The following is a 144179-nucleotide window of genomic DNA, read 5'->3' as shown; positions in this document are numbered from 1 at the left end:
ACATTTGTAAAATAGGGAAGCTCCAATGGCAACAAAGATAGGAAAAGAAAAATTGTAGAAGATACAAACAGTGTCCCCATACCATGTATGAGGCATCAATGAATGGATCATTGACAACTACAACATTGATATCATCTCTGCTTGTTGCAATGCGTAAGACCAACCTTCGAATCCGGGCAAACCCTACATGATAGTAATCTCCAGATAGACTGGAGGACCAAATGCATTCGATGCTCTAAAACGCTACTGCGGCATTGCTAGTCTAGATGGAACCTAAAAGATGCAAATAAGCTAATAATAAATAAGATTTCAAGAAAACTATTTTACGTCATTGTTGATCCCAATCTTTGTCTTCCCACCGCTTCGTGACTCTATACATGACCAAAAAGGACACCAAATCTACACAACTGGGGCAGAATTAAAAACTAATCACCTTAAAAGTCCACACACTACAGCTCTTACTAGGTAGGTGTTTAGGGTGTCTCTGTGGCCGTGGCTTTGATAAGTTAAATACTTCTCCTACTACATTTACTATACAGTTCAGACAGAGAATCATGAGATTTACTGTGAAATTAAAGCAAAACTCACTACAATGTCATAGAAACCACATTGTTTGATTACTCAACTATAAGGATAATGAGTCAACTAGAACTGAGTTACCGAAAACGCTAGTCTGGACCTTAGCTTACTTCAGACTGTGATTGCCACTAAATGATTGCTGAGAAAGACAAAAAGTAACTAAAAGCATTGTAAATATGACAAACAAACAAGCAACAATAAAATATAAATATAACTTATTATGAGCATTTGAGACCATTTAATTCAAACATGCCCATATGATATTGTTCTATCCTCCTCTAGATGTAAAACTCACCAACATTGTAATGGATGATTGACAGTGGAGGGTGTACTATTCACTATCACACTAAGAATCAATAAAAGCTGGCTTTGCAACTTAAGTAGTTACAACAAACAACACCAGCAACAAGAAAAGTCATAGTATCGAAACTTCACCCAAACTTTATTTATATCTCCACTCATAATGCAAAATACTACCTTTAACCAAATAATAACCAATCATCATGTCCATTCTCAAAAAATTCAATCATTCATTAACAAATTATTTCCACGGTTCAGATCATCATACCAAAACAAGCAAGTAATCATGACTACATATATAGAAAAATGATATAATATTAATATTTATAGATATATCACCTTGGGAGGTTCAATGAGAGAAAGAGGTGATGCTGCTACAGTTGATCTAATCATAGTAGAGAAAGCCAATACTTCTTCTTCTTATCTCACATCTATAAACCCTACTACGGGGATCTACTCAATCATAGTAGAGAAAGCCATGTCTTCTTCTTCTTCTCTCAGATCTATAAACCATACTACGAGATACACTAAGAAGACTGAAACAAGAAAGCAGGTAGAGGAAATAAATGTTTTTGTTCGGCCTTATCTCTTTTGTTTCGGACATTAAAGAGCTTCTGGGGAGAGTTCGTAGTGAGAGAGAGAGTTTAGGGAAGAGGGTGCCCCATAGTAGAGAAAGCCATGTCTTCTTCCTCATCTCTCAGATCTATAAACCCTACTACGAGATACACTAAGAAGTCTAAAATAAGAAAGCAGGCAGAGGAAAAAAAATGTATTTGTTCGGCCTTGTCTCTTTTGTTTCGGACATGAAAGAGGTTTTTGGGGAGAGTTTGCAGTGAGAGAGAGAGTTTAGGGAAGAGGGAGCCTTTACATTTTTACCCTCACTGTTGTTGTTGGCTAAAACAAAAACACCATGTCACAAATGAGTGCTTCATATTACAATTGGAGGAATAACCAATAACAGTATGATAGGACAATATAACTACGCTATATGACATTACTAGTTCCCCTCTTAGGTCAATAAAGTAAGCAGTTAGTTTGAAATCAGGGTTGGATGAAATGTACATGGCCGTTCTATGACAACATAATAATATGATAAGACATTATAGTTAGCCTTAATAGGTTTAATTAGAAAATATTTTTTTGTGTTCATTAAGTGGTTAGATTTAAGAGATTTAAATTTCAAATATATCAAATTGTTTTTTATTTCGCTAAATCGGTATATTCAAGTTCAAATGCAGTTATCCAACTTATTTGGTTAGTTCAAACCTTCTCATGGAGACACCATTCAACATTTATAAAACTTGAAACATAGTAAAGGATGTCATGAAAACTTCCTTGGAAACTGATTAAATATTCCCATCATTTGTCAGTAGCTGTAATCTTATTATATCTATTGAATAAATGAATGGCGGTCATTATCGAAAAAAAAAGGAAACTGATTAAATACCAGCTGAAACCAGAAACATACAAAGGAGGCATCCTCTTCAACAACAAAGGAAATGAAATTCCCCTAGAAATGTATGAAGGGATTATCAAACGTACTCCATTTCATAAATAAGCAAGGGTTGAAAACGAGTTCATTTCTTGGTTCCATTTATAATACAGAAAAGAAATGGGAATCCACAAGAACTGTTGCATCTAGCATTGCAAACAATGCACCAATTCCAGGCAATACTATGCACTTCAAACAGTATGGCATGTCGGTCATGGCGTCTTCAAAATCCGTAGATCTACTCTCAACAGACATTGGCATTGTTTTCAGTTGGAACAACAGGATCATATGGTATGACTTCATAGACAAGAAAGTTCTATCAGAATATCATATCCCAACAAGTGGCCTTCACTCTGTTTGCCATTCAAGTTTGACTTCGCCACAACTCAATTTAACTACTAATTCGAGTGTCTGTTATTTATTTCGACTAAATTAATATCTTGTCATAGAATTAATACATATAGTTTTATGAATAAATATCTATCAACTGCATTTGATAGTTATATGAATACATTTAGTTTTATGAATAAATATGTATCAACTGCATTTCATTGACCAAATGGGCAATTACCAAGGCCGACGTAGGGAATCACTTGCCGTCTCTTCATTGACCAAATGGTTTAATCACATTCCAGGTACAACCGGATAAAAAATGTTAAAACAGTTATGTGTAACCTTATATCTAACATCAAGCGTTTCTCCATTAATAATTTTGTTACCCATCTGTTTAGTGAAAAGAATAATGGTTGTTCTATTTCGTTATCCCATGCCATATATTTTGTCTTTAGGGCCTTATATGATGTCTTATATGTGTTAAATGTATTAGTCGATTTTGATTGTGACACATGGCTAACGTCGACCGTGACAACAATTTCTCTATAATAGGTCATGGTGTACCAGATCAGTTACGTTCCGTTTTGGGGGGAAATAGGGATGGGAGCCCTCTCAGTTTTACCTCAACTTCTACTTCCTTTTCTCCCATCTATAATCTGACAATATCCCTCCCTCATTTCAGTCATTGTATATCACTGTGACCAAATTAAGTCCTCAATTTTGTCATCCACATATTTATTCAGATTCCTGTATATCATGAGAAACCCTAAAAGGTATGTTTCTTATATACATATGAAATTGGAGGTGGGTATTATAGTACTTGAGTTGGATTTAAGTAATCCGTTAATAATGACCCTAATATGTATTTATCCGTTTATTTATTGCATAACCAATTGTTTGGTAAGTTATATTTGCTAACATAATTTCCATATAAGCCATTATGTGTACCATTCTCTAGTAGGTAGAGAGATGCAAAAGTTCTTGTGTTAATTAGGCTATTAGATTCAAATTTTAAATTAGTGCACCCTGAATTGGACACATCCCAAATATAACAGAATAACGTCGCTATAAGACATTGAGTATGCCATCCTCTAGGCTTTAAAAAGTAGCATCGGTTTTTGTATTACTTAGGTTGTTAGATTCAAATATCAAATTAGAGATTCCTGAACACGACTCGTTCCTCTGGTGACAACATAGCTACCCGATAGGCCATTATGTACACCATACTCTAGGTAGTCGATATAAGGATCAAATGTTGTGTTAATTAGGCGGTTAGATTCAGATTCAAAAATAGAAAACCCTCAACACTACACGTGTTTGATATGACACCATAGTAGCCCGATAGGCCATTATTTATGCCATACTCTAGTCCCTAGCGAGAAGCATCAGTTTTAGAGTTAATTAGGCGGTCAGGTTCAAATTAAAAATTTTAGCACCCTCAACATGACACCTTACTCTTATGACAAGATAGCGCATCTATCAAGACCTTTTATTTGCCACAATCTAGGCATAATTGAGAAGCATCTTGTTTTACTATTAAGTAGGTGGTTAGATTCATATATCAAATGAGAGCTTCGTGAACATGCCACTGGAATCGATAGGACACCAGAAGTTTACTATATGACGTTATGTATGCCAACTCTGGTAAAAAATGGTTGAGTTAAATATTAAATGCAGACAACTTCTAAACATTGAGAGAATATTAAAGGTCCGAATATTAAACCAGAAAACTCCACGCTTTAAATTAAACCCACTCGAAAGAACAACAATGGAAGGATCTACTTCACATGGAAAGAACAACAACAACACCAACCAAACCAACAAAACCAACAAGGACATTCTAGCATAAATTTGTGAAGAGATTGTCAAACGTGCTCCACTTCCATTTCTCAAAAAAGCCAAGTTCGTATGCTGAAAATGGGCAACCTTTACAAGTTCAAGTTCCTTCCCCAAGGAGCACGTGTTGATGACGAGATCTTTTTTTGTTTACATCATAAATACAGAAAACAAAAGGGAAACGATGATAACTTTTGCTTCCAGCATTGTAAACAATCCACCAATTCCATTTCCAAGTTTGGACTCCAAACCATATGGTACATCGGTCATTGCCTCGTCAATGGAAGGTATTGTCCTCTTGAACACACCTTAAGAAAGATACCAACAGTTTTACGTATGCAAACCAACGACTAGAAATGTTCATCCCCTAAATAATCCTATGAATAGATTCTTCACTGAAAGTGTGGGCATGGTGGTGAATTCTGTTGAACCTTTGCGATTTAATATTGTTCGGATTTCAATAACGAGGTACAACACTGTCCGGCCTTCCCGAGACAACAAAGTGAGGACATGTGTCTATCGTTATGTTGAATTGTTTGATTCCCAAGTTGACAAATGGAAAAGGTTGGACGACCTGGAGTTGACAAATGAACACATTAACAAGAATGTCGGAGTTGTTGCAAATGGAATTCTGCATTGGTCTCTTTGGGATGCAGGAATATTGGTTTTTATCATTCGTCGGGAGTAGTGGACAAAGATTAGGCCACCGGATACTCAACGTCCATTTGAATCTTACAGGCTATTTCCCTATGATGGCTCCATAACTATTATGTTTTCCTTGTGGCCCGAGGGCAACACCTCTACTCAAATATTAGAACTGTGGGTTTTACAGCAGTACGAGAACAGCCAGTGGAGTGAACCCACGAGGTTTATAGGGTTTTTGGGATGCAAATTTCGTCAACCTACTGCCATCAGACATTGGAGTGTTTAGTTGTTACAACAAGATCATATGATACAGTTTCATGGAGAAAAAGGTCCTAGCAGATCATGTAATCCCAGCAAGTGGCATTAAATCCATTTTCCCATTCATGTCAGACTTTGCCGAAACCCAATTTAACTAGTCGTTTATATATGTAATTATTTATTTCCTGTTAGTTAGTACGTTTTAATAGACTGGGTACTTATTATGTATCTACTTCAGGAAGCACTGCATTGTGTTATGATTATGTGAAATTATTACTTATTAAACATGTTATGTCCTTTCCTCAATTGTTAAATACACGACAACATAACTATGTACGAAGACAACACAGTGTATCTCTAATAGAGTACTATACATAATCTGGAAACACCTGTATTTTTCTAATCCCTTGTCTAATTGTCCCTTTATTGAGTTCTTGTTGTTTTTCTAAGAACTTTTGTAATTTTGTGTCAGCTTCCCATTATGTTTAAGCTGAATTCATATTTCTTGAATCATTGCCCATTATCATTTTATAGTTAAAATACATCCATTACATCATTACATAGTTAAAATACATCCAAAATGTTCACTCATTTCAACTTATTCTATCAGTATATCCATTACAGTTCAATCGGAAAACCCTAAAGACTTAACAAGTGCTGAAATATCTAGGTTTTAACTTACGCTTATTAGCTATTTTGTGGCTAGCTTTTATATATATGACACTACATAAGCTGTGTAAGACACTATATAACATGTCCGTAAACATAAAGTCAGTTTAAAAGAAAGTTGTTTGAGCCCATATCTTCTATTGCAGTATATTTGAAACACACTTACACAAGAGTGCAGTTAGAGAAAGGTGTCAGCAAAATAGCCAAGAACATAGCGCAGCATGCAAATAAACATAGTGCATACATACATGGCAAAATACATATACATAAACAAACCGGCAAAATATCCATATACATAGTTTCTGTACCTACAACAAAAAAATCAACCTAACCATTAGAGTAATAAGAACAACGGTCCCTAAGAACAACAAGTAGGCCAATAATGATAAGAGCCATGTTCCTAAGTAAAACTGATAGGTTGTTGTGCTCGGTTCGCACACAAGTCTCCCCTGTAGTAGTGCTAACCGTGGGTATAAGTGGTACGGTTGTCTCTTTTAATGTCTGATTGAACTCATCATAGTAATTGTTGATTCCTTTCTTTCTAAGCAGTAACTCCGCCTCTTCGATAGAATTACATCCAATGTAGTCTTGGCCAGCTAATTTGTGTACCTGTTCATGAAATGGTTCACAACCTGTGTACTAAGGGATTTAGAAAGTAAATGGAATTTTGAGAATCTAGTTTGAAAAACATTAGAGGGAGAAAATTCAGTTACCTGGTCCCTGTAGCTACTCCAATGCCCATATATACCTAGTTGCCACCCTCTAATGACCGCGTAGCATAACTTTGCCATAAGAATTATTTAGTTGTGCAGAATGAAGTTCGAGTATGAAGGATTTTATTTACGGATCCCTTTTATTTAGTTGGGTGACAGTGAAGTGTCATAGGACATTCACTCACTGCTCTAATAATAATTATTATTATAATAATTACACAAACTAATAATGAAAAGTACAAAGATAAACATCTCGAACAATGGTGCACTCTTTCTCTCTCTCTCTCTACATTCTTCACCATTTTCACTGTTTTTCTCTATCATCAACCTTTTCCCCAAACTTAACCTAAAACGTAAGGAAATAATTGAAAAGTTGGGCATGATAGAGTTAGCTCTCCGATGGATGTTTTGTTATAATGATCTATCCTCTTAAATTGAAAGTTTTTTCAATTTGAGAAGATAAACCAATATAACAAAACAAGCACCGTATAGCCAACTCTATCATAACCTTCTTTTCAAATATTTTCATACATTTTCGGTTGTTGGTGGGTCACATGGAACATGGAGCCGTCTGCATAGTGGATAGCACCCAAATTTTAAATAGAAGAACAGTGACAAAAGCTTCAACTACATAAACTTCTCAAGAGTGATTAACAATCGATGTTCTCCAGGAGTGGGAGAGAGCAATTGGTTTGGGTGGCGGTCCGTTTCTAAATTGGTGGGCTTGTACCGCCACCCCAAACCCAATAACCCTTTCCCAACCGTTCATAATATTAATTGTGAAACTGAGAAAACCACAAGTAAAGCCTGTAACACTGATCAAGGTTCCTTTAGGTAACCTAAATTGGACCGATTGCAGAAACCGCGTATTTGTCTACACCTAAACAACCACATAACAGACCTTTCTCTGCATTATTAGAACCGACCTTATTAGAAATCTACCTAATCTGACCGCGTATTTTAGTTCTGAAATCTAAGCAAATCTTGCGAAAAGTAGTATTTGGGACATGTTTTGTATAGTTGGTTTAATTTGTTCATGGTTAGTTGTCTGTCATTGCTATGTTATAAAGGTTATAAACCAGCGTTGTAAAAAAAGTATGCAACAGTGTCATATCATTCTTCTGCCATGTGGATAACAATATGAATCAACAATACATTATACAAGCCTAGTAAATTACTATATAAGTATATGCCATTAACCACGTCAAGAACATCAATTGTGTCATATACATTCCATTTACTTTGTTTTCTGCATTTCTTGAACGAGGAAGTCAATTATTAAGCCTTAAGTTAAACTTTCAACAAAATGTGGACATTCACTTCAAATATCAATTACAAAATGTTTTGGACTAAATTTATGGCTACAAAATTGGTAATACGTTTGGCAAAGTGGTCAGAAATCAATAAAATTTAGCTTGCCATAAAAAACGAATTTTTTACCAAAATTCCGGCAGATCCGGACACATTGTTCTCCTTAATAGTCACTGCCTTAATCAGTTAGCAACCTCTTCTTCTCTTACTTCAAGACCAAAGGTTTGTTTTTACCGAAACCTCTTCTTCTCTTACTTCAGGACCAAAGGTTTGTTTTTACCAAATTCTTCTCACTCTCTCTCACTACTATATGGATCTACACCGAAAGTAAATGAGATCTGAGGTTGTGACGCGAAGGCAATGTTAGATCTGAGGTTTTTAGTTGTTTTAAACTTTTTATATGGTCTGAGGTTGACTTAAACATTGTTGAGCATCATCGGGATACTCATTTTGTTATGGTTAGATTACATGATGATATGTTACCCTATGTTTTATTCAATTGCTGATAGTCCTTGACAATGGTGTGATTGATGATGGATTTGTTCATTCAAAGAAAATGATCAATACTTATTTGTGATTACCCATCCTAAGACAGTGTACCAACCAGATAGAACATTATAATGGTTTACGCGATTCACCATTTGTGGTGTCTACTTGTAATATTCAGTTCATCACAAAAATACTATGACACATGATCAAAGATGAACTAGTAAATACAAATTAACACAGACCCGCAACACATGGATAAACTAATAACCCTTGACATATCCAGAAAAAGTTGTCTAACTTAGTAAGAAGATATGGGTAGTCACTGGCACAACAGTTAAACGACCTAGAACAACAGAACAAAGATACATATACACATAGCAAAACAAAACAAGAAATGGCAAAGAAGCCACAACTAAACAAAAATGCTTTCATCTGAATGGCACACACAAAGGCACCTAGGAGGCCATGACATGGGTTCAAACTCCTGAGCCAACATATGCCGCAAAACTTGAACTTCTCATACCTAAGATTTTCCTTCTCTTGGTTTGCTTCTTCCTCCTGTTCCATTTGCGCCTTAATTTCCCTCAAGTCTTTCATGACCTCACCAATGATTAGACGCTCTCCGCGCTTGCTGTCGATGAACAACTTCATTATGTGCTTGTCTTTAGGAGAAAAGGGGATGCCTGGCCTCAGAAGAGCTTTGACGTCGGTGATTTCCATCAAGGAAGGGGCAGCCATATTCTAGATAGGATTTTGCCTGTGTTGAAAGTAGAAGAGTGTGAAAATGGAGCCGTGGTTGAGATATTGTCCCAGACGTCTGAGGAGATGTTTTTTGAAGAAAGCTTGATGTTATCTTAATTAGCAATAAATATGTATTTAATATTGGGTGACTAGGTGTTGCTTTCACCGGTTTCAAAGCCAGAAACTTAAATGCTTAAAAGTAAAATTTCCCTTTGACTATTACCTTACCAGAATTAATTGCATACCGTGAAAGCTTATAGCTTGAAGTGACCAATGTTTAGATCAAATTTACCAGATAATATGCAAATTTCAACATAATTATCAAGTACCTAAGATGAAGAAAAAAAGAAAAAAAAATCACTTTAGACACACAAACAAAACAAACATCATGGAAAAATTATACATGTTATTGACATGTCATATATACACTAGAAAATTGTTGTTTAATGCGGTAATATATTTTGGTATCTCATTTAAATTATAAATTATGGGAGGGGTTCTATGGACATGTATTATAAAAACACGTAAACAAACTCATGATTGTGAAGGTAATGATAATTTGAATGCGAAAACATAGCCATAATTTGAATGTGAACACTTAAGTACCAAATATAGTCGTGATTCAAAAACCAAACCACAATGTTTAGGCATTGAAATACAAACTTGAACACTTAAGTGCAACTCAAGAGTGAAACACCAAACTATGTTACAACCAACCAACCACGATTCTCATATGCTATTTATTGTATCCTAGACACATGCTATTATGATTGAAAGAAAACGGGGGCTTCTCACATTGTGTTTTTCTACATTTTGATTTACATCTCTTTGCATACTTACTTGTCCTACTTTCTACTATAAGAGGCCCTAGTATATATGCTATTATTTGAGGTAGGGGACTTTCTTGGATGAACAGTAATGCATTATACTTTGTCAAAATCCAATGTCATACTACTACTGGCATCGGAAATGGAATCAGCGGTCATGAACTTGGACCAGCAAAATGCAATGTATTGCAATTATACACTCTATGCCATATATTTTGTCTTTAGAGCCTTATATGATGTCTTATATGTGTTAAGTGTATCAGTTGATTTTGATTAGGACACATGACTAACGTTGACCGTGACAACAATTTCTCTGTAATAGGTCCCGATGTACCAAATCAGTTACTTTTAGTTTTGGGGGGAGACAAGTATGGGAACTGGGATGGGAGCCCTCTTAGTTTTACCTCAACTTCTACTTCCTCTTCTCCCATCTATAATCTGACAAAATTTTAGTCAGTCGATTTCAGTCATTGCATATCACTGTGACCAAATTTTGTCGTCAATTTTGTCGTCCATATATTTATTCAGATTCCTGTATATCATGAGAAACCCTAAAAGGTATGTTTCTTATATACATATGAAATTGGTCAGTATTATTACACTACTTGAGTTGGATTTAAGTAATCTGATAATATTGACCCTAATATTTATTTATTGCATAACCAATTGGCACTACACATTACTTGGACCCTAATACTAGTATGCTTACACATTGTCAAGATGTCCGATGTGGCACTACTCACCGGGCTTTCCACAGACTCTCCACCGGAATGGTATTACGGAATGAAGCCCAAGAACATCATTGATTTTAGAAAGAGATATTTTACGGGCACTCGTGGTTCCGTATGTGGTGATATTCGACTAACAGATATTATGCGAGCTAGGGAGGAGGCCAAGGCAAATGCATTACTTGATGTAAATATGGCTGATGATATCCATCGCCTCAATAGGTTATACGTGCTTGGAGCTTTTCTCTTACCAACCGGGTCGAAAGGAGTCGATGTCATATGGGTTGACATTGCCGACAATTAGAACAAGTTTGATAGTTTTCCTTGGGGATATCTTTATGTATGAACCGCTTAAAGCGAAGTTGAGTCGCTATATGACGCCATCAGCAAACATAACGAGTTTAAGGCTGGCCACCCGTATACTGGCACCCTCCATGGTTGTGACTTAGCATTCACCCTGTGGATCTTCCTCCACGTGTCGTCTCTAGAAGCGACAAGGTTAGAACCAAACAACTTCCCATGGTTCACAGGGTGGGTGAAAGTTCCCAGAAAAAGTTGTCGGGGTAGTACGTGGGAGAAAAAGTTGAGTGACTTGAAGAAACTACAAGTTGTCACTCCCTTACGTATTCCCCATGAGGTTAGGGAGAAACTCGTGGTCAGAGATGCATTGGAGGTTCGTATTTATGAGGTCATTACTGCTTGTACAATTTTTTAGTATATTATTGACAATTTTCCTATATTTTTTATGTGCTTATTATGACAGTGGGAGAGGAATAATCCTAGTCAGTCATACAATATCATCACGAAAAATCATTTCATAACCCGGGAGACAGTTGCGGTATAATTTTCACGGTTTTGAGTTTGCTCGCCAAGGTTGTCTCTTTAACAGAAGGGCAATTTAGTTTGTTAGTTCTAATTTTTGTTTGGGAAATGTTATGTCATTTCAGGTGATCATGCAGGCCACCCAGGACTTCCTTCTTCATGGTCCCAGGGGAGGCAAAGCAGATTTAAGAAACTATTTGAAGAGAAAACTCAAAATTAGTCATGTGGAAGAAGATATTAGTGAAGAAGAAGATAACAAAGAGGAACATGAGCATAGCAGTGAAGATGAGTCCCAACATGCCCCTGCGAAAAGGGTCGGCGATGTTCCTCTGCGCCGCAAACTAAGTCCCCCATAAGCAAGGATGTCCACAGCAAACGAGCACCACTATTGAAAAACAAAGCAGCCCCACTATCCGAGAACAGACTAGCCCCACAATTGAAAAACAAACCAGCCCAACAATTGAAGATCAAACCACCACCATTGAAGAACAATGAAGCCCCACTATCCAAGAACAGACCAGCCCCACAGTTGAAAAACAAACCAGCACAACCATCGAAGATCAAACCACCACCATTGAAGAACAATGAAGCCCCACTATCCGAGAATAGACCAGCCCCACAGTTGAAGAACAAACCAGCCCAAGCATCGAAGATCAAACCACCACCATTGAAGAACAATGAAGCCCCACTATCCGAGAACAGACCAGCCCCACAGTTGAAGAACAAACCAGCCCAACCATCAAAGATCAAACCACCACCATTGAAGAACAATGAAGCCCCACTATCCAAGAACAGACCAGCCCCAAAGTTGAAGAACAAACCAGCCCAACCATCAAAGATCAAACCACCACCTTTGAAGAACAAAGAACCACCTTCGACGATAAAAGCAGCAGCTTCTAAAAACAAAACAGCCCCATCACCCCATTCACAAACAAATTGTGGAACCAAAGACCCACTACTAGAGAGAGTGTCTGCTACTGCTGCCATTAGGAGGTCACCGCGATTGACAACTTCAAAAGAAACCACCAAGGCCGACACTTTACATGTTTCTACCTGCAGAGAAAGCAAAAGTAAAGAAAAGCCGAGGGTATCCGAAATTGATAATAAGACTCAGAGGGTCGGACTGGTAGAAACGTTTTTGTCCAGGAATCATCACTTGCAAAAAATGTTACCCAGTATCGATGGGGAAGAGGTAAATTTGAATACGTGACAAACACTTAATTATGGTCTTAATATGGCTTAAAAGTTTGTGATATGAGGGGGACATTGTGTGTACGCTCTGAGACATCATAGAAACGTGTTTATTTCTAATCAATTTTGATGCATTATGTGTGTCGGATTACAAGTAGTCCAGTTGAATTTCTTCCTATTTCTACAGGGGAACTACATGAAGAGGAAATCCAATATGTCTATTCTGTAAAAACCACAGCAAGACTACCCTTTTCTAACATTATGTTTAGGGTTTAGGGTTTCCCTCTTCGTAAGACATTATGTTTAAGTTATGAGCCATTATAGTTAGTTTTTGAGTTCTATTAAATGTGTACGCAGGATACTTGTGGGATTGCTAGTGGTACTGTTAAATCATTATCAATTTTTGATGAGGAAGTCCAACCTTACCATAAGGTACACTTCCCCTCACCAACACCATGTTCGTACTGTAATAGCACTGAGACATTAATTGCCTCTATTGTGTATTCATTCTCAATTGCTCATACAACATGATTTTTGAATCAGCCTACCGAAAGCATTGATGTTACCGAAGGTGATCAGAATATTAATAGGGAAATGTACGTAGTGATTGACGATGCAGAAGAGGAACCCAATTCTGTTGATGCATCTGTTATACAAGAAGATATGGCAAGAAGATCCAAAACAATTGTTTCAGTAATCAAATCCAATCAATTAGAGGATGAAGTGGCTGCTCTTGCCAAGACTTAATTCTTGCTATTTTAAACAAGAAAGAAAATGGATTGCTAGAAAGAGAGCCTGGTATTGTAAGTTTCCAAAAGGTTGGGACTGGCCTAACTAAGATGACTACCTCCAATTTCCAAGTTTCGTATTACTGGAAGAAGCATGATGTTGACGAATCCAATCGTTGTGACATTCTTCGGCACTATGGAAATGGTGTTCATATTGACATGAGCAGCTTCTATGGATTGTACAAGGGAGGCTGGGTGAATGATGTGGTTTGTCTCTTTCAAATATACGTTTTCTTGACACTAATATATCTACAGAATATATAGATAGATATATAGATAGATAGATAGATAGATAGATAGATAGATAGATAGTCGTTACCATCTGATTGTTTAATGTTTTTGGATTCCAAGGTACTGGATTCGTACATGTACTTACTCAGTCGGTGGTACACTGTCGTAGGACATGTCGATGCTGTAATGGAGGATATGTATGTTGTAGTTGAAGAATCAAGCTTCTCAGTAAAGTCACACATCCGTATATATTATCTTTCATTATTTTTTAGGATTATTTCTTCTTCTCTTGTTTCTTATTATTTAGTTTTTGTGACAGTGTTACCTGTATGATATATACGGAATATTGGGGGCAATATTAGAAGAGGATAACATGATGTTTGAAGAGAAGCTTCATCAAGAAAACAACAAGTTGTGGGTTCGTTAAAACGTCAAATCATAGAATTGGTTCGGCATGATAGTTCGACCCTAGACTTGAGTAACTGCTGTGGTTTGGGTCAATGTTGAAGGAGTGCATTGGATCCTCATCGTTGTCAATTTTGTGATGTGGAGTGTTCAAATCTACGACTCATTGGAGAATCCGAATGATGGTCGCCCCTGGCCTCTTGACCCAACACCACTGGTGAAAAAGTTGTTGACAGTGCTCCTTTATGCACTGTTGAGCTAGGATGTCAAATGCATAAACATTGCCAAATTGGGTCGTCAGTGGAGTGTTGAGTTTCCGGTTTGCAGCAAACAAGACGATGCCAACAGCTGTGCTGCATTTACACTTGTCTTTGCCGACAGCCTATTGCAAAATCTGTCACTAGTCTTCCCAGCGAAAAGGTGATTGTATATAAGGAAAATAATAGCAAAGGACTTGTTAGAGTGTGGCATATCTGACGAAGAATATTGTCAGAGGAAAGTTGGCCGGCGTTTGGACTTTGATACGGGAGAAGAAGATGGAGGTGGGCAAACGATTGCCGAAGTTCAAAGTGCACCAATTGGTGTCGTGGAAGTGGATCCTGCAGACTCTGGCTAAAACTCTGTTACAACTCTGGGACATTATGTCACTGTTCAAAGTCATCATATATAAATATAACGTAGGGCCAAATATGGACAAATTAAAATAACAAACCCTTCTAAATAATATGTCCCAGATGCGAATGTCGCAGAGAATTTAGACTGGGGCAATAGGTTCCCCTACTGGGAATTCATAGTTACTAACTAATACAATTGTTATCTTTGGCGTAGGTTACCAATGGCAATGATAGTACTGAGCCCACTATTGACCTTAATTTTGGGGCTGATGTTTTGCAGCTAGACACTATGGAAGTGGAGCCCGACAATGTGCAAATGAAGACGTTTGACAGTCAATCGGAAGTTGAGCAGTTGAAGGACTGTAATAAATTAAGTGGTAGGGAGGAGAGGGCTGTTGAAGTGTGTCTTGATAAGCTTCCGGAAGTTATGTCGATGGGTTTGCCATTAATAAAGCGGAATCCCACCGTTCTGGCTAGACATAGTCTGCCTCTGAATCTAGCACAGAGCACAGAGTCAAAAGTCCTTGCACAGGTGTATTGGTGGTTGTATGACCAAACTCTCAAGACTGGGCATGTTGCTGATCTAACCGTCAGGGTTTATGGTCGGGGGTTGTCCATAAAATTGAGCACGTACCAGTTACTTAGACAGTACCAATGGCTAAATCATGAGGTTTGTAGATTGCTACTTGTGACATTGTGCCTTTCCCACAATATTTCACTTACTGTATCGTCGAACTAGTCAATTTGTCTTGTTTTTTTTACCCTTTTTTTCCGGTCAAGGTTATTTCGGTGTACATGCCCTTTTGGACAGGCGCTACAACAGACTTGCACAGTATGAGGATTTCGTGACAATACGTGAACCGTCAAAATACTACGGTATCATCCTAGATACATAGATGATGGTAATGTCTCTTATAAACCACTTGTTTTCTCTGACTTATTCTGAGATTTTTCTTCAATGCTCCAAATAATTATTGTTTCAAAAACTATGTAGGTCTACATGGAGTCTTTGTATGCCACCGTTGGGGAGACTCTTAGTGATCGAAGCCTAACTACAGAAGAAAAGATTTTTGTACTTGCTTCCAACATGTCATGGTCCCTAAGGTTGACCTTCAAAGAATTGCTCGAGGAAAACACACGCATCCCGTACGTCACCAAGTCCAAGGGGTTGATAATGGCCTTCGATCTCTCAAACCACCTTTGGATACTAGTCATCTTATGCTTCCACACTTGGACATGCCTGATTTACGATTCGCTGGAGGATGTTATTGCTGACCCTACACCCCGGCTGGAAAAAATTTGTACCCTACTTCTGTGCGCACTCTTAATGCACAACAAAGACTGTGTACCTCAATCGCAACTACAAAGACCATGTATTATCAAATACCAAGACTGTAAGAAGCAGAAGGATCCTAGGGACACTGGGGTTTTCATACTGGCTTATGCATATCAGTTACTCCGAGGTGATGCCCCAACATTCAGCCGGTCTAGGGCCATGTTAAGAAATATGGTGGCCAAAGACCTTATAGAATGTGGGTTGACCCAATCCCAATTTGAGAATGTGGAGAAAAAATGCTGGTAGAATGTGTGTTCACCATGAGCAAATTTTAGCAACAACCATTGGCTAGTGTACTGTCAGGGATGGACAAAATAATTCCATTGTACTAGACCGTCATCAGTTACTTCTACTTTGCCTAGACTTTTATAATTATCTTGTTTAAGACAACTTATTATCCCCTTCAGACATCAACAACATTTCAAATGTCGTTACATATATCATGCATTATTATACCCTCTCCAAACTTTGTTCACTTAATTTCCAAAGACAATGGTGTTTTTAATAGTGATAGGAACATCATGCAGTTCAATTTAGGTACCAGGGAGATAATATCAGACAATGAAATCCCAACACTAGGCATGCAAGATATTCTTACGATTATGTCCGACAGGGAGATGCCGCTACCAATTGCTCCATAGAGAACCTTCATTTGATTGGAGGAAAACATAGGCAGAATGGGAATCACTTGCCGTCACATCATAGCGTGTCTCCGGTCTTGCTTCTATTGGTTTTCATTTCGTATTTCTACTGTGGCGTCTCTTATTTGCAATGGAAGTAGTCAAACATTCTAAAGTGTCACTATATTGCATTGCATGATGTGGAGTGGTGAGATTCCCTGTTTCACTACATTGGACTACGAATTGTAACATTCAATGCCTAGTGCTTGTTGACGAATGAAATGAACTCCTATATAGAAATTAAAGATTATTCCACTGCATTCAACCCTAAACAAATGCATACATTCCGAAGATTTCATTTACATTATGGAAAAACATTCAACATATGATTAAGGACCCAAAACATTTACACTTGCAAAAACTAGTGAGATGATAGAGTAATACCATCACATCTACAAATATCCCACCATTAAACAAACGAACCCTTAAACAAATAAGCAACAGAACCCCACAACTAAATAGAATTCTTTTCTTCCCAACGGCACCGAAGAGGCTGCCATGTTACACATTTTCAAGATGAACTATCTGATGAAGTGCCCTCTGATGTATATAGTAAAACATTTCTTAGCTATTTTAATTTGCACTTCCGCTTAACAGAGCGCAAAACCACCCGCCTTATTCTTTGGCGCTGTTATGCAAGTGCCAACTCTCCTACCGCCTCTGTTCTTTTCACCATCATATCGTATTCACAGACAAATATATCCAGCTTGCCATAGAGAATATCTAACTCCATCCTGCCTTCCAGACTCATTTCCTTCTTCAACTTTGTGATGGACAACAATATTTCTTCTAAAGTTTCCACCATCCGATTTGGTGGAAGAGATGAGCCGGAAGTACTAGACATTTCCGTTGTGTTATCAAACCTAAATAGACAAACTTCTACTGGAGTAGAGAAAGACAATATCGTATATATCATGCAATTGTACGGTGTGTCATGCAAGATTCTGATTGACACCACCAAAACTTACCACAAAATACTGGTCCGAATCTTCAAGAGCACGATTCAACTTTATCATCCCACATCCCAAGATAAGATAATCAAATAGATATGGATGGATAAGGTAGCTAACTTGCATTATAGGCACAACCAGTACACCACATAGGACATACAACACTAAAGATTGCAACTTTGTCTGAAAACCCAAACATACTGCAGTTAGTCGATTCGTTGAGTTAGAGTCCCTTCTTGATGGACAAACCCAGCACAAATGCAAAAACAACCACACTTTACTCCAATTTGGGGTCTGGAACTTGCTCAACCAACCAACCTTCTATCATAATTCATGATTAGTTTTGGTTTGTCAGGGATTAGGAGGAAGTATGCGGCATTGCAACAATAATTGGGGATTTAGGGTTAGGGAAAATTGTTTTCTAGAGCAAAATAATTTAGGTGGGGCCAATTGCAAGTAACATCAGAAGTAGGTGGTGGTCAACTCGTTGAATCGCAACTTGTAACTTTTAGTAACAATTTTAGTAAACAAGTACAATCGCAGTAATTATAAGTGTACATAAAGCGACACCAACACGTAAGTGTAGGACAACATAACACTACGGATAGGATATCATTTTTAGCTATGTGAGTATGCCTTCAAACTATGTTTCTAGATCATGATGTAGCCATAGTCAAAACAATTACAATTATGCAGTTCAATTTTGGTTGATATCATGTGTGACAATAGAAATAGTGAAACCCAAGATATAGTCTACGCTACTCGAAACCTAGATATTGAACCGTTTGTTGACAGTCTCCTGGTTCCCAGGATGTATACTAGCCCCCTGTCATCAATAAAGTACTTGCAAGTGCTTCTGTTGTGTCCATGTTGGTTGCATAGCGTGCAACACCTCCTCTATTTTGGACCCTTTCGCGGTTATGGGATCCTGATTCTCCATTTGGGGATGACCTGGTTTGCACCTCAATTCAGGAGGAAGAATGCGGTCATCCTCTTCGTTTATTTCCCATTGTTCCTTGCTGGGAATACCAATCCAAACCTCTTGATATATACGTAACCAATTCTTTGTTGTGTAGTACTCATCAACAAATGAAATGTGGCGCATGACAGCAACGTTAATGGCCAAGCATGCGTGGGGACACGATATACCCAAGTGTTGGAACCACATACACTTACAAACCTCGCTCTCCAGATTCACAAAGTGGCAGCCCCCCTCTTTGGTGATAATCATAAAACATGTATGCGAAGACTGCAACTCGTACATTTCCCTCAACTTCTTCATGTTATATGCCAACGTCTCAGCTACAAAAGGTACTAGCAGCTGACCCCTTAGAGCCCACCCACTCGCAATATCTCTATACTTGCAGAAATGTACAGTCAAATTTCACCTGATTTCCTCCACCATAGCTTGTACAGGCCATGACCGCGCTTCCTTAATCATTTTGTTCCAACTCTCAACGTGGTTAGTGTAAATGATACCGTACCTATTCACATCCGAGGCTGAACAAGCCCACTTCTCTACGAGAATACTTGACAACAAAGTGTGCATTGTGGGACTAATTTTTAGGATATCTCTCATCACTGCCTTGAAATGCCAGTACTGAAAGGAAGAAGCCGCCATTTTCACCTTCTCGAACACATGTTGTGGTGCTCTTTTCAAGTTCTTGCACACGTGGTTCATGCAGAACACATGTCTTGCTATCGGAAACACCACGAGGACCTTGGAGATCAGACTTTTGTGCCTATCAGTCATGAGGATAAGCGGCCGGTCATAACCAACGATGTGGTCCCCAAGACAACGGAGAAACCACTCCTAATTTTCATTGTCCTTTGCACTAACAACACCGAAGGCAATGAGAAATACATGACCTTGTGCGTCTAATGCAATGGCAGATAGAAGGCACCCGCTTGATCTACCCTTCAGGCCTGTGCCATCAAGCTCTATCAGAGATCTGCATGTGTTACGAAAGCTCCTAATTATAATCCCATAAGCTCAAAAGTAGGACTTGAACCGATCGGTATGTCCTTCTCTTTTTATCTCAGTGTAAGAACCTGGATCAACTTTCTTCAGCTCGTTTGAATAACTTGATAGTAGCTAGTATGGCTGCCCATAACTCCCATGGATCTGCACATCCATATTGCACTGTTTAGTTGGGGACAAGAAACTATATATATGTGGGTATTAGTTATAATGTCGTTTACATATATCACCATGTCTTATCTCTCATAAGGCGTATAGGATGCCACAGGAGAGTATATGCAGGTATGGGTATTACCTGTATATGTACTGTAGGTCACGTATATAACTGCGTCTTATACAGTATTATTTAATCAGGATATGCTCACAAAAAAAATATATAATTATTTAGGATACCATTACAGAGTATATGCACGTACTTGTAATCATTATAATGGCTAACACAACTAAATTGTTATGGTAGAGCTAAATGTTATTGGGTTATTCGGTTCACCTGCGCCAGTGCCTTTTCCCTTCCCCTCCACGCAACTTTGTACGATACTTTAACGTGTTTCCAATTTTTAACAATGGTCTTAACCTTGATTGCATTTATAGTTTTATCATCTTGCAACATCCCTCTACAAATCATGGCGACATAGTCATTGTTCGCCTCGCGATTATACACTCCCGCTATATTGCGACCGCATTTGTGACCGTCAAATAGTTTCTTAATAGTCCAATCATAAGATCCTTTAGTCGTGCTGCATTATATATGAAATGGACAACCTGACCCAAGGCTACTCAAATCAGAACATTTGCATCCATATTGGATCCTCTCCCAATCCTTTTTCACCTTCAGCAGTTCAAAGTTATTTTGAATTGCGTAGTTCTTCATGTGGAGCACGAAAATATCCCATTTGGGGAATGTCTTGCCCACGGAAAGTAGAATGTTCTCTTCCAATTCTGTTCCACCAGGGTAATCCACATGACCTTCCTCAACTACATTTTTTTTAGTTTTATACCTTGGCCCCCGCTGCCTCTTTTCCATTGTCGGGATCCCTTCTCCATCACCATCAGTGGGACCATGCTTTCTTCCGACATTCACAGGAATTGGAACGCCCTCACTATGAGCAACCATTTATGTTGTTTCGATAACATTGACACCAATACCTTCTCTGCCAACAAATTGATCTCTGCTAGCATTTATCTTTCTTACATCATTACCCATTTGGTCTGTAGTACCTTGGCTTGTGCTGCCATGTTCCCAGTTAACACCATCGTATCCCTGCATTCCTCCATGGAGTGGGTATGTTCTCAAACCCTGTTCACCTCCTGTAGTTGTTCTTCCAACAAATTTACCACCACGTCGGGCACCCACACCAAATTGTTCTCTATTCGGTGCTACATTCCTAACATATGGACCAAATGGGCAAAGTCTTGGGCCAACGTGGGGTGTTCCAACCAAGTGTTTGTATGACACACCACCACTAAAGGTGGCACATGTCCCCTTATCGCAAAACATTGACCACCGTCCATCGCCTCCTCTTAACCTATCAACACTTTCACCTCTGCCCCCAAGTCCAACAAGGTTAGTAACCAATCCCCGTCCACCACCTTGTTGTTGAACTTCACACCCTTGTTCATCGTTTCCCCACTTTGCTCATCAACTTCAGGCTCTTCCTCATCAGTTCCACCACCATCTAAATCATTGGTTAAGCCAACATGTCCATCACTTGCATCATCATCGGAATCATCAAACAGTTTTTCAAGACCAACCTCACCACCTCCTAGGTCATCTGTAATGGGGTTCAACATGTAATAATCCTCCCAATCAGCTTCCCTTCAGTTATGTGAGTTTGGAAGTTGTTCTTCGGCAATCCGAATGAGTTTGGGAAGACTTACAGATTGGTTACTAACCTCTGCTAAAGGTAGCTCTGGTATATATACACTGTCTTCCCCATTAGATGGATCGTTAAGTTCGAGAGGAATATGTTGGGTTCCCAACCCCGTTACAATAACTCTACCTTCATGTAACTCAGGAATAATTGGTCTGTACTGAAGTGGTATTTGCTCAATATCGAACTCTTCGGGTTCAGCTTCAACATAATCTAGCTTGTCATAGTAAGACATTATATATCCTGTACAAGACAAGATACATGTTAGTTCTTCATTTTATTTCCATTTTATTTATACTTTTCTCAAACAATATAATATGGACCGATATAATATCGACTTATTTTTTCAAATTTCAGTGTCAATGAGTCCAAATATATAAACTAAAAACATTTGGGTTTTCTTTTTTTCTTTCATTCAACAGTATCAAGAATCCAGCTTTATTGTATCAAGAGCCATTATACACATATTTAATGTTCTGCTTGGGTTGTATGATGATTCAACTTTACATTTGTAATAACATTGAGCATTTATTGTACAACCCCTATTTATTGTCTTTGTTTCCATATTAGATGTTCCATGTTTAAAGTAGTGAGCTTTTACATCAAATTAAAGATGCTACTTTGAACACAAATAGAGGGTGGTAGCATTAACTTCTACACATACACCAACACAAACATTAGCCCATAGTTAGTTGAAAACAGTATAATAATTAGGGTAATGTTTACAAGGTTTACATACCTTTTTCTGTAATTGGGCAATGACAACTTCCAAATTTGGTGTGGTAATTTGTTTCAAGCATGAAACAGAAGAAGAAAAAAGGGTAAAAAAAATATATCTAGAAAATTTTGCACAGTGTTTTATTAGGAAGAGATCAAAATTGCTTTGAAATTGATGTTGGGCAAAGATTCTTATTAGGGCCCGTTCTTATTAGCTCCGTACATGAGAGTTGGCAAGTTTTTCCATTAATTGCATGGATTAGACTTGAGGACAGTTTGGTGATTTCACATGTAAACTTAGCAAATATGGGAGCAAATATTTCCCCAAATATTTACGAATTCGGACTGGGTGATAATAGACATTGTCCTATTTACTATTATCATATTTTAAAGGGATATTCACTAAGCTATTTTCGGATTACAAACTTCAACTATAGATTGTCGTATACTTGTTTTACGATGCCTCAGCAGGAAGATTACGTTCCCTAACACAGTATTCTCAGATTGTACATCCATATCATCCCCTTTGCCAAATCTATTTGTCCCTATTTTCTGGGACTTTATGTTGTCCATAAGTTAGTTGATATCGGAAGTGGGTCCTCCGGGAGTTGAGGGCTTAGATATTCTCTAAGGCAAGCACAATTTATTTGTATGCGAAATCCGATATCAGATTCTAAAAGGGAAATAACCCAGGCAAAACAATTAGAACTGCCATATGAGTGTATTCTTAAGCATAGACGCAAATTAAAATAACTAAAATTTATTCTGATAGATTCATCAGATAGTTCATCTTGAACATCAATCTATCTTAAAAGAGAAGACTGATCTCGAGTAATATCAGTGTTAAGTAGTGGTCCTAATTGAAACTTCCAAACTTAACTTGTGGCTTAGATCTAATTTAATGTCTAGAGATATGTATACAAAAAATTTAGGACTCTAAAATCAGGGGATTGAAAATGGGATCAAGCAATCAAAGTTTATAGAGGATACAAACTCATATTTAATAACGGTCGTACGATTGTGCTTAGGAAGTTGCAACTATTAAGGAAATAATATCCATGTTCGATGGATAATTTAAGGTTTCACGTATGAGTCCTTACTCAGATACTGTTGTAATTCACATAAAACTGTACGATAGTTTAATTCAAAATTATTTAATTTTAAAAATATTTGTCATTATTGCTTTGCCGTAATTTTTTATTTGTTTTTATTTTCTATTATATATTTTGTGATGTTATATTTTGTATAATTGGGTTTAACTATGTTTTGAGGTTGTGTTAAAGATATATTCGAAATAAGTCGGTGCTTTATCATAGACACTAAAATTTTATGATTGTATGATTTGTAATAGGAAATTTGTTTCTATATGTTACCAATATTTTAGCATTTTTTTTTTATTTGATCAAATATATAAGAATTGGAACACTAAAAGTGTTTGATTCGTAATAGGAAATTACCTTTTATAAATCACAAATATTGTACCAATTTTTTTTTTATTTTATCAAATATATAAGAATTGGAAATACACTTAAACTCTCCAAAGAGGTTCCATGTATGTGGGATTATAGGCTTGGTCAGAAAAGACTATCTTTTCATATTAGAGTGCCACGTAGGATAAAAAAAAAACTAACTCTCATATTAGAGTGTTGCATAGGAGAGAGAAAATACTCCATTAGTGGTCTCTGTTTTAGTATGTAGACTAGGTTTTAGACCCAACCATATGCCCGGAATCATTTCTAAAATAAGCATCCCCTAAATTTTTGTGAGGAATTCAATGACTGATAATTATTATCATAAGTTGTTGGAGTTGATTTAGCAATGTTTTCTTATTGGACTCTATAAAATTTTCTTATTAGATGTTGGTTGACTTATTAGAGTTGTGTTGTATTAGGAACTATTAGGAAACTTCTTAAGATCAAAAGTTCAAGTTGTATTAGGAAACTTCTTGTGAGTAATTAAGAGTGTCCACGTGGCATACCTATGTCTCAAGAATGTGCCACTTAGGAAATAGATTGTCCACATAAGATGTACTCTGCTTTAATATAGAGAGAGTTGATAGTATTTTATTTAAGCCGGTTAAATTCCTACGAAGTATTATGGAGTACCCATGAGAGTATTTTGTTGACTTCAACAGTGATATGGATAGTAGCAGCCAAGAAGCACACATAAAATCGGTGTTATTGTTTTCAGGGTCTATATTATGACAGCCATAACATCGAATGGAGTGAGTAGTAGCCAAACAGCGCGCCATTAAACATGTGTTATGGTTTTAGTTTGTGAGTGTGGTACACCATCAGTATTCAGGTTAGGCCATTGCCTACACCGACAGTTTCACTTTCTAGAACGTCTCAACAGTTGTTCGAGTTCTTTAACTAAAGACAGTACAAACCCTTAAATTTTCCTAGATTCACCACTAACATTATACAAATATGAATTTTATTAGATAATTAAAACATACATTATTGACAATTATGCATTGTTTTGTTGAAAAATTTCAAATTGAAGACGATCATTTGAACAAGGCAACTGCAATAAGCGAAAACAATTTTAATTGGAAATGTACATCAAATCGATTAAATTAGTATGTATGTGTAAGTTAATATTTATTGTACGGGTTAAAACATGTAAACAAACTCAAAATTGATAAGGTATTTAGAAGTTTTAGATTAGGCTAAGTTTTTGTAGATATGATCTCCTAACTATTTTAAACATTCTCACAACTAATAAAAAAAATGAAAAAGTTTAATGTAACTTGCGAATAACATAGTTTAAAAATGGTGAAAATGAACAGATCACAATTAGCCATTTTTGTGATAATGTTTATAGTAATTGGGAGATCATATGTTAAAAAAAAAAGTAGCCAAATCTAAAACTTAGAAATACCTTTGTAATCATGAGTTTGTTTATGTGTTTTTCTAATACATGTCCATAGAACCCCTCCCATAATTTAAATGAGATACCAACTTAGATTACTGCATTAAACGGCAATTTTCTAGTGTATATATAACATGTCAACAACATGAATAATTTTTCGGACCCATAATTTTTTTTTTTCCATGTACATTTTTTATGTGTCTAAAGTGACTTTTTTTCTTCATCTTGGGTACTTGATAATTATGTTGAAATTTATATATTATCTGGTAAATTTAACCCTAAATTTAATCTAAACATTGGTCACTTCAAGCTATAAGCTTTCACTGTTTGCAATTAATTCAGGTCAGGCGATAGTCAAAGGGAAGTTTCAAGATTCTTGCTTTGAAATCGGTCAAAACAACACCTAGTCACCCAATATTAAATACATATTTATTGCAAAGATAACAGCAAGCTTTCTTCATAAAACATCTCCTCTGACGTATGGGACAATATCTCAACCACGGCTCCATTTTCACAATCTTCTGCTTTCAGCACAGGCAAGATTCTATCTTGAATATGTCTCCCCATTCCTTGATGGAAAGCACTGACGTTAAAGCTTTTCTGAGGCCAGGCAGCCCCTTCTCTCCTAGAGACAAGCACATAATGAAGTTGTTCATTGACATCAAGCGCGGAGAGCGTCTAATCCTTGGTGAGGTCATGAAACACTTGAAGGAAACTAAGGCGCAGATGGAACAGGAGGAAGAAGCAAACCAAGAGATGGAAAATTTTAGGTATGAGAAGTTCAAGTTGAGACATTTGCGATATATGCTGGCTCAAGAGTTTGAACCCATGTCATGGCCTCCTAGGTGCCCTTGTGTGTGCCATTCAGATGAAAGCATTTCAGTTTAGTTGTGGCTTCTTTGTCGTTTCTTGTTTTGTTTTGTTGTGTGCATATGCGTCTTTGTTCTGTTGTTCTATGTCGTTTAACTGTTGTGCCAGTGACTACCATTATCTTCTTACTAAGTTAGACAATTTTTTTTGTATATGTCAAGGGTTATTAGTTTATCCATGTGTTGTGGTATGTGTTAATTTGTATTTACTAGTTCCTCTTTGATCATGTGTCGTAGTCTTTTTGTGATGAACTGAATATTACAAGTAGACAACACAAATGGTGAATCGCGTAGACCATTATAATGTTCTATTTGGTTGGTACACTATCTTAGGATGGGTAATCACAAATAAGTATTGATCATTTTCTTTGAATGAACAAATCCATCATCGATCACACCATTGTCGAGGACTATCAGCAGTTGAATAAAACATATCATCATGTAATCTAACTGTAACAAAATGATTATCCCGATGATGCTCAACAGTACGAATTGTGTTTTCGTTGGGCTCAACAGTACAAGTTTTGTTTTCATGGGCGTTAACAGTATGAGCTTTGCATCAGTTGGGCTCAATTGAGTATCCCTATTCCCAATCTCTGAAATAAATAGGAATACCCTAACAAAAATTCCCAATCTTTAGGGCATAATCTCTCTCACAATCTCTCATTTACTGTTCCGAAATGGGTGGAGGGAAAGAAGGAGAATATTCCAAATGCAAGGTAAACCTTATATGTCTGTTTTCACATTCACTTTTGGACTAATTAACCAAATTAAATGTCGTTACAATTTTGGAAAGTTAGAATTTTGAAAAAAAAAAATTTGTAGAATGCACACCATGAATCTGTTGCTATTTGTATAGGTACAGGGTTGCTTTCTTTGTGCTGATACGAACCATAGGAAGAGAGACTGTCCTTATTTGCACTACTCATGTGTGGGGTGCAAGTCAAACACAATGACTCTATATTTCTGTAAGCAAGGGATAAACAAAGGTCACAGGTTTCTAAAGTGCAGAAGTCAACCTATATGCAGTGCTTTCAAATGGATTGATCTCCCGGATGAAGAAAGCCATGAAGCAACCATCAAGCAACTACAACTATGGAAGAAAAGGTCACGGAAGGAGGGAAGGTGAAGGTAACAGTGGAGGGGAACTATACCACTAAAATTACCATGGAAGGGATTGTTTCAGATATTTCAGCACTTGTTAAGTCTTTAGGGTTTGTCGATTGAACTGTAATGGATCTACTAATAGCATAAGTTGAAATGAGTGAACATTTTGGATGTATTTTAACTGTAATTGATGTAGTTTAACTGTGAAATGATAATGGGCAATGATTCAAGAAAGGTGAATTCAGCTTAAACATATAGATCTCTTAAACATAATGGGTAACTTACACATAATTACAAAAGTTCATAGAAAAACAACAAGAACTCAACAAAGGGACAATTATTAATACAGGTGTTTCCAGATTATGTAAGTTACTCTATTAGGGACATACTGTGTTGTCTTCATACATAGTTATGTTGTCTTTAAGTTAAGCATTGAGGAAAGGACATACCATGTTTAATAAGTAATAATTTAACAGAATCATAACACAACGCAGTGCTTCCTGCTCTTGATACATAAGTACCCAGTCTATTAAAATGTAATGGCTAACAGGAAATAAATAATTACATATACAAATGACTAGTTAAATTGGGTTTCGGCAAAGTCTAACAGGAATGGGAAAATGGACTGAATGCCACTTGATGGGATTATTTGGTCTGATAGGACCTTATTCTCCATGAAACTGTACCATATGAGCTTGTTATTCCAACTGAAAACTCCAATGTCTGATGGCAGTAGGTCGACAAAATTTGCATGGCGAAAACTATCATACAATATAAATCTCCTGGGTTCACTCCACTGGCTGTTCTCGTACTGCTGCAAAACCCACAGTTCAAATATTTTTTGAGTAAAGGTGTTGCCCACTGGCCACAACGAAAACATAACAGCTACGGAGCCATCATAGAGAAACAGCTTGTAAGTTTCAAATGGACATTCAGTCTCTGGTAGCCTAATCCTTGTCCATTGCTCCTGGTGAATGTTAAAAACCAATATTCCTACATGCCAAAGAGACCAATGCAGAATTCCATTTGCAACAACTCCGGCCTTCGGGTTAATGTGTTCATGAATATTAACAGACAACTCCAGATCATCCAACCTTTTCCATTTGTCAACTTGGGAATCAAATAATTCAACATGACGATAGATACATAATTTCCTGTTGTTATCTCGGGAAGACCGGACAGAATCGAACCTCGGCATTGAAATCCTAACTATTTTGAATCACAAAGGTTCCACAGAATTCACCACCATGCCCACACTTTCAGTGTAGAATTTGTTCCTAGGATTATTTAGGTGATGAACGTTTCTAGTCGTTGGTTTGCATATGTAAAACTGTTGGTATTTTTCGTAAGGTGTGTTCAAGAGAACTATACCTTCTATTGATGAGGCAATGACCGATGTACCATATGGTATGGAGTCCAAACTTGGAAATGGAATTGGTGGGTTGTTTGCAATGCTTGAAGCAAAAGTTATCGTCGTTTCCCTTTTCTCTGCCGTATTTTTAAAGTAACCAAGAAAAGATCCCGTCATCAACGCGTGCTCCTTGGTGAAGGAACTTGAACTTGTAAAGACTGCCCATTTTTGGGATACTAACTTGGCTTTTTTTAGAAAAGGAAGTGGAGCATGTTTGATAATTTCTTCACAAATTTTTGCTGGCATGTCCTTGTTGGTGTTGTTGGTTTGGATGCTGTTGTTGTTGTTCTTTCCATGTGAAGTAGATCCCTCCATTGTTGTTCTTTCGAGTGGGTTTAATTTCAAGTGTGGAGTTTTCTGGTTTAATATTCGGACCTTTAATATTCTCTCAATGCCTAGAAGTTTTCTGCATTTAATATTCGGATTTAATATTTAACTCAACCGTTCTTTACCAGAGTATGGCATACATACCGTTTTATAGTAAACTTATCGTGTCCTATCCATTCCCGTGGCATGTTCAGGAAGCTCTCATTTGATATTTGAATGTAGGGTTGAATCTAACCGCATACTTAACACTAAAACCGATGCATCTCAAATAATGCCTATATTATGGCACACATAATGTCTTATAGAAGTTCTATCTTGTTATAAGAATAAGGTGTTGTGTTGAGGGTGCTAAAATCTCAAATTTGAACCTGACCGCCTAATTAACTCTAAAATCGTTGCATCTCGCTACAGACTAGGGTATGGCGAAAATAATTGCCTATCAGGCAGCTATGGTGTCATAATAGAAAAATTGTCGTGTTAAGGGGGTTTTATATTATATTTTTGAATTTGAATCTAACAGCCTAATTAACCCAACAACCAATCCTTATCTCGACCACCTTGAGTATGGTGTACATAATGGCCTATCTGGTAGATATGTTGTCATTAGAGGAAAGGGTCGTGTTCGGGAAGCTCTAATTTGATATTTGAATCTAACAGCCTATTTAACACAAAAACTGATGCTTCTCTTTAAAGCCTAGAGGATGGCATACTCAATGTCTTATAGGAAAGTTATGCTGTTATATCAGGGATGTGTCCAATTCGGGGTGCTCTAATTTGAAATTTAAATCTAACCGACTAATTAACACAAGAACCTTTGCATCTCTCTACCTACTAGAGAATGGTACATGTAATGGATTATATGGATATTATGTTGTCCTATGTGGAACGTATCCTGTTCATGCCGGTCTAATTGTTAATTTGAATCTTACCGGCTGGTTAACACAAAAACACACAAAAACCTTTACTTCTCTATTTAAGTAAAACATGGTATACATAATGTCGTGTACGGTAAGTACGTTGTTCTATAAGAAACATTGCTTCTTCCTACATGGTGCTCTATTACAGCATCTAATTTTTGTTCCTGCAATAAAAATACAGATATATATCAACAGTCCCTTATATCAATTACAAGTTATACTGAGTTGGGAAGGAAATGAGTTTCAACGAAGTTTGACATGAATGTTAGAAGGGACCGATGTTAGAATGGATTGAACGTCAATTGTTGGAATTTTAGATTCTGATAGCTTCTCCTTGTCCTTGAAACTGTACCATATGATCCTGTTGTTCCAACTAAAAACTCCAACGTTTGTTGTTAGTAGGTCGACCAATTTCAGATGACTAAATCATTCATACATTTCAATGTTTCTGAAGCAAACAATTCAAAGTGATGGACGATAGAAAACTGTAATGAAGCTTTCAAAGTTAATTTTATTTAAAAATTAATTTTCAATAGATATTAATGCTAGGCCATTTAGACTTTCTTGTGACATAGTTGATCTAAGATATGATCGCAATAATTTGAATTTTCAAAAAGGGTTTAAAAAACTTATTTCTGCATATATGGGATAGTATTGGGAACAATCTACAGAATTCTATAAGCTATGCATGCATTAGGAAAACAATCATGCCGTTTCAAGTAATCAAGTTAGGTGAATAATAATATACTAGAATACTTTGGGTATTAAATTGAGTTATTGAAATAATATTTAAGAAAATTCAAATTTGGTTTTAATATCTAACTTACTTGAAAAATAATCGAAATTTAGGTGAATAAGTAATGGGCCTAAATTTGGGGTAATTGAGATTGATCGAACTGAAAACTAATACAAATCGACCATTGTAAGGAAAGACATTATTGAGAATGAGAGGATACTAGATGGTCATAAGGTGAATGAGGGGGTTTTTATTTAATTTTTTACTAATTCTTATTATATTTAAGTAATTGAGGACGACTCAAGCAATTAATTGGAGTGATTTTCCAATCACATAATACTTTACTAATTAGGAACAGAGGGATCTAGTCAGTGAGCAGATCTCCTCATCTATTATATATACCCTTAGAGCATTCCCAATGCAGGTGATTTTGAAGGGTTTGTGACTATAGTCACAGGTTTTTGTTCAAAAAGGTTGTTCAATGTGGAGGTGAAAAACTGGTGACTATTTTCCCAAGTTGAAATCAAGGTGAAACCTTCCACCGAGATAGTGGCTGACTTGTTAACTTCAGACGGGATGTTGGATTCCGTCTCGTGTGTTTTTTACTAAAAAAATTGGGTTTTTTTCAAATGGAATGAAACATTCCATCTCGCGTATTTTATTGACTATTTTCGGTTTTTAACTTCAAACAAAATACCAAACGGGATGTTACATTCTGTTTCGATCAAAAGGCCTCCAGACGAAATCCAACATCCCGTCCAAGATTTTTTTCATCATTGCACTACACAGCTTCACCTTGCTTTTCACCAAAACTTTGAAAAGAGGGAGAAAAATTGCCTACGTGGAGGTAATAAGAGGGGGATTATTTTGACTTGCATTGGCAATGCTCTTATATCTATTATTATTTTCTTTTTTTATTAAAAGAAGGGTAAAAGAATTAAAAGACAAGAATTAAACGGTTAATGAGGAAAGAGAATATGAGAGAATATTTCAGTTCTTTACTGTGAAATTTTTTGTTTATTGGGTTTTTCACCAGTTTGGGCTTTGATTTGCAAAATAAGTGTTTTCCACAGAAATTGTTTATTTGGGCCTTATATATTGAGGGCCTGTGCGGTCGCCCACTTGTCACCTGCTTAGGGCCCAACCTGCTTAAATAACGACAGCCTTAAATACAAATAAAAATACAAATTTCATTCCCAATATCAATTTAGGGTATGGGTATTGCTGAGATCACACCAAGGGTTATCCATTTCAGATCGCCTTCGCCGTCTGGGACAATATCTCAACCACAGCTACATTTTCACAATCTTCTGCTTTATGCATTGGCAAAATCCTATCTTCAACAAGTCTCCCCGCTTCCTTTATGGGAAGCACAGACATCAAAGCTTTTCTGAGGCCAGGCATCCCCTTCTCTCCTATAGACTAGCACATAATGAAGTTGTTCATCGACAACAAGCGCGGAGAGCGTCTGTGACTAATAATTGGGAAACTTAAGAAACACTTGAGGGAAACTAAGTCCGGACTGTATCTGGAGGAGGAAGAAAACCAAGAGACTGAAAATCTTAGGTATGAGAAGTTCAAGTTTAAACATGTGCGGTTTATGCTGCGTCAGAAGTTTGAACCCATCCCATGGCCGCGTAGGTGCCCCCTGTGTCTGCCATTCAGAAAAAGCAAATCATGTACATGTGTCAATAATTTCAGATGAAAGCAATTCTATTTAGTTGTGGCTTCTTTGGTCTTTATTGTTGGGTTCCATTTATTGTTTCTGGTTTTATGTTATGTTGTTCTAGGTTGTTTAACTGTAGTGCCAGTGACTATCCCTATCATCTTATGACTTTAGATTAATTTTGTTGTATATGTGAAGGGTTAATAGTTTAAACATATGTTACGGTCTGTGCTAATCCCTAATTTGTATTTACTAGTTGATATTTGTTGGAGTGTTGTAATTTTGTGATGATAGGAATCTTACAAGTAGACAGCATACACATGGTGAATCGCGTAGAACATTGTATTATAATGTTATATCTGGTCAATACGATGTCTTGCTTTGAATAATCACAAATAAGTGCTGATACTTTCCTTAAAATGAACAAATCCATCATCGATCACAACATGGTCGAGGACTATCAATAGTTGAAACTACATATGATCTTGTAATATAACCAGAACGTTTCAAATCGTGTTTTCATTGGGCTCGATTAGTCGATGGGGTTATTTAAGCGTAAATGAAGAACTATGTGCTCGTGTGAAGGTAATTGCTCATTTTTATGTGGGTGCCTTGCTCATTTTGAAGTGATTTTAGATGATAAATCCAAAATATGGTTTGTTAGTGGTTTTTTTGGAGTACACACTCATCCGCTTGCGTCCTATCCTAGCTCAATGTTTGGTCGATCACTTTGAAATGTGGGTAATGAGGATGCAGCATTAGCTACAAGTAAAAATCTCTTTGTTGTTTTTTGGCAGCTTGGAATCATAAATCCACGATTGGAAACATGTACATGTTTTTCTAGACTTCACTGGTTAGCACACTTGAACAACTTGAACCAATTGTATAGATGTGCTTGCAGGTTGGTTTCTAGCCTGGATCTTAGTAAGTTTGATAGTTTCCGCACCATAATATGTGTTCTCTACATGTTGGCCCTGATTTGTGTTAGGATAATTTTTTAACCCATTTTTGAAAGACGTGGATCGGTAGGGCCAGGGTTGATACTATACTGTTACACGAATTTTAGGCAAACCTACAGAAGTTTTTGGCTTATTATTTACATTATGAAGGAGAAGTAATGTGAAGTCCATTGTTATTTCACGTAGAGGAGATTCTGCATTACAAAACATGTTATATACAGTTGTAAAAATCTTTTAACCACCGTTTTAAAACTAACAATGAGAAACTAATTGATGTTAAAAAAGTAGACAAATAAGTGCCAAATAGAAATTGCAAGAAAACCAAACCATTAGATGACCTTGTAGCTGCCTACAAACACTTGAATTTGCTGGTGTAAACATAGTACTAACTCAGGACACTTTTTGTTCTTCTTGCGAGGGAAGACGCTTACTTCCGCTAGTACCAGCAACTGTCACCAGGCCACAAATTAGTCCTGTTTGGTCAGATGTGAAATTTTCATCCTCACCCGTACTACTTCAGCGCACAAATGTACCAACTTTACTCTTTGTAATGGTTTGACATCCAAATTTATATCTGGGGCATATCTAATTTGTGCAAATTTTTTTGAACACGGAATGATATCCAACATTGCGTTCTGACTGACTTTGGGCAATGCATCAAAAAGTTTCGTTTTGGATTTGATGATTTGAGATAGAAGTGATCCCGCACCTGCAAATTGCTTCAATAAGCGAACTCAAAGCACTCCGACAAACAGGTCTAATTGCATGATAATATCATCTAAGAGGTAGTTAAAGTAAAATCCATGTAACCACAAATCTAATAAACATGAATCAAAACATAAGGAACTACCTAAAATAAACTACATAACAGAATGTGCACCCATTTCTTCTGCCGCCTTTTTGCTCTTGGCGGGAGTACCGGTATATGTTTTACCATCAAAATCCAAAGTTGAGCTAAACACTAGAATAAGACCATTTGACTAGGTAGTTGTATAAATAGGCATTTCCAAACCAATCTTCATAGCAAATTCATTAAGGATGGATTTGCAATAGGTCATATCCTGCAAGAGTGACAAAAACAAATGAAAATATATAACCTAAGTTAAATTGACATGGATACGTGTGTCCGTATCCGACACGAATACGAAGTGTCTGACACGGCAAAATTTGAGGTATATGACTTACAATGTTTCCACGAACATGTGGACACGTACTCGACATATATTATTTGCTAAAATATGGCGTGTCCATGTATCATAGTATTTTGTGGTATACTATATGTCGGCAGCAATTTATAAGAGAGAACCAGTCGGCAGCAAACCTAAAATCAAGTACTAAAAGAAAATAAATAAATCAGTAGCCAAAAATCAATTAGTCGGCAGCAAACCGGCCACAACAATCAATAAAGAGAAATTTAAACAATAGCATACAATGCAACAACAATAATGCAAGTGCTAGTCAGACAGAGTGTGAGTGCGAATTCAATAATGAACAGAGTCCATGAATACTAGCATAATCTAAGAGACAGCTCGCCAATTTAATCAATGTCGATTAAGTTTCTATTGCATACCAAGTGGCTCGATCAACCTTGACAATGGCGGCAACAGTTTTACACTTTATCGCGGTTATGGCAGCAGCACCAAGGCGCTCGATCGATATTAGAGATGGAGCTCGTGATTTGTGGCAGCAGCAGCTGCTTGTTGGTCTAGGAAGAATGAAGAAGCGATAACGAGGGCAAGGGGTAGTGTGCTTGGGGCGTTTGTGTCTTTTCCCAGCATACAAGTCTTATAGAATTATAGTAGATCCAATGTTGGTACTGACATAAATCATTCCTCTTATAAGAGATTTCTAGTAGAATGCCTCTTATAAGAGGCAAAAAACGAACCAAAAATATGTCCCAAATCACTGGTCCACGTGTCTTATAAAAGGTTATAAAACCTCTGGGTCTTATAAGAGGCAAAAAAAAACAAATGGCCCCTATGTTGGTAAACTGTTAGAGATACATTATGTTGGCTTATGGGATCTTTATATTGTCTTACTGGTAACCATTGAGGAAAATGAAATAACATGTTCACTAATTGAACACAATGTAGTGCTTCATGCACTTGATACATAAGTACCCAGTCTATTAATATGCACTAAACCATACTAAATGCAGTGCTTCCTGTGTTGTGTGATTGTGTCTAGTAGATACTATTTCAGCAAGTTTTGCCAAAACATATTCGTTGGGTCGGAAGAGATTGTGAAGGGGATGGTTGTTGGTGAGAGTTGAGACTGGACTTTGGTTTGAAGTTGCCTACGTACCCAAATGTTGTATTACTTTGGGATCAAGTCTCAATTGCGCAGTTATGGAGAATGACCAATGTTAGATTTTATATGTCGGATTGGTGATAGTTACTTCCTCGTTCTCCAATATTCCAATCATGGGATGAAATTAGAGAACTTGCTGGAGTATCGTCACAGGATCTGAAGTTGATGGAAGTGAATCTTGAATTTGGAGAAAGTTGTGGAAGTTGTGGAAGTTGATTGATTCGGTCAAACAACTTCTTTGCAAATGTTCAAGAAACGTGTTTAATTGAATAGACTTTGCGTTATGTGGGTAGGTAGGCTATAAATTGAATCTGAGCATGGGCTCTTAGCGTGGCCTTTTTGGGCTCTAAGCATGGGCTTTTTGGGCTCTGAGCATAGGCTCTAAGCGTGGGTTTGTATTGAATTGGGCCTTTATTGAGCCACATTTGTGGGGGCCGGAACAGATACCGACCCATACTCACATTTGTAAAACGTACCAACTTTCTACAATGATCTTGTCCGTTGTTTTCAAAGAAGCCAAATGACTGCAGGGAACAATTCATTTTTTCCATAAAGTCATAATCAAGTAAGCAAAGCGAATGTTTTTGAGGGGGGGGGGAAGGGAGTACGTGGCCCAAAATGTAGTTTGGTAGATTTGTGTTTGTCTGTCCTCAATCCTTCGCCACTCTCCCTTTGCCTCCTTCACTCCCAAACTCTCTCTCCCCACCGACAAACCCATCTCTCCCTCCACCCTCCACTCACGCCCCGACTGCTTGCAGTTATCTAGTTACATATATAAATTACCATGGAAGGGACTGCTTTAGATATTTATGCACTTCTTAAGTCGTTAGTGTTTGCAGATTGAACTGTAATGGATCTATTGATAGCGTAAGTTGAAATGACTTCCCTATGTATTTTAACTGTGAAATGATAATGGACAATGATTGAAGAAACATCAATTCAACTTATACATAATGGGAAACTTAAACTTACTTACATAAGTTCGTAGAAAAACAACTAGAACTCAACAAATGGACAATTAGACAAACACTAATAGATGTGAAATACAAATAGAGGGGTTTCCTGATTAAGTTTGTTAACCTGTTAGAGAAATACTATGTTGTCTTACAGTATAGTTATATTGTGTTAAAAGGAAACCTTAAGGAAAGGACATGACATGTTTAATTAAGTATTAATTGAACACAATGCAGTGCTTCCTGCAAGTCTAACACAATGACTCTATATTTCTGAAAGCAAGGGATAAACAAAGGTCACAGGTTTATAAAGTGGAGAAGTCAACCTAGATGCGGCATTTTCAAATGGATTGATCTCCCAGATGAAGAAAGCCATCAAATAACTATAACTATGTAAGAAAAGGTCATAGAAGGAGGGAAGGTGAAGGTAACAGTGGAGGGGAACTGTACCTCCAAAATTACCATGGAAGGGATTGTTTCAAATATTTCAGCACTTGTTAAGTCTTTAGGGTTTGCCGATTGAACTGTAATAGATCCACTGATAGCATAAGTTGAAATGAGTGAACATTTTGAAGGTATTTTAACTGTAATTGATGTAGTTTAACTGTGAAATGATAATGGGTAATGATTCAAGAAACATAAATTCAGTTAAACATAATGGGAAACTTACATATAATTACAAAAGTTCGTAGAAAAACAACAAGAACTCAACAAAGGGACAATTACAAATAGGTGTTTCCAGTTATGTAAGTTACTTTATTATAGATACACTGTGTTGTTTTTACACATAGTTATGCTGTTGTGTATTTAACCATTGACTAAAAACATAACATGTTTAATAAGTAATAATTTCACATAACCATAATACAATGAAGTGCTTCCTGCAGTTGATACATAATAAGTACCCAGTCTATTAAAACGTACTAACTAACAGGAAAGCAATAATTACATATATAAACGACTAGTTAAATTGGGTTTTAGCAAAGTCTGACATGAATGAGAAAATGGAGTGAATACCACTTGCTCGGGATTACTTGATCTACTAGGACCTTCTTCTCCATGAAATTGTACCATATGATCTTGTTGTACCAACTAAAAACTCCAATGTCTAATGGAAGTAGGTCGACAAAGTTTGAATGGCGGAAACTTTCATACAATATAAACGTCCTCAGTTCACTCCACACACAGTTCTCGTACTACTACAAAACCCAGAGTTCTAATATTTCAGTGTCGATGTCGTCCTCACCCCAGAAAGAGAACATAATAACTATGGAGCCATCATAGGGAAACAGCGTGTACGTCTACGGTGGACGTTGAATATCCAGTAGCCTAATCCTTTTCCATTGCTCACGTCGAACGTTAAAAACTAATATTCCCGTAGCCCAAAGAGACCAATGAAGATTTCTTTTTGCAACAACTCCAGCATCCCTTTTAATGTGTTCATCATTAAAAGACAACTCCAAGTCTTCTAACCTTCTCCATTGGTTAACTTGGGAATCAAACAATTCAACATGATAGATGATACATTTCTTCAATTTGTTGTCCCTGGAAGGCCTTACAATGTTGTGGTTGGGTACTGAGAGCCTAGCTATAGTGAATTGCAAAGGTTCCACAGAATTAACCACCATTCCCACATATTCAGTGAAGAATTTGTCCCTAGGATTATTTAGGCGACGAAGGTTTCTAGTGGTTGGTTTGCATACATAAAACTTTTGGTTTTTTTTGTAAGGTGTGTTCAAGAGAACAATACCTTCCATTAACGAGGCAAGGACCGATGTGCCATCAAGTTTGAAGTCCAAAGTTATGCCTAGAATTGGTGGGTTGTTTGCAATGCTGGATGCAAAAGATATCTTGGATTCCTATTTGTATTCTATATTTATGATGTAACCAAGAAAAGATCCCATCAGCAATGCATGGTCCTTAGTGAAGGAACTGGAACTTGTAAAGGATTCCCATTTTCAGCAGACAAACATTGCTTTTTCGAGAAATGGAAGTGGAGTACGTTTGACTATCTCTTCAGAAATTTCATCTGGCATTTCCATGTTGTTGTTGTTGATGTTGTTGTTGTTGTTGTTGTTGTTATTCTGGTTGTTGTTGTCGGTGTCGGTGTCGGTGTCGGTGTCGGTGTCGGTGTCGGTGTCGGTGTCGGTGTCGGTGTTGGTGTTGGTGGAGTTGTTCCTATTTTTTTTTAATACAGATGAAGAAGATCCTTCCATTGTTGTTCTATTTAGGTGGGTTTGATATCGAGTGTGGAGTTTTTGGGTTTGATATCCTCTCAATGCTTACAAGTTACCCAATAAATGGAAATGAATTCTTATAATCTTGGGAGACGTTTAGTCTTTCAGACAACCGTTTATTGAAGGACTAAAAGGTCGTGACTTATTTGTAAAGTGAATCTAACCACCTAATTAATAAAAGAAACAAAGATCTATGGTGATCACTTTAACCATAGTTAGACAACACAATGTTGTATAGGTGAAGTATGTTGTTATATAAGGAACGCTGTGTCTTCAGAGTTATCTAATTTGAATAATGATTCTAGGCTTAGATTCTAACCACAAAGATAACACATAAATTGATGTTACACTCTTTCCCACTGTATGGAATCATAATGGTCTATATGACAGCTATGTTGTCATATCAGTTAGGTGTGTGTTTAGGGTGGTCTAATTTGAAATTTGAATCTAACCGCCTAATGAACTTCTAAAACATTTGCTTCTCAAATTGACTACAGGATGGTATACATAATGTCTAACCAGAATCTATGTTGTCATATCACGCACGTGTCATCTTCAGGATGCACTAATTCGAAATTTGAATCTAACTAACTAATTAACACAATCACATTCGCTTCTCATTATGACTAGAGGATGGTATACATATACATAATGTATGTTATCATATCAACAATATTTCATCTTCAGGGTTCTCTAATTTCAAATTTGAATCTAACCACCTAATTATAACCTTGGGAACTATTGCTTCACTCTTGCCACTAGATAATTGTAAACTTAATGGATTATATCGATGTTACGTTATCATATTTGGTACATTTTGTGTTCTTGGTGTTCTAATTTTTATTTGAATCTGACCGCCTGATTAACACAAACCCATTGGTTTTCCATTCCGACTATAAGATGGTGTACATAATGTCTTGTAACGACTTTAAGTTGCCATATTGGAAACATGTTTTGTTCATGCATGGTGTTCTATTCCAACATCTAATTTTAAGTTCCAAATATAAATACAGATATATATTACTAGTTATACTGAGTTGGGCCAAACTAAATTTCGCCAAAGTCTGACATGAATAGTAGAATGGAGTGAATGCCAATTGTTGGGATTTTTTATTCTGATAACACCTCCTTGTCATTGAAACTGTATCATATGATCCTGTTGTTCCAACTGAAAACTCCAACTTATAAGAGCATTCCCAATGTAGGTGGATTTATTTCCCCTCTTATAACTGCCACGTAGGCAGTATTTCCCAAGTTTTTCACCATTTTGGCAAAAAACAAGGTGAGGCTACCCAATGCAAAGGTGAAAAATAATCCCGAACTGGATGTTGGATTCCGTCTGGAGGCATTTTGATTGAGACGAAATGTAACATCTTGTCTGGTATTTTTTCTAAAGTTAAAAAAAAACGAAAAAAAAATTGAAAAAACACGCGAGACTGAATGAAACATTCCGTCGGACAAAAAAATTGAAAAAATCACACAATAGGGAATCCAACATCCCGTCCAAAGTTCCCAAGTCAGCCACTATCTTGGTTGAAGGTTTTACCTTGTTTTCAACTTGGTAAAATAGTCACCAATTAGTCATCTCTGCTTTGGGCACTGGTTTTCCACACCAAAGAGGTGACTAATTTCACAAACCCCTCTTTTCCACCTGCATTGGAAATGCTCTAAGAGGCCAAAAACAAACCAAAAATATGTCTGAAATCACTGGTCCACTTGCCTTATAAGAGGTTATAAAACCTCTGGGTCTTATAAGAGGCTTAAAAAAATGGCCCCTATGTTGGTTAACTATTAAAGATACATTATGTTGGCTTATGGGATATATTATGTTGTCTTACATATAACCATTGAGGAAATTGAAATAAGCAGTTTAATTAAGTACTAATTAAACACAATGCAGTGCTTCCTACACTTGATACATAAGTACCCAGTCTATTAATACGTACATACCCTTATACTCAATGCAGTGCTTCCTATGTTGTGTGATTGTGTATAGTAGAAATTGACCCATACTCACATTTCTAATACGTACCAACTTTCTACAATGATATTGTCCGTGGTTTTCAAAGAAGCTAAATGACTACTGGGAACAATTCATCTTTGCCATAGAGTCATAATCAAGTGATCAGAGCGAATGTGTTTGAGATTGGTTGGGGGTATGTGGTAGAAAATGTAGTTTGGTAGGTTTGTGTCTGTCTGTCAGAATGTCCTCAATCTTTTGCCACTCTCCCTCTGCCTTCCTTCCTGTTAAAAAATGGATTTGCACAAATCCATTGAGATATGAATGAGTAATTTGTCTCCCAAGTTACCCCACTTGAGATGAAATGGGTTTCTCTTGAAACAGTACGTAAAGTGAGAAAAGCCTTTTCGAAAGGGTGCACTGGTTCGTAATAGTGCATTATGCGGAAAATGTGCGACCTTTCGAAATGTGCACTGGTTTGAAACAGTGCATCTTGCCGAAAAGGTGTGACCTTTCGAAATAGTGTTTTATACCAAAATGGTGTGTCCTTTCGAAACATGTGACTTTTCAAAGCCAAGAGTCACTGTGTTGTTTCGAAGAGGCACCACTCACCTATAAATAATGGATGAATTTGGAGAGAAAGACACACCAGATCACACACAGTTCTGATCTTTCTCTTCTCCCCTTGTTCTTAGTCAAATACTATGTTGTGTTCCCTGATTCTGTAGAATTGAAGTGCTAGCTTTCTATAGAAGGAAATCCATTCTATCTTGGGAGACAGTTTCCCATCAACCTTCAAGCACCGTGAGGGGGAAAATCTGTCTTAAGGACATAGTGATCTTCACTAGGATCGGATTTAATCATTGGTAAAGTAAGTTCATTCGTTGAAATAAAAGGTTTGTTTGTTTGTTGAATTAAAGGTTTGTTAATGATATATTCGTTATATCAATTTGTTTTCTTGTTTACTTAACAATAAGTATATTTTTGGAATAAGTTTCCTATACTTCTCTCCCCAACTCTCACAGTGCTCCCATAAACCCATCTGTCCCTCTCTCTTCCCCACCCTCCACTCATGCCCCCACTGCTTGCAGTTCTCTAGTTACATATATAAATTACCATCAAAGGGACAGCTTTAGATATTTCTGCACTTGTTAAGTCGTTAGTGTTTTCAGATTGAACTGTAATGGATCTATTGATAGCTTAAGTTGAAATGAGTTCCCCATGTATTTTATTTGTGAAATGATAATGGGCAATGATTCAAGATACATCAATTCAACTTATACATAATTGGAGACTTAAACTTACTTATATAAGTTCGTAGATAAACAACAAGAACTCAACATATGGACAATTAGACAAACTCCAATAGAGGTGATAGACAAATAGAGGGGTTTCCTGATAAAGTTGGTTAAACTGTTAGAGATAAACTATATTGTCGTATAATATAGTTATATTTTGTTAAAAGGAACCTTTGAGGAAAGGAGATGACATGTTTAATTAAGTACTAATTGAACACAATGCAGTGTTTCCTGCAAGTCAAACACAATGACTCTATATTTCTGTACGCAAGGGATAAACAAAGGTCACAGGTTGATAAAGTGCAGAAGTCAACCTAGATGCGGTGCTTTCAAATGGATTGATGTCCTGGATGAAGAAAGCCATCAAGCAACTACAACTATGGAAGAAAAGGTCACAGAAGGAGGGAAGGTGAAGGTAACAGTGGAGGGGAACTGTACCACTAAAATTACCATGGAAGGGACTATTTCTGATATTTCAGCATTTAAGTCTTTAGGGTTTGCCAACTGAACTGTAATGGATCTACTGATAGCATAAGTTGAACTGAGTGAACGTTTTGGATGTATTTTATCTGTAATTGATGTAGTTTAACTGTGAAATGATAATGGGTAATGATTCAAGAAACATGAATTCAGCTTAAACATAATGGGAAACTTGCACATAATTACAAAAGTTCATAGAAAAACAACAAGAACTCAACAAAGGGACAATTATTAATACAGGTGTTTCCAGATTATGTAAGTTACTCTATTAAGGACATACTGTGTTGTCTTCATACATAGTTATGTTGTCTTTAAGTTAAGCATTTAGGAAAGGACATACCATGTTTAATAAGTAATAATTTAACAGAACCATAACACAATGCAGTGCTTCCTGCACTTGATACATAAGTACCCAATCTATTAAAACGTACTGACTAACAAGAATTAAATAATTACATATATAAACCACTAGTTAAATTGGATTTTGGCAAAGTCTGACATGAATGGGAAAATGGACTGAATGCCACTTGCTGGGATTACATGATCTGATAGGACCTTCATCTCCATGAAACTGTACCATATAATCTTGTTATACCTAGTGAAAACTCCAATGTCCTCTGGCAGTAGGTCGATGAAATTTGAATGGGAGAAACTTTCATACAATATAAACGTCCTCGGTTCACTCCACACACAGTTCTCATATCGCTGCAAAACTCGGAGTTCTAATATTTCAGTTCCGGTCCCATCCTCACCCCAGAAAGAGAACATAATATATATGGATCCATCATAGGGAAATAGCGTGTATGACTTCCGTGGACGTTGAGTCTCCGGTAGCCTAATCCTTGTCCATTGCTCACGTCGTACGTGAAAAAACCAATATTCCCGCATCCCAAAGAGACCAATGAAGATTTCCTTTTGCAACAACTCCAGCATCCCTTTTAATGTGTTCATCATTAAAAGACAACTCCAGGTCGTCTAACCTTCTCCATTGGTTAACTTGGGAATCAAACAATTCAACATGATGGATGATACATTTCCTATATTTGTTGTTGCTAGAAGGCCTTACAGTGTTGTGATTGGGATATGAAAGCCTAACTATAGTGAATCGCAAAGGTTCCACATAATTCACCACCATTCCCACACATTCTATGAAGAATCTGTTCCTAGGATTATTTAGGCAACGAATGTTTCTAGTGGTTAGTTTGCATACATAAAACTTTTGGTATTTTTCATAAGGTGTGTTCAAGAGAACAATACCTTCCATTGAAGAGGCAAGGACCGATGTGCCATCAGGTTTGAAGTCCAAAGTTGGCTCTGGAATTGGTTGGTTATTTGTAATGTTGGTTGCAAAACATATCCTGGATTCCCTTTTGTATTCTGTATTTATGATGTAGCCTAGAAAAGATCCCATCAGCAATGCATGGTCCTTAGTGAAGAAACTTGAACTTGTAAAGGTTGCCCATTTTCTGCAGACAAACATTGCTTTTTTGAGAAATGGAAGTGGAGTACGTTTGACTATCTCTTCAGAAATTTCATCTGGGATCTTCTTCTTGTTTTTGTTGATGTTGTTGTTGTTGTTGTCGGTGTCCGTGTTGGTGTTGGTGTTGGTGGAGTTGTTCTTGTTCTTTTTGAATATAGATGAAGAAGATCCTTCCATTGTTGTCCTTGAGTTCAGGTGGGTTTGATATCGAGTGTGGAGTTTTTGGGTTTGATATCCTCTCAATGCTTACAAGTTACCAAATAAATGGAAATGATTGCTTATAATCTTGGGAGACGTTTAGTCTTTCAGACAACCATTTATTGAAGAACAGAAAGGTCGTGACTTATTTGTAAAGTGAATCTAACCACCTAATTAATAAAAGAAACTAAAATCTATTGTTATCACTGTCAACCATAGTTGGAAAACACAATATTTTATAGGTGAAGTATGTTGTTATATAACGGATGTTATGTCTTCAGAGTTTTCTAATTTGAAATTAGATTCTAGGCTTAGATTCTAACCACAAAGATAACACAAAAATTGATGCTACACTCTTTCCCACTGTATGGAATACTTAATATGCTATATGATAGCTATCTTGTCATATCAGGTAGGTGTAGTGTTTAGGGCAGTCTAATTTGAAATTTGAATCTAACCGCCTAATGAACTTCTAAAACATTTGCTTCTCAAATTGACTACAAGTTGGTATACATAATGTCTAAACCATAATCTATGTTGTCATATCACGTACGTGTCATCTTCAGGATGCACTAATTTGAAGTTTGAATCTAACCAACTAATTAACACAATCACATTCACTTCTCATTATGACTAGAGGATGGTATACATATACATAATGTATGCTGTCAAATCAGCAATATTTCGCCTTTAGGGTGCTCTAATTTCAAATTTGAATCTAACCGCCTAATTAAAACTTCGAGAACTGTTGCTTCTCTCTTGCCACTAGACTATTGTACAATTAATGGATTATATGGATGTTATGGTGTCATACTTGGTACATTTCGTGTTCATGGTGTTCTAATTTTTAATTTTAATCTGACCGCCTGATTAACACAAACCCATTGGTTTTCCATTCCGACTATAAGATGGTGTACATAATGTCTTGTAACGACTTTAAGTTGCCCTATTGGAAACATGCTTTGTTCATGCATGGTGCTCTATTCCAACATCTAATTTTAAGTTCCAAATATAAATACAGATATATATTACTAGTTATACTGAGTTGAGCCAAACTGAGTTTTGCCAAAGTCTGACATGAATGGTATAATGGAGTGAACGCCAATTGTTGGGATTTTTTATTCTTATAACACCTCCTTGTCCTTGAAACTGTACCATATGATCCTGTTTTTCCAACTTAAAACTCCAACTTCTGTTGATAGTAAGTCAACAAAGGTCGGATGACGGTAACATTTATACAATTTGTCCAACAAAAACTCCCTCGGTTCACTCCACAACCTGTTCTCGTATTGATGTAAAACCCTCAGTTCTAATATTTCAGTAGTAATGTTGTCCTCACCCCAGTAGGAGAACATAACAGCAATCGTGCCATCGAAGCAAAAAAGTTTGTTGGACTTGGCTGGGGATTCGGTTTGCGGTAGCATTATCTTTGTCCATTGTTGCCAACCAATGTTAAATACCAATATACCTTCTTCATAAAGAGACCAGTGGAGACATCCCTTTGCATCCACCCCGGGCTGCCTGTTTATGTGTTCAGCATTAAAGGACAGTGCCAAGTCGTTCAACCTTTGCCAATTGAATGTTTGTGAATCAAACAATTCAACATGGTTAATGATTGAAAATTCCTTCTTGTTGTCTCGTCTTTGCCTTTGGGTATTTATCCACATTCCATCTCTGGAGGCAAGAAAGTTGGATCCACTGACCTTACCATGGTTTAAAGGGTGGGTGCGAGTTGCTGGACACAGTTGCCGCGGCAGTGCATGGGATAAAAAGCTTAGTAGCAAGAAAAAACTAGTGGTTCTGGAATGGTTAGACATTCCCCAAGTTGTTAGGGAAGAACCGGTGGTCAGAGATGGTTTGGAGGTGTTTATTCATATTCATTTACCCAAGTGTTCACGGCCTTATAAATTCGTTTATGTTAAACATATTTTCTTGCTTGTTTTAATACTTTTATGCTTTATTGTGACAGCGAGAGAGGGGTCAGTCCGACTCTGGCATACAATCTCCTGTTGACAAGTAGAGGACTAGACCAGAAGACTAAAACGGTATGGCTATGATGCAAACCTTTTGTTTGCCTTGCTATTCTTATACCATTTTTGCATTTCTGTTTCTTATTGTTTCCTTTACATTTAATCATTTCAGGTAATGAACAAGACTTCAGAGGAGTTCCTTGTTACTGCTCATGTGACTGGCCAACCCAGTATAGTTGTCAGGAAAAAGGCTAGAAGAGAACTTAGCAGTGAAAATAGTGAGGGTAATGGGGAAGAGGATGAAGAGGAAGAATGGGTTAGAAGTGAATAAGAGTCCACTGCGAAAAGGGTGCAATGTCCCACTGCTAGGGAAAGCCGCTCCACAAAACTGGGGAGTCTGACTAAGAAACAACATACAATCATCACCATGAAGACACATGTTGTTGCTGTGACAAACTATCAAGAAACCACAAGTTTGAACAAGAAACAAGTACCACCACCTTTGAAGAAGACACCTACAACAACTCTGAAGAAGAATGGGAACCCTCCTAAAAATAAGGCTACAACCCAAAACACAGTCCTAAATAGGGTGTCTGGTATTGCTTCCACTCAGAGGTCACCACGGTCAGCGATGAAAGTCACCACGGATGCAACAACTTCTTCAACTAACAGCTTGCCCGACACACTGCCTGTTGTAAAATATATCCAAAGCAAACGTAAACCATTGTCCGAGGTAGATAGAACTCCATTTGCTCCCCAGCGTGTTGGGGGGACTGAATCGGAGCATCTATCTTCCCCTGGGGAAGTTGAAGACAGGCGTCTTGAACTTGGAATAGGCCGAACTAGCCTACCATAACTTGTCAACAATCCTCTGCCAGAGGAGGAGCCTGCTCTAAATAAGAGATTGTGGAAGCCAAGTAAACGTTTGGTGAGTGAAATGGTCATTTTCACGACAAAAGTGGGACATGGTTTGTTAGGTGTTTTTGCAACCACCTTAGGCCCCACCTCTGTGCCTAAGTATGCCAAAATAATAACTTCTGTTTCTATGTTTTATCTCTAACAAGATTTCAATCACATGCCCAACGCATCTGAACTGGGTCATGGCACCAACCACCAAGTGCCAACTCAACTTCAACTGAGTCAGATTGATAACCCTTGTGAAGATACTGAGGCGCAACAAATAGTTATGTGCAGGGCTCATGCCATTAACTCCTTTGTCCCTCCCGATCAATTGGAAGGGATGTTCAGAACCTACCCAGGCGGGCAGCTGTCGGGGAGTCAGCCTGATATTATTGATAGGGGCGGAGAAAACTTGCTAAAAGATGTTTCGGCTGAGAAATTTAACAAGTGTTATACTGAGCAGAGTCAACCTGAGCCGGCTGTCAGGGCTGGTAAACACCTGAGGGGGAGCTTGAGTGATGTGGAAGTCTACCAATCGTATGTGTCAAGGAATCTGCAATAGCAAATAGAGGCAGTGGGTAATGAGATTGAGACAGCAGGTATCGATGGGGAACAGGCTCATCAAGAGGAATATCCTAGTAATGAAACTGCATCAATTTTGGCTGTGGATGTCGTAAGTGCATCCGAGGTAATTGAAATTTAAATGTGTCCCTATGACTTATTTATCTTCTTAGTGGAGATTAAATGCTTTGTATATGAGTGGGACTTTATGTGGCTTCTTTGAGACATCATATCTACTTTCTGAGCTTTTGTAAAGTTTGTTTATTGTATTTAGGTATTCCGTGTGACTCCGAGTGATGGTGAAGTTGAATTAGTGCCAATTTGTAAGGAAAACTTAGAAGATGGGGAACTAGAATTTGATCATAACGAACAATACACTGATGGTTTTACATTTGATATGGTAATACCGATGCTTGTGTTTCATTATTAATTACTTTTTTTTTTAAATATTGTCGTCTCTATAGGTTATTATTATGTTTTTTTAGGCTACTATTTTGAAGGAATTGGGGATGCAAGCCGAACAAGGTTGCGGTATGCCTGCTATGAGTGTTCAAGGTGGTGGTGCTGATGCTATGGAAGGTGTTGATTCTAAACAAAACTATGTTCTTGGGAACACTATTTCTGAAATTCTAATTGCTCTAACTGCTCCTTTAGAAAGGGAAACTGCTGTCGAGGTACATTATTCTTTTTTTACATAACTCCCGAATTACTCTAAGTTATCATCTAAATGTGGATGGAAAGGTTGATATTTTAGTGGGACATTATGTCCCTGTTGTGAGACATCATATATGCTTTTTGACTTCTTCCATTTTTGGCACAAGATACTTCTGAGACATCAGTTGTGGATGATCGTGGTATTGGACTTTATGAGCATTTGTTGTTGTCAGAGAATATGGAAGAAGATTGTATCATGGTTGATGATGAAGAAGATGGACAAAATTCTGTCCATGCTTCTGTGCTGCAAGATCATATGGCACGGAGATCGCAGCTATGAATTTTCCCAGAAAACAAGAGGAGTGAACTCGAGGTGGAAGTGGCTGACATTTGCCATGATCTGATTCTTGGTGTTTTCAATAAGGGAGTGGGATTGCTAGATAGAGCTCCTGGTGTTGCTAGTCGGAAAAGTGTTGGAGATGACCTAACGGAATTGCATACCTCGAATGTACAAGTGCCTTATTACTAAAATAAGCACTACGATGATGAAACTAGTAGCTCTAACATTGTTAGACGGTACAGGAGTGTTTTCTAATTGACATCAGTAGCTTTTATGGATTGTTTGGGGGAGGATGGATTAATGATGTGGTATGTCTCTGTCTATTAAAAGTACTTCCTGTGCATATATTTGTTGATTATTTATTCTTGTTTTTTGGGTTCTAGGCACTAGACTCCTACATGTACTTATTGAGTCAGTGGTACTCTGCCGTAGCATACCCCGGTGGAATGGAGAATTTGTACATCATAGTTGCCGAGTCGTGGTTCTTGGTAATTTCACACATGTTTCTAGTCATTTATTCTATAATGATTTATTTGTTCAATATAATGATTTATTTAATTTTATTATTGTAATGACAGCATTATTTGTGTGATTTGTACAACGGATTGGCCACTGTTTTCGAAGACAAGCAGATGCCCATAGAAGATAAGCTTTCTGCAGCAAGACTACAAATTGCAGGTAATTTAAAGACTCGTATCATCGGACTGGTTCGGCTTGACAATTCAGGGCCAGACTTGAGAAACTGTCATGGGTTGATGATGACGGTGAATGTTATTGAAGGAGTGCATTGGATCCTCATCGTCGTTAACTTTGTCACGTGGGGTGTTAAAATCTACGACTCATTGGAGAAGCCAAAGGATGGTGCCAACTGGGTTCTTGACCCAACACCACGTTTAACCAAGTTATTGACAGTGCTTCCTTACGCACTTCTGAGCCTGGATAGTGGTGTAGGAACCGTTATTTCATAATGCAAATTTCTACAAACCGTGAAAACCATGCGCAGCGGAATTAATGGTTCTCACGATTTTGGATTGGAAAACATACATTTTAGATCGGCTAAGATAACTCTGAGAATCCAATAGCTATGAAATCAGCAACCACATCTTGATCTTCTGTTGTATTCCTTTCAATAGATTGGACGTTGTGTGGGCAACAATTTACCAACCCCTTTCTTTCTCACAAAGCTAGAACCGATTTTGGATCTATCTTTTCTTGCCTCTCTTTTCAATCTAGATGAATAGTGAATTTGACTAGGAGAGAAGGGTTTCTATTTATAGGCTACAACAGGGACCATGAGGAGAAATTAGGATTGGGCCTCCTGACAGGCTTGGGCTTCCCATGTTCGCCCAGAACACACGGCCCAAGTCCGTTAACAAATGACTTATTCCACTAAAGGCCATTGTTGCACTACCGCCCTAATCCCAAATTACGTGTTACGTTTATGGGCTCCATATTATATGCTCATTGATCTCCCCGTGTTTAAGATATCGAATGTCCGTTGATTAAGTCAAGTTACTGACAACTACATTAATCAACTTCTTATGTCCTTGAGTAGTACCACTCAACCTCATTGTCATGTCGGATTAAATCCACCTGCAGGGTTTACATGACAATCCTTATGAGCTCCTCAAGGGGACATCATCAACCCGACTTCCTGCGGGTCACAAATTTCTTCTATAATTAACAGCACACCTTACATACAATGTCATTACCCAATCCATCAAGTTTGTTGATTCACAAATGAATCTCACTCATTGATGATTTAAAGCAATGTACAATGCACGTAAGTGCCCATTATTATATCCAGATTAAGAGGACAAGCATCCATAATAACAGAGGTGTTTGTTCTCTTATATAGTCAGTATAAAGAGAAACAACCTCACTTGGTCTTGTTCAATACACACAAAGTGTACTAGCGTAATTCTATAGTCAAGATAGACTAATACCAGATTATACTACAACCTTACCAATGGTTTGTCCAAATCCATCTAGGTTGTGAATGTTTACTTATACTTTATAAGGTGCTGATGATATGATCTTCTGTGTGTCACCACACACCATATCATCTACAACATAAAGTATTAGACACATGCATATAACTAATAACATATATAATATGCATAACATTTGCCCATATGATCCTCATTCAAAATATAAAGAATTAGAGTTAATACAAAAGTAATGCTTTTAGTATATAACCTTATCAAGTGGACGTATAGACATGGCCAAATTGGGTAGTCAGTGGAATATAGAGTTTGCGAAATGCGCCAAACAGGACAACGACAACAGCTGTGGCGTGTTCACCCTTGCCTTTGCAGACTGCCTACTCCGAAATTTGCTGCCTGTCTTTGCATCAAAAAGGTGAACATATATCAGGAAAAGAATAGCAAAGGACTTGTTATAGTGTGGAATCATTGAGGAAAAGTAATTTCGGCGCCAAGGTGGTCGGGGTTTGGACTTTGATGCGGCGGATAAAACTGCTGATGTCAATGGTTTAGCTTTTAAAAATGATGTTGAAAAAACTGCTGATGTGAAGGGTCAAATATCTGAAGTCCAAATTGGACCAATTGCTGCTACAAAGGTGGAACAGGCTGACAAGGTTGTTTCAATATGTACCAAACAATATGTAGTACATTATGTGGCAGTTCTAAGACATTTTGGACTTCTAACCATAATTTACGCAGGTGGCTTGTGGGATTAAAACCCCATTGGTAATGACTGTGGGGAGATCTTCAAAATATATTTAAGTGTCACATATCATATTGTTATTATCATAACACTTTATGTTCCCCTATCGAGACAAGATACTTACTATCTTTTATGATTTTGATTTTTTCTTAGGTTACCGATGGGAAAGTTCTGGGTCAAGAAGAAATTGTCAATCATGGTACTGTGAGTTGCTCTGGGAGTTCTAGTCACACTGCTCTGGGAGTTGCTCAGTTGAATCGGTGGAATAAATTCAGTGATCTGGAGGAGCAAGTTACCGAATTATGTGATCAGAGGCTTCTGGAACACATGATTGTGGGTGGCCCATTAATAAAGAGGAATTCCTCCATTGTTACCAGGAGAAATATGCCTTTGGAGCCCGCATTATGCACTGATCCAAAATACCTTGCACAGTTGTATTGGTGGTACCATGAACGCGACCTATTAAAGTCCAGTTTTCTAACTCAGTAAAGCTCAGGTTTTATGGTCGGGGTTTGGACTTAAGCATGAGCATATACCACATGCTTAGCCCTAATCAGTGGCTAAATGATGAGGTATGTCAACTGATGCTCTAAACTTACCCAACTTAATACGCAACTCGTTTCGTCTTATTGATAAATTCGTTATTTCTTTTTGTCACCAAGGTCATTTCGCTCTACATGGCACTTCTTGACAGGGCCCATAACAGACTTGCCACCTCTGATGATGTACTCAGAACACGTGATTCGTCACAGTCCTACACTGTCATCCCCAATACACTGATCCTGGTTATTTGACCGAAACACACTTCTTTTCTCGTACTTTTCTAGGCTTTCTGAGACCGTGCAAATAACTTTTGTTTCAACTGATGCAAGTCAGCTGGGAGTCATTGTATGCAACTATTGAAGTGAGCCTTACCGATCCGAGCCTGACTACGGAACAAAAGATTTCTATCCTTGCTTCCATCCTTTCATCGAACCAAAAGATGACCTTCAGAGATATGCTCCAACCAAACACCCGCATCCCATATGTCACCAGATCTAAGGGCATGATGATGGCCTTCAATATCTCAAACATGCATTGGTACTGGTGGTCTTCAACTTCCCCACTTGGACTTGCTGGATATATGATTCGCTGGCGAAGCCTATCGTCGATCCTAAACCCCGCCTCGAAAAGCTCGGTACCCTGCTTCAATATGCCCTCTTAATGCTCGACAAAGGCTGTATACCACAATCGAAGCTCTGGAAAAAGTGGAACATCAAATACGCCGACTGTGTAAAGCAGACAGATTCTTACAATTACGGGGTCTTCGTACTGGCTTTTGCAGATCAGCTACTGCGAAATCAGTGTCTCAATTTCACCCAGACTGGGGCCATGATAAGAAATACAGTGGCCAAAGACTTGCTTGCCTGTGGCTTGACCTGCTTGTCGGGTTGAACAGAATGGTAGAATCGGGGTTGACCGTGAAAAAACACAAAAATGTAGTGCTTGAGTCCCTAGATGGACAAACTAAACTACGTGCTACTGGATTTTGTTTTTAATTGCTTTAATTAAGATTAATCTTTCTTAATTAAGTACTTTTGCCTACACTACTAACATCACCTAAACGAAGACAACATGCCGTCAATTGGAGTATGCCACGAATTGAACATTTATATCTTTCTTTACCACGTGATCTATTTTCCAGACTAAAACAACATACAATACCATTGAGACATTATAAGCCTTCTTTGGAAATAAATTGATCTCTGATGCCTCTGCTCATATTACCATTTTCTAAACAACATCATAGCTTCCCAGTACTAATTATTGAAGCTGCTCACGTGGTGCTTCTTAGATTTGTTTGTATATTGGTACTTTATATATGGGCAAGATCATAAGTTTTGGGCATACACATATTTGTTCTTACCCAGGTATACATTTGTACAACAAATAAAAACTAGAATTACCGTGTTCTACCGTGGCATTCACATCTTTCTTTTTTTCGGGTATACTTTTGTACTGATAAAAACTACGTTGTTCTGCCATATACTTATAATGGGATTAACTAAACCATATCTTTGATTAAAAATAAAAAGTAGGCCCAATCATACATTTCCTATACAAGAAAAAACTTCATTACACAACAACTAAACTAAGATATAAGACAATAGGGAAGCTCCCAAATATTTTCAATACAATTTGGTCAATATGGTAGGAGAAAAGAGAGGGAAAGGAATTGGAATTGAATTTGGGTGGGAACAAAGGGGGTTTTCGTTGGTGATTTTGTACTCAGGAGTGTAAGTTGTTGAGAGAGAAGAAGAGACGTCCTGTTTGGGTAGGAATAGGAGAGAGAAAATAACTTATGATGTACTAGGTAGGAAGAGATGTGACAAGAGGGTGGGAAATGTTCAAGGGTATATATGTAAATTTGTATAATGATATATCATTTTTTCTAAAAACAAAACACTAATACCTTGAAGGGTATTAGGGGTATATCATACATCAGCAAGTGGAATAAATCATCTCTGCCATATTCAACGGGTTAAGTTGTCCTGAATATAAAGTCAACGTTTGATTCAGGAAGTTACCCTTAATTATACTTCTTAGATGAAAATAACATGTACAGCAGACAAGAAATAATGACACCTAGTAAATTAAATTAAACTTGCCCCGTCACAGCCCCAGCTAGTGCTAGAAGTTCCTTGAGAGTTGTAGCAGGCCCGACTGCTGGAGTACATATCTTTCTTTTCTTAGACATTGACAACAAAACATAGTGTCTTTTATTAAGGACTAGTGATATCCCCCCCCCCAGACACATTGCTTTTGAACAACACCCCAAGAGACCATCTCTATGGTAGCTTTGGATCGATGATATAACCATTTCCAACAATTTTATACTTCATAATCATTTCATACGCATACTCAAGTGAGCTTAATGATTGCAATTCTATGCATTTCATTTCTCACAAACCAACTCATTACACATACCCTTACACATTCATTAATTCAACACATATCAGAATGAGAATGAGAAAAATAAGGAGAGAGAGTCTTCAATTAAGAGCATCATCATTTTTTTTTTTAAATAAAAAAATCCAGCAGAGTCTCCTTTGTATTTCAACATTTCAAAAACCTAAATCCTGTCATAACCTGAAAATCAAACAATACAATTCTCATAGATCAACCATACCAAAATATATAACTTCATATTTATATATAACACAAATTACTTCTAAAACTAAAAGACAACTCATTAAACATTAAAGAAGACTTTTCATAATTTTTCACTTGGGGCTAATTCTAGTAACGAAAGGGGAAAATAAAATAAAATAAATAATCTACGCCTACTGATCGATTTCCTCATTTCTCTCATTCTCCCCTCTATACATACTATACACACCATTCTGCTACCAATGGAAGGTCCCTGAGTCCTAGGAGTCCACTCTTGAGAGTCTTTGTGGAAAACATAGTGTCGTGGAATCTCTTGAAAAGTATATGCTCGTGCATCTGGATCTTCAGCACAACACTTAAAGAAAGCTATCAGTGTTTAAGTTTGGTCTCTGGCTCGGGTTAAAGAAAATAGTTTGCCAAATCTATGTTTTTCTTTTTTCTATTCAGGTTTGATAAGTATATGCTCATGCATCTGGATCTTCAGCACAACGCTTAAAGAAAGTTGTCAGTGTTGAAGTTTGGTCTTTGGCTCAGTGTTAAAGAAAACAGTTTGCCAAATCTATGTTTTTCTTTTTTCTATTTAGGTTTGATAAATTCTAACAAAAGCAGCACCAATATAAAATAGTCCAAAGCAAAATACAAAACAGTATCGTAGTACAACATACACATAATATCAACACATTGACGCATAACGACAAATACTCTAACAAACTTGTAATATGTCACGAATGATAGGTAAACACAAAGCATCAGCACATTGACAACATCTCTATTCACCATCCCCTCAAAAAGCTCTCGAGCAGCCTCCATATCGCCGACTCCAACATACCACGCAGTCATCGAATTCCAGCTCTAAGGGTGTGTTTGTTATGATGGAAACACTATGGAAAGGAAAAGAAATTAAGAGTGGTCCACCTTTTCCATAGTTTTTAAGACGTTTGTTTACCCATGGAAAGGAAATGGGCTTTTCCATATGGAAACAAATGGAAAAGGTTTTGTGTCTTTAGCTAATCCCTGAAAATTTTGTGGAAAGGAAAGGAAAGGAAATAGATAGATAGGGACTTACTACTAATACAACCCACCCAACAATACAATTATTCCTTTCCATAGCTTTTGCAAACAAACATGATTATTCCTTTCCACAGTTTTTACTTTCCTTTCCCCAATTTACCAAACACATACCATTTAAAATTATTTCCTTTCCATTCCATTCCATAGTGGACCACCCATTTTATTTCCTTTCCTTTCCATGAGTTAAAATTTAACAAACACACCCTAAATATCTCTTTCAGACATCACATCAAAACACTCCCTTGCAATACCAACTTCTCCATTCTTCACATACCCAGCAATCATATATCGAATTCGACAACACCAAATCCAACTCACACCTCTCATCAAACACCTTCCTCGCATCCCAAATTCTCCTAATCGAAGAATACATATAAATTAGAGAATTCTGCCCAAACAAATCTACTGCAAACCCTCCCTTCACAATCCTAGCATGGCGTTTCTCCCTTCGTAAACCAACCCAAGTTCCGCACAAACTTTAACTAAAAAAGGAAAAAGTATAATGATTATGCCCAACCCCTTTCCTAACCATACGTTCATGATAAAACTTAATAGCATTATCATACTCATTTAACTTAACATAGGACTAATAATAGTATTATTACAAATAAAAATAGCATAATTACCCATAATTGTAACAAATGTAAGCTGCGAAGATGGAGAAAAACACGTTATCTTTTTTTTTCTAAAACTTGTAAGTTTTATTGATCTCTGCATTTTTCATTCTGTTTTGCTCATCCAGTTGCAATTGTTGGTATTGAAGTTGACTGGATTCACAAATTCTTGTCATTCAAAGTGGATTGATAAAAGTCCAATCTTTGCGTTTCGATTCTTCAGATAGGGTTTTTAATATTCCATTCTATCCCTGACTGTGTTTTAAGTAAAACGACTTTTTGTTACAGTGACAGTGAAGATATGTCTGTAATCTCGCCACAGTTACAGGAGTTTAATCATTGGAAAAAAGAAGAGAATAAATATTAAAAACATGCAATTTAATCACTGAAGAATATTGTAAAAGGGTTTATTGAATGTAGAAAATATATGCTCACATATTTCTGAAACAATCACTTTCTCATCAAATGAAGGAGGTGATTAGGGTTAGTATGAAAGTAATGGGAAAGTATGTGTTCCTGTGCTGAACAATTATAAGGAAGGATTTGGACAAAGTGTAAATGAATTTTCTGACAGATTAATCGAAAACTCTTATGGCAATTAAATTGCATAATGGTATACTGTAGGCTAGACTACTTACCAAACCTTGTGAAAATGGACTTTCAAGTTAACAGAAAAACATGACTAAACTTGATTTGGGGTAACAGTTATAAACACGACTCTGTAAAACATATTTATAGTCATATTTAGTCGAATCAGGGCCTACTTATTTGGGGTAACAGTTATAAACTTGTAATATACCTAAAAAAATAACAACAGCATAATTAATCATATAAGGTGTTTAATATGAATCTGGCAACCTCAATATAATCTACAAACAAACAAACAAACCCATCACCAAAATTTCAACAATCCAAAACCTTAAAATAAAATTATTACCTCTGAAAGAATCTAGCAAGACCAAAATCTCGCAATCTTGTTTAAAGCAGCCGAGGCAGTTAAATATCGTAAGAAACCTTCTAGAAATTTGTCTGAGAATGTGTCGTCGCGGTGGGCAGAGAAGATGGAGATGAAACGAATCTTTTGATTATGACTTGAGCAGTTCTTTCAACTATACCTCTAGTTGCTGCTGAAAATTGCATATTAGTACTGTATGAAAATTGCCATCATGATGATCGCAATTTGCAACGACAAATATCATTCAGTTGGAGACTGCATCCGGAATAACTTGGGCGAACCTGAATGTCAATGTCGCAACCCTTACCCTAATTGTGGACCCACCGACCCTTACATACTAAAATTGTATGAAAACTGACATCATGAGGATTGTGTATCAACATGTAGTAGCCAATACCAGTCAGTTGGAGAATGCAAATTTAGGCGTACCTGAATGTCAATGTCGCAACCCTGACCCCAATTATGGACCCAAAGTACCCAACCCTTGCATACTAAAATTGTATGAAAACTATCATCATGAGGATTGTGCATCAGCTTGCAATAGCCAATACCAGTCAGTTGGAGAATATGAATGTCGCAACCCCGACCCCAATTGTGAATTGATGTCACTGAAACTATGAATAATTAATCATATAAGCCTTAAAATAAAATTATTCTAAAAGAATACCGAGATTGAAAAGTGGGTTTTTGGAAATTGAAAAGTGGGGTTAGTGTTTTAGTGAAGGATGAGAAGAAAAGTGAAGATGAAGAACGGAGTGAGGAGAGTTGGGAGTTCGAGTGCTCAACGATGAGTTTTGAACAAAATAATCGATCCGCACTCAACAGCCGTTTGATCTTGCTCAAATAGATCTGGACCGTCCTTTGTGTGTTATTTTGTCTTTTAGTGAGAAAAAAACCCTATCTTATTAGATTGACTAGCTAATGCCCGTGCCTTCGGTACGGATTTCATAAAGAGGCATTCTCGATAGTGATATAAAATTACACATTCATTCCTATAGTGAATTAATTTATTCCTGAAGAATAAGCATGTCGTAACTTTCTATGGTAATTCTATGGTAACTAATAATGAAAGGTAGTTTCGACTAAACGAACATCTCAACAAAAGCAGGCGGACACATGGAACACATGAATGAGATGCCTCTAAATTCTAAAATACTTTGGATAATTGTTTTTGGATAAATTCCAAAATCCTTTTGAAGTTATATACTAAAGATAGAATAAGAATACAATTGTCATTCTTTAAACAAATAGGATTTATGAAAATTCCAACCTATATTAACTTCGTAATCTCAAGTACATTTTAGTATTTTTCCCCTAGCACCACTTTTACTATTATTACATGAAAAATTTCCTGAAATCGAGGTATGTTGAACAACAATACCTTTTCATTCAAATTACATGACTTAGGAAGTAGGACAGTTGCTATGCTTACTTTTCTAAATAGATAAGAGAACTAAATGCTTTCAATTTTTGCTATCAATGCACTTACATAAGCTTGGAGTTGATGGCAAACCAAGGAGGCAAAGACATTCTTCTTAACCCATTCTAACTTGCATAGCTCTCTTGTAATCTGACTTCGCTATAGTTTATTTCATGTTAATCTAAGTTGTCATGCCAACTTCTAAACCTTTTGAACTCCGGCTAGCATAGCAAATCTAGCATTTGTACTACCACAATAGATGAAGTTAGTCTCTACATTGTTTTTCCTAATAATAACCACCTCCATGCCCAGTTCCAATTGCAATCATTGAGTTATATATTCTGCATTTAGCTTCGAGTTTCTTCAGGTGATCTAGCCCAATTGCATTGAATATTGGTTGTCTTGATCTGCTTCAATTGTATATAGAAACCCAGTCAATTGTATATACTATAGAATAAGAAAAAAAAAAAAAACCATAGTTCTAGTTTCCATAGTTTAGTGGTTATATCCTAAAAGCTACTATCTAGCATATACTTGGTCTTTTGGTGACTAAACGCTAAACGCTAGAACGTCGTACAAATATTAACACACATACTTGTAATGATTATGAAAAGTGGAACTTAAAGAACTCCTTAGAATAGGCAGATAATAGAAGAGTACCCAAAAAAACCCGCTTTCAGTGAGGCGAATCGATCATACCTATAGTTTAAGGAATTGATTTTGCCTTTGAACCGTCAGTTCTGCTTGCTTCAGAAGTGCTTAAAGTCCAACTAAAACTGCCAAGTTCAAAAGATTAGCCCTTGGTTGGGTCAAACATTAACTCACTCCATGAAAAAAGATAGGCAATTGGACAAAACAGTGCCACTACATGTAATGGATCCCAATAAAATGAAACAAAACGTAGTAATCAATGAGAATACTGAGAATGATTGAGAACAAAGGGTTTGTTGTTTATTTTCACAATTAAGCTCTCTAATTAATTGCTTAATCTCTTTCAGCGCGTCCAGACCATCAAATATCAATCAATTTAGTCACTACTTGGATAATGATAAGAACTCATCCAAAGATGTAGCACAAAATTTATGAGAGCTGTTTCGACCCCCACATACGTGGCAAACTCCATTAGTAGGGGTCTCCATTTTATTTGTTTAATCAACAGGGCTAAAGCCCAATTCGCAATACCATGGATCAATGTACAGGCCCATTAACTCATGTGTCTAAGGCTGAACCTTAGCCACATGGCTTGCCACTAATGTACGTTGATTTATGTCCAGATTCATTTCTTATCAAAGAGATAGTTATCAGTTGACAGTTATATTCTTTCACAATTACTCAAGATACAAGATTACTTGAGCTACAAAGACTCTCTACTCTACCTCTATAAATACCAAACTATTTTTCATAAGGAACTACGTTGAAACTTGATCCCTAGAGAATAGATCTTGGGTACGTAGGCAGCCATTATTTGGTTCAGTTTCATCTCCCTCAACATCAAATTCCTCTGTTTCTTAGTGCGTTCTTTACCATTGCTCTCGTTATGTTGAAGCAGTTTACTGCCGAAACAAGAGCCTATGCATTTTACCAATGCCCTAAATGAAACACAAATAAAAAGTGCTTGCAAAGAATTTATTTCATTTGAATGAAATAGGAAAATAATAATCATCATAAACGAAGAGTAACTACAGAGAACACCTAAAACCAATGCACAATGCATATTTAAGCAAGAATGAAAAGGCATCTCTTTTCATCCCTAATTATGCCTCAAATGTTGTGGCTGCTGCAAACTGACCTTAGATACAATTTTCTCTATGGATGTACATCAATAAAGAAAATCCACATTAACTACTTCTACTACAGGATTAGTTTCAAGATTACATTATAAAATATACGTAAAACAAAATAGCATACCTTCAATTCTAACATAAGTTTGAGTAAGTGCTAAGTACCATTACAGTTTCACAATATTTAACCAAAGTATGTTGAGTAAAGCAAACATTAGCAAACGAAAAGTATATGATAATGCTGATATAATACCCAGTTAAAGTAGGAATACAAAAACAAAGAAAAACACAAAGCCAAAAAAAGGTAGCATGAAGTAATCTATACTAAATATAGTAGTCATTTGAATCACTATCTACTTTAAACCAATTCCCGATATAGGTACACTTCATGTGAATGATTTTATAGGCAACATGCTTAATCTACAATTCTTTGTTGTGTACAGTGAAAAACTAATAGAAATATTAGTTGAGGAAAAGGAGAATTCCATATTGTATATCATAAAACTATTAGAAACTTCAATCTTTATGGAGACCACATAATGTTTGGACAGGAAAGTTACTGCTTTCATTGAGACAGTTGAAATCTACAGAAATGCCTACTAAAGAAGTTTCATAAATTCAAATGACTGAATCTATGATCAATGGAAGATAAACAATATTACTAAATTACAGGAGCACCCTCCGCACTTTCTTCATGCTAAATCAACTAAGATATTCTATTAATTCAAATGACTAAATATGATTTCACACTAAATTTTTTTAGGTTAACATAGTATGAAGAGCATATGTACCTGAGCATCATCCACAATTCGATATCAAAATCGTTCTCATACCCTTGCCCAATGAAATTCAGCCACCATTTGTTGTTCCATGATAATATATACATTGAAAGAAAAGATTCCTAGTTAATGCCTAACCCTACTCACGCTGTCATCGAGGTATTTAAGCGCATACTGACCTTATATTTATACACCGTACTTGGGTTTCATGCACATTATTGGTTGTTGTTGCCAAAGAAAAAATTAATAAATAAGACGTGCTAGCATTGCGACATATGAACTTTCCCTGGCCATTAAAGCAAATTGCACGCACCTTGTATTAACCATTTTAGTTTGAATTTTCTTACGCATCCTTGCCCCATGAATTTCTACATTTGAATGCACATTGAAAAAATAGACAATACAAACTCAATGATAGCTTGAAAATACATAAAATGAGTTTTTATGATAGAGAAGAAAAATGGAAATAATTATGAGCAAAAATATGAAAAATATTTCATACACACGTCAGCTCAGCTCGAACTTGTTGCGGCTCCCTTGCTCGTTGAGGCCTCACATCCTGACATCCGCCTGCAAAAAGAAAAAGATCTTCGCACTGAGGATGTGGTAAGAAAATTACATACCTCAGGCTCATTCACCCAAAAAAATAATAACCAAAGTTGCATACCTCAGTTGCATTCACTTCTTGAAATGGATGAGTTTACTACACCCATTTCTTCTTTCACGTTTTCTTTCAGAGCTTAGTCAAAGAAAAAGTTAATAGTGTTATAAAATGGATGAGTATATATAAAATAGTCTGAAAAGTATATATAAAATGGATGAGTACGTGCAACCTAGACAAAGTGATCGATAGGATGGAAATGACCTGAATAAAATTTAAATACATACCATACATGAATGTCCTTGAACAATGACTGTCAAAGGACCTGACGGGTGTAGCTAAATGTGTATTAATTCAAAATCTTGATTCCAACTCTCAAGGATCAATTTAAAATGCACAAACGAAATCTTTAAATTGATTAAGCATAAGAAGTCAAGTTGAAAAGAAGAAAACCATTGGTTAACTTGGTCATTCAACAATTGTTCTATCTGTTAAACAGATGGTTATAGGAGAACAATTTCAATAAGAAATTTGAAGAGGAAGCTTACAAAAGAATTCTTCATCAAGTAAGAATAAAAAACTGAATCCGTTCTACAAAAGGAAGGAGATGGAAAAGCTTACAAAACATAATCGGAGCATAATTATCATCCTTTTATAAAGACAATTTGAGTAGGAAGAAAAAGAAACTTAGAGGCGTTCGTTATTACCTGTAAAATTGATCCGACCAGCAAAGCAAGATAGAAAGACCGGAAATTGGATTTTTCACAAACTTCTTTGTTGAGAATTAACGTTTGGTGTTTATTCTGCGGTGCTTACTTTGTATTGAGAACGGAAGGGAGGTTTCTTCGAATTTTCAAAAGGTTTTCAATAATTAATTTCTAAATCATATGGAAGAGATAACAATTGGAAAACCAATGGGTTTCTCTATTGCAAAGGTTTTCAAAATTAAGAGTCGCAATTCATTTTTAAGCTTGCGTTAGGCACCACAGCGAATTGTGACTCGATTTCAGTACGGAAGCTATTGCTTTTTTTTTTTCTTTATTAAGAAGGTGGGGAGATGGAACAAAAGGAGAGCCATAGGTTTGTTTTTCCAAATTAATTTATAATCGCATTGTGGTCGAAGCACTAAGAGGTAGAGGGAGATCCCAAAAGGTTTCGAAGTTTTTCACTTAAGTCCCAATTAAATTCCAATCTCGGAGAATGAAAGGGTTGGACACAAAGGGTTTCCACATTTAAGAATTTTATTTATTGCCCTAATCTCACATAGAGGAAATTGTGACCCTCGATTTATACCCTTTGAAATCGAATCCCAGTCGGGAGTCAGGAAACTGAGCTGTTTGTGTTAGAACATTTATTAGATATTGCGTTGGAAAGTAGCAGATTGCAACCAAAGGACTACTACAGACCAAGAAAACATAGAATGAAGGGAATTCAAAGTTCAAACAGTATAAGAATATATTCAAACAAATAATAGACATAACATTTGATCGTAAGTACCTCTAAAATTTCTTAAGCGCACAAAGCTAAAAAATGAAATAGGTGAGGGAAAACCACATTATAAACAAACATCTAAAAAGAGAGGGTGGGGTGGGGCTAGTTAATCTCTGATATCATCAAATTGTGTGTTGACCATCCATATTATATCTCTATTATTCAAACACTACAATCATTTGTATAGTAAGTAAACCATAAAAGTGTAGTGGAAAATAGATGTTTCGAGGTAGTGTATTCCGAAACGCTTACAACAGCTTATTGGAGGATGAACTTGGCCATCAGGAAATGCAAGACTAACAAATAAATTATCCAACAGAGGAAATTTGGTGGAGAAGCTAAACTTCGGTAGAACATATCCCTATCAACAATTATCAAATTAATTTAGAATTAATAGCTAAAGAAATACTTTTATAGCACGTACAAATTAGCAGCAGAAAACAAAGACCAATATATGTGTGTGACTTTAGAACATACCGAACTCACCTGAGATTTTCCAAAAGAGGTTCCATAATTCTTTTCTTTTGTTCCTTCCTTTCTAAACACATAGCAATAAAAACTTGATCATTGTAAATCATCTACACAACATATTATATATATATATATAAACAACTAAAAACTTAGTTCCACCAAATCACCTACGGTTACCCCATTCCAATTACTTGAATATAGCATGCAAAAGAGTAGCACCAATCGACAAAAATGAATCCATTTGAGTATCATTGACATTTCCAATTTTCTGCCATACTTAGTTCGTTGGTCAATAAACAGATGAAAGTAAAAAAGAAAATTAGAGAGCATGAGATGAGATAAAGAGAAATTACCTTAAAAAGGAGGGCTTCACAACTAAAAACGATGACAATGAAAAAAGAAGAACAGTACATTAGCGGGATTATAGAGAGACAAACTAATGTTGATTCGAGAGATGAGAGAGTTAAAGGAGAGGAAAAGTGGTTAGGAGTGAGGAGACAAAGGGTTTTGGATCTTGGGATAACAATAATAATTAATAAACTTTATTAAGGGAAATGAACACTTTAATTCTAATCGTGATAATTTATTGACTAACATTTGCATTAATGGCGAAAGTGATAACCAAGGATTTGCACAAGAAGGGTTTTCACAATTAAGACATTTAATTAATGCCTAATCCAACGTGGCGGCATGGTGACCCTTGATTTATACCGCCTGAAATCGAATCCCAGCCGCGAGTCAAGAAACTGAGTTGTACAACAATATTTTGAATCATAATACCTCTATTAGAGCTTGTTGTGATTCGAAATCAGCCACTCTAATTTATTGGACATTACAATTCTGAATCAGCCGCTCCAACTTCTTGAATCACAAACTTCCTTATTATCCACATTTCTGAAATTCCAAATGCAACAAAGCCCAAGAACTTGATTGCATACAAATCAGTTTAAAAATAGAGGTAACTTACAAATATGAGTCGCCAATCAATTTGTATTCTTGTAATTGCATAAAAATCCATACTTCTTAAACTTAATCACAATAAATAAATATATATTGCACACATACACAAAAAATGATGTATCAAGTGCCAAATTGGCTTCAATTTCAAACCAATACAACTACACAATTAATACAGGAAAAAGTTTGTGTTCAATGCTCGTAGATACTACAAAGATCACAGCATATACAAAGTAGATTATAAAATTTTTGAACAAAATCCTACAAACCTCATTGCTTCAAATTAACTTGGTAGAGATTAGAGACGGAGTTATGAAAAACCAACATATTAAGGATTTGCTAAGCCTATACGGCAAACATGAAAACCAAGGCACAAAATAATGTATGGAGAGACATGATTATATACAAACACACACACACAATCTCACGATATTCTAAAAAAATTAAATATTTGTGTTTCATTTGATTAAAGAGTGGAACAAAATCAGAAACAGATCCAAATTAATCTAATAGACCAAATTCATTCGAATAATACCGGATTCAAGGCATAAAAAGAAGTTCAAGAGTGAAACCGAACTCACCAAAAAATATAAAATGGACAAAGATAAACTTCTTCGAGGGATACACACAACGGGGAAAATTAGCAGAGTGCTTCTGAATCGAATTGGCTGCAAACGAATGACGAACTTAAATACCAAGCATACAACATCATAAAGTAAGTAAGCTCAAGATGGAGTGTTGAGTGCTTAATTTTTCAAATAAAAAGTAACTAAAAATGAATAACAATTATAGTATACAGCAAAAAAAAAGTGCAAGGATGGCCCAATTTCTAGATCAATAATGATAAGTGTTACAACCCTTTTTCTACTACCAGAACTAACCCCTAACTCTCAGACACTCGTTACAGTTCCAATCTCTTTCCTCTCACTATTTTTTCTCTCTCCAGACACTATTCCCCTCTTCTCTCCTGATGGCTGCCTCCTCCTTTTCTTCTCTTCACTTTCTCTTTATATCCTTTCCTTTCTTCATCCGGGCCCTCCACCTGTCCCTCCATCTCGCGGTCTCCTTCTCTACGCGTGTAGGGTTTCCGTACTGCGACCACGTGATTTAGCCCCGATCCAGTACGCCGCGGCATGCTATCTTTCGTTAACTCGGGCGCATCCTCTCTTTGACACTTTGGGCCCCCAATACTACCACTACAGATGCCCCCTCTCAAGTCCGCGACCATTTGGTGATCGGGGAGTCGAGAGTCCCTGATGTCACGTTTCCCTCCGCGGTTCCCAAAGATTCTTTTTCCTCACTGGACTCACGAGTCCCATCGCAATTATAACCTGCGTCCCCTCATTTCTTGCGCATCCACGCGTCAATCCCTGACTGATCCCTTTTAGTGTCGCCTCGATTTCAGCCCTTTCCAATTACTCTTTTGCCCCTTCCTCTTATAAAAAGCCCGCTCGATTCTTTCCTTCTTCCATTCAGTCTTTCATTTTCTTCCTAACTTCTCTCCCTTTTCTCTACTCTTCCCCTTGGTTAACTGCTCCGGTCACGCGCGCGGCTGTTCTTCCTGCTTTCTTTTGTGGAGGGTTTTGCTCCTGCTGCTCCTCCCTTCCCTCAGGTTGGTCCCCTTTCCTCCTTAATCCATTATTTGCTATATTGCGTGTTTCTCTCTTGAATTTGAGACTATTCAGCTTCTTCTCTCTCCAACTGGTCTTGTCTGTTTAACTTCTTCCCTGACCTCGATGTCGGCTTCCAGATCCGACACCTCATCCTCCTCCCCCCCCGCCGGTGTAGCCTCCCCCCCCGACCAGATCGGGGCTCCTTCCACCTCTGGGCGCCCCTTTGCCCTTCCTCAGCCCCCACCCCGCAGCCGCCGACCTAATCTCGAAGCTGTCAAGGCGGCTTACGGCATACCTGCTGACGTCATATTGGAGCATGTCCCTGCCCTAACCTACTACCCTCATCTGGTTCCCTATAAGCCGGCCGCTAGTTGCCACGGTGGGCATTGTAGCCGACCTCCGTTTGCCCTCACCCGCCTTGACGCCGAAGTATGCAATCACTTCAACATCCCTCCTTGCCAAGGCATCGGCAATTTCTGAGGGTTATGTATCTTCTTTAAACTACTACCGGTCGTCAAGTCCCAAAATAACGATCCAGCGACATGATCGCCATTTTTACATAAAAAAGAGCACCAAGGATGTCAGCGTGGGATACCATTCTTTCTCTGTTCGACCTAGGAAGCAACATTTTATACTTCGTGTCACCTCCTCGGACAAGTTGTGGCACCATTACCCCCTTTACATCTCTGGAAACTTCCTCTCCGCGGATCTTCCTCCCGACTTGAGGCTTAATCATCTGGCCTTTCTCCCCAGCGGTGAGTCTGCCTCTCTACTAATCCCTTAGTGTAGGTCTTCTTTGCTCCCCCTTCTGACTTGGCCGTTTTCTTTTTCAGGTTGGCGTCCAGACTCGAAGTCGCAGCCCTACGACAATTTCTTTTCCACCACATTCAGGAAGATTCGCGACTTGGGACAGGCCCAGTCTGCGGTACTCAGAATTGATCCCGTCACTGCCACTCCCCTCCTCTCCGATCCCCAACTGAAGTTTATTGGAAAATATTGTTCCCCTTTTTACCGCCCCCCACCGCCCAAAGAGAGAAAGCCTCGGGATTCACCCCCTCCCAAGAAGAAGAGCCACACCAAAAAAGCTTCCCCCCGCCATCGACCAAATCGTTGTCCCCCTCATTCATCCTCCGCTTCCCCACCTCATTCCGCTTACCCACACCCTTACCGGTCCCTGACCACTTGGGAAGACCAATACTCTTCCCCTCATTCGCTCTCCACTTCTTCTCCTCATCCCGACATGGGCGCCCACAAGCGCAAGCTTTTCGACAGCGACTCGGATGATGAGGATGTCTCCGATGTCGTCCCTACCGCTGCCGCTCCATCCTCCCCTCCTCCGGCTTCCAAGCGTCCACGGACTTCTACATCTGAAGAGGACCCCGCCCATAAGTCCGCGGACCAACCTACCGCTCCCCCTCGTGCTGAGCAGCGGCCTGGGAAGGAAGTGGCCCCCCGCTCCGAAAGAGGGGGTACTGAGCCCATTCCTACTTTCTGCCCCACCTAGGGGTGACTTCGGATCGGATCGGATCGGATTAACCTCCTTCGGAATTTTTCCAAAAATTTTTCGGAACCTAATATACTAGCCAAATCCGATCCAATTTTTTTTCGGATTCAAAATATATTTCCAATTTCAGAACTTTCAGAAATTTCGGAATAACTCGGAAATTTCGGAATACTTGGTAAATTTTCAAATATCTCTTTACTTTCAATTATTTTTGGAATATCATACGCCAATGTTCATTGTAGGGAGAGAAAACCATGTCCACAACACCAATGTACCAACAACAATACGCACTTGTTTACTGAGAAAACCCATTTTCATTCAAACAAATGATCCAAGAAAAAACGAGAAAAGAACCCTCGCAGCCACCACCAATAGCAAGCATTGCATTCTGTTGAGGTCTGGGTATTTGTAATGTTTCAATCTTTTTTCGTGTGTGGAAATTGAAGCGTGAAGTGTCTGCATGAATAATGTATTCGGTCCAATTCAAGTGGGGAAGTAGCGGCTAGGTTATGTTTTTAGAAGTAAAAAACTATAAAATGAATGAACGGTCGAGATCTAATCAAGTGGATAGTGAGAGAAGTATATATTTTCGGAATAAATTGGCAATAATATCGGAAATTTCGGAATTTTCGGATCAGATCGGATTTTAGAATTATATCCAAATCCGATCCAATTTTTTTTCGGAATTTTCGGAAATCGGAAAATCGGAAAATCAGCCCACGAAAACTACACCCAAAGCCAGACCAATTTCGGGTCGGATTTCGGAAAAATCGGAAATTCGGCAAAAAGAGACACCCCTAGCCCCACCTTCAAGGTTCGGAACCGCACTCTCAACATTCGCGATTCGGCCTTGGACAATGCCGCCGTGGCCTCCTCTCTGTTCTATGGGTCTCATCTCCCCAGGGACATGGCCTATACTGATGGGGGAACGTTCGACTCTCACCGGACCTCCTTTTACACTGGCTGGGAGAAGGTACTCTCTCTCTTGTACTGGGTGCCTTTCTCTCCCCTTTGAATGCTCTAACCTCTATTATTTCATTTCAGATGAGCTTGGACATCTCTTACATGATCCGCGGCCTTTTTGGTGCAAGGGCCCGGATCGACCAGTTGGACGGCGACGTTGCTCGCCTAGAGCAAAAGAATGAGGCTGCGGACCTAGAGAAGCTCAGGGCCCAGGACAAGCTGAAGACTGCTGAGGCCGCCCACCTCGCCTATATGGATAAGGTTAATGACCGCCTGAGTAATCAGCGGGAAACCCTCTTGGCTCAGCATACCGCCGCCCTGGCCTCCCTCTCTGAGAAGCACCAAGCCGAAATGGCGGCGCTCCATAAGCAGCACGACACCGACATGGATGAGCTCCAGGATCACTTCCGTGCCCAGGCCGACAAGAGAGTGGCCAAAAAGATTAAGGAGGAGCATGAGTGGCTTATCAAAGAAGGGCGACTTCTCCCTGAAGCCCCGACCGCGGTCCCCCCTTCAGAGGTGGCGGCGCCACTTCCGGAATCTATTCTGGCGGTCGATGATGCCGCTGTCATAGTGGCCGGGGTGATAGACGCTGCTGCGGATGCCGCCCTCGAGGAAGCCGCCGAGTCAGTGGTCCACAAAAATGTTTAAGTGTGTTCTGCTTGAAATGCCTATTTTGTGCCCTGGCCAGGCTTCTTTGTTACTACTTGTAGTATTTCTGATACCTTTCGCTTTATTTTTACTCTCTCCGGTTGAGGATAACTGATTATGGATATACCAAACATTTTGTTTTTGTAATGATATTTGCATGCCTTTAGTGGTAATGATACTCTATCATCGTCTTCACCCGTTTGGTCGGGAGCCTCGCTCCCTTTGCCCCCTGTTCAGGTCGGGACCACGCCCTTGACCTATACTCGTGTCGGACCCCTTGTCCGCGGACAAAGGAAGCCTCTTCGCTTCCCCTTGCCGGCGTCTCATATCATGTCCGGGGCGACTCCTCTCGCCCCGGCTCGCCTGAGATCTCGCACCCGTCGTGGACACTCTTTTTGCCTCGACTGAGTTTTAGACTTCGCCCCGGAAGGCTCTCCCTTCCGTTCCCTCTACTCAGGCAGCAGTAAAATTCACGCGACATTAACCATCTCAAAAGTGCTAAAGTTTTATATATGTACAACTAGCTCATGTGGTTTACAGCCACTCCCCATTACATTTACTCATGAAATTTTTTTAGCAGCCTTACATTCCACGGTTTTTCAACAGCTCTCCCTTCCAAGGTTCGCAACCTGTAGGTGCCCGACCCTCCCACCTCAATCACCACATAAGGCCCCTCCCATGTTGGACCCAGCTTTCCCTCGCTCACCTTCTTGGTGTTGGGGGTTACCCGCCGCAGTACCAGGTCTCCCACCTTAAAGCTCCTAGGCTTCACCCTCTTGTTGTACTGCCGTTGGAGGCGGCGATGGTACTCTTCTTCTAGTCGGATCTTGCCAGTGTCTCTTCTTTTTCTTCAGCTAGATTCATATCTCCGGGCTAGGATGCCCCAGCTTGATCCATCCTCAATGGCCGAGGTTCTAGTAGTAGCCGCCACCAGCCTCGCTGGTATCGCGGCCTCTACACCATATGCTAAAGAAAAGGGAGTCTCCTTTGTAGTGGTCCGCGGCGTTGTTCGATATGCCCATAGTACATGGCTGAGCTCGTCGGCCCAGGACCCTTTCTTGCTTTCCAACTTTCTCTTGAGATTGTTTAGTATGGTCTTGTTGGAGGACTCCGCTTGCCCATTGCCCTCGGGGTTGTACGGGGCCGAGAACCCCTGCTTCACATGATAGGCCTGCAGAAAGCTCTTAACTCTCGATCCCGTGAACTGCGCTCCATTATCTGCAACGATAGCATACGGCAACCCGAAACGGCAAATGATATTCTCCCACAAGAACTTAATTACTTGGGCTTCCTTTACCACTTGCAGGGGCACGGCTTCAATCCACTTTGTAAAGTAGTCTGTCGCGACCAACAGGAACCTCCTCTTACCTCGGGCCATTGGCAGCGGCCCCACTATGTCGAGGGCCCACATTGCAAATGGCCATGGACTCGACACACAGTGCAGCGGCTCGGCTGGGGCCCATATCAGTTGAGAGAATCTTTGACATTTCTCACACTTCCTGGAGAACTCTACAGCGTCTCTTTTCATGTGCGGCCAAAAGTAACCTTGTGTTAACAACCGGTGTACCGTTGTCCGGCCCGCTGAATGACTCCCGCTAGCCTCCTTCGCGGAAGCTCACATCGAGCACCTCTTGAGCCGCCTTTCGCCCCAAACATTTCAACAGAGGCCCGCCAGTTCCTTCTATATAATTCTCCTCGAATCAGTGTGTACCTCCGAGACGCCTGTTCCAATCTCCGCCTTTCTTTAGGGTCTTTCACCTCGACCCCCTCCAAGAACTGTTTGAACGGACCCATCCATCCATCATCACCCTCCGTCGTGATCATTACCTCTAACCTTTCCTCGGTACTCGGCCTGCTCAATTTCCTTACCTCGATTGTCCTTTCCTCAGATCCTGGAATGGCGGCGGCCACGTAAGCCAGAGCATCGGCGTGGCGGTTCTCCCCACGGTTCAGATAGATGAATCGTATTTGGTTGAACTTCGAGGCCCAAGCCTGCAGGACCCCCAAATACCTTGCCATTCTAGGACATCGAACCGCAAATCCTCCATTCGCCTGGCATACCACCAAATTGGAGTCGGAGTATACGGTGAGTTCTCTCACGCCCAATTCTACCGCCATTCTCATGCTCGCGATCACCGCTTCATACTCCGCCTCGTTATTTGATGCTGCAAAGCCCAATTTCATTGTCTGCTCTAACCTATTGCTCTCCGGAGTGACCAGTACCATGCCTATTCCGCTGCCAGCATCTGTTGCTGATCCATCAGCAAACACCCTCCAACCATTCCTTGCATCCCAGGGGTTCAGACAATCCAGTTCCTCCTCTCTCTCGGGCTCCAAAACCATCTCCTCCCCCCATGTAGGATCTTCTGCAGGGAACTCCGCCAAGAATTCCGCCACTGCCTGAGCCTTCTCCGCTGTCCTGACTTGATACCGAATCTCATATGAACTAAGCATCACGGCCCATTTTAGCATCCTCCCTGATTTTTCAGCCCTCAGAGCCTGCTTGAGGGGCAGGTTAGTCACCACGATTACTGCATGGGCTTCGAAATAGGGCTTCAGCTTCAGGGCCGAGAACACCAAGGTTGCATGCATTTCTACCTCGACTGTACCTAGTCTCTGCGTCTAATAAGGTTTTGCTCTGGAAGTACACTGGTCTTTCTATTTTATCTACTACCCGAACGAGGACTGAGCTGATCGCGTAATCTGTGACCCCCAAGTACAAAAATAGTTTTTCTCCCACTTTGGGCCGCGACAGCAACGGTGTCTCCTCTAAATAACTCTTAAGCCCCCTGAATGCCTCTTCGCACTCCGCTGTCCATTTGAAATCTGTGGTGTTCCTCAACAGTCGATACAGTGGCCTACATTTGTCGGATGACTTTGAGATAAACCTGTTGAGAGCCGCGACTCTACCTGCCAACCGCTGCACCTCCTTCACTGTCTGCGGCGACGGCATCTCCACTAGCGATCTTATCTGTTCAGGGTTTGCCTCTATTCCCCGCTGCGTCACGATGTACCCCAGAAATTTCCCTGTGGTGACTCCAAATGTGCATTTCTCTGGGTTTAGTTTCAGGTTGTGGACCCGCAGTATCTGGAACGTCTCCCTTAACCCCTCCAGGTGCTCTAATTCTGACATGCTTTTCTCCACCACATCATCGATGTATATCTCAATGCCCCGTCGGATCTTGCCCTCAAACATTTTCTCTCCCAACCACTGGAACGTAGCCCCCGCATTTTTCAACCCGAATGGCATCCTCGTATAGCAGTATGTGCCTCCTTCCACCACGAATGATGTCTTTTCCTGATCAGGACCATACATCGCGACCTGGTTGTACCCCATGGATGCATCCATAAATGAGAATATACTGAAGCCCGCCGTCCTGTCTACCAATTCATCCACTCGCGGCATAGGATAACTATCCTTCGGACACTCCAGGTTTACGTCCGTGAAGTCGACACACATTCGCACCTTCCCATTTTTCTTTGGGACCGCAACTATATTGGACAGCCACTCCGTGAACTCCACCTCTCTTATGATCCCGGCATTCTTTAGTCTGGCAACCTCTTCCCGGATTCCTTCCGCGTATTTAGCCCTCATCCCCCTCATCTTCTGTCTCACAGGCTTCGCGTCCTCCCTCATATGTAGGCGATGACATGCAAATCCCGGATCCAAGCCCGTAACATCCTCTATTCCCCAGGCGAACACGTCCTTGTTCTCCACCAAACATTGCACCAACTTAGCCTTCCACTTTCACTCGTCGGCCTCGATCCAATCGACGCCAACTTCCCCTCTCCGCCCTCTCCCCCGGATCCACTACTGCTTTCATCTAAAGTCTTCGAACCATCGCCTCCTCTTCCCCCTCCACAGCCCCCAAGATCAGTAATTGCTATGCCGACCTCTTCCTCGGGTTCACCGATCCACACCCCGGCTCACGGGACATCCTCTTAATTGTGTTCTGGTGGCTGTTCTTGGAGGCCACCTGATCTCCGCGGACCTCGTATGTTCCCGTAGGGGTAGGGAAGCGTATGACCTGATAATAAGTCGAGGGCACCGCTCTCATCTCATGTATCCATCTCCTCCCTAGGATCGCGTTGTACTGGGATTGGGAGTCCACCACCATAAATCTCGAGAACACCATCACCGGACCCGTTGTCACTGGCAGCAAAAGTTCACCCATAGGCTCCGTGATGCTCCCATTAAACCCATACAAACTGGCCCGCGGGGGTCTTAGTTGCCCCGGGTCCATCCCCATCTCCTCAAGAGCTCCCTTAAACAACAAATCCACGGCGCTACCACAGTCAATCAGAACTCTTTTGACCACATAATTACCCATTGCTACCGTGATGACTAGCGCATCTTCATGTGGAGTATCCACGGTTCGGAGATCTGCATTGGAGAATGTAATCCCCTCTTCCCCTTTCCTTAGCTCTGTGCCGTAACTCTCACTACTACATAAAAGCTCATTAACCACTGTTATATACAGTGGTAAAAACCCTTTAACCACTGTTTCTAAACCGTGGTATCAGCTGGGGTGGCAAATACTTCTAGCAAAACCGTGGTATTAAGTGCCCCTTATTTACCACGGTTTAAGAACAAACCGTGGTATTATATTTTCAAAAACCGTGGTTAATAATCTATATGATGTGCTATTTCTGATGCAAACCGTGGGTTATATTAGTCTTCTTATACCACCGTTCTTGCAAAACCGTGGTATATAGTATATGTTTTTTTTTTTAAATAAATAAAATTAAACCTCATTTAATTCAATAATCAAAACACCACCTGATTAACAAACAACCTGCAAAATAGATTTTGAGCCCATTTTCCATCTTGTTCAATTTTGAACATTGTACATTCAACTTAAAAGTAAAACATAGGGCAACTAACGAGAACGAAAATAATTAATTGACATCTACCAAGCATGAAATACCATTGTAGACTAATATTTCAAATTATTTCAAGTACAATAAGAAAATAACCTTTCAAATCTACGTGTTCCAGATTTTGTACAAATTAAAATAGTAATCTAATTGATTATGCTAATAATCGGTCATTCAATTTGTGCAAGAATTGTCATCCCTTGTTGAGCATTCACCGCAAATAATAAACAAATGCTAAGATTCTGTATATACATGTATTCCTAGAGCTAGTTTCAAGTTGATTTCAGTTGTTCTTGTGGAAATAAAATGTGTAAGTTAAGGGGAAAGAAAGCAGAGTCCAAACCTAAATAGAAGGGGGGTTCAATACATGTACTGCCTTGCTGATAACATCATAAGTTTTCAATTTTCATAATAATGTGAAAGAGAGGATCTAAAATATTCGCTAGTGAATTAAGACTAGAAATACAAATTAAATAGCGGGTTTCTTGAAAGTATATACGAGTCACAGAGAAGTAAAAAACCAATAATATTAATAATTTAAAGAATTAATTAAGAAAAATCAGAATGAACCTTTTTGCCCTCTCCAAGCTTTTCGAGGAAATTAGTGAGTGGCTTTACATATTCAGTAAGACTAGTAATGCTATTTGTATCACACGAATGAACTCCTGAACCAGTTAAGTCTATAGCATCAACTTTGAATCCTCCTTCCTCTAAATGTGTTATGGTTTTGTACCAACACCAAGCACCAAAGCCTCCTCCATGTACAAGGACAAAATGGTTGGTCTCAAGTTCTTTAATCTTCATTTCCTGTTTCAAAAAAAAAAAAAAAAAAAAAAAAAAAATAAGAGTGAGAAATTAATTGTCATAAATGCTTCACCACTGCAGCATGTACAAGGCGATCAGAATAGACGATAAGCTTTTATTACGGCCACATATAACCACGACTTGGCCAATTGGACGCCCCATCGATTCATCGAATAGTGCATCTCCTAGAGCCTTGGCAGTTTTTCTTAACAGACCCATCCCTTCACCGCCTCCCATTAGCGAAACGCAAGAAGTTTTGGATCCATCTCTAGCTCGTCTCTTAACTGATCCTGTTCGATAAAATTGGGTTGGAATACATTGCTGTTGTTAGTTATAAGAAACCAGGTTATATACTAATACATTATTGTCAAAACCAACCTTCGAGATTATTAAGAACAAAAGAAGGCCCCGGGCAAGCCAAATACTTAATCTGAGAAGACTCTAGGCCATCTAATAAAGCCCTCTTGGCTACCTCCTCGAGGGGCAATAGCATCTCGTCACACCGGTGTTGAACCTGGATAGAAATGTTTCTTTATTGACCGACTCCACCAGAAAAAATAAAAGGGACAAATAAAAATGAAACTTGAAAGTAATATAACCAACCATGTGTGCGGTTGGCGGTATTAAGGTCTGTAATGATCGTAACAAAGACTGGTTTCTTCCGAAGGCCCCGCCACTTGAGCACCCACAAAGGAATATGTTGCATGAGAGGATGAACACTAATGATAATGTCCGGCTTGTACTCCATCGACCGCCTCCAACTTTCTTCACCAGCCTGATAACAAAATGTTAAAAATGAAAAAGAGCATACTTGAAAACATAATTAAGATTCAAATAGATTGACGTTAAACTTCTGCAGTCTTTCTAACAACTAAAGCAAGATCAATAATCAAAGTGTGAGGCGTAACCTTTTACGATTCGATGGTTGAGTGAACCGGTACCCAACAAGATATTCAAGGTTCTCATGCGGGGATCAAAAGCGCGGCACTGTGGCACTATCTCGCTTCTTAGAGAAGGTTAATTTCTTTAACGCACAAAATCATAATAGAACTAGGACCGGGAGTGATATCTATCACCTTGCCACGCTCACTCAAATTTGGCTCAAAAGTTGACCAAGGGATCCCAACCGCGGTTGTATCATCGCATCATACTTCCTACCGGAAGGACTTTTTTCAGAGCAACTCCATCAGAGTCTTATAGTCAAGAATCTCATCTGCCCCTAAACTCTTGACTAAATCGATATTCCTTGCCCCACAAGTAGTAGTCAGAACATGCGTATTTCCAAGTTTTGCCAACCGATGAAGATAATGACCCACTCCACCGAAAGCGGTAAATAAGAATGTTTGCTGTTTTGCCACTCCCATCAAGCTTGATACCGCCAGATTTAGTGAGAGCACGGAGTGCCGTTAGACCAAAGAACGGTAATCCAAAGACCTTCAAATTTCGATACTTCGAGGCCTCTTAACCGCCAAGCTTCCCCGGGCTACAACGAATTCCGCCAAATTTCCACCTCCACTCTGTCATCCAAATTTAAAACAAACAAGTGTGGCGGGGATAAAACTTATTATCAAGATTTAATTTGATACAACTCAAATCATCTTCAAATATAGTATGTCTCAATTACCCCGTTGCGTGATAATTTTACAGAACATTTTAGTTCAGATTCTGAAGTGGAACTATATCAAATCAAAAGACAAACCATTTAACAAAGAGATTCAATCAATCAAAACAATGCCATAAAATTTGCTTCTACAGAGAAAGTATCCGATGCATAACATAGTAAGGTAAGTAAAATGATTTTAATGGACAAGCTATGAGTGATAGGTCAAAACTTAATGAGAAAGCTTTATTCTAATACAACTCAAAGTCATTGGTATGTTCCAGTTCAGAACTTGAAGAGGGATACCGTATATACCCAAACAAAAAGAGAAATCTTTTAAGAAAGAGATCCAATAAATCAAACTATAGCCATAAATTTGAATATACAAGAGAAGGACCCTGACACAAATCAAACTAAGGTAAGTAGAAGTGTAAAAAACAAGGTTAATACTTGTTGGTTATACCCTACAATCTTGAAATGTCAAAATATCAATTATCTGTTGTACCAACATTTTTAGAGGAAAGTAAAACAAACTCTGATAATATTGTGTATTGTCTCAAGTCTTATATTGCCGCCTTTAAACTCTTATCGCCTAAACTCTTATCATACTTTGACCAGGATCGCACTTATTCAGGAAGACTCCATGAACAGCCAAGACCAAAGTCAAAGACTACAATTATTCACTAATACCTCGGGGAGGGGTGAATACACATTCTGCATTGATCACATAGTTATACACCAAACTTCATATGCTCATACCACCAGCAGAATTACGTGGTATGCTCATACCACCAGCAGAATTACGTGGCAAAGAGGAGAAATTGTCATATAATTACCCGAAATCGAAACTTAACTGTCTTTCATGTCAATCCATTTAAAGACAATATGAAGTTGTAGAATTTTGCATCAATGAGAAGAGGACATACTTAGCGTAAAAAGCGCCTAGTGCGCAAAGATAGGCACAATGAATCCAACGAGGTGAAGTGCTATGAAATGCAACCTTCCAAAGTCAACATGTTTCACCATGAACTTGTATTGGCTCTCCATGTCATTCAATGGCTAGCCAGATGTACTCTTTTCCATACATCTTTCACAAATATCATCTGCATGCAAGCAAAACAAAACAAGAATTATAAAACTGACTGGAGCTTGAAAGAACAAAAACAAAACGCTGGAATTAAAAAAATTAGAAAAGAATGATCTTTTTCGATTAAAAAGAGCAAAATCAAAAAATTCAAACCCAAACGAACAACAGATCAACCCTAATGCAATCAATGATTTTAATTTCAGAGAACAAAACCTTGAGAAAAAAAATATCGAGAACAAAACCCCAATAAATTGAATGGGATTTGATATTGAACATAAAATTACTAATTACCTCGAACCTCGAAAAGTCTCGATCCAAGATGATTAAGGATGGCTGCAACCCATAGCGATGCAAGTAGATTAAGGAAGAGAGGGAGATGTATCTCAAACAAATTTAGAGAACTTTGTTGGTCCTTATCGATTCAAGGCCAGGAAATTCTTAGCAAAGGTTGCCCAATCTCAAATTCCTAAAGTTTTTTTTTTTTTTTTTTTTTTTTTTTTTTTAGATAATAATTTCTTAAGAGAAAAGTGGCTACTATTGCATGATGACTACTTTATCCACGGTAGGGCTATTTTTTTTTGCAAACATTTGCCACCTTTTCTTAGAAACAGTAGGGTATATGAATATCAAAAATCGAAATTAGTCGATATTGGTAGTACCGTGGTATAAGACAATTATATCCCACCGTTTTATGAGACCAGTGGTATTTGGCTTGTACCAAAATTAGAAAAACCATATGTACCGTGGTAAGTGACTACTAGCCACCCTTATTAGAGAAACAGTGGTATATGCCATTTGACCAACCGTGGCTAATGTGTATTTCTGTAGTAGTGTCTGCCCTCGGTGGGACTCATTAAATTGTTGAATGCTCGCTGTCCTCCTGACCTTATCCCGGTGGTCATTGTGACTCAGTGCTTCCCCACTGAAGATAACATTTATGGTTCCCAATATTCTTCCAGCATTGGGCACCGGCTCCCTATTCTGTGGTTCCGCTACGAACTCCCTCATCACTCCCTTCTCAACTAATCTCTGAACCAACCATTTTAAAGCATAGCAGTCGTTTGTTCCATGATTGTGCACCTGGTGATATTCGCAGTAGGGCTTATTAGGCATTTCGGCAGGAAACGTTCGCGGACCTTCATATCCCGGCACATTCTTTATCAACGGCAGTATCTCACTCAACGGTCTCGCCAGGGGCACTTGTTCCACCTCGCGGTATGGCTTTCTCTCCCTCTGCTCCCTGCGTGCCATTTCTCTCCCCCTCTCCAGCCGCGGTGTCTTACCGCGATACCTTTCCCCACCTCTGTCTTCTCCCTCTGTCTTCCTGCGCTCCCTTCCTTTTTCTACCGCTGTAACTGCCTTAGCTCCCCTCTTTGAGTCTTTCTGCATAGTGTCCTCATATCTGATATACTTCTCTACACGCGGATAGAGCTCGTGCAATGTCGCAATCTCATCCTTTGCCGCTGGATACGATGTGCCATGCATTCGGTCGCAACCCCCTCTCGAACGCTATTACCGCCGTCCTCTCGTCCAGATTTTCCACTTTAAGTGTTTCCGCCTTGAAGCGACATCGGTACTCCCTGACTGATTCGGTGGACCTTTGTCTGACATTAAATAAGGCTGCGATGTCTACCACCCTCTGCTTCTGATGTATAAAGTGATCAACAAAGGCTTGCTCCAACTCTTGGAAATTGGTTATGCTCCTTGACGGCAACCGATAGTACGAGTCGGAAGCCCCTCCTTTAAGATCGGGCCGGAACATCATACACCGCATTATCATCAGATTCTTTGCCGAGAGGCATCTCGTGCCGAAAGTGATGGATGTGATCTGCCGGGTCTCCCGCTCCGTCATATCTCTCAAACCTTGGCTGATTGAAACGTTTTGGCACCTCAGAAGTCCATATCGCATTCGCCGGTTGGTTCGCGGTTCCGCCACCACCACCGACCGGGCCGCCGTCGACCTTTCGTTTGCAGCATATTCGCCTCCCGGTCGTTGTTAATCATTTGTTGGACTTGCTCCATCGTTAATCCTGCCATCGGGTTGTCCACCGTAGTCGACTGCTTCCTCCTCTTCTTCCACCCTCTTCGTTCTCCGATTCCTCCCTTTGTCTCTTCCCCCGGACTCCTCCCCACTCATTTCTCTTTCTCTCCTCATTTTCATTTTCTTCCCTCAGCCTTTCAATCTCCTCCCGCATAAGTCGAACTTCTTCTTCTCCCCTTCCTTCCCCTCGCTCTTCCCCTTCGTCCACCGCCGTTTCTGGCATTTGTTCTAGGACTCTTACCTTCCGAGGTCTACCCACCTCCTTCTTTGGTGCCATTTCTTCTTCCCCACAGACGGCGCCAAATGTTACAACCCTTTTTCTACTACCAGAACTAACCCCTAACTCTCAGACACTCGTTACAGTTCCAATCTCTTTCCTCTCACTATTTTTTCTCTCTCCAGACACTATTCCCCTCTTCTCTCCTGATGGCTGCCTCCTCCTTTTCTTCTCTTCACTTTCTCTTTATATCCTTTCCTTTCTTCATCCGGGCCCTCCACCTGTCCCTCCATCTCGCGGTCTCCTTCTCTACGCGTGTAGGGTTTCCGTACTGCGACCACGTGATTTAGCCCCGATCCAGTACGCCGCGGCATGCTATCTTTCGTTAACTCGGGCGCATCCTCTCTTTGACACTTTGGTCCCCCAATACTACCACTACAATAAGAGAACTCTTACCCATTGGCGATCGAAAAATCAAAACACGTGTAGAAATTACTACATGTGATTCTGTAATCATCCCAGCTAAAAAAGATTGTATTAAGCATCTTTAGTCACCCACTCAACCAAATACCTGTATTGGAGAGCTGACATCAAAGATGCATCAAACATAACAACATATCTTGTATCCAAGTAATCCAAGTAATAGTTATTGTCAGTGAGGCTTGGCAGGTTGATAGTTGCAATACACCACGACTGTACCATTCTTCATTCTTTGCTGTGTTTCTAAAGTAATACTTAAGTAACCAACATATATTTAACCAAATATAGGCTGAGTTTGTATAATTTTAGAAGAGACTCTGGCTTGCACCCCCTGGCCATCCTTCGTCGTGATTTCCAATCCTTGAACTTGATTCTCAGACAGTATAGTAACCAAGTTCATGTCCGTGTTAGCTCTACAACCCATCTTAGTTTCATTCAGTTCATCCATTTGATCAGGTATAGTGTACTTTGCAACACGGAATCGATAGAAGTTGGATTCAATGTGCTCATCGTAGTACTTTTCAACACCCATGCTCTCAAGATTCATCCTCCTCAACAGTTGATCCAGCTCTACTACTTGCTTTGCATATGAATGTATGGTTTCGCTGAGGAAACAGGAACAAACATGCATGTATATAGGACAGTCCTGCCAATGGAAGTGTGTTCTATACATTAAGGAAATTGCATGTATTATATATGATCGAAAGAGTATTATACATTTACCTGACTCTAGGATTTCCTTGAGGCCACATCATGTTTGTGAACCTTTCCATTTTCTCAAAGTTTAGAACACCAGCAATAGACATGCTCTCATGGTGAGGGCGAAGGGGGGGGGCTTGCTGATGCAACCCAAAAAATTGCGCTTTGAAGACTTGATGTTCTGGGACTTGGTCTCTACAGGTAGATCAAATAGCTCTACTACTTAACTAAATAACGCCATGTGAAGCTCCACAAGAACTTTGGGATACACAACCTCAAAGCAACCATATTCCTCTAATTCTTGCATAACTTGCGCCTTGACTGAAACCTACCCAGACGTTCCAGGTTTCAAGTCTATATTAGTGAAATCGATTATTGGAAGCCTGAAAGGAAATTTAGAATCAGACACCTGGTTTAGTAAGAGTTTCTTGTGCAACATCTCTTGAACTACCTTTGAATAGATCTGCATAAGTGTTCAACCAAATTTGAACATTACAATTCTAAAGAGAGACAAAAAGAAAGAGAGTTGATCAGAGAAAAAAAAAACAGAAACTGATCGATGCTGGGGTTTAATTTCTTATTATCTTTCGCCTTTTTATTAGCAACTGATTCACTGTCGTTGGGGCATGAGTCAGAGAGAGAGAGAGAGGCCAGTTTGGGAAAAAGATTGGAGAAGTTTCTTCCGCTGTGTGCATCTGTGTGTGCGTGTAGAGGGTGGGGAAGAGGAAGAGAGAACAATTATTGTGGAGCTCGATAGAGAGGAGAGGGAAATGTTTTCTATTCGTGCTGTTACCATAATTAAGAGGAAGTGATCCAAGGTTTGCACACGAAGGGTTTTAACAATTAAGCTCTCTAATTAATTCCTAATCCACATGGCAGAACGGTGGCCCTCAATTTATACCCCCTGAAAACGAATCCCAACCGCAAGTCAGAAAACAGCCATGTTTAGTTAAGTTGACTAGGTAATGTCCGTGCCTTTGGTACGGATTGTTTTTGAATTTTTTTATTTGCATTGATTTTTTTAATATTCTTTTTCTTTTTTCTTTTTTTTTTCTTATTTAGATTCATTGATTTTTTTCTCCTAGCCACAGTTTTAACAAACATCATCTCTCTGTTTGTCTCTTATTTAAATAATAATTATTTATACATTATTAATTATTTTATGATTTTGGTACATTTTTTGGTCTTGGACATATATATTTTAATTCATGTATTAACACAATTTCAAGAAATAAAACAAAAAAAAAAAAAAAAAAAACAGTACTTGTGTAAAATTCATCCTACCCAAACAGTTTTGGCTAATATGATACATTAAATATTGTGCTTTGAAGACTTGATGTTCTGGGACTTGGTCTCTACAGGTAGATCAAATAGCTCTACTACTTAACTAAATAATGCCATGTGAAGCTCCACAGGAACTTTGGGATACACAACCTCGAAGCAACCATATTCCTCTAATTCTTGCATAACTTGCACCTTGACTGAAACCTACCCAGACGTTCCAGGTTTCAAGTCTATATTAGTGAAATCGATTATTGGAAGCCTGAAAGGAAATTTAGAATCAGACACCTGGTTTAGTAAGAGTTTCTTGTGCAACATCTCTTGAACTACCTTTGAATAGATCTGCATAAGTGTTCAACCAAATTTGAACATAACAATTCTAAAGAGAGACAAAAAGAAAAAGAGTTTATCAGAGAAAAAAAAATAGAAACTGATCGATGCTGGGGTTTAATTTCTTATTATCTTTCGCCTTTTTATTAGCAACTGATTCACTGTCGTTGGGGCATGAGTCAGATAGAGAGAGAGAGAGAGAGAGAGAGAGAGAGAGAGAGAGAGAGAGAGAGAGAGAGAGAGAGAGAGAGAGAGAGGCCGGTTTGGGAAAAAGATTGGAGAAGTTTCTTCTGCTGTGTGCATCTGTGTGTGCGTGTAGGGGGTGGGGAAGAGGAAGAGAGAACAATTATTGTGGAGCTCGATAGAGAGGAGAGGGAAAGGTTTTCTATTCGTGCTATTACCATAATTAAGAGGAAGTGATCCAAGGTTTGCACACGAAGGGTTTTAACAATTAAGCTCTCTAATTAATTCCTAATCCACATGGCAGAACGGTGGCCCTCATCAATTTATACCCCCTGAAAACAAATCCCAACCGCAAGTCAAAAAACAGCCATGTTTTGTTAAGTTGACTAGGTAATGTCCGTGCCTTGGCACGGATTGTTTTTGAATTTTTTTATTTGCATTGATTTTTTTAATATTCTTTTTCTCTTTTCTTTTTTTTCTTTTTTCTTATTTTTTCTTATTTAGATTCACTGATTTTTTTCTCCTAGCCAAAGTTTTAACAAACATCATCTCTCTATTTGTCTCTTATTTAAATAATAATTATTTATACATTATTAATTATTTTCTGATTTTGGTACATTTTTTTGTCTTGGACATATATATTTTAATTCATGTATTAACACAATTTCAAGAAATAAAACAAAAAAAAAAAAAAAAAAAAAAAAAAAAAAAAAAAAAAAAAAAAAAATAGTACTTGTGTAAAATTCATCCCACCCAAACAATTTTGGCTAATATGATACATTAAATGTGCTTGTCCACAAACTTTATACATCACACATGCTTTGGAAATATGTATCCCTAGCATGTATATACAACCTCCTAATGATTTAGTTTTCGATATTGAAAATATATATATAAAAAAAACAAAAAAAAAAACTACAAAAAAAAAAGAAAAAAGAAAAAAAAAAAATGATTACAAAACATGATTATGAAATGCTCCAGGTAGCTATGAAGGCACAAATATTAATTATGTTGTCGTCTTTTATCTTTGGTGCTATCTCTACATGCCCATAAACGCCATGTCGCAAAGAATTTTGGCAAAACCTCCCTTGTGTTTGTTACTTTAGAATGTAGCAACACAACCACTGTTGACACTAAGAATGTAAACAAAAAACCTATGCAAATTGCAAATATACTAAAGTTACCAACCAGGTAATTGAACCATGTTATACAATTGAGAATATTCACTGAATGCAACGGTTAACTACACTTTGAGCAATCATTAGCACATTGTAAGGATATATCAACAAATGTTAATTTGTTCTTGTTCGACTCGTGACGGCATACCTGACTCGTCTCTTACTTCAGCGTAACCGGTGAAGTATAAGACATGAAATAAAAAATAGAAAAAGATTTGTATCAAATCCACCCTACAAAAATTATTTTGAACATACTTCAACGACCTGAACATGAAATTTTGTAGTTCAAAAAAACTTAATTCATATATATATATATATATATATATATATATATATATAACGGTTATTGGAGGTACGTACTTTTCCTAAATTACTTCACAATTTGATTTGATTTTATGGTTTTGAATTGCTTTTTTGTTTATTTCATTTTCGTTAACTCATAGTTTTTCTATAATTCCAACTGTTCATCGAGACAATGTAAACCAACTATCCATTTTAAAGTGTTGCATAATGGTTTTGTCGTCTTCATATTTTAACAACGCCTTGCATGTTATTGACTGAGATTGAAATATATCCTACTATTATAGAGTATGTCTCATCCCATATTTTAACCAGTTAACTCTGTAGTAATATCCAATTCGTACTTATCATAACTTTCCGATCCGTTTTAAAATTATTGTAAGGTATCAATTAAGAAATTAAAATACCCATGAATAAGTCTATCGAACCATTGATCTCTCTATAAGAAATTCTCAATAAACTTGTTATTTTTTATTTTTTATTTTGATATTTTCGTAGACTTGTCTTTTAGTAAATTGCTTTTGGAAAAATGGTAGAAACCTTAAATAATTTGCTACTTTTATTTTAGTATTTTAGATAGTCTAAATTGCACCTAGCCTGTGAAGCGAGGTTGAAACAGGTACTTGGAAAGGTGCCTAGCCCGTGGGTCAAAGGTCGCCTCATGTATAAATTCTAGCATCTATGAAGTTGTTTGAGATCTGAGACATAAGTAATTCATCCACCAAATCCCAACATATATATTTTTTTCTGGATTTATGGATTTGTGGGAACTTTGTCGTGAAGCTTGCTCATACAGGAGAGTCTAATGGTGGAATTTGAGCCGAGCGGCTCGGGTTCGGCTCGTTTAGCTCGGCTTGAGCTCGTTTGTTTAACTATATGAGCCGAGCTCGAGCTCAAATTAAAGCTCGTGTAACAAATGAGCTTGATGAAGCTCAGCTCGTTTAACTCAAATAGTATATTTATAGTGTAAAATGACCAAGCCACTCAGGCTCGACTCGTTTAAGCTCAGCTCGAGCTTGCTAATTTAACTATATGAGCCGAGCTAGAGCTCAATTGAAAGCTCATGTAATTAATGAGCTGGGCTTGAGCATGGTAAAGCTCGGCTCGTTTAGGTTGAATTCCACTCTTAGCAGGAGTAGTCATATAGGACGGATGACCTCATGAAAACTTGTTGTCGTTGTCAAAAAACCTCACATTGTAGTGACTATATGGGAACAATCGATGTGTAGGATTTTTGGTTCCTTAAATATCAACTTTGATAAAAAAAAAAAAAAAAAAAAAAAAAAAAAAAAAAAAAATTGAAAATTTTGATTAAACTGAGTTATTTATTTTAATTTTTTGAAATATTGCTAAAATCATTAATTAATTTGATATTATTGGAAAGTTATTTTTTAATTACCTAATTAAACCATTATTTATTGATTTGTGAAATTAATAGAAAGTTTTAACTATCATTATTTATTGATTTAATAAATTAATAAAAAGTTTTAATTACCAATTAAACCATTATTTATTGATTTGCTTAATTAATAGAAAATTTTAACTATAATTATTTATTGTTTAATAAATAAAAGTATTAATTACTATTAATTGATTTGCTAAATTAATGGAAAGTCTTAATTACCATCAATCTCCAACACAGTAATCGAGGCATTATATGTAATCCCAGCCACCACTCAGCCAACCCTAGGATGGAATCCCAGCCATGGGTCATAAAACTTCTCTCCTTTGTTATATTGATATACATGATTCAAATCATTTAACTGTCAATGAGGCCAATAGTCAAGGAACTCAGTCAACAGTCGAGTCAAAATTATGACAGCTAAGCTCTTTGTACCCAATTCTTTAGGAGTGATACCAAAAAACACCAAAATTTTGAACCATTTTTTTTTTTTTTTGCTAAAAGGGTGATTGATTAATTAAAAGAATAAAGATTACAAGATAAAATTTAAAAAAAAAAAAAAAAAAAAAAAAAAAAAAAAAAAAAAAAAAATGCCAATCGTTCACTTTCTTCTTCGGACCTTCTTCTTCCCCAAGAACTTGCAAAGACCGCTTGTGCTGCCCACACCCTCACCACCACCTCCCACTGCCCCCCATAAACCACCCGACATGGCACCTCATCACGCTGCCACCACCACCGCCTCCTTTAAACCACGGATCCGAAAACCGACTTCACTTTCTGGCCGACTCAACCTTCTTCTCAACCACCTCCCACCAAAGACCGGCTGCCACCAACACCATTAATCCTCCACCCTCTTCTTCCACCGATCTAAACCCAACCTTGCTACTGCTGCATCCCCATCACCTCGCCCCCTCCACCGCACCACCCACCGAATCACCTTCCAAATCACTACCACAACCCCCACCACCTCCTCCCATCAAGAATGGCTGTTGATTCCAGCGCCACCTTCCAAAGGGCCAAAACCAAAGAAGACCGATTTTGATTTGTACTCCGCTTCTCCGGTCCATAACCAATCCTCCCTCATCACCGCGACACCATCACCACCCGTAAGAATCACTACCCTCCTTCCTCATCAGCGCCACACTATTGCCACACCGCTATATCCCCACCGCCAAACACTCGAGGAGCTTTATCATTTTGTTGGATTCTACCACTACCTCCCGCAACTGATTCGGGGTGGTTTGGGGTAGGAAAGGACTTGTATTAGGTTCGTTAGGTTTGGGTTGCCTTGGTGAACTCATTCGTTGGGTTTTTGTGGCTGTTAGAGATAAACTTTTCTATCGGAGAGGTTTTGGTTTAGGTTTTGTGTGTTGATGGGATGAGGTGTGGAATTTGTAGTTTTGCTGACAGGATTGGGGATTTGCTTATGTTGGGTTTTGTTTGATTGGATTTGGGTTTTGTTGAGTTGTTGACAGGATTTGGATATGAGAAAAAAGAAAGTTGTTTCTTCCGGTTCTATTGTCCCCGCTCTCTTAAGAAACGAGTTCATTGCCCTTTCCGTGATCGTCATGGATGCACTAATGGGGTTAACAGTAATGGCTTTACTATTCCCTACTTTCTCACGCATTTTGATAAACAACACGTAGGTTGTCAGTTGAGTATTGATAGGGTACGGGATGAACTTAAGGATGATTGTGATTTGTATTTGTTATTGGAGAATTCCTTAAAGTCTATAGACAAATGGATGTGTGGTCGTTGTCTGGGTATCCACGCATTTGGTATACCGTGCCGTCATCCAGATGCTATCATACCACCACCTATTTTGTTGGAGAATGGGGAATCCCCATGTTTCATTGTGGGCATACCACAGCCGCCTCCTAAGCCCGACACTACAGATCTTGCATCCACGCATACGACGTAGGGTGTTGGTGATACCCCCGATCCGCTTGTTTGTCCCTTCTTCTCTTAATGAGAAATTACTGGATAATGCATTTCAGTATACCTTTCGAACCGTGAAAAGTATACCACGCGTGCTTGTCGATTGGCATTTTCGGGTATATCTTGAAATCGGCTCTCGGGATATTACAACCCGATCCTAGTTCGGTTATGTCTTGGGTTCGTCTCCTCCTCTTGCCGCGTTGCACTCGCAAGTTTTCCGACCCACGTAATCGTCGGGAACGTCGTTCTGGCACTAGGAAAAACTTTCAGCAAAATAGATTCTCCATGCTTTGACGACATGGAATGAGCACCGGGCGGTATGTTCCGTCTCTTAGAGTCCAATAATGAGTCTCCTTGATCCGGCCGACCGGAAATCTGCCTCCACTCGGAATGTGAGTCATTTGTTCTGAAAAGTTCTTCGATGGACATTTTGCTTTGCAATGGTCAAAGTGTTATCATCGGCCAGGAGTTGCCTCAATCTTGTAGAGACTATATGTGCATTAGAGGAGAAACACCGATCGACAACCACCGTGAGACCATTGTTCCTTTTCTTTGAGCCTCCTTTAGTGGTAGAGAGATGCCCTATTGTCATGTATTCGGTCATTTCAAAGGGTACTTCTTGTGGTCGTGATGGTCTTCGAGCTCGGTATTTGTTGGATGCCATGAGTGGGGGCGCAGCAGCTATATCGTCGATTTGCTAGATCGCATTGACCCCTCGGTGAATCTTTGGTTCTGAGGGACGATGTCCACAGCCGTTAAGCGTATTCATTCATTCGCGAGTGCTCGCTTTACTCCACTTCTCAAGGATAATAGTATTAGATCCCATAGTCGTAGGGATGGTTTGGCCGTTTGGTCTCAAGATTGCAATGAAAGGAGTTTCCCAAGATGTGGTAGGATACTTGCGGGATTTTTTCGAGTATGGGGTTGGTGTTTCGGTGGTGCGGTTTATTTTGCATCTTTGTCAACCGCATAGTGTATGCTAACAGTGACAGTACCTCTCTTTCGATGCTGCTTGTAGATTTTCAGAACGCCTTTAACATGGTTGATCGGACTACTATGTTGAGAGAGGTTCGTATCCGTTGCCCAGCTATTTCCCCTTGGGTTGAGTACTTGTATTGTCAACCTGCGAGGTTATATATGGGGGATAGCTACATATGGTCTGCTACTGGGGTCCAGCAAGGCGACCCTTTGGGTCCCCTTCTATTTGCACTGGTGTTGCATCCCCTGATTCTGCGGATCCAGTCCAGTTGTCAGTTGTTGCTACATGCTTGGTATCTAATGATGGGACTCTGATTGGAGATACTGAAGCAGTGGCGGCGGACTTTGAGTATGATTCAAGAAGAAGGGACCTTCTTATGGGTGGTTCTTAATGTGGCTAAAAGCGAGCTATTTTGGCCATCATTGGATCCACGCCGCTCCACTCCCGGTCTCTTTCCTTCAGATTTGTCCCTCCACCGGGAGTCGGGTTGCTTGGAGGTGCGGTCGATCGATCCATCATTTGTTAGGGGCCTTGCTTGCAAAGCGTGTTGAAAAGGTTGTGACTTTGATGGACCGCTTAGCTATATTAGGCGATCCACCGGTGTGAGTTAGCTCTCTTACGGGCTTGTCTTTGGGCTCTCTAAGTTGGTATTTGCGATTAAATACTTGTCCACCATCCCTTTTTAGAGGCGGCTAAGGCGTTTGATCGGCATCTCCGCGGTGTTCTCCGGGCATTGTGGTTTCGATGGTCCTAACCCGGTGATTTGCGGTGGCGTTTATCGACACTCCCATTACGCCTCTGGGTGGGTTAGGTATTTATTGTTACACCGATGTCTCTACTTTTGCTTTTGTGGCCTCCCGTTGTCGGGCGTCCGAGCTTCCGAGAACCACATTCTTAGGATGTGTGGGCGGTGCCTTTGGATGAGATTCTTGATGTTGCTAGCGGTCAATGAGTCTCTTTGTCTACCCGATTTTGACCTCGGTTATGGTTGAATGCTTACCGCCCCTCAAAACCACAAAAGTTTTGGCGGAAGCGTTATATAGTAAGATTGTCTTTCTTGAGAGGGAGTTTGTGTTATCTGCTTTCGTCGAAAAGTCATTAGATGCTTGCGGTCGAAACACGCAAGGACTTTCTACTTGCTATTCCGATGGAGGGACTTGGACAAAGATATGTCGTCGATGGAGTATCGTTCTATTCTCCGGTACCGTCTCATGATTCCTTTGTACTCGATGGTGGTCTATGCCTGTTTGAAAAAGAGTAGACTAGATGCTTTTGGAGACCATGCGACCTGCATTAATCAGATATTTTCCAGTTTCAAATACCGACATGATCATGTCGGAGATATTGTATGTGATGCATTTTGGAGAGGGTACAAGTGAAGAAGGAAGCTCCTGTGAATTTTCTCACCGATCCGAATGAGGGAAGATCCACACCGACCTGCGGATATATTGATATCTGATTGGTCCGAGGGGAGACATGCATGTGTTGATGTAATCGAGCCTCTCCGTTGGTAGGGCTTGGGAATGGAGTCTTTGAGGCGGGGAGCGACTAAGAGAAAGCGTGGCGGGGAAGATGGAGAAGCATGAGGAAGCTTGCGGCTAACCAAAGATTGTTTCATTCCGTTTAGTTTCGACACTTTTCGGTTTCTTGGAACAACGATCTGGTGAGCTTCTCGAGACTTGAGAAAGTTATGGACGATAATGTTATGACAATTTGGTTCTAACGAGTTTGTTTTAGAAGAATAGGATTTGCTATTCGAAAGGACTTCTTGGCGCGACTTGTTGCATGCTTGTCCTAATTATTTGTAAAATTCTTTATCGATATCAATAAAATTTTCACTTAAAAAAAAAAAAAAAAATATATATATATATATATATATATATATATATATATATATATATATATATATATATATGAAGAATTCAAAGTAGGGTATCCTCATTTGTGTACCCTGCCTAATACATTAAATCTTGGTTGATGAACCTAAAGTAGGTAGTATAATGATTCTCTAGATTTCTCATGAATGGAGGTCGAACATCCCACCATATCTTTTGTCCCATGAGTACTGGTGCTCCATGTCTGGCACAACTATCAGCTCCAAAGTTAGTTACCCGCCAAGTAGCAGTGACGTTTAGCCATGTAGCTTGTTCCTGTAATACTTGCCAAGTTGCCTTAACTCTCCAATGCACTTTACCCGTTTGGAATGCATTAACTACCGAGGAAGAATCTGATTTTGAACCAATCCAAATACCAAACCAAAAAAACACCAACAATCTTTAGGAGCAACATCAAATTTTCAACAACAAATGACGCGGTTTTGGATAAATCGCGCCACTAAAGCCCATCTGACAGGCCAAGCCCACACGGTTTTGGCAAAACCGCGCCGTCTTATCAACACGGCTTGCTATTTCTCAGACACCTTGTAATCATGAAACAAAGATGTATTAACCTGGGCCCAAAATATCGCCGAGATATCCGATATCTCGCCGATATATCTCGGTAAATTGGTACACCGATATCGATTTTTCCGAGATATATCCACCGAATATTGAACCCCTTTTTTTCCGAGATATATCGGAATTTCCGATATGAAAGTTTATATCGCCGAGATAATCGATATTTCCGAGATAATCGATATATATCGGTTGACTTTTTGACCAATTGTTAATAATTTAATATTGAAATTTCCGAAATATCCTATATATCCGAGATATATCGGCGAGAGATCCGAGATATCCGAGATATATCGGTGAGATATCCGATATTTTAGAAACTTTGGACTGGTCACCAAAAGAACCGAGATATCCGATATTTTAGAAACTTTGGACTGGTCACCAAAAGAACCGAGATATCCGATATATCTCGGTTTTTGGGTACACCGATATATTAACCGATATCGAAATTTTGGGCCTTGGTATTAACTGTGAATGAATGAACGTACGTCAGTGAGGTTACTTGACGAGGAAGAAACTAATTAGAATCAGGGAGTTTTGCAAAGAGCAGCTCCATGCCTCCATTAAGTTTCGTCCGAATTGCGATATGTCATGGCATTTTGTGTTTCTTCGAAATTTATTTCTTCACTTCTATATAAAACCCTTGAAAAAGCCTGGGCAACCACTCATTTCTCAAAATCTCTGCACACCACCAAACCCAACCATGAATCGTGCAAAGGGGATTCTTGCATCACTCAGACTCATTAACTCGTCCCATTTAACTCGTTCTTGCACACCTCGGTCTCTTACCACCCAGGTGACTCACTACTCTAACTTAACACCATTTTTTTCTACATCCTCATTTCTTCAAAACCAAACTTATAATTTAACTTTCCACAACACTTATCAGAAATCACACTTTTCTTCAACACCCAGTTCTGTTGTTGAACTCTTAAATCTAAAATGTTGGCCTGAAGAGGTAACACAGGAGTTAAAGAAAGCACATTTAAGTACACCGAGTCATGGGACTGTTTTATATGCTTTGATGAAATTAGACCTAGTCCCACTTGATGCTTTAGATTTTTTTACTTGGGTATGTTTTGAGATTGGGTTTGATCCTAGTTTTACGGTTTATAGTTTAATGCTTCAAATTTTGGGTTGTAAGGAAACTGTTAATGAGTTTTGGGATTTACTTAAGAGAATGTCTGATGAAGGTTGTGATATTGATGAAGATACATATTCGACTGTGTTGGGTAATTTTAAGGAGGCAAAGATGGTTAATGATGCTAATGCATTGACTGAATACTTTAGTAAGGTGACTCAAGAGAGTGGTAGTAACGCAATTGTGAAAAGTGTGGTTCAAGTGGTTTTAAAATCGGATTGGGATGACAGTGTGAAGAAGAAGTTGGGGGAACTTAAGGTTACGTTCTCGGAGAGTATTGTGTTAAGGATTCTCAAGGTGCTTGAACGATGCCCTTTAAAAGCTTTTTGTGTTTTCCGATGGATGGAAGAGGATATGGGTTATAGACACAGTGTAGTTACTTATAATGGTGTTTTACGGGTTCTTGGTCGAGAGGAATCAGTTAAGGAATTTTGGAGTGTAGTCAAGGAAATGGAGAGTGCTGGTTATGATATAGATCTATTAACATGTAAAAGACTGACAAAATACTTTAAAAGAAAAAAATCAATAGAAAGTGCAGTGGAGATTTACAAAGTAGTGGCAGATGGTGGGTATCGGCCCTCACCAGAAAGTTGTGGACTTCTTTTATGGATAATCTCATTAGACACAGATATGGATTTGGCTTGTAGAGTGTTCAACAAATATGACACAACAGGATATGCTCTGTCTAAGGCTGTTTATGATGGGGTCCATAGGTATTTGACCAATGACGGGAGATTCAATGAAGCAGAAAAGATTTTGGAGACCATGAAAAATGCGGGTCAGGAACCAGACAACATCACTTACAGCCAGGTTCTTGATGGACTTTGTAAATCTAAGAGGATGGAAGAAGCCTGTAAATTGTTGGATAAGATGGAAGCACAAGGATGTATTCCCGATCTCAAGACATGGACCATTTTGATTCAAGGACATTGCCAAGCCTGCGACATTGATCAGGCAATGAAATGCTTCACCAAAATGTTGGAGAAGAAAGTTGATGTTGATGCTAATGTTTTGGAAGTCTTGGTAAACGGTTTGTGTGGACAGGGAAGAGTGGATGGTGCATACAACTTGGTCATTGAGATGATTGATAAGGCCGACATGAGACCTTTAGAAGCTACATACAACAATTTGATTCATATTTTACTACAAGAACGTAAAGTTAAAGAAGCCACATATCTTCTTTGTTTAATGAAGAACACAACTTCCAAACCTCTCTGAAACCATTTAACTATTATATATCAAGGTTTGGGATGGTGGATGATGCAAGGGAATTCTTGAAGACATTGAGCACAAAGCAATACCCATCTTCTGCGGCTTACTATCTTCTTTTAGAGTCGTTTTTGAAGGAAGGTAGACAGTCTGAGGCCCAAGATTTGCGTTCTAGGAGTCCTGCTCATATCAGCAACCATGCTGACATTGTGAAATTTTTTGCTTCTGCATGAACAGTTGAACTTATATGCTAAAGAATCAGACTGCGTCCTGATCGTATTATTTATTTTGTATTCAATATTTATACTGGATACTGGTTAATGAACTTCCAGTTGAGGCATTCTGTTATGCCATTTCTGTTTACTGTTTCTGATTGTTTCAAAGAATGAAAAGGTGACTAAACAAAATTTAAGGATGCACTTTTAACTTTCTACCTTGATTTAGTTTCCATCTGTGTATATTTTCAGTGGTCGGAACTCAAACTTTTTGGGGGAATGGATACCCTGGACTGGCCAATGGCCACGTTGTTGTCTTTATTTCCCTCAACTGTGACTTGTCCTAAAGGAACTTACAACTTTATCTTGGCTTGAAGAATTAAGAACCAGGTCTGAGTTTCTGTATGAATAGCATCTTTTCTATCGTGGTTCCACTATGCTTCTGTTTAATTACTAATTCACATGATTAAACATGATTGTAGCTTTTCAGGAACAGATTTAGGACTCGGTTCTGGGTATGCTATCCAAATCTCCAGCAGGTAATGTGTGGTGGTGACTTGTAAGATCTGAATCTCAAAGCGAAGACAATGAAGAAAAGAAAACCACCAATTTTAAGAACGGAGGGGGTTTACAATGGAGGATAATGAGATCACTCAAACTAAACCAAAGTGGCGGAGACAAAGTGTGGCCTTTCTTTTAGCCAAGACATGTTTGATGATGTGATTTAGTTCGTGTTGGCTGTTGGATGTTGTGAAACTCAAAAACCACAGACGATTGTCCGCGAAGTTGAGCTTGTCGTGTTGGAATGTACTTATGTACTGACTTAAAAGAAGTAGAGCGAAGGAGCAGGAATTAGTGAGTTCTGGAGGCATTGTCTTAAGCTTGTGACATGCCATAGGAGGAGGAAGAGGTAGAAGAAATCTGTATTGTGACTGTCCGGGAGAAGTAGTGGGTCCAAACTGTTGACGACACTGGCAGTTATTCCGTTGCGGTTTTTCCACGAAAAACCAAAAGTGAACATATACGTAGTGTTCATCATTCAATCAGCATGCTATGGGGATATTTTGGTCGTGTCAATACTCAATAGCAAACTGTGATTTTCATATTTTAACGAAAGTTGTAGATGGAAGAATGATTGATGAATGAATAATTTGTGCGCTTTTTAAATGTAGAAATGTTTAGCAGCTTCATGAGCTGAATCCATGTTCACTGAATTTATGAGGTCATTTTAATCATCTTTTGTGCTAATTTACACTGGTCGGAGTGCTATTGCTCTCTAAACATGGGCTCATTGTAAATAGCTTCTTCAAATAACTATAACCCTTGTAAGCATCTACACAAGGCACGCCCATGGTGCACTGTCTGCCTGCTCGGTAACCGATCATCCAGTAACCATCGAACATAGTATTAAATAGCCAATATCTCGGCTCTAGTTTGCAATTCAATCTCTGGTTTCTGCGTTCCAATCGCTATATATCTATTGTGCACTCAACAAGTGCACTCTAAATGCCACAGTACCTCTGTAGCTTTTAGTTGCAAGTATACTTCCAGAGAGATTTGCATTGACGACCTTGCTGATGATCTAGCTAATCAGTTACAGAAGTCAAATCAATGTTAAGGAACTATGAGAGTCATAGTCCAGGGCCAACTGGATAAGTTCAACAGAGCTCAATCTAACAGATACTTACAAGATATCAACTTAAACAAAACAGTTTTTTCTGCTATCCGAAATAATTTATCTGCAGTCCTGCACTAGAAGTCTCTCTCTATATCTCTACTAGTAGTATATTCTATAATGATCGTGGCTTCTTAAATTCATCCGGGTATTTTTCTCACGCATAATACCCCTGGATGAATAATTATATCAAACACCTAGATATTTATTAATGAGGACTACTTGGTCTTTTTATGTCTTCGTAAATTCTCAGTACCGATATTGTCCTTAAATTAAAATGTTGCTTAACACCTTTGAATATGAGCAATCAGTCTTTTCATGTAGCGGTATACTAAAACACCAATTCCACGCCATTTTGAATTGTACGCTTACCATCAATTTACCATAAATGATATTTAATTAGTAATAATTAGCAATAAATACATCTCTACGTCTCCCCCTCCCAATCTCCAACACTACGTTTCCCTTCTTTTGCAAATAGTACAAAAAAATAAGTTTTGCAACAAAAATTAAACAGAGTCATCATTCTCTCTCCTCCTCTCATCAAATTGAGTTCTCTCATTGCAACAAATTCCAGCCATTCATTTCAATTAAGGTAAAAAATCTAAATAGTTGAAATAGTGAGTACTCAAATCTAGGATGGAATAGGCTAATGGCGAATGAATCCCTGCCGTTATCTCTCTATTGCTTATGAACCTCCAATCAGGTATGCTTGTTTTCTTCACTTCTCGAAATTAGTCAATTTGCTTTAATGCATGAATTCTCTTAATTTCCAGATTGGTTAATTTTTTATTGGGTACTTTAATGGTTATGGTCTTTCGAAAGGTCTCTTCTGATTGAGTTTTGGGTTTGTGGTTTGATATAGATTAGTTATTTGGATTTAATTTCCACTTTATTTTCCAATTCATATTTAGTTTTAATTATAAAGTGGATTAATAAATTGAAGAAAAAATTCCTAATTGATTTTGGCTCACACATTTGAGGTTAATGATACCAATGGCCATATCGACAATATGTGTTGTTTCGCAAAACCTGGTTACCAATAGATGCTAACTTGCTTCCTCCAATGATGCATGGTTACAAAACTCCTTTTAGACTTCTTGCTCCAATCATTTTACATTAAAGAGGTTGAAAGTGAATGGGGATGATTTTGATACATTTTCTGAACCAGTTGGTCTTCTGAATTTAGACCATCTACTGAATTTTCAGATATAGGGGTTGTTTGGGATGAATCTGGGAAGGATTATAGTGGTTTTGGGAAGAAGTTGGTGGTTTTGAGAGGGAGAGCAGAAGACGCAAAGTCCGAAGATGAGATGTTTGATGGGCATATGGCAATTGGCAGGGTTTTGTATGAGCTCCATTTGTTTAAAGATGCTTTAGTGAGTTCTAAGAGGTCTTGCGAGCTTCAACTGGAGAACTTTAGACCGCATTTTTGTGTTGGGAATTGTTTGTATATTCTTGGGAAGTGTGGAGAAGGAAAGGAGGAATTTCTGTTGGCTTTAGAAGCGGCGCAAAGCGGTGGTAATCACTCATCTTACCTTCTTCCTCAAATTCATGTTAATCTCGGGATTTCGCTGGAAGGGGAAGGTATGGCTTTAAGTGCTTGTGGGCATTATAGAGGAGCTGTAACTCTTTGTCCAACTCATTTCATGGCTATGAAGCTTTTAGGTCGTGCGCTTTTTGGAGTAGGGGAGTATAAGGCAGCTGAAAAGGCTTTGGAAGAGGCTATTTTCTTGAAGTCAGCTTATGCCGATGCACACCTTGTGATCTAGGGTCGACTTTGCATGCAATCGAAGAAGTTTGAGAGAGCCATTCAGAGCTTTAGAAGGCAATTGATTTGAAGCCCTGGGCATATTGACGATTGTACAATTTGGGTGGACTTTATATGGATATGGGGAGGTATCAAAGAGCTTCGAGATGTATACCAAGGTTCTAGCTGTTTTGCCAAATCATTGGCCAAAATAATAACAAAGTTAGCTTTGTTAGGGGCTAATGAGGCTTAAGGAAGCGAAAAAAAACCTTGAAAGAGGCTTTTAAGATGACTAATAGGGTTGAGTTGCATGATGCAATTGCTCATATGAAGAAAATGCAAAAGAAGCCTGCCAAGGGGAAGGATTTTGTTGTTGTGGAGCCATCAAATTTTAAGATGCTAAAAAAATTGAGCTTGTGCTGCTGCAATAACGTAAATACTCATGGTGCAAATTATAGAACTGTTTGGGCTTTGAGCAAGTATTTCCCAAATGTGAAGACATTTGTTCATGCCCACCATGTTGATCATGGTGTCAATTTGGAGAAGGTGGGTGCAACAACGGTATTTATCCTGGCCTATGCAATAAAAAATAGGGATTTACAGAGTTCTATGAACTCCAAACATGTTCTTTCTTTATGCATGTTGATCTTATACTTAGTAAACCTAGTGGCTTGACTAAACCAAACTAAACTAATCATTTCTGGTCTAACATAAAATTCAGGTTGTTCCAGAGACCTTGGAACCGAAAGTGCAGCTAAGCGGCCAATGTTCTTGCACAGGTAAACAGCTACGATACATTATAAAATGTTTTTTCCAAGTTCTGAATGAGAAAATAACTCTAACTTGCATGTGGTGAGCGATGTTGTAGTCATTTTGTTATTGTTTTTGATGATGATGTTGTTCTTAGTAGTAGTACTAGGACAAGAAAATAAAATTTGCCTTACTGTATGGTAAGAGATTCTACTTGCTTTGGAAAGGGGGGAGTGAAAGGAGACTATAATGGCTACAAACTTTCAGTTTCCTTAGTACTTTTACAAGAAATGAAAGGTGGTGACATCTTAGTTGTATGACTGTTTTATTATTGTAAACGATTCTTTGGAAAATGTGGTCAAGAGTATTATATCAGTGTTGGGAGGACCAGAAAATATCGGCTATCTGTGGCCAATATGTTGATATTTCAGGTAGTGGCCCTGTAGGGTATCCATACCTCCGTACTAACGAGCATCTTCCTTCAACTTATGCTTCACTTTTAGGCTAAGTTGCCTACATCAGAAATTGCAGCAACGATCAACGAGTTCAGAACCCGCCACCTCTCTAAGCTAACTAAGGTATACAACTAGCAAAGCCATGCACGTGTATTTGCTATTAGTCAAGTGAACCTTTTTTTTTTTTTTTGTCATGTTTTCCTGATTGTAAGGTAGAGGGAAACTAGAATTGACCATGTCTCTGTATCATAAAGCTTATCGTTACTGTTCATCTCTGCAATTATGTGAAGCAAGTGGGAGCTCTCTTGGTTATGGATTTTCAAGGGTCATGTCTAAGCCCAAGACTTCAGGCTCAGATTCTTTAGATGAGAATCAAGTTACTGAAGGGACATTGGCAATATGAATAGTCACCCAATACAGACTAAGCAGAGCAACAGAGAACATGGCGACTTTCTATAGCTGGTTATTTGTTTCAATTCTTGTAACTTTACATAAATATATATGAGGAAAAAGAAAAGGATATGTACAAGAACAAAATTAAAATTAAAATTCTTCTACTTGCTTGAGAAACGTGCTACAATTCTGCATCTTCTTCTTTTCTCTCTGCTTTTTTTCATTTTGTTCTTAAAAAGAACGTGTTATACTAGCTAGGTTGGTTTCAGTTAAACCTTTTATAGATGAAAAGTGTAGTTCAGACATCGAACGCTTAACCGCATAAAAAAACATCTCTCTTATTGATCTGTTTTTCTTTCAGTTTATTTTTTTTTAGATCTGAACATCTTATAAAAAGTTTTAGATTCTTGTGGGTGCATGCTTCTTTGAATTTCTCATAGTTCATCTGCTCTGCATGACTGCATCTGCTACATAATTGAAGATTTTGCTTATTTGTTTCTACTCTGTAGTTTCCAATCCCTAGCTTTTTTAGCTTGTGAAGTATATATTAACTTGGTGGAGCTTGGTAAGCTATAGGTGTTGGTGGCTCTTCAGGCGGCATTAACAGTTATTGGTATCTTCACTATGTGCATTTCGCATATACAAATCTTCTCAGGGAGGCTCAGAAAACCTGTAAAATAATTTCTATAAGGTTCCATCTGTTCCTTCACCAATGTCAAATAGAAGCGCATCCTGAGTCCGTTTGCAAGTTACACCTTTCCCTACCGTCTAATTCTCTAGCTTCTTTCTTAAGCAGAGTTTATGGCTAAGGGTTCATCTAACAACAATGTTACTTGGCGATATGGAGGTTGAGGCTCGAGTTCTCAGCTATCAGTATCTAGAACCCATCAAATGTCTCTTTTTCCCAGTCTTCCTAAATGATGTATTGTATGCATTATATGGTACCTTGTAACCTTAATTCCCTCATATCCGCCGAAAAGAACTACCCAAGCTAACAGCTTAAAAGAGAATGTCGCGAACCATTGAGTGTGTGAAGGTGCTCTCCTGCCCGCTACAACATCTTCGTGGAGTAGCTTGGCTAAAGATTATCCAACCTAGCAGTGCAAAGAGAAAGTAGGCAGCCATTGAGTGTGTGAAGGTGCTCTCCTGCTTGCTACGTTTATTGCACTTCTGTTGGTTGCTATCATCTTTTGTCGGTCAGCACTAGGTTTGAACAGAATCTATGGGTATACAGGAATTCATAAGTGTAATTATTTCCCACCCTAATGCCTTCTCTTAATCCATCATGTTAACTATGGATCCCCAGTGAGTAGTGGTTTTTGCACCACCACCACCACTACCACCCTGAGTAAGAGTTGATGAATCGGATCAGAGACTTATTCCAAACACCATGTATATCCTGACATGGTGTATCACATGCCAATGCACAACCACGAAGTGCCTCAAACTTAACAAAATAAAACGCAGGATATTAAGTAATGACCATATGCACTAAAACTTAACGCTTAAATCTATAAAGATACTTTAAGAAAGCATTATAATTAACGACAACAATATACAATAAGTGAAGTATTTAGCATCTTTAAATTCCATTATCGCTCAATGCACTAATATGAAATTCTATTTCAGAATGAAGGAACGTTCATACTACTGGGATCAGAGAGGAGATAGAGCATGAGAAAAGTAGTAGTAAAATGTGGAGAGAGAGAGAATAGAGAAAGAGTAGGTCACGTGAATTTGTGAGGTCCGGATTTTATTTTCTACAGGAAGTCCGCATAAGAGCATTTTTGAAATAGAACTGCTACAAATTTGCCATTTTTTTTTAAAGAAAATGTCTCAAGTTATATGTCAGAGAGTCCAATGTCGATGCCAATGCTAATGCTAAAAAGTTGTTGAAGGTTAGATGGCTATGCTTTGATGCCTTCATCTAACACTGCTAGCGTTATGGTTTTGCATTTAGCAGTGCATGTTTGCTAACTTGAGTTGTTTATTGTTCATGAAATTTGTAGTAGTTCTATTTGTTTGAAGCATTGTTTGTTTACAATTCATCGTCTAATCGATTGAATGTTTGTTGGTATATAATTGGTACGTGCATGCTTTACAGACACAAAAACATCAAAAGAAAGCCTTCATAGTCGATAGTAAAGCTATGGAACACCTTAAACACACATTAGATTTTTGCAATAATGTTTTCCACATTGGTGTATGGCATTGTAACTTATACTGTTGTTAGGGTTCACTTATGATGAGTATAATGTGTGAACCTTTTATTTTCTTAATTTTTTGAACATTATTTATTATTTGTAGTAAAATGTTTTATTAGTGACCTTCATTGAATTGCGCACTTCTTTTAGCACTTTGACAGGGTTGAAATTGAGGTCGTTCTAAGTTGAACATAGATATATAGTGATAGTGTTAAAGCTTAGTGGTAATTTGAAGTTGAGATGGTGAAGGCTATGGATAAGATGAGAGATTATTGATGAGATTGAAGGTTGTCGAAGCATTGGTATCAAATTGAACGCATTGGTCTTGTTTTTTTTTTTTAATCGACTGTTAAAAAAATTTAGTACAAAATTATATGTAATGCTGGCTTCTTACATTAAGTGACAGTAACGTGGCCATTTTCTTTCTTTGCAATTGTTATACTTGGTTCATTATTTTCTGCCGAAGGCATTGTAGAAGCTTTTTAAACGTATCTTAAAACGAGGCAAAACTGAAAATGCAATTGGAATATTTTTTTTTATTAACTTTTGTTTAATTAGCAATTTATAGACAATTTGAGTTTCGTCGGTACATATAATCAATCACGTGCAAATCACGTGCACTTTTGGCTAGTATATATAACTATATCTTTATTGTCTTTTACGGAAGAAGAAAATAATAAAAATAACTCAACTGTTAGAATATAACCAAACAAAGTTTGTCTAGAAACAGGACAATACATATAATATATGTGCAGCTTCTGGCATGCATGCATTTCTCACTTCATTGTAGCATATGGCAGATATTATTGCAGAAACAGATAAATAAGATAATGTGGATTGTAAGTGGCTAAGTGCGACAGTGTGTAACCGTTAATCAGTTATAGCAGAAACATTCTATGTCCATTTCAACATATGGATCCTGATTGTATTTTGCACACAGCACACACTATAAAAAAATTGGAAATCTATAAGAACAGCTTATCTCCAACTCTGAACTCCGTTAAGCACCTAAATCAGTTCAAAAGAATAATCTACATGGAAACAATTAAAATCAAGCAGAGATGGACAAATCCTAATTAATTATTATTCTAGACTGTAGAAGAAAATAACAGATACAACAGACAACAAATATTGAAACCTAGGAGAATAAACCTCATTTTCAGCAAACTTGATGTATTATATTAGACGACGCATACATGGTTTTCTTGTCCAATCAGTTAACGTTTTTCCCTCCCAAACTCTTTATTGTTCCCATTTTCCCAACATCTTTTCCAGCATTGGTGGTGGCTCTTCTTCAGGCATAATTTTCTTCCCCTTGAAGATTGCCCTAACTGGTGGCTTTGGGGGCGTTCCATGATGCTTAAATCATGATATGTTGTTCTCTACTGCTTCAATAAGTGTTTTTAGCTTCTTGGCTGATATATTCTTGTTGGTAACCAAAGCAGAGGAAGCAGTTCTCTTCCACATTGTTCATTGGCAATGGCCAATGGGGGTATAGTATGTAATGGATCGGAGAGACTAGCTGGTTTTTTTAAGAGTTTTCTTCTTGTTTTTAACCTGTCTCCGCTTTCCTATTGCATCCATGCAGGCAAAGTAGTGAAGTAAGTGACTCAACAATAATAATCATCCTCCGCCATCTTCTCAATCTAATAATGAGGATCAAATAGAAGGAAGTGAGGTTACTTGAGGGGGAAGAAATTTATTTGAATTAGAGAGTTTATAATTTTTGTGGTCCAACGGTTGGACTTCTAGAGTTGCATAGAGCAACTCCATGTCTCCATTATACAGCCCTTTAAAGTATCGAACAAAATTTCTAAATTCCGTCTATATTCCGATATGTCTTGGCATCTTGTGTTTCTTCATTCTCTTCTATAAAACCCTTGAAAAACCCTGGGCAACCACTCATTTCTCAAAATCTCCGCAAACCCAACCATGAATCGTGCAAAGGGGATTCTTGCATCACTCAGACTCATGAACTCGTTCCATTTAACTCGGTCTCTCAACACTCAGGTGACTCAGTGCTCTAACTTAACCCCTTTTTTTTCTCCATCCTCGTTTCTGCAAAATCAAACTTGTAACTTAAGTTTCCACAACACTTATCAGAAATCATACTTTTCCTCAACACCCAGTTCTGTTGTTGAACTTTTTCGGACCAGAGAATGGTCTGAAGAGTTGAAACAGGAGTTAGAGAAAGCACATTTAAGTACACTGAGTCATGAGACTGTTTTATATGTTTTGATGAAATTAGACCAAGAACCACTTAAGGCTTTAGATTTTTTTACTTGGGTATGTTTTAGAAATGGGTTTAAGCCTAGTTTTACGGTTTATAGTTTAATGCTTTGTGTTTTGGGTTGTAAGGAAACTATTAATGAGTTTTGGTGTTTAGTTAAGAGAATGTCTGATGAAGATTGTGATATTGATGAAGATACGTATTCGACTGTGTTGGGTAATTTTAAGGCAGCGAAGATGATTAATGATGCTAATGCTTTGAATGAATACTTTACTAAGGTGACTCGAGATAGTGCTAGTAATGCAATTGTGAAAAGTGTGGCTGAAGTGGTTCTAGAATCGGATTGCGATGACAATGTGAAAAAGAAGTTATGGGAACTTAAGGTTACGTTGTCGGAGAGTATTGTGTTAAGGATTTTAAGGGCTCTTGGACAATGCCCTTTAAAGGCTTTATGTGTTTTCCGATGGATGGAAGAGGATATGGGTTATAGTCACAGTGCTATTACATATAATGGTGTTTTACGGGTTCTTGGTCGACAGGAATCGGTTAACGAATTTTGGAGTGTAGTCAAGGAAATGGAGAGTGCTGGTTATGATATAGATATGTTTGCATATAGAAGACTGTCTAAAAACTTTCGAAGAAATAAGATGATAAAAACTGCAGTGGAGCTTTACGAAGTAATGATGGATAGCCCTAATAAGCCCTCATTGGAAAGTTGTAGAATTCTTCTATGGATGATCTCATTAGACAAAAACACAGATATCGATTTGGCATTTAGAGTGTTCAAGAAATATGAAGCAACAGGATATGCTCTCTCTAAGGCTGTTTACGATGGGATCCATAGGTGTTTGACCAATGCCGGGAGATTCAATGAAGCAGAAATGATTTTGGAGACCATGAAAACTGCGGGTCATGAACCAGACAACATCACTTACAGCCAGGTTCTCAATGGACTTTGTACTTCAGAGAGGATGGAAGAAGCCTATAAATTGTTGGATGAGATGGAAGCACAAGGATGTATTCCCGATCTTAAGACATGGACCATTTTGATTCAAGGACATTGCAACGCCCGCGACATTGATCAGGCAATGAAATGCTTCACCAAAATGTTGGAGAAGAAAGTTGATGTTGATGCTGATGTTTTGGAAGTCTTGGTAAATGGTTTGTGTGGACAGGGAAGGGTGGATGGTGCAAACAATTTGGTCATTGAGATGGTTGATAAGGCCAACATGAGACCATTAGTAGCTACATACAAAAATCTGATTCAGATTTTACTAAGAGAACGTAAAATTAAAGAAGCGACGAATCTTCTTTGTTTAATGAAGAAACACAACTTCCAAACCTCTCTGAGACCATTTTACTATTTTATATCAAGGACTGGGACGGTGGATGATGCAAGTGAATTCTTGGAGATATTGAGCACAAAGCAATACCCATCTTCTGCGGCGTACTATCTTCTTTTAAAGTCGTTTTTGAAGGAAGGTAGGCAATCTGAGGCCCAAGATTTGCGTTCCAGGAGTCCTGCTCATATCAGCAACCATGCTGACATTGGAAAACTTTTTGCTTCTGCTTGAATAGTTGAACTTATATGCCAACGAATCAGACTGCGTCCTGATTGTAATATTTATTTTGTCTCTGATATTTATACTGGATACTGTTTAACTATGCTATCAATATCGGATTAATCGGCCGATTAATCGCATATCGCTCGTAAGCCGATTAGTTTTTACCGATTTTTTAACCTTTTCTCACCGAACCGATTTAATCACCGAATTGACCAATTAATCGGCCGAGATGACCGATTTCTCGCTAAACCGAGAAAAAAAATTATTGAAAATATCGGTTCTCTATCTAAAAAAATACGTAAAATTAACGAATTAGATTCTTAAACCGTATTAATAATAATATAACCCAATTAATACACAAAGATAAGAGTTTACTTATTTTCCCCTCCTTAACGGAAAGTTAAATATACAAATTATTGTATTATCTCTCTAATAAATATTATCGCTTCTCAATCTCCTTATTCCTATAAATATTTAACGTAATATTTGTGTTTGACATATCTGTAGTACTCCAAAATTGAGCTAGTTAGATGTGATTATGAGAATTTGATATTTTTTGTTGTATTTCGAATAATTATTTAGAAATATTTGGTATGATTATACTATTATATATTTTGAAAACGTCAAATATATACATCCGATATAACCGATTAAATCACCGATTAATCACCGATTAACCGATTAATCGCATATCGCTCCTCAACCGATTAGTTTCGAAAACCGATTTTAACTACTTAGCTGTTTAATGAACTTCCAGTTAGGCCATTTCTGTTTCCTGTTTCCGATTGTTTCAAAGAATGAAAAGGCGACTAAACAAAATTTCCAAGGATGCATTTTAAATTTTTTATTTTCTACCTTGATTTCACATGGTCTTTTATGATTTCTTTTTCAGATTGATTTGGATGCTAGTTTCCATATGTGTATTTTTTCAGTGGCCAGAAGTCATAAACTATTTGGGGGAATGGATACACCTGGACGGACTGGACTGGCCAGTGACCACGTTGTTGTCTTTATCTCCCTCAACTGCGACTTCGCCTAAAGGAGCTTACAAATTTATCTTGGCTTGTTTATCGTTAAAGGCTTCTGATACGTATTTTGTGATTTCTTACATCAAATATTCCCCCCATTTGTTATAAGAGCTAGCGTGTCACAGAATAAGTTGGTATTCTTTTCAAATTATTCATCACTCCTAGGGATGTCCATTCTGCCCGAAACCCGCCCAAAACCCGAAAAAAAACTGAACCCCCGCCGAGCCGACAAAACCCGAACTCGAACCCGGACCAAAATACATAGGGTCGGGTTTGGTCACACTATCTAAACCCGACCGACCGAACCCCGACCGATAATTTGGCCCTAAACCCGTTAAAAGGGTTAAAAGCCCAAATCATATCCGGACCGAACCCGAACCCAAAACCCAGGTTATATAGGGTAAAATGCCCGACCAAAACCCGAAACCGAACTGCACCATAATTCCCAACAACTATATTTTCATTTATTATCTATTTATCTTCAACAAACTTTTAGTCTTTTTTGCTCATTACTATTTACTTTTTGGTCTTGAAGACAAATTACCTTTGGCCGTACCTTTTACTACTCTTCTCTTCCCCCAACAACTCTCCAAGAACAAGACAACCCAATCACACGCGTTCATGATGAAGAGATTGGTGGGTTTGATGGTGCTTCTTAAGTTTGCATTCACTCGTAAAATTTGCGGCCCTCCTCAAATATCTCTTTCTAAATGTGGTCACCAAGGCCGAAGCAAATCAACAGGTCGGATTCACACCACCACAAAGAACCGAACTCCCAAAAGCCATCAATCTTATTGTCAAATCAACAGTCGATTCACACCACCACAAGAAGTCGAAACTCCCAAAAACCATCAATCTTATTGAGTTATTGTTCTTGGAATTGCTTTCATTGCTTTTACCTACTTTTCTTTTCTTTTGCTTTTCAAAAATGCAATCCGTATGTTTTGAATCTTTGATGACCGTGATGGCTTTACGATGTTAAAGTTAAAACGATCAAATCCAATAAAAGAAGATGGCTTTTGATTAATTAGATGAAAAAAGAGGTTTTTCTTGAGATCTAATAACCGAAAATGGCGTTCTCGATGAAGAGATTTAATATTCTTTTATTTCATATATTTCGGGTTTTACCATACCCGAAACCCGAACCCGAACCCGACGGGTACCCGAAATATAGGGTTAGGATAGGGTTTGGTCACATGTATCCAACAAATACCCGAATCCAAACCCGACCCACAAAAAATAGGGCCGGGCCCGAGTAACCTGATACGCGTTCAAAACCCAAAAAATTGGGTTCGGGCCGAGTCGGGTACCCGTTTGGACATCCCTAATCACTCCCACACTAAAGTGCGGCCTGAAAACTCATTGGCGAGTACATTAGCCATGCAGTATGCAGTAATTACTCATTAGTAGCAGCCTGAATTTACCCAAGAAATTGCGTGAAGAACATGAAAAGATGATCAGAAAACGTAATACGAGAAAATGAAAATGGACATGTTTGAGAGCAATATGTTTAAACCTACAATCAGTCTTGCTGGGCAAGCCTCTCCTGCGGGCGAAAGCAGTGGTTCTCCTCAGTGTTTCTCCTCCACTTACCAACTTAGATCTATCTCTTTCTCAAACCCTAGTCTCTCACACTCAAATCTTACCTCTCCTACAACCTAAACCTCGTAGACTATTTTCGATCTCCTAACTGGAAGTGATGATGAAGAAGAAGAAAAAGAAAAAAAGCTTCTCTTTTTTCGTCTCCTATGTTTGTATATAGGGGTTTCTCTAACCCTTTGGAAGATCGGCATTGGTCTTGTTATGCAGTTTCTTGAGATCTGGGTTCTCCGATTTTTGAAGATCTTATCTTGTATGAAGACCATGAATAAGCCGGATCTAGGTTTTTGTGGGTGTTCTCCGTGGTGGTGTTTGGTTCAAAATTTGGTTCCTCTAAGTCTAGCATCTCTCAATCGGCGCCAATGTCATGGGTTCGTTCACTTTGAGTCCGTTTTTCCGGTTTGGTTTCAGATTTTGTTTGTCCAAAGCTATGGCTCTCTCCCTTTATCTATCCCCTCTCCGGATTGCTGGATTGGGTACCTTGGTTAGGCCACCGCTCATTTATTGGGCTTATGGTGGGGCGTTCTTTTTTGGAATTGCTAATCTGCCGCCTTTGTCGTGGAGTTTTATACTGTGCGATTTGTTTGTGGAGACTTTCGAGTCTTTACTCTGGGAGATCCAACACGGTGGATGTACGAGCAAGTTTGAAGCTGGTCCGGAAAAGATGGGGTTTCCAATGTGGTTTTGTTGCTGCTGTTGGGTGCTTGGATTTGGTGGAGTTTATGTTGAGAAGACAGGATGTTTAGTGTTCTTGTTTGCTACAGTTGTACTGATTACATCCTTGTTTTTCTTGCTTGCAGCTTATTGTCCTGAATGTAATGTTCTTATCTTTGAATGAATACAATCAGGCAATTATCAAAAAAAAAAGAGAGCAATATGTTTTGGTGGGACATATATCTAAACCCCTTTAAAGGAGCGTGCCCAAGCTATTAAGCCTGGCTTTAGCCGCCGTTACATAGAGGCTTTAACGAGCTAGCTTTCCACCGCCATACCATCTTACCACTTTCGAACACCTGGGCTTTTTAGCCTTCTAAGCCTTTGAGCTGTGATTCCGTTGAACTATCCAACCGGAATGTAACACGTTTTCTCTTAGCTACTTAAGCCTGGAAGCCGTCGTTCTACGCTGTTCTTATCTTCTGTGCTTTTAATCATCGTAATATAATATAGAAACCAAATCTCTTTTCTCGCTAAACTCAAAAAAATCAACTATTCTTCTCTTATCAGGAAACCCACAAATCTCCTCCACTCTTCCTTTCCTCGCTAAACCCAAATTACCCAAACTCTATTGTCGATGGATTCATCGCCTACTGTGTTTTTTTTTTTTTTTTGTTCAACAGGTTGTTGCACTATAGCTAAGTGGAACTTTTTTGTGTTTTAACTCTTTGCTGGATTTCTTTGAAGAAGAACAAACAAAGTCAGAATTTACAACTTGGGTGCTCTGTTCTTTGATTTTTGTGCGATAAATGCAAACCCATCCATTCTGTATCGATCGAACAATTTGTTCTTTTTAAATTACAAAATAAGCAGAAGAAGAAAGCAAGTAACAAGGTAAGAAGACTGTTTCTTTCATTGCTTATTGTTGTGTTCTTATTTGATTCATTATTTGATGTTTGTTGGAATGTTAGTTTTTTTTTTTTTTTTTTTTCATTTTTTTTACAAGGAACCATTCCGGACAGTCTATTGAGAATGAGTGATAGAAATGTCAGCTTTTTCCAATTCTTTTTGCTGTTGGTTTTGAAACCCACTTCACGGCAATTTGAGCCACTGCTCTCTTGCCACATCCTAACATGTGAGGATTTCGTCTTTGTCGTTAGGGTGTTCTGTCTTTGCTGTGCTTACAGCAGGGTGATTAGAATACATAGCTGCCAGTTCTAGAATATTCACAAGTTTGATGCAAGGTTAACTTTTTAATCCTTCTTCCATCGGTAGCTGTAGAATTGTTTGTACTGTGGAAATGGACTTTCTAAGTGGTTGGGGGTTCATGAGTGATAATGGTTTTCAGTTGTCATTTTGTAGCACGTGGGTTTTTGATTTTGTCATTGCATCTGACTATTTTGGTTGAGCCAAAGAAGTACATGAATGCTTAAGCTGAATCCCTTCTTAAAATACATTACAATTAAAGTTTTAATCCCCACTGCCTAGAGAGTACCTCCTTTTGTTTAATCATAAGTTTTTAGATTTGTTCTAGAAGTTATTATGCTTCTTATAAGAGGTGTTCGTGTGCAATGCTGCTTATGGTTATTAATAACGTCTGATTTACACTGACTATTTGTGGTGGAACAGGATATTGGCAACTGTGACATTCAAATGTTGGAAATATACTTTTAATTGTTTTTTTCCCCTGCTGAAAGTACATTCCAATTAATTAAAGTTTTCATCCCAACTGCCTAGAGAGTACCTCCTTTTGTTTAATCATAAATTTTTAGATTTCTTTTGTTGGTAATTAGGCTTTCAACAATTGACCCTTTTATTATTATTATTATCCTCTTTGAATAAAGAACGATATGTTTATTTACTTATGAATGTTTAGTTTATCTAATAAGTTTACATTTGAAAATAAGATACTTGATTCTTGAATTTCACTTTGTGGATTTCGAAATCTGACACTAGAAGTGATTATGCTTCTTATAAGAGGTGTTCGTGTGAAATACTGCTCATGGTTATTTAAAACGTGTAATTTACACTGACTATTTGTGGTGGAACAGGATATTGGCAACTGTGACATTCAAATGTAGGAAATAGCTGAAGCTGTGGAGTTACCTTTGACGTATCATGATCTATACAAGTAGATCGGTATAGATCCTTCTCGAGGCGTGTCGTTGGGTCAGAGGTTGTGCAGAAGTATTTGGGCGAGGTACGATTTTAAGGGTGCAAAAATGGTCTGTCCACCTGTAACTGCTTTTGGCATACCTCTAAATTCTTTATAAACTTTTGAAGAAAGGCTTGATCAGTTGGAGATCCAGAGTCCCAGGTTAGTCATAACACCCTCAGTTTACTTATCTCATCACATTATTATCAAACTTCATTAAAAAGTAATAATGTTAGAATGTATGACACACATGCAAGGTAATGAACCTGCTCTTTCATTACCTTGGTCCAGGAATTTGCCTGCTTCATCAATTGTCCTTCTCAATGTGCTTACCGGAAATGTGGAATTGATGTTAGTTTATTTATTTATTTCAGATATTCATCTTCAAGGCATTGGTGCTCCCAAGCCTCAGAAAATTTTTTCTAGAACTGTACGTACTACCATATGTTGATGTAGTTTGATTGGGAGCTATTTTGTTTGCAAGGTCTATTCATTTCTTGGCCAAAGGACTACTACAAACACAGAATATATTCGTTTTGATTCTCTTTAGATCCACTGAATGGTGTACAGTTTTCTTTTTCTTTTTTGTTTTGTTTTGTAAACACATTAGTATCAATAAACCTATATTCAAGGATACATAAGCATGACAATGCCTTCAAGGCTGATCACCGGAATTTCAATCAGTTACAAACTTACAAAAATACTATCAAGCCTAATGTTCCAACATAAGGTTCATGACACACCCACGCCCAAAGGTTAGCTTTACAATTGCAAATTATTTGCTGGAAAACACAAAATCTGTTTTCAAAAGCTTTGGTTTCTCTCAAACCAGATACACCAAGTGACAGTGGGTGCTATGATTTGGCTGAGAAGCCTGCAGTACAATATAAATTAATGGCTTCCAGCTCTGCAGCTCAATATAAATCTTCATAGAATCTGAACCATACATGATATTGCAATTCACCATATACAAGCTAACAATAACGTGACACACCTAGTCAATTTTAATTCCGCAACAACGAGCAGTGTTTCCCATAATAACTTGTCCACTAATAAAAACCGCTTTCTTTTCCTTAGACAAAATTACACTGACGCTCTTGTTGCTTCTGCATTCACGGTGAGCTTGCCCTTTACACTTTATTTTTTATTTTTTATGTCAAATTAGTTCTTGGGTCTAATATTATATGTTGGGTTCAAGGTCCAACCCCGCAACTGTTTCGGATTTCCACCTTTATAATAACAATATTAACATCATGGGGCATTATTAGTATTTACTCTGTGTTGAATATAGTAACAATATTAACTTACCTGTGATCGTCTTCTTATGTTTTGATTACTTGCATTGAGTCAATCCTTGTTACTGTAAGTAGTTACACTGAAGAAATTTATTTATCGAAAACCTAAAGAAGTATGTGCTAGATTATTTTGTTTTGTTTTGGCACATTTTTTGCGCTTCTAACGAAACGTGGTTCTTCTTTATCTTTCAGCTTAAGTCGAGATTTAAGAAGCCGTAATGGCTTCCCCATCAGGTTTCACACTATGTACCAAAACAAACTTGGCTTATAATTCTGTCCACTTGAACAAGTATTGGGTGTACTTATGTGATTTCTCATTTGCAGCTAGAAGATCGAAAGTTGATCAAACTACATGAAGCTGTTTTAGCTGAAATTTACGAAGAATCAAGAGTAGGTTTTTGTTCTTTCAGTTCTCTGTTTTTTGTGATATTAAATTTTCTTGTGATCTTTCTAACATTTATTAATGTTTATCAGAACTGGGTAAGGAGTTGGACAATGGGAAATGAATAGGGCAATTGCTCATGTTAAAGATTTATCTGGTCGAGGAGCTCTTCATCTTGCTGCTCATAAGGGAAAGCTTAATGTTTGCAAGTACTTGCTTGAAGAATTGAAACTTGATGTTAATGAAAGAGACATGGAAGGTAGTATTAAAGCCCAAAATTATAGAACTCATTTTTTTCTTTCACGAAATATCCTTAGTAATGATACCCCGCAACATATCATTGGAACATCTGACGAATATCTTTGGAACGCTGGTAAAGTTGGCTGGGATCTCTGCTTGTTAACCCTTACAAATAGATTGTAAATTTGTCAAGTATTAAGCCAATCAGTTGAACATATTGTTGGCACTCACTTGTTTGCATAAACGTTATTCATGAAAACTATTGAACATTATTTGTAAAGACTCAACCTATTTGAGTGCGAGTCTGGTGGAAAGTGACTGGCGTTACCTAGTCTTGCCTCCAAATTGAGTTTCAATTCCATGAGACTGTCACTTGCTCTATTTGGCATTTCATGTTAGAGTTATTATATTGACAAAGCTGATATTGATGGTTATATGATAAATGCTGCAAATGCTGCTTATTTTAGTTTATTCTTTTTATTGTTTTGTTCTCCAGGCGGTACTGCTTTGTGTTATGCTAGTGATCATGGGCATTTGAGCACTGTAATATATCTCATTGAGAATGGTGCTGATCCTGCTGTTTCAAATGAAGATAATGCCACTGCTTTGCATTTGGCTACCTCAGAGGGTTTGGTACTTACTTTGACTTTTTGTTTTTGCATTTGATTCTAACAAAGCCCTTATTGTGTAGTACTGTTAAAATAAAAAAATTGCTGTGACATTATGACAGAGTTGGAATTTATGGTGTTAAGTAAATCGAACTGCTTAACTTCCAAACTCTTTTCAATTAGTTAATATGCTCATCTATCTTTCTATCTTGATTGGGCAGCCATAATTTTAATGAAGAAGCAGAGAGATACTACTTTTATTCTTTTTTGCCAATTGAGCAATAATAGGGTATTAATAGAAAGATAAGAAAAATAAGAATCCACTCCCGGTGGACTCAAAACCACAGTCGCCTGATTTACTAGTCTCATCTCCTTCTTACTCGATCCAGACATAGGCGCCTGTAGAGCGGATCTTGTTCAGAAACAGATACAATAACTTAGGCTTTTCAACATCTGAACGAAAAAAAGGTTCTTCAAGAAAAAGGGAGAGTAACTTTTATATTAAAATTCTCATTGCCCCCAAGTTCTCAAATGAGGGGGAAGGAATTATAAAATACTTGAAGTGACCCTGACAAGGAATCCAGCAGCATTCAATGCAAAACCAGGGAGTTAAAGTGTACTCGCATTTGATAAGGGGTTCTCTTACCTCTAAATCCACACACTCCAACAAGTACTTAACTAGTTAAGGTCTTGTGACATTGATTGTTTGATTTTTCCTTTTTCTTCATTTCTTTTGTTTTGTTTCTTTCTTTGTTGTTTATTTTGCAATCAATCCAGTAAGAACTCTTTAGTTCTACTGTTGGGATATTTCAGAATACCAGTTCATTTTTTTACGCCAAAATGTGAAAGTATGTTCTCATTTCCTTTCCTTATTATTTGAAAATATAGTACTCTTTTTTGAAAAACCTTGGTTGGTACTTATATTGGATGATATTCCTATTATGATAATATCATCTCTTCCGATGTCTATAGCTTCTTATAACTTTTCCTTGGTTTGTTAAAATCCAACTGCTTGCTTTGGGTATTAATCGTTCTATTTGCCTGCAGGGAATGTCGAAATAATACAGGTGTTAATTTCCAGAGGTGCTGATGTGAATGCTTTTAGTGTTAACAGGACACCACTACAAATTGCTATACTACTTTCCTATCTTGATGCATTTAAGACCTTGTTGGATAATGGTGCCAATGTAAGTTGATGTTATTTACATTTGCCACATGTTTTCAACCTTGGAGAGTCTTTTTTTTTGCGTAAAGTTTAGTTGAATCTGGGTTTTATGTTGCATATTGTTTTACCTGTAAATCGATTGTTTGTCTTGAGGCTTTGTTAATATCATGTGTATGTGTATTGAGTATATAAGTGCTTTTTACAAACCTGGCCATTCATTTTGTTATTGTAATGTGATTACCAAATTTCAAAATTTGACCATGTGCTGTCTTGTCTTGTGATTCCAAAAGTTCATTCTGTGCTAGCTGTCATTTATTTCAATAGCTGCTGCATTACCAATCAACTTACCTAACTATTGCGAGCACCTCGACATTGCTGATATGGCTTGAATTTTACTGGTCTCCTCATACTTGCCTAAATCTTTGAGTTGGTATTTCTTCATTGGTTTATCTTATCGGTCGCCTTTCCACCCATTACTTCTGTAGGCTTTTGTTTGGTAGGTCTCCTTTCTGTACCAAACTTCGTACTTTCGGTTGTGTGTGCTATATGAACCTTGGGGATTATGGTACTACCAGATTTGTGCCCAGATCTATTTAATATGTCTTTTCAGGATACAGCTCTCACCATAAATGACACGTTTCTTGCTTTAGTTTATGTCTCACGTGTGAAACTTGACGAGTACCAGTTTCCATATGCTATTCACTTGCAATATGCTTTTCTTTCCTCTCTAACCGAGTAATGATAGCCAGAGTTTGTGCTTCTGGTTGCATATTAACTTCATCTATTAGATCAGACATCCTCCATTCCCCTCGTGTTGATTCTTGGTATGGTATCATTTATAAGCGCATGTGGGTCTGTCTTTCACTGCAGCTTCAAATATTGTTGATGCTCCTGTGGTTGCTCCCTCTATCTCTGCTCCTAATCTCTCGTACTACTCATGATGCCTCTTGAACGTTCTGAGAAACTATCTTTTTTTTAAACTGTTTTCCCCTGAATATGGAGGTATATAAATATACAAGAGATGATTTTGAACCAAATCATATACAGTTATGAAAACATACACGAAAATAATGTCAGAAAAATAAAAATGCACTTAAGTTAATCCAATGTTATCATGGAAACTGCGATGGTGCAATTGCATTCTCACTTGCACATGGCACACATGACAAGCGCGTTATTTCCTCTTCTCTTGTTGGTGTTGTGGACTTGTGGTGCACTGTGTGAGAGGAAGAGAGGTAATTGCATGCTTTAATTCTTTTCTCTTCATCTGATCTTCTTCTGGCCACTCTTTCTCTTTCTCTGCTTATATGATGTGCAATCTGCTTTATTTTCATTATTGTTTTCTGCTCCTCTCTTTGTTGTTTTTTGTCCTCTTCCTCTTCTTCCCTCTTTTTCTTTTTCTCCTCTCTTCTTTTCTGGTGTTGCTACCTGCAAATCTTTTTTCTCCTCTCTTAAGTTCGCTGTAATACAATCATGATTCTGGGTGGTTATACCTTACTGCTTTTTCATCACTATAATTTTAGTTGATGATAAGAGCATTCTTTTGCTCAAATCAATTTTTGGTGTTTGAATCTATTTAGACACATTCTTTTTACATTTTTCGTTAATCATTTCATTGTTGTTCGTTGATTTGATTCTGGTTGGTGATTACACGTCAATGTTCCTTTATGTGTTGTGTGCTTGTTCATCAAAGCGTTTGTGGTATCTGAGTTGATACTTCATTTGGTATTTGTAATTTGCATTGGTTTAGATTGAGGACTAAATGTACAGATTGAGGACTCGTGCATCATTTTTAAGTTGGGAAATGTTACTGTTGCTCAAATTGCTTATTGGATGATCATTGGTTATGAACTATGACTTACTTTGGGTAAGGGTTATGGCTTGTTAGTGTTTTTTTCTTTTTTTTCTTTTTGTTTCTTAAAGCTGGGTACATTGTAAGGGTAGTAGTGTGACAGAGTTTCAAGTGGAAATTACTAAATTACAGGAAATTCTACTTCAGAAGAAACTCCTTCCACACATTCAACAAATGGCCTGGAAAAGCAATTTCCAAGAGAGTTTCCCTTTTGATGAGAGGTTTAGACAGTAGCAATCTCGCACAATGGTCACTGAAAGGCCGTGCACGTGTAAATTGTTGCTGCTTCTGAAGCTTGTAAGGAAGCCTTCCCACAATGCTTTAGCAAACTGGCAGTCTCGGATAAGGTGTTGAATGTCCTCCTTTTTCTGTCGACACATTGTACATGATAGATTGTTTGGGAATGATTTCCATTGTAGTTAGCTCAGTTTGTCCTTTTGCAAGTTGTCTGAAGCAGATGAGCTTTTGGTTATTTGGGGTTTATGATGCTTAAAGGAACCAAAAAGCCTTTGTAGCCTTGCAGGGAAATACTCGGAGCCTCAGAGAGCCTTGTTAGCACAAAGGAGCAGTTTATCTCAGCCAGTACATTTGTGCACAAAAGAGCACAAATGACTTTCTTGTATTCTGTTTGAACTCCTTTTTTTGGAAAGGGTAAACGGAAACGCCTTGTTTTTAATACCAGATACTATTAGGTGATGAATTCAAGTCTGTTTACATGCCTTTCCAAAGTAATCAGCTTGTTTTCCGAGTGTATTTGTGCCTTTCTTAGTATGTCATTTATCTACGGGAATATGCCTAGATTGTTTCTCTTCCCACACATTGTTTCTTCAAAGTTCAAACAGGGAATTGATTGGTTTTTTGTGTTGTTAATGTGCAGCCAAACCTTTTTGCTACTCTTTTCCCTAGCCCTTTGGATTACTCTATATCTACAAGCACAAGGTTATTAGAATGCACAAAATCCTTGCTTCAGGTATGAAACAACCTCCACTAAGTGAAATTTATATCATGATTGTGTGTTTTTAAATGCTTGGGTTTGGTAAAATCCTGTGAAAGTTGTTCAGTTGTTTTCCAGTTTACCTGGAAGTGGTGAATATTGTCAGAGTTTTCTAGACTTGTCCACACAATCCCCCTCCCCCAACACACAAGCCATGGCCATCCGATCTACTTCAAAATCTTAAGGGAAAGGTCCGATGGACAATATATTTGGAAAGTTCTTAATAGTGCAGAAGAATAGCTTCTGATTCAAGAGTGGAGGGGAGCCATTGGCTTCAATTTGTTTGAATTTTTTTGTTGAACTAGTTTTTTGAATTGGGACCTTGGATTCTAATGAGTAGTTATAAGGACAATACTGAAACTCATGGAAACTTCTCTTGTCTCTATTGTTATGTAACAGCTATGGCTTCTATGCCAGCTTTCAGTTGGTAATTCATAATTGCTATTGGTTTACTCTGTCCGTAGGCTTCTATGTCAGCTTTCAGTTGGTAATTCATAATTGCTATTGGTTTACTCTGTCCGTAGGCAGGTGCAGATCCAAATGGTATATCGTGAGGGAAAACACCTTTAGGAACTGCAGCCAACCCCCCCACACACACACACACACACACACAATTATATTAAACAGTTTTAAACATCCTCTTTTTAAAGTTAATCTTTGTTTTCACATGCTCTGGTTTTACTATAACCACTTTGTTGAATTGACATTGCTTGCTTATACATATTTTTAATTTCTTTTGCTTGTGGCTAACATTATGTGGTCATATGGTGGAGTCAACCAGAAAGATATCAATGTCTTAAAACACTTAAAACATGCTAGCAACATTGTTGAGATGTTAGTATGGTCCCACATGGGATAATTAACACCATGCATAGTAGTATGTAGTTGATGGGGCCGCGCTGCTCCACTCATTGCCAATAGGTTTTATGTTGGGTGCTCCAAACTTTGACGTGGTATAAAAGCAAGCTATTTTATTTGTCTCAAAGGACCCGTGTACTCCACGTCACCCAAGTATGATGGTCGACGTGGGGATCAAGTAACACCACACGTGAAGGGGCTTGTCTGTGATGTTATTTTATTCTCACATAAGAGCTAAAAATATCATGTGATACTTATTGACCTTTGAACATTGTATGTGAACTGTTAACAGATGGGTTTGAAGCCAATAGAACTTGCTGCACAGAACAGATATCATCGAGAAGTTGAATATATTTTTCCTGTTACCTCTCCTATTCCAACTTGTTCAGACTGGAGCATCCCAGGAATAATGAAGTATGTATATTCTGAACAAGCCAAGAAACAGATATATCTTTCTTTCTTACTTTTTCTTTATTATTTCCACCTTTCTTATGTAATGTTGTATGTAGCCTCTCTTCATTTGTTGTAAATAGTTTTAAGAATAGCTTGACATAGACTTTGTGTAATGTTCTTCGGCACTCAAAACCTGTTATATGGCCTAATGCTAGTTTACTCTGGATATTTATAAAATGTGACTGATTTGTTTTGTATAGTTATTTTAGTGAATATCGTGTTGAATGTTGTCCATTGCCTTTTAGTTAATACTGAATATTGTTCATTGACCATTTTAAAATAGTGATTTATATAGGTATTATAGTTATTCATCTTTACTTGTCTCTGTGTTGTGTGTTCCTTGTTCTACAAAGTGGAAACATATTTGAATTTGGCGGCTGGTAGGGATTTTTTAACCATCTAATGTACCCATAAACTGATCCTACCTTAAAGTCAAATTAGAATATGTAGTTCTGAAAACAGTGGGGTGCTTCGTATAGCTGAACGAATCTTGCATCTAGTAATTCCTCCAGTTGCCTTCATTCTTTCAAGTTAGGTCAAAACTGCACTCAAGTCCTCAGCCTGACACGGCCATACTGGCCAAAAAATCCATCAAAATAAGGCCCTCACACATTTGAGGGCCGTCTCGTCCTGGCCCCAAGCATTGGAGGGGTGGTTAAAGGCCTAGACTTTGAAGCTTCCGCCTGGCCCAAATGCAGCCCCTCTTGTACCCCTCATAGACCCCTCAACACTTATAAGTAAAATTATTTATTTTTAGTAACTTCTATCGTTATACCATAAATACTTTGAAGAACATGATAAAAGGCAACTAAATCCGGGCTTCATTATTATTACATTCTAATCATTTTATCATGCAAAATATGTTTTTACTTGTAAATGCATAAATGAATCTATAGAAAAATCAATTAAGCATTACACCAAAATGATTGTTTGCTAAATAAGAATTGTAGAAAGTGAAAGAATTGAGAAGAAAATGATTTTACGTGGTTTGGCATATTTTGAGTGTGCGTCCACAAAGAAGAGGTTGTATATTACGATAATTGTTGTGTAGAGATTACAATGGAGGAGATGAGTGGATGTTAATTGTAACCCAAGTAGAAGATGTTTGAGGGAGAGAAGCCATCCGAACCTTATGAGTAATTATTTTGTTAAGAAAAGAAGATGTGCTACGTTGTAGTTGTAGTTGTAGTTGTAGTTGTAGTTGTAGTTTATCTATTATTTTTTTTATTTTTTATTTTTTATTTTTTATTTTTTTTTTTTGTCATTGTTTTTTGTTATAATAAGTATATTGATTTTATAAATTTATACTATATTTGCTTCTAATGATGGTTACTTTATATCCATTTGAATTTGAACTCATGCATGATATTGAATGTAGGCCGTAGAATTGGACCCCTCCGATGCAACTGCCTTATCAAAGAGGAGCTTTAGTTTGGTATGTCTTGGAGATGGTGAAGAGGCTTGGTCTGATGCTAAAGCTTGCATAAAACTGAGGCCTGACTGGCCAGAGGCATACTACAGAGCTGGAAGGGCATTATCCGCACTTGAGGTATATGAAAGTTTTTTGTGTCCTTTTATTGAAAAAATTGCTTGTTCTAAACTTTGGAGTTCTTTCCTTATTATTGCAGAAGTTTGACGCTGCTGCGAAAATGTGATCCTTGTAACAAATCGCTCCAAGATGCATTGAACTCCTTAAGTTTCACTTGATGAGTAAGCTTAGAATTACACCTTTATAAGAGAGAAGTTTTATGACGTAGTTCGTTGCTGCCATTTTTTAAAGTTGGACCTTGACATCCATGTTAATGTATGACCATATCAATTAGGTCAGTCGAAGGATATCCAATCAGTTTGAAAGTCAGAAGGTTATTGTTTTTGCTTTTGGTTTTGTGCTATTCTTTCTTCTTTTTTGTGTGATGTTGTCAAATTTTGTTTAACTGATAAGCTGATATAGATGGAGCACAAACCCAATATTTAGGTTTTATTCTGAAGATCTGCCGTATAACATGTATTTAGCATGTAATGTCGTGTGTATCAACCCAATTTTTGTACAAACCGATGCACATTTTCGCTTGTTATTCACTAGATTGTGTTCTTCAAGCGGTTATTAACCTGATGAGCTCAGTAGGAAAGTCGTGGCTTGCAATATGACTCTAGTTGCTACTTCTTTGGTATCTATTGTCTTAGCTTGTGATGCTGAACCAAGTTTAGTGTTGTTTGGGTATTACTGCACATCTGAGTTGGGTTGATAACACCTAACGACTTGGTCTTCTCTTTGTTGTAATTTCCAAAAGAAACTATTGTTTGATACAATAGTCTCTAACAGTTGTTTGTATATGACAAACGACGAAGAAGAAGAATATACGCCTATTGTGTTTACTGAACCCTAAGTTACATAATGTGTCATTTGATAGTACACTGCGATGCAAGTGCCGCAAAGCACATGGCATTTCGAGTCTGTATGCGAAGACCTTCACTTAAACAGTCAAAACAATATACAGGAAATATTTATCAATTGCACACAGATATACTGACACTACGGAACAAAATGTTTTGGCAAGCCAGGACCTGATCAGTCTTTGTAAAGGCTATAATTAATTAAAGGCTATAATTAATGGCATGAATTATGCACACACTATATCTTGAAGAGAACAACGACGTTGTCGTGCAACAAATGTGTATAACTCAGTATCATCTCTGTATGCTACTTCTTCCAAAGCGCTTTGGATTTTCTTGTGTTCATTTTATATCCTTCTTGTGCTAGTAGTGTTGCAGCTACCAAAACTTGGAACCATTTTTGTTTGAAACCGCACAGCTTTTTCCCCTCGGGTAGTTGCTGGGCTTCTCCTCGTCAATTCTTCCAATACCAACAGTAAAACTCCACGGTAACATGTCTGATTTCTTAGACAACTGCTGGAGTTGCCCTCTTTGGGAGGCAGCGCGTATAAGTTCTTTAAGATCTTCATCATTGTTCGACCGCAATGAACTAACACTAAAGCTCCTAGGCGTGATGTTAACGGGTCCACAGGCCCACCCATAACACTTGCTCGACTGATCCTGCCAGAGCAATCAGTCTCGCTTCGGACATAGAAGTCTCTTGTTCTACCTAGAACTCTGAATGGCGCCTTGACACATCTTTTGAACAAGCTTTCTTCTTTAGCTACTTTGTTTTTCATATTTCACGTTCTTCTGTACCAACGCCAATAAAATATGAAAGAACCAAAATGTGATATTATAGAACAAATGCTCTAACAGAAATGTAGGAGAAGAAATTGAATGGTTGTGGTAAGCTTCAAAATGGAGTAAGCTTGGGGTTAGGGAAAGGGAACTTCAGACTAAAGAAAATTCCCACTGAAAGGGAGCTTTAGTGTGCTAGGGACCTAGTGTGCTTATTTTGGGATGTTGTAAAGATTATGACATTTATAGCGAATTATTGTCGACTTACTCTAAGATATTTTTTAACTATAGATAGTGTTATATACGGACTTGTTCAAAAATGAGACTTCATCATGTTGAATATATTGATACTTGATGTGAGAATTTTCCACATGATGAAGTACAACATTAAGAATTATGATGAAGCATATTTGTTCCTATTTCCCTTTCCACATAAAAGCGAACATTGGACATGAAAGGCTTATAATTAAATTAGGTAACTTTGCCATATACTGCTGGGAGATCATAATAATTGGCCTGTGATTTAGTCAATAGAGTGTTGTTGGAAAAAAATCATGAAAGTTTTTGGTTTTTGAATATTTCGGTTTGTCCCCCACATGGTTCTGACATTTTGGTGATCCTGACTTTTCTGCTTAGTTAATAGACAATAGATTGTGTGGTTTTAGGAAAGATAGCGGGATAGGAAAGGCGGAAAGCATTTCAATTTTCAAGTGTATTTCTTAAATAAGTTCAGTAAAAGAAAATTTAATTACATACTGTTATGACTTGTGAGTTATCAGCATCAGCATACAAATTTGTCTAACACTTATGGACACTCTTCCAATAATTCAGCATCACTGATAAAGGCTATAATTAATGACATGTATTACATACGTATACACTATCTTCAAGAGAACAACTCATCCAACAAATGTGTATAACTCAGCATCATCTCTGTATGCTACTTCTTCCAAAGCGCTTTGGACATTCTTGTGTTCGTTTTATCTTTCCTGTGCTAGTAGTGTACGTTGCAGCTACCAAAACTTGGAACCATTTTTCTTTAAAACCACGTAGCTTTTGCTCCTCGGGTACAATTCAGGCTTCTCTTCGGTAATACCAACAGTAAAGCTCCACGGTAACATGTCTGATTTCTTAGACAACTGCTGGAGTTGCGGAATTTCCATTTCGAGCTTCTCCCTCAGACCTCTTTGAAAGGCAGCGCGAATAAGTTCTTTAAGATCTTCATCATTGTTCGACCGCAATGAACTAACACTAAAGCTCCTAGGCGTGATGTTAACGGGTCCAAAGGCGCCACCCATAACACTTGCTCGACTGATCATGCCAGAGCAATCAGTCACGCTTCGGACATAAAAGTCTCTTACTCTGCCTAGAATTCTGAATGGCGGCTTGACACATCTTGTGAGCAAGCTTTCGTGTTTAGCTACTTTGTTTTTCATAGTATTTCACCTTCTGTATTAAAGCCAAGAAATATGAAAGAACCAATCAAAAGTGATAAAACTGAACAGATGTTCTAATCAAATTGTAGGAGGAGAAACTGATAGGTTGTGGTGAGTTTTAAAATGAGGAGCACTGGAGCAGGTATATATGCTTGGGGAAAGGGAACTTCAGAGTAAAATCTTTTATCACAGAAAGAGTGCTAGTGTGCTTATTTTAGGGTGTTGTAAAGACTGTGATACTTATAGTCTGAGATATTTTCGAACTATAGATGTGGTCATAGTACAAAATATCCCGATATTATTTGGGATATTTATCTATATTTCAAAAAAAATATTTAAATATCACGATATGTTTAGAGATATATACGACTGCAAATATCAATTATATTTCGATAATATTTGTGATATTTGTGATATTTATGATATTTATGGGTATTTGGTGATATTTGGCGATATTTTGTATATATAACAATTTTATTTAATATTTAATATTATATTTCAAATAAATATAAATAATGTATCATGATATATCAATAAATATCCACAATATCTACGGTATTTGTCGATATTTTGGATATATCTACGATATTTGCATGTGAAACAATATCAAATATCTCCAAAGAGGAGGATATATCCACGATACATATCCAGAAATTGAATATCGATAAATACCCATATCATGATATTTTGTACTATGGATGTGGTTCATATGGTCTTGTTCAAAAAAATGAGACTTCATTATGTTGAATATATTGATACTTGATCAACAGCACAACATTAAAAATTATGACGAAGAACATTTGTTCCTATTTCCCTTTTTCACTAGAAATGGAACATTGGACATGAAAGGCTTATAATTCGATTAGTTAACTTTGTATTATAATAATTAGTTAACTTTGTCTATAATGTGGGGAGATTATAATAACAATAATTGGGTTGGGAGATAGTCAATAGAGTGCTGTTGGAAAAACATCATGGTAGCTTCTGTTTTTTCAATATTTGTGTTTGTCACACCCACATGGTTTTGACTTTTGACCACCTATTTTGCTTAGTCAATAGATTGGTGTCGTATTAAGGAAAGCATTTCAAAGTAATTGCAATTCCTAAGAAATTTTAGTTACACACCTTGGCACGACCGCGGGCCGCCAACCGACCCAAATGGCATGAACTCAAAATTTTGGCCCCTAAGATCCACTCATCCACGTCGCGGCCCCGTGACCCGATACTTGGATGAATTCATCTGGTTGGTTTTAAGTTTTAACCAATGAAGCTTCAAAATAGTCACCACTAAGCACGCACCACATCGGAAACAAGATTGTTGATGGTCATGATCGTGGACTTGTTTCTCCTAGCCAAAACAAACATGGAGTCATGGACGCATAGTATAAAATATCAGGATATGGATATTTATCGATATTTAATTTTTGGATATGTATCGTAGATATATCCTCCTCTTTGGAGATATTTGACATTGTTTCACATGCAAATATCATGGATATATCCAAATATCGATAAATATCGTAGATATTGTGGATATTTCTTGATATATCATGATACATTATTTATATTTATTTGAAATATAATGGTAAATATTAAATAAAATTGTTATATACACAAAATATCGTCAAATATCACAAAATATCCCCAAATATCACAAATATCGTAAATATCATCGAAATATTATCGATATTTATAATTGTATATATCTCTGAACATATCGTGATATTTATATATCTTTCTCTGAAATCTAGATAGATATCCTCAAATATCGCGATATATCGGGATATTTTGTACTATGACACTGAATAGTTTTCACACAGATACAAATACAAATGGCAGCAGCAGCAACGTCAGCAACAGAGTTTCTCATTCTCGGATTGGCCACTGCCTTCACGTTAATAAAACAGTTTTACTCTCTCCTTTTCTTTGGTTTCTTTTCCTTACATTTAAATACACGCTCCGGTTCCTAAGAGGGCACTCTCCAACCTGGGAATCGGTTTTGGTTAAGAGTGTCGGTTCACTAAAAAATTAGAGGGGCACGCTCCTGAAATTGGGTGACTTTGTATGCAGGTTTTTAGTACTATTTTCATAGGTTACTAACAGTGTAAAATACCTTCGAGACTTTCTCTTCTCTCCTCCTCCCGGCCGCCTCCTCTCCTTTCCTTACGTTTAAACTACTACCGACATAAAAAAAATAAAAAAAAAAAAAAATAAAATAAAATAAAAACACACACACACACACACTTGAATCTCGCTTTGTTTGGAGTTTTCACTTTGTTTTTTAGAGAAATTGGATTTTGGTAGTAGTGATTTGAATCTTCAGGTATCCATTTCTTTGTGTGCGCTCATTTCTTGGTGGAGAAATACAAACATTTAGTGGTGTGCGCTCATTTTTTGGATTGTTTGTCATAGGCAAAGGCAAAGGCACCACCGCACCAATATGGGATTCAAAATTGAAGACATTGCATTTACTGTTCAGAACATAGTAAAGTTGTATCTAGTTGCTGACAATTGCTCAAAATGTTGGTGTTTAGTTGCTGAAAAATGTTGGTATCTAGTTGCTGAAAATTGTAATAGTAAAGCGGTAACCAGTTACCGAAATTAAAATTCAATTTCGGTATCCAGTTGCTAATTTGATAAATGGTATATAGTTACTGAAAACTGCTCAAAATTTTGGTGTTCACTTGCTGAAATTGTATTTGTAAAGCGGTAACCAGTTACTAAAACTCAATTTCGATATCCCTAATTTGAGAAAATTGCTCAAAATTTTGGTGTTCAATTGCTAAACATTGTAATAGTAAAGCGGTAACCAGTTACCGAAATTAAAATTCAATTTCGGTATCCAGTTGCTAATTTGATAAATGGTATCTAGTTACTGAAAATTGCTCAAAATTTTGGTGTTTAGTTGCTGAAAATTGTATTTGTAAAGCGGTAACCAGTTACTAAAACTCAATTTCGGTATCCCTAATTTGAGAAAATTGCTCAAAATTTTGGTGTTTAATTGCTAAAAATTGTAATAGTAAAGCGGTAATCAGTTACCGAAATTAAAACTCAATTTCGGTATCTAGTTGCTAATTTGATAAATGGTATCTAGTTGCTGAAAATTGCTCAAACTTTTGGTGTTCAATTGCTGAAAATTGTATTTGTAAAGCGGTAACCAGTTACTAAAACTCAATTTCGGTATCCCTAATTTGAGAAAATTGCTTAAAATTTTGGTGTTCAATTGCTGAAAATTGTAATAGTAAAGCGGTAACCAGTTACCGAAATTAAAACTCAATTTCGGTATCCAGTTGCTAATTTGATAAATGGTATCTAGTTGCTGAAAATTGCTCAAACTTTTGGTGTTTAGTTGCTAAAAATTGTATTTGTAAAGTAGTAACCAGTTACCGAAATTAACATAAGATTGAGAAGATTATAACATTCTACGATTCCTTTTTTTTCCCCTTCCCTTTCACAATAACTTTTGTCCCAAACCCATGACATATGTTGTCAACTCCCACTTCCAATTTCAATGTAAGCTTTCAATGTGGTAAAATTAGACTTAAATTCAACAAAAAGAAAATAGTTAGACATATACCCAACTTAAAGAAAACAATTGAAGTGGAGAAGATAAGTCAAACAAATTACCTTGCAAGTGTATAGATTGGGTGAGTTTTCATGCTTACCACCTCCCATAGTTTTGAAATTTTGTAAGTTTCTATATTAGGAATGGAGAATAAGTGTTTAAAGAGAAGTAGATTTGAGAGTGGGGGAAGAATGAAAGAGAGTAGAAAAATGGCTAAAATTTTAGTTTGAATTTGAGGGGGAAGCCAAAAAGTTGAAAATGAGTTTCGAGTTTGATTTTGAGAGGGAAATTCAAATCAACCTAAAAAGAGAATAAATTGATTTTGAAATTTCATAAAAACAATTTGGCAAAATATTGAAATAGTATGAATTATTGAATAACTGGTCGAAATATCAAAATTGTTTTGAAATATTGAAATAATTGGTCTAAAATGAAAACTCAATTTCAGATGTCGAGATATCGAAATAATTGAAATATTGAAATATCGAGATGTCTAACCCTAAACCCTAAATTGGGAATATCGAGGAATCTCAAATTTTGATACCATTACAAATTAAAAAAATATATATAATAAAATAGGTATTAGATTAGATAATGAATATTAACTTTCAAATGTACTATATGTTAGATACTAGATTCAAAATATAGTTATAACTGTATTGATTTTTTTTTTTTTTTTTTTTTTGAAATATAGTTATATTATTGTTAGAACTGTATTGGCTAAACCCTAAACATATGTACAGTTGCTACATACCAATTTTGAAATCATAAATAATAACCAAAATATTTTATTATGGAATGGAAAATGGGTTTAAATTATATCATTTAATCAAACTTTAATTTGTTGGTAAAAATTTAGATGTTAAATCGTTAAATCGATTCAAATAAAGTCTAGTTAGAACTGTACTGTTTCAAACCCTAAATTCTAAACATAAGTAAAGTTACTACTAATTCTGAAATAAAAAATTACAACCCAAACGTTTTATTATAGATTGGAGAACGGATTAATTTAAATAATTATATCATATAATCAAATTTTAATATGTTAGTAAGAATTTAGATATTAGATTCAAAGTGTAGTTAGAACTGTACTAATTCAAACCCTAAAACCTATACATAAGTATAGTTGCTATCAATTCCGAAATAAAAAATTATAACCTAAACGTTTTATTATAGATTGGAGAATGGGTTTAAATTATATTATGTAATCCAATTTTAATTTGTTTGTAAAAATTTAGATGTTAGATTCAAAGTCTAGTTAGAACTGTATTTAAACCATAGAGACATGTACAATTGCTACCAATTCGAAAATAAAAAATTATAACCTAAATATTTTATACTTGTTAGAACTAAGTTTTCACCTAAAACAACTACAAATAAGTTAAAATATGCTAATTATTAATCAAATTATTATCAAATAGATGATGAAATATTTAAATATTGGAATTTGACAACACAGCAACAAGATACCGAATGGTTTAAGAATTTTCAGTGTCTATTTGTTGTAAGGTGAACTAGTGTTACCCCCCTACTAGATGAAACCCCCCCCCCCCCTAGATGGGAAATTAGGGTATCCCCCCTAAGTACACAAAAGAAAAAAAAAATTGGTCAACCCACTTTGACTTTTTTTTTGTATTTGTGTAAATCTAATTGGCTCATCTAGGTGTGTAATATTGGTTAACCCTTTGTTGTATCTTTACTTGGTAAATGATAACTTCGACACTTGTAATTTATGGTTATGTTTTGAAAGAACTGCTACCGTGGTTTATGGTATTTTACGGCAATGTGTTATCATTCCTCAAAATAGCACATACATCAAGATTACACAAAATTTATTTTGAAATCTAAGATTCAAACTATCGTAATCCATTTAGTTTCAATTCCATTAGGCAATTTCAATTATATTAATCTTCAATTTATTCTTTTTCATGTTCAATTGGTTCTTCTAACATCATATAATCTTCAATTTATTCGACATTGAGATGTGGGTAGTTGTATTGCGATAAATCGGTCATTTGAGAGTTGGGTAATGATATATATATACTCCATTTGAGAGTTAAAATATAGAGGTATTGAGAGTTGAGAAATATAGGAAAATTGAGTTTAGTTGAGTTGAGTCAAGGAAAATTGAGTTAGATGTAGATAATTGGAGAAGAAGAGTGTATTTTGATAGTGTATAAAGTTGCATAGTGCAAATTAGTTAGTTAAGGGCAATAGGAGGTTACCACTATTTTTGATGGGGAGTGCCCTCTTAGAAAACATGGGTTTTAAGTTAGGACACAAATGTAATAACAAATTTCAGGTCGGAGAGTGCCCTCTTAGAAATGGAGAGTGTATTTAAGATTACGCAAAAATAATTACTTCCCCAAACACGGTGAGCATTACTACATACACTTATTTATTTTTTGCACTCACTCCATATTTTGTCAAAAGTTTTATTTTCTGGACATTTTTTGCCCTTGGGGTTTAAGATACTTCTTAGCTGTTTAGTTTTATTGCAGGGTTTTAGAGGTTTTTCAAATGTACATATCATCCTATCCTTGGGCTAATAGCAACATCTATGTAGTCTCATTGTCTGGGTTAATAATTGGTCATTATTGTTCCAACATGCAAAGTGCTCATGAAACCAAAAAAACTAGTATATTGCATTGTAGTGGGGGCGTGAGCGGAGAAAGGGTGGAGAATAACACTCCTAAATCCCCAGAAACCTTTGAGAAATCCAGTTACCATCAGGGAAGAGTGAGGCCCTTTTCTCCAAAATAGTCTCAAAACACCTCCTAAAGCCTATACCATAACCTTGCAAATATCATCATTAAGGAAATTAGTTGCAAATAATATGAACAAAAGTTTCCAGAACAATATTTAAAAAACCATAAAAATCAGTAAAATAATATTCACTAGCTCTTTTAAGACGCTCTTGATATTTTCAATCATGCTAAGAATTTGAAATGTCTATATTCTCTATATGATTTGCATAACTTGAGGTCTTTGTTCTACAAATGCATGACTTGTTTTCTCCTTGTCAAGTTACGCGTGAGTTCAATGTACTTCCACACACAAAAACAGCGTCTTCCCATCCCATTTATCACCATTTTCTTTAAGAAAGAACATACTATTCATTAGTAAATACTTCAACCTTCTCTAAGTGCATTAGTCAATTGTTTTAACATTACTCCAATTATTATTACAATAGAACAAACACAAGCACATAACAAATATAAGCTACATTTATTCAACCAACAAACGTTGAAGAGTGAGAAAACTCACTGGTAGCGTGGATCACAGCCACTAGCACTGGCGTTAAGCATTCCAACCAGACACGAAAAGAACGACCATCTTCAATTCTGATTCAAAACAACAACACAGTCTTTAAAAGAATCACAAAAACTATAAATTATAACAACCCATTGAAAATTAAGTTTCATGTAATCAATCTAAAAAGATAAAACTCAACAAAACCTAATAAAACACATTAAATCTAAGAAAAAAAAAAAAGAGTTAACCTTAATTTGACCAAGTACACACTTATATTGCAAATAACACAAAATAAGCAAGCCCCTTACGTTTGTTTAGGGATGTCCAAACGGGTACCCAACCCCGGCCCGAACCCGACTTTTCGAGTTTTGAACGGGTATCAGGTTACCCGAACCTAGAACGGTTTTCAGTGGGTCGGGTTCGGAGTCGGGTATTTTGTTGAAAAGTGTGACCAAACCATACCCTAACCCAATATTTTGGGTACCCATCGGTCTCGGGTTCGGGTTTCAGGTAGGATAAAGCCCGGTATAAATGAAGTTTGAAGACAATAAGAAACGTTGTTTGAAATATATATCTACATTTTATTCATTCTTCTGCTATCCACCAATCCTTCAAACAAAATAAAACTTCTAATGAACTTGGAAGTAATTATCACCTATACTCAGACATAATTATTTGATATGATTTAAAAATAAATAGACTTGGGATGAACTATAGACATATGATCACGTGCAATTACTGAAAAAATTGGAAATCCCGACATAAATTTTTTCATAATCCAATATATTAAATAACTCATCATTGTAAACATGAATGAGATCATAATCCAAATATTTATCTAACTCATTCTTTTATATAAAATTAGTAGTATGCAATTGAAATTGGATTTGGGATTGGATTTCGGTCCGAGTTTTTTCGAGTTTTTTAGCCCTTTTAACGGGTTTAGGGCTAAATTATCGGATCGGGCCGGGTCGGGCCAGGTTTAGAGAGTGTGACCAAACCCTACCCTATGTATTTTGGTTTGGGTTCGGGTTTGGACAGGGTTCGGTACGGGTATTTTGTTTGGGTTTTGGGCGGGTTTCGGGCAAGATGGACATCCATACGTTTGTTCATATTCTCCACCTTTTCTTCTTTTTATTATTCTTCAACAAAGAAAGAAAAGGTCAGTGAAGGAAGCTACGCTTTAGCTTAAAATAAATGGTTTTTTTTTTTACTAGGTGATGGTTTTGGAGCTATGAAAGAAAATGGTGTTTGAGAAAAATGGTTAAAAGAGAAGAATTTATAGTTTAAGAATGGGATTGAAGAACCATTCAAGGATTTGCTCTTCTTGTTCTGCAACTTGTGTGTTCCACACACATACTCACAAGTTCAAGAATAATCAAGTGTGGCAGTGGGGGCGTGGGCGGAGAATAGAGAAAGAGTTTGCGAAGAAGAAGAAGAGAAATTGAAAGAGAGAGAGAAGTTTTTTCTTCTGAGTTTTTTGGCGGAGAGAAGAGTTGGGAGAGAAAAAGAGGATAGACAGACAAAAACCAACCAAACACATTTTTGGCCCACATACCCCCCTCGGCCCAGAACATTCGTTTCGCTCACTTGATTATCCTAGAGCAGAAAATGTTGGGGAATAACGATACCAATCGATCCCCACTACACAGATAACTTGTAATATAAACACATTACTACTCCATACAAATTCTAAATTTCCACTACAACCAACCTAGCATGCCCAACTCTCTAAACAACTATCAACAACAAATAATAATGTAAAGAAAGTATAACATACCACAACACAAAGATTTAATGTGGTTCGGCCAATAGTGCCTACTTCCACAAGAGCTAATCTTTTATAATGTAGGAAGGAAGATTACAATCACTCCTCTCAATTCTCTCCACCTTACTAGATCACTCCTCTCTCTTTACAGGCTTTTCTCTCTGTAAAGGTTATCTCTCAATTTTGATCTCTCTCAAAATTGGGTTTTAATTTCGTGACTTCTTGTGTTATCTAGGTTTTCCAAAATCTTGTTTTTGGTTTTTATCCCAAAAAATTGATTCGCGGTTACTATAGATAGAAACTTGCGAAAAATAGACATGGGCGCGGGCGCGCTCTTGGCAAGGCCAATTTAGAGTGTGCACTCCCTCAAGTGCCTGTTTTGTGAGAGGCTGAAAAAAGCTATCTTCTTTTTCACGGCAAGGGCGCGGGCGTGCCTTGGGCTAGACCAATCTGAGGGCGCGCGCACGCTCATACCTTTTCACACGAACAATACTAATTTCTCTCCTCTTCCTCATTCTCATGTGAGGGATAACTCCAACAATCTCCCCCTCCCGAACAGTGAGGGGGGCTACCTCCATGCATTCCCAAATCAACAGAAGGAGTCTGCTACTATTCCGACGGTAGCATAACAAACATCAAACTTACCTTTCGGTAAGACTTTGGTCATCATATCCGATCCATTCTTGTCAGTATGGATCTTCTCAATGCTCAAATGCTTGTCTTCAAGAACTTCTCTAATCCAATGATAACGCACATGTATGTGCTTAGATCAAGAATGAAAACTCGGATTCTTGCTCAAATGGATGGCGCTCTGACTGTCACATAAAACTAAAAATTGTTTCTACTTTAGCCCTAGTTTATCGAAGAACCTCTTCATCCATAACATCTCTTTGCAACACTCAGTGGCTGCAATATACTCGGCTTCTGTATTGAGGGGCAACACACTTTTGCAACTTAGATTGCCAAGAAACTGCTCCCCCAGCCTACAAAAGTAAATAGATAAATGGAGGTGGACTTCATCGAGTCAACATCACCTGCCATGTCTGCATCAAGTAAGGGCTTACTTCCACCAAAACACAAACACGCTTTGGAAGTGCCCTTGAGATATTTCAATATCCACTTAACACCTTCCCAATGCTCCTTACCCGGATTTGATAGAAATCGGCTTACAACACCAACGGCGAAAGCAATATCCGGTTTTGTACACACCATTATATACATCAAGCTACCCACTGCGGATGCATAAGGAATCTTTTCCATTTCATTCTACTCATGCTCACCATTTGGACACATACCTTTGGTCATGCAGAACTGGCCACCAAGCGGACAACTGACTGGTTTCGCTTTATCCATGTTGAATCTCTTCAACACCTTCTCAATATAGCTTTCTCAAGAAAGCCACAACTTCCCACTCTTTCTGTCACGAGTGATCCACATACCAAGTATCTGCTTTGCTTGACCAAAATCTTTCATCTCAAAGGACTTACTCAAGTTTTTCTTCAGCTTGGATATCTTGTTGATGTTCGGGCCAACTATCAATATATCCTCCACATACAACAAGAGCACTATGAAATCCTCATATGGAAATTTCTAAACAAACACACAATGATTGGAAGCGGATTTCTTGTATCCATGCTTTACCATAAAGGAATCAAACTTTATGTACCACTATCTCAGTGCTTACTTCAACCCATACAAACTCTTTATTAGCTTGCATACTAGGTGCTCCTTGCCTTTGACCTCAAACTCCTATGGCTGGTCCATGTAGACATCTTCTTCAAGGTCTCCATGAAGAAAATCTATCTTGACATCTAGTTGCTCAACCTCTAGGTTCATACTTGCGGTCAGACCCAATACCACCCTGATAGAAATTATCTTAACTACAGGAGAGAAAATTTCATCAAAGTCAATACCTTTCCTTTAACCGAATCCCTTCACAACAGGGCGAGCTTTGTGCCTTGGTTGTGGATTATTCTCCTCATGCTTGACTTTGTAGATCCACTTATTCTTGAGAATTTTTTTTCCTTTCGGTTTCTCAACTAACTCATAAGTGTGATTCTTATGCAAAGAATTCATCTCATCATGCATGGCCTTCAACCATTTCTCTTTATCTATACCTTCAAGAGCCTCTTGATAGTACATAGGTTCTCCATCATCAGATAGTAAAACATACATATGTGGTGGATACCTGGTTGAAGCTAGTCTCTCACTATCAGACCTCCTTACCTCATCTTCTTATGACTCAGGAGGATGCACTTCTGCTTGGTCAGGTGGTGGTTTATGCACTTCATCTGCATCTTCTATATTAATAGGTTCTATCCCATCATGAGCAATAGGATCATCATCATGAGCTTCAAAACCATAGTTCTCTACATTCTCAATGCCTTCTGCACGTTCCACAGTAGGAACTTCTGGTTCTGAATCAACAAGATCATTAGTGAAAGCTTCTAGCTTCTCACCATCCTCAAAGTCTGCTATGGTTTGGTCTTCTAATAACACAACATCTCAACTTCGGATTACCTTCTTGTTAATCGGATCATAGAGTTTGTAGCCAAACTTTTCATCCCCATAACCCAGCAAAATGCATTGCTTGGCTTTGTCATTAAGCTTGGATCTCTCATCCTTGGGAATATGAACAAATGTCATGCACCCAAATACCCTCAAGTATCCATAATCAACATCTCTGTCTGACCATACTCTTTCTGGATAATCACTATTCAGAGACTTCGATTGAGATAGGTTGATCACATGTACGGTTGTCCGCATTGCTTCTACCCAGTAACTTCTCGGTAACTTAGAGTTAGACAGCATGCATCTCATCCATTCTACAATGGTATGATTCATCCTCTCAGCTATACTATTTTGTTGCGGTGTCTTGGGAATGGACTGCTCATGACGAATCTCATGACTCTTGCAATACTCTTCAAACGGCCCTATGTACTCACCCCCATTATCTGAGCGAATACACTTCAAAGGCTTCCCTATCTCTCTTTCCACCATGCTATAGAAAATCTTGAACACGCCAATTACTTCATCCTTGGTCTTTAGACTATATGCCCATATCTTTCTTGACGCATCATCAATGAAAGTCAAGAAGCATAAATCTCCTCCATGGGGCTTTACTTTCATAGGACCACATAAATCATTGTGTACAAGCTCAAGGACATTGTCCTTTCTGGGATAGGGAAATCTTTGGAAAGACACCCTGTGTTGCTTTTCTACCAAACAATGAGTACATCTATTTAAATGCGTACCTTTTATGTTTGGCAAGGTCTTTTTCTTGGCAAGAACTTCCATGCATTTTTCTCCTATATGGCATAGTCTCTTATGACATAGCTCGGAGGAAACTTCTTCTTCTCCGCATTTACTTCTGCTTTACACAAACTAGCATGTGTCTTGTAAAAAGAGCAAGTTTTCTTCTCTTTGGCTGCTACAATCGAACCTCTGCTCAGTTTCCATACCCCGTTACCAAACGAGTTTAGAAAGTCATCATCATTTAACTTTCCAGCAGAAATTAGGCTTAGCTGAATGTCAGGGACATGTCTTACATCCTTGAGTGTCAAGGTGTAGCTGACATTGGTTTCTACATGAATATCACCAATGCCTACAATCTTTGAGACTCCACTGTTACCCATCTTTACCTCACCAAATTCACTACAAGTGTAGGTAGTGAAGAATCCCCTATGCGGTGTGACGTGATAGGATGCTCATGTATCTATCACCCACTCTATATCCTAACATGAGGTACTAAGACAACACACACCACATTCTGACACAATTCCCACTAGACCATCATTGACTAGTGTGGTAGTATCTCTGCCTGTGTTTTCGTTCCTCTTTACCATGTCTTCATATACACAGTTATTCTTCTCATCCTTCTTCAGTGTTTTGCACTCACACCTGAAGTGACCCTTTGTGGCACAATAGTAACATTGTCTCTCTGCCTCAGGAGTTCTGGCTTAACTCCTAGATTTGCTTATGTCATCACCTCTAGAATGAGATGGTTTTCTGCTCTTACCTCTCCCCCGCTTCTCTGTGATAAGGATCTCTGAGTGAGAGGAGTTGCTTCTTGAACCCCTTATTGTCTCCTCATTCAACAATGCCCCGGTAGCATCTCCATGGAAATAACTCCATCCTTAGCGGCTCTGTTAAGATAAACTGCTAACGTCTCCCAATTGTCGGGTGGAGAGTTTAATAGGAACAAAGCCTCAACTTTGTCTCCCATATCAATCTTCATCAAGTGCAACTGATTGATGGTATTATGTACTTCATTAAGATGCTCAGACATTGAAGAACCTTCTTTGTACTTCGTGTTAGCAAACTTCTTAATGAGCATCACTTTGTTTTCGGTTGACTTCCTCTCATAAAGGTCTTCGAGTTTCTTCCACAAGCCAAAATCAGTAGTCTCTTGGGATACATGGTGGAAGACACTGTCATCAATCCACTATCGAATGTACCCTATTGCTTTTTTGTCAAGCTTGCTCCACTCAGCCAAAGCAATCGCTTCCGATTTTTCTCCTCCATTTTCAATGGGTTGTGCCAAGTCCTTGCAATAGAGCAAGTCTTCCATCTTGGCTTTCCAAATAGTGTATTTAGCTCTATTTAGACTAGTCATTCGAGTGTTAACAGAATGGTCCATCTCTACAAGCTATTTCAACTCAAACTTTTTCTCAGGAATTTTATCAAATGCCTTCCGGACAAGGTTTGGATAACAACCTAGGTTAATCTAACCTGGCTCTGACACCACTTGTTAGGAAATAACAATACCAATCGATCCCCATTACACATATAACTTGTAATATGAACACACTACTACTCCAGACAAATTCTAAATTTCCACTACAACCAACCTAGCATACCCAACTCTCTAAACATCTATCAACAACAAATAATGATGTAAAGAAAGTATAACATACAACAACACAAAGATTTAATGTGGTTCGGCCAATAGTGCCTACTTCCACAAGAGCTAATCCTTTTATAACGTGGAAAGGAAGATTACAATCACTTATCTCAAGTCTCTCCACCTTACTAGATCACTCCTCTCTCTTTACAGGCTTTTCTCTCTACAAATGTTATCTCTCAATTTTGATTTCTCTCAAAATTGGGTTTCAATTTCGTAACTTCTTATGTTATCTAGGTTTTCCAAAACCTTGTTTTTGGTTTTTATCCCAAAAAACTGATTCGCGGTTACTGTAGATAGAAACTTGCGAAAAATAGACATGGGCGCGGGCGCACTCTTGGCAAGGCCAATTTAGAGCGCGTGCACCCTCAAGTGCCTGTTTCGTGAGAGGCTGAGAAAAACTATCTTCTTATTCACGGCAAGGGCGTGGGCGCGCCTTGGGCTAGACCAATCTAAGTGCGCGCGCTCCGACCTCTTCACACGAACATTACTGATTTCTCTCCTCTTCCTCATTCTCATGTGAGGGATAACTCCAACAGAAAGACAGTTTTCCTCCTATGGACTAGAAAGACGCTGATATTGATCCCTAAATAAACCATTATTTCCTTGCACTGGTTGTACTATAGGAAGAATTATTCCAACAAAAAGTATATTTTTAATTTTTGGGTGATGTCTAAATGTGAAATAGCAATCCTGCTCAAGCTTTTTCTGCTAAGTTTCTTTTCTTACTTGAAATGAAAAAAAAATGTTTTTAAGGGTGAGGAAGGTTGATTAGCCAAAGAAAACAAGTACTCCATAATCAACCTATATGGCTCCAATTTGCCAACAAAGATGATGATAAACAACAAGGAAGTACAGGTAGAGAGTAACTTCTTGGTTATCAACATAAAAATATGATTGTACTACTTATGCTACAGTTTGCAACACTATTTATCATTGGCTGGGTCGCTTATCTTCATTCCCCTGATCATTGTCCGGCTATGGGTGGAACTGATGTCCGCATCATATCTCTTAGCTTATTGTACTCCTAGAGAAACTGATAAATGAACAATGGTTTGCTTTTCGTGTTTGTGGTGGCAGAAGGATATTGTAACTGTAATTTCCACCATGTTATTGGTGTCTGACATTTCAACAATAATGCAATCTTACTTTGGTACACGGATTCCTTTAGTACAGGGTAGCTCATTTGTATACTTGGCCCCAGTTCTAGTTGTATTGAACTCTCTAGAACACAGAAATCTCACAGAAAATGTAAGTTTGTTTCATCAAGCAGCGATATATAACTTCCACGTACATATCTAATTTACAAATAAGACTATTCAGGTATTTAAATATTTGTAGTATTTTTACTTTATTGGTAATCCTGTATTCCTGTTGATGTTTGTACTTTATATTATGCTGAAAAACTTGCTGCAGTCTCCAGTATAAAATACCAAAAATTTGTTTCAACTTTTTTTGGTAGGATTAGTAGGACATTATCTGGATTAGCGAAAAATAAATAGTCGGACAGTATCTATATAGACATAATGACTTTGCTTTCTTGTAGGGGCACTCTGAAATCTTACATAACTTGATATTAACTGGGTATAGTTCTTTACTTTTCTAAAATAAAGAAGATGGTATGGACATAATGAGTTGACCGGCCTTCCCATGTGTGAGGGAATAATATTCTCCTTCAGGAATATCAAGCACGTGCTCAGCATGGTGGAAATACCACACCAATCTCAATGCGTGCCATGCGACCTATGTCACTAGCTCGCGCGCGGCAAGCTACTTAGATAAACTCTAGAACAGTTTTGTATCATCATACATACCATTCCATAGCGTGACTCATCTTACCTTCTAGAAGCAATCATGAGGGAATCTACACGTATGCAAATCACTGCCGCCAGTTACTGGCCACTGCCGCAAGCTACTAAGCCAGGCTACTAATCCCCATCATTACAACAGACCTATAAACACAGTTCCCACATGCCTCCACAATCTTCACCCTACATTTGCGTTGTTCTTTACACATATTGGGTGGGGATTCACTTTGATCACCTATAAATACTCTCCATATGAACTACGCCAGACCTGATTCTTCTCTCCCCCCAGAATCAAGAGAAGATACGTAGGCAGTTCGCTCCTCGACGAACTCGGTCTTAACCATATTCCAATCCGTTCTCCTTCCGTCTTTTTGTATGTAAAGGAAATACCAAAACGCACCTTTACATTGGCGCAGTCTGTGGGGTCGATTTCTTGAGAAACCACCTAACAAATCCTAACACCAGAAACCAAAATTCTCAAGCCCACGAAGCATGGCAAGCCTCGAAGCTCAAATCCAGAGTTTAGCTAGCCAGCTAGGAACGATGAATGAACAAATCACCCTGCTCAGGCAGGAGAACATCTTACTTCACACTCAAGTCAATACTCAGACTCCACCTCCTCCCCTAGCAGAAGACGGCATCAATGAAGTTAATCAACAGATCAACGAATTGTCACAACGGATCGACCAAAGCACTATCAAGAAAGACGCCACCCAGATTGTCCAAAAAATATTGAAGACATACCATACATCTCCGTTTACTACTAAAGTACTGAGCAGAGCTTCTCCTCCAGATTTCATACAACCACATTTTTTGATGTATGATGGCAGCGCATGTCCTGGGCAGCACGTAGCCCGCTACATTCAAAGCCTCTACATCGCACCTGAGTTTGACCATTTTCATTGTCGTCTGTTTCCCACCAGTCTCAAAGATGGCGCACTCGATTGGTTCTTTTCACTTGAGTCAGACTCAATAAAGACCTTCGAGCAACTCACCGATTTGTTTGCTAGTCAGTATGTCCACAACAAACGCAAGAAAGCTGATCTCGATTTGCTGTTCCAACTCTCACTGGGTGAAGACGAAACCATTCGTGAGTTTCTAGGTCGATTCAAAGCAGAGTTACTATGCATGGAAGCTGGCCTGAAAGAATCATTTGCCACTTTGGCATTCTCCAACGCCTGTTGCGTGCGCAACACGGCACTCGCCAGATCGTTGATGAAAAAACTCCCCGAGATGTTATCCAAGCTATATGCTCGCGTGGGCAAGTACATTAAGCTACAAGAAGGACTGAGTTGTCAGGGCCTACCAGAAGAAAAAGAAGAAGTCGCAGCAATTTCCGATGACCCCTCAGCTTCAAAAAAGCGACCCCGACAACAACCACAACAACAATAATGGAAGTCAGGAAACTGAATGAACAATGATTGTGAGTTCGCAGTCCTCACACGATCTCCCAGTTACATACTGGAAAACATCAAGCGAGCTGCATACTACCAACCTGATGTACGACAACTAGTAGATCGACCTGACAAGCCTTACTGTGCCTTTCACCGAGCAAAATGTCATGAGACCGATGCATGCTGGGGGCTAAAGCACTACCTTCAATACCTCATTGAAGCTGGACACATCAAGTAGTACACCAATATAGCTGATGGCGATCTGCACCATAAACTGATGGCTCATAGGCTACGCAACCGAACTCCACCCTGTCTTGATTGCCACAACGATCAAACTCGATCTCGCAGCAGAGGACGTCCCAGAGACCATTCCCGCCACGAGCGACACCTGCACTCATCAGATCGCGACAATGAAGGAACTATTCATATGATCACTTTCCCTGACGACTCGGTTAGTTCGTCCAGAGAGAAAAGAAGGCGCATGGGTGCCCTTCAAGAAGTTTACCATTTTTCATCACAAGCAGCACTGCCCCACGAAGTTCAGGTTGCAGCACCGGAGACATCACTTTCACAGCAGCCGACCTCAGCAAAGTTTGTCTCCCGCACAACGACGCGCTTGTAGTCCATGTCAAAATCAGCGACTGGACAGTCAAGCGTGTTCTGATTGACCTTGGTAGCTCATGTGACATTTTGTTCTACCACACAGTATAGGAGATGAACTTCCCCAAGTCAGTCTTCATAGATCTGATTGCTCCTCTGTACGGGTTCAATGGCTCCAGAGCCGACCCAATTAGGGATATTATACTCCCAGTTTCAGTGGGATCACGAGAGGACAAAGTCAGCTTCAATACGCGTTTCAGCGTCTTAGATATCAAGTCGTCTTACAACACCATCCTAGGACGGCGTTGGATTCATCAAATGTAGGCCTTACCGTCAACACTGCATCAAGTCCTTCGTTTTCCAGGCCCTGGGGGCATGATGGAGCTTTGAAGCAACCAACTCGAGGCCTATCATTGTAATCAAATCCTCTCAGCGAATAAAACCGCCGAGTCCCCTGTCAACATAAGAAACGAACCCACCAGCTACACGATGGCCAAGGACTTGGTCGCTGAGGTCAGAGGCAACGCACCAACTCAGAATGCTAGGGGCTCCAGCAAGAAGGTTTATCCATCTGTCCAGACCCCGAAGGTCGCTAAAGCAGTTATTGATTTAATCGTCAGGACCTCAGAGGTCACTCCTGCAGTCAGCGCTTCACCTGTTCAGACCCAAGAGGTCGCCCCACCAGATCTTATACAACCAATACAGCTTCAGGCAAGTACTCCAGCCTCTGTTGTTATGACCATAGAAGTCATCTCAGACCCTGTTGTCGTAACCACAGAAGACACTCCGGTTCCTGCAGCAACTCCCATTACTCATCAGACCGACAAAACAACTATAGAGAGCAGTCCCCCACAAGACATTCACCCACCACATGCCACATTCCAAGATGAAGAAAGGCAGAAAGTGAACTTAGGAACGGCGATGATCCTAAATTCGCCTATGTAGGGGCTAACCTCGACCACACACTCAAAGCCCAGCTTGTAAACTTTTTATCCATGAATAAAGATGTTTTCGCTTGGTCGTATATTGATGTGCCGGGTATAGATCCTAGCGTTGCATGCCATAGATTAAATGTCAATCCTAATGCTCGACCAGTTCGACAGCGACCTAGGAGACTATCATTACGGTTTCAAAAAGCAATAAATGACGAGGTCGACAAACTCAAAGAAGTCGGTTTCATCCGAAAGATCAACTACCCAGATTGGATTGCTAACATAGTGGCAGTTCCAAAGAAGAATGACACAGTTTGCCTTTGCGTTGACTTCACCAATGTCAACCAAGAAACACCCAAAGACAGCTTCCCTTTACCTAGAATCGACCGACTTGTGGACCAGACCTGTTGCCACGAGCTCCTCTCCTTCATGGATGCATATAGTGGGTACAACCAAATACCACTTGCTGAGGAAGATCAAGAGAAAACATCCTTCATTACAGAGAAGGGAATTTATTACAACAACGTCCTCCCGTTCGGCCTCAAGAACGCCAGAGCGACATATCAACGACTGGTAACTGACATATTCCAAGACATGTTAGGGGATACCATGGAAGTCTATATTGACGACATGGTCGTCAAGAGCAAGAAAGCAGGTGACCATCTCACTCACCTTGAGCAAGCGTTCTCCAGGTTACGCCACACTCGAATGAAGCTGAATCCAGAAAAATGCCTTTTTAGAGCGTCCTCCAGGAAATTTCTGGGCTATTAGGTCTCACAGCACGGAATCGAAGCTAACCCAGACCAAATCCGGGCGTTCTTGGATATGCCCGACCCGCAGACAAAGAAGCAGATACAGAAGCTATTAGGCATGGTCGTTGCACTCAACCGATTCATATCTAGAGCATCAGACAAGTGCCGACCGTTCCTACAACTTTTTAAAAAAGGCGAGCAGTTCTCATGGAACGATTAATGTCACCAAGTGCTCTCCACCCTCAAAGAGTATCTCACAACACCTCTTGTCTTAGCTAAACCAACAGATGGAGAAACACTGGGGCTTTATCTCGCAATATCAGACTTTGCTATCAGTTTAGTTCTCTTCAAAGAGGATAACAACTCCGAGAAACCAATCTACTTCACAAGTAAGATGCTAACTCCAGCCGAAAAGAACTACTCTTACATCGAAAGAGCAGTACTCGCATTATTATACTCTGCAAGGAAGTTTAGGCCTGTATTCACCGACCTCCCGTTAAAGAAAATCCTTCATAAAGAGAAGAAGACAACTCGTATGGCAGTATGGACTGAAGAACTCAGGGAACACCACATCGAGTTTGTCCCACGCACCTCGCAGAAAGGATAGGTTGTCGCCGATTTCCTCGTCGACGACCTACATTAGGAACTTGAAGCCGACATCTTACCCTCAAAGCAAAATGACAAGACCGTTTGGTCTCTCTTTGTGGATGGCTCTAGCAACCCCAGAGGGAGTGGAATCGGAGTTGTCTTAGTGTCGCTAGATGGAGCAATGGTGGAGAAATTAGTTCGCATCGATTTTGTGACCTCCAACAATGAGGCGGAGTACGAGGCATTAATCATGGGGCTCAGAATGGCGCTACAGCTCGGTGTACAAGATTTGTAGGTCTTTAGTGACTCGCAACTAGTCGTTCACCAGATTTCTAAAGAGTACACTACCCATGAAGGTAACCTTTCTAAATACCTTCAAGTTGTTAATCAGTTACTCCCGTCTTTCAAGAAAGCCACCATACACCACTTTTTGCATGATGAGAACCATCATGCAGACAGTTTAGCTTACTTGGCTTCTCAAACACCGAACTGCTCCCCGAGACAACTACTGATTGAGGTAGTTGACCGACCTGCTTACCAAATGGACTACGTTTTAGAAATCAGCGACCTATGCCCACTCTCTGAGGCTCAGATGAGTCAGACGTGGATGCGGCCCATCATAGAATACATCCAGCACGGTACACTCCCAGAAGAGCGTGCCAAAGCTAGACAAGTTCCATATCTGGCTCGCCATTATTGCCTAGTTAATAACAAGTTATTCCACAAATCCGGTGGCGGACCTCTTTTGAGGTGCATAAGCCCAGAACAAGGTCAGTTATTTTTTGCATAAATTCATGAAGGAGAGTATGGCAACCATGCTGGAGGGCGCTCTTTAGCCCACAAAGCGATCTCCCAAGGATACTTTTGGCCTCGCATGCAGATCGATGCCAAAACATATGTCCTTAAGTGCATCAAATGCCAAACCTTCGGCCACAACATCATCCAACCAGCTCACGAGTTGATTAGCATTGCGAGCCCTTGGCCATTTCACATGTGGGGCATGGACATCATGGGACCAGTCATTCCACAGAAAAGCACCAGTTTCCGCTTCGTCTTAGCTACAACCGATTATTTCACTAAGTGGGTCGAAGCAATTCCGTTAGCACATGTCAAAGAGTCACATGTCAGAAACTTCATCTGGACTCACATTATCACCAGATTTGGTTTGCCACACACCCTGGTGATGGACAATGGTTCCCAGTTCAAAGGCAAAATAGTCAAAGCGTTTCTAGCCAAGTGGAAGATAGTTCATGCATTCTCCACTCCCCAGTACGCTCAAAGCAATGGTCAAGCAGAGGCCAGCAACAAAGCAATCTTAGAAAACTTGAAGAAAAAGATTGAAAAGAACAAGAGCCAATGGCCAAACCAGTTAGAGAACATTCTGTGGGCTCATCGCACCACAGCTCGCTCCAGCACTGGCGAGTCACCATTCTCCCTATGCTATGGCACAGAAGCCGTCATTCCTACTGAGCTGACAATCACTACGACTCGATCAGAACTCATCGAATCAGGACAAAATGACTCCGTCCTAGCTCGTGAGGTCGATTTGCTGGAAAAGCGCCACGACCTGGCAGCCATCGGAGTGGCGTAGTATCAACAGATTCTAAAGAAGTCCTACAACAAACGAGTACATCCTCGATCTTTTCAGCCTGGTGATCTAATTCTGAAAAAGACTCAGGATGACTCCAAACTAGCACCAACATGGGAGGGACCATACATCGTCGACCGAGTTGTTGGCAACGGGGCATACTGGATCAAGACGCAAGAAGGGAAACCACTACCACGCCCCTGGAACACTTATTTGTTAAAGAGATTTTATCAATAAAGAGGCAATCTTGTACAATTCATGGTTTTATTTCTT

At 38.3% G+C, this 144179-nt stretch overlaps 6 protein-coding genes and 2 pseudogenes across 6 annotated transcripts; 4 read left to right on the top strand and 4 right to left on the bottom strand.

Moving 5' to 3' along the window:
• Positions 1-70974: 70974 nt before the first annotated feature.
• On the bottom strand, positions 70975-72015 carry LOC147492861 (uncharacterized). Its single transcript, XM_086567669.1, has one exon. The coding sequence runs from the start codon at positions 72013-72015 to the stop codon at positions 70975-70977; it is 1041 nt and encodes a 346-aa protein (XP_086423795.1).
• Positions 72016-74550: 2535 nt separating this feature from the next.
• On the bottom strand, positions 74551-77767 carry LOC147492859 (putative monogalactosyldiacylglycerol synthase 3, chloroplastic; annotated as a pseudogene).
• Positions 76079-77425, bottom strand: LOC147492860 (chloroplast envelope quinone oxidoreductase homolog pseudogene; annotated as a pseudogene).
• Positions 77768-91945: 14178 nt separating the features above from the next.
• On the top strand, positions 91946-95005 carry LOC147492858 (pentatricopeptide repeat-containing protein At3g48250, chloroplastic-like). The gene is made up of 2 exons (XM_086569170.1): positions 91946-94228; positions 94321-95005. The coding sequence occupies exon 1, from the start codon at positions 91977-91979 to the stop codon at positions 93630-93632; it is 1656 nt and encodes a 551-aa protein (XP_086425296.1). The 5' UTR covers positions 91946-91976; the 3' UTR covers positions 93633-94228; positions 94321-95005.
• On the top strand, positions 93665-97285 carry LOC147492857 (putative TPR repeat-containing protein At1g05150). The gene is made up of 4 exons (XM_086567668.1): positions 93665-93832; positions 94091-94146; positions 94321-94377; positions 96685-97285. Exons 1-4 carry the CDS (start codon positions 93665-93667, stop codon positions 97283-97285), a joined length of 882 nt encoding a protein of 293 aa, XP_086423794.1.
• A 6174-nt stretch (positions 97286-103459) lies between these two features.
• On the top strand, positions 103460-104869 carry LOC147492856 (pentatricopeptide repeat-containing protein At3g48250, chloroplastic-like). The gene has a single exon (XM_086567667.1). It carries the CDS (start codon positions 103460-103462, stop codon positions 104867-104869), a length of 1410 nt encoding a protein of 469 aa, XP_086423793.1.
• Positions 104870-108461: 3592 nt separating this feature from the next.
• Positions 108462-119912, top strand: LOC147492855 (uncharacterized). Its single transcript, XM_086567666.1, has 12 exons — positions 108462-109035; positions 110193-110458; positions 110671-110726; positions 111784-111825; positions 111916-111981; positions 112066-112232; positions 112710-112841; positions 113869-114008; positions 116716-116808; positions 117983-118108; positions 119522-119692; positions 119772-119912. The coding sequence occupies exons 6-12, from the start codon at positions 112094-112096 to the stop codon at positions 119796-119798; spliced, it is 828 nt and encodes a 275-aa protein (XP_086423792.1). The 5' UTR covers positions 108462-109035; positions 110193-110458; positions 110671-110726; positions 111784-111825; positions 111916-111981; positions 112066-112093; the 3' UTR covers positions 119799-119912.
• A 2418-nt stretch (positions 119913-122330) lies between these two features.
• Positions 122331-122753, bottom strand: LOC147492854 (uncharacterized). The gene has a single exon (XM_086567664.1). It carries the CDS (start codon positions 122751-122753, stop codon positions 122331-122333), a length of 423 nt encoding a protein of 140 aa, XP_086423790.1.
• Positions 122754-144179: the final 21426 nt, after the last annotated feature.

The sequence above is a fragment of the Coptis chinensis genome, chromosome 6, assembly GCF_015680905.1.
Source record: "Coptis chinensis isolate HL-2020 chromosome 6, ASM1568090v1, whole genome shotgun sequence".
In the NCBI taxonomy this organism is placed as follows: Eukaryota; Viridiplantae; Streptophyta; class Magnoliopsida; order Ranunculales; family Ranunculaceae; genus Coptis; species Coptis chinensis.
Note: the sequence above shows the minus strand (reverse complement) of the source record. Positions and strands in the feature narration are given on the sequence as shown.

Excerpts from the sequence above, each read along its gene's own strand:
- LOC147492861 (XM_086567669.1), bottom strand. The coding sequence starts at position 72,015 with ATGCATGCAACCTTGGTGTTCTCGGCCCTGAAGCTGAAGCCCTATTTC.
- LOC147492858 (XM_086569170.1), top strand. The coding sequence starts at position 91,977 with ATGAATCGTGCAAAGGGGATTCTTGCATCACTCAGACTCATTAACTCG.
- LOC147492857 (XM_086567668.1), top strand. The coding sequence starts at position 93,665 with ATGGTGGATGATGCAAGGGAATTCTTGAAGACATTGAGCACAAAGCAA. Across the intron at positions 93,833-94,090 it reads TCAGCAACCATGCTGACATT|TGGTCGGAACTCAAACTTTT; the intron begins GTGAAATTTTTT and ends GTATATTTTCAG. Across the intron at positions 94,147-94,320 it reads CTGGACTGGCCAATGGCCAC|CTTTTCAGGAACAGATTTAG; the intron begins GTTGTTGTCTTT and ends ACATGATTGTAG.
- LOC147492856 (XM_086567667.1), top strand. The coding sequence starts at position 103,460 with ATGTCTGATGAAGATTGTGATATTGATGAAGATACGTATTCGACTGTG.
- LOC147492855 (XM_086567666.1), top strand. The coding sequence starts at position 112,094 with ATGAATAGGGCAATTGCTCATGTTAAAGATTTATCTGGTCGAGGAGCT. Across the intron at positions 112,233-112,709 it reads TAATGAAAGAGACATGGAAG|GCGGTACTGCTTTGTGTTAT; the intron begins GTAGTATTAAAG and ends TTTGTTCTCCAG. Across the intron at positions 118,109-119,521 it reads TCCCAGGAATAATGAAGTAT|GCCGTAGAATTGGACCCCTC; the intron begins GTATATTCTGAA and ends TATTGAATGTAG.
- LOC147492854 (XM_086567664.1), bottom strand. The coding sequence starts at position 122,753 with ATGAAAAACAAAGTAGCTAAACACGAAAGCTTGCTCACAAGATGTGTC.